At 43.3% G+C, this 144,179-nt stretch overlaps 1 protein-coding gene across 2 annotated transcripts; it reads right to left on the reverse strand.

Moving 5' to 3' along the window:
* Positions 1 to 20,209: 20,209 nt before the first annotated feature.
* On the reverse strand, positions 20,210 to 108,512 carry ZNF462 (zinc finger protein 462). 2 transcript variants are annotated; one of them, XM_041396907.1, is made up of 13 exons: positions 108,335 to 108,512; positions 68,892 to 69,142; positions 62,729 to 68,259; positions 61,689 to 61,853; positions 59,805 to 60,079; positions 56,640 to 56,758; positions 52,295 to 52,486; positions 37,166 to 37,430; positions 34,507 to 34,643; positions 28,820 to 29,043; positions 26,268 to 26,400; positions 21,767 to 21,881; positions 20,210 to 20,861 (listed from the first exon to the last, which is right to left on the reverse strand). In XM_041396907.1, exons 2-13 carry the CDS (start codon positions 69,109 to 69,111, stop codon positions 20,660 to 20,662), a joined length of 7,578 nt encoding a protein of 2,525 aa, XP_041252841.1. In that variant the 5' UTR covers positions 69,112 to 69,142; positions 108,335 to 108,512; the 3' UTR covers positions 20,210 to 20,659. The 2 variants fall into 2 exon arrangements, with proteins under 2 accessions (XP_041252841.1, XP_041252842.1); XM_041396908.1 differs by lacking the exon at positions 108,335 to 108,512 and adding an exon at positions 107,749 to 107,920 and having other exon boundaries at positions 59,805 to 59,908.
* Positions 108,513 to 144,179: the final 35,667 nt, after the last annotated feature.

Below are 144,179 nucleotides of genomic sequence, written 5' to 3' on the forward strand. Positions count from 1 at the left end.
TTTATGCCACCCCAAAGCAGCTCACCAAGGGTTTAGGTACTTAATACCAAGCAGTTGCTCCACACACACACACACACACAAAAGGCTGCCCTAGCAGCACTGACTGAACCTTCAGGAATGTGCTTTGGAGAGGGAGCATCCTGCCAGGAGCCTGCAGTTATCACATGCCAGCGTGTTTTTTAGCAGTACCAGGAGGTCCAATTCTCACCTACACACGCATGCAGGAGGAACCCACGTGTGCCAGCAGAGATGTCCAAGCACAAACACTGGGCTGAGATTCAGCTCCTCATACAGGGTGGGTAAAGAAAGATGCACGCAACCCTTGGGTCTGAAATTCAGGCAAATGGATATGTTTCCTCAGAGTTTTCCTCACCAACGTGATCATTAGAAACCTTCATCTCCCTCCTGAGTTTTTCTCTTGCACTGTAAGTAACTGTCTGCCCCGAATTTAACTCCATCACAATGAACATTTGTCCATTCCTTCAGTCCCAGTCTCAGGGAATAAAGCTCTCCTGACTTCTGCCACTTCCTTCCAGGTTCTGAGGACATTTTCCCTAGGCTATTGGTTTCATCATTGTCCTTAGTTCTGATGCTCTCCTGCCTGCTCAGTTTGAAAATCGAATCCTGGCCAAACATTGCATTCCTCCAGAACAGGCAGCTCTTTCTCTGTAATGTAACCATCGATATCAGCAAACATGAAGGAAAATAAATTATCTAATCCTCAAGGAACAGCTACTCCTGCCCTTCAGAGACACAGTAGAGGAGACATTTGAGTTTTGGAAACCAGGATGACAGTGCAAATCTGTAGACCCCTTTGCAACCTTTAGTTTAACACCACTCATTTTGAAAAGAGTGGGAAGTATTTCTGATTTTAAAAAGAAGGGGGGGGGGGGAAAGCCTAACCTCACCTGTGTCATAATGAGCTAAAACAATCAAGGGAGCTGAAAACTTAATAAACAAAAGGCTTGACTGACAGCATCTTGGGAGTGCCCAGGTTGTGTTCAATCCATCAGACTTTGAGACATGAAGCCAAATTCTCACGTTGCTTACCTACCAGTGCAGGTAAAATCCCTTCTAGTGCCAGAGAAATAACTCTGGAACCACACACAGGCAGTTTCTAGGAGGTGAGCCTGGTGTTTTCTCTCCCATCCAGTTCCAGGGTTATGAAAGCACTGCAGAACTTCCCGTGGGGGGCCTTTGTGTTCTTACCAACCTGTGCAGCAAAAAGTGCTGCAACCAGCAAGTTAACAAGATAGCAAGGTGCTGAGGGTCATGAGGTCTGCATAGAAATTAATTTTGGGAAGGAAGGAAGGAAGTTTTCTTTTTCCATGGAGAAAAAAAAAAAAAATAAAAAAAAAAGGAAGAAATCTAGTTCACAGACACTTCAGGTCGACCTCATTTTTTTCCTAATAGCACACAATTCCAAAAAATCAAAAGCACCTGCAATCATTCAACACCTGTGTGAAATCAGGGCAAATCTTGGGCTTTTCTTATTTTCCAGAGTAATACAATACAGCAAGTTCAGACCAAAAGATCCTTCCCAGCCTGCCTAGTAATCTCCTGAGAGCCATCCCATACATCCTAACACAATGCTGTCAGTTGGATGACGGGATTAAATAACATCCAGGTTAAAGCCAATGCAATCCAGAGAACAATGATTTCAAACCCAGCAGTCCTGGAAGTGGAATGTATGGTGTTCTTCCTTTTTTTTTTTTTTTTTTTTTTTTTTTTTTTTTTTTTTTTTTTTTTTTTTTTTTTCAATGTGGTGTTTTTGTTGTTTTTTTTTTTTTTTTTTTTTTTTTTTTTTTTTTTTTTTTTTTTTTTTTTTGTGCCTACAGGAATATTCTTCCATGCTGAGAAAATGAGAGTGAAACTTTCAAAAGCCACCCTGCCTGGCCACCAACAGGAAGATCTGGGTGGGATGTGACAGCAATGGTGTCAGGAGCCATTTAGGACCATATTTACAGCAGAGATGTATTTTACAAGATTTTAATTAAAGGAAACACATTTTCTTTTCTTTTAATAAGCCTCTCCAACTTCTATTTCTCATCAGGTTATAATGATAGAGGCTTGAGACTGCAGAAACCAAAATACTCAGGCACAAAACCCTGGCTTTGGACTTGGACTTTTCACTCCCTTGTAACTCTGTAACACAGCTTTCATTTTTAGAAGACAGTCGATGATCCTGAAAATTTTGGTGAAATCCCTAAACTCTGGAAATGGTACTGTGTTCTAGTGTAGGGCATCTGCTTCAGGGTCCTGGATCCAGCCAGGATCCAGGGTTTTGTGGCAGGGTTGCACATAGCTTGTCCTGCAGCAAGGATCAATAGCAGTGCAGCAGAGGAGAAGCATTAATAGAGAGGAGAGTGTACAGAAACAACACAGACATTGGCCAGCACAGGTCAGCCAGTGATCTTGGGACAGCAGCAGCAACCTGCAAGGGTTTTATGTGCATGGGTTGGTAGGTGACATAAATAGGGCAGGAGATCTTTCTCCTTTTCAATGCCTTTATTAAAGAGATTCAGCTCAGGTGGGGAGAAATCGACGGGTCGCGCCCACGCCGCCGCTGTCCCCAAGAGTGGCACGGAGGAGGAGGGTGATGCAGCTCTGTCCGCTGGTCTGCAGGCAGAGCTGGGGACTGCGTCCTCACGGGAGATTGGCAGATTCCTGTTTTTCAGTCCAACACTTCGGGTCCCCTCCTTATGGAACATCTCTTGGGGTCAGGGTGTGAAGCAAAAAGGATCCAAGCAGGCACTGGACTTCACGCCCGTCCTTAGACATCACTTAGGGTCCCCTAATTCTGTGTTGGCTCGTTGTTTTTAGGGGTTTTCTAGGAAAACGGGAAAATTTTGGCGCGGTGCATTTCTCATTTGCGTACGTGGTCCCAGGCCACTCCTATTCTCCTGGGCTGCGTGTCCAGGTGTAGCTCCGGGGCAAGCATTGGGAGGACAATGGCTAAATCACCAACCATTAACGGGCAATTAAAGAACTCTTTACAATTAAGCTAATTTAACAGCAACTGGTCCCACCGTTTTTTTTTTCTCTGTAACCTTAAATAAAAATAGGTATATTTTTATTCATAACAGTAGGAAAAGCTGATTTTTGAGGCGTTACACACACACTGAACAGGCAAAGCTGAAGCGCGGCTTAAACAGACAAATCTGGTGAGAAACCCAAATCAGAAATTCCTATGAGCAGTTCCCCTCCACCTCCACAACCCCATTATTACGGCTGTTACTGTAATTATTGTGGTTGTTGTTATTATTTCACCAGTTCTGGTGTTTACAGTTAATCTCCATCTGCCAGGCAGCTGCTACAGAGCAGGGATCCTCTGCGTACACACAACTGCTTTGGTGACCCCAGTAATTACAGAAGCACTCCATGGCTTCTCCCTTCCCTAGACACCCTGGAGATGACATCCCTGAGACAGCAGGAGACGGGTTTGCTCTGTGGCTGTGGATCATCACTAAATTGTTTCCTGAGCTCCTGTCACCACCCTGCAAAGATCGATGTGAGCGGAATGAAAAGCAGAGCTCTCCTCTCAGACCCTTCCACTCCTGCTGCTCACAAAGGAGGATGAGCACACCCCACGTGCTCCCAGCACTTGAGGCAGAGCTCGGGGAGCCTGGCAGGTGAGGAGCAAGGGGCAGGTGGTGGCACACTGAGGCACGGAGGGTGGGGAGGTCACCAGCAAACTGAGCCTGCACTTCTCCAGGCACTTCTGAGAGCCTCGCTCAGGGCCAGCTCTTTGTCAGGAAATACAGGGTTTTTTTGTCCTGAAGGAGGACACCTTGCATTGTCCTGCCTTGTGCTGAATCCTTGGGCCAAGCAGCACTCAACCCCAGGAGGCAGAGCTGGGGCACGGGTCCCCCATCCCTCAGAAATCTCAGCCCTGCCAGGTGAGGCCACTCAGCTGAGCAGCAGCTCCAGTGCTCAGCTTCACTTCTGAAATCATGTATACACTGAGATCCTGGAGGTTCTTTCTTCAGGTATTTTTTGCTCTCCAGGCAGTAGCAGCAATAACTCCCAGAAAAGTTACAAAGAAAAGTGACAAATCCCAAAAGACGGGATTTCAAATAACCTGGTCATCTTACTCTGCACTTCTGAGTACCCAACAGGACAGCAAAGAATGGTGGCCAGAGCCTCTGGTCAGATATTTTGGGGGTTACAAAGGGAGGCAAACCCATCACTCAGGGGAGGGGTGGTGATCTGTGCCAGTGGAAGAGCTGTTGCCTTGGGGGAAACTTCACAAACACTTCAGTCACACGTTCCAGTTCATCAGGAAATTGCTCTTGCAGACACTGCAAGATGCATGTGTGTGCATGTGTCAAGCTAGCAAGATTTCCCTCCTTATTTTTTTTTTTTTTTCCTCCGCAACTGGGTGGGAACAGCTTCATCCAAGCTCTTTATGGACTGTGTGGCAGCTACCCAAAACCAGATCTTCACACACCTCCTAGTTCCATGCTCTGGTGTTCCCATCTTTCCTCGTTCATGGTCTCCACTAAGCCTGGCCTTGCAGGGCCACCACCTTTCCCATTCTTCATGCCCAGGGCATCCCAATAACTTTGTGTTCTGCACCACAACTCTACCAGGCAGCATTTCTCCCGGCAACAGAACCAAAATTCAGTGCCACATCTGCCCCCACAAGGGATCAGCATCTTTGCTGTCACTGCCATAGGATGGGAAATACTCAGGAGGTGACCTTCCATTGTGTTGCATTTTTTTTCATTATGAAAAATATTTATAATAGTACTTAGAGTCTTGTTGTATTTATTAAATCCTTCTGAGGGTAATTTGACAGAGTTAATAATCTTCTTTTTCTGCAGTAGCATGAAGTTGTGGAGGAAACAAGGGTTGACCAGTGTGGGTGAGGAAGGAGAAGCTGACAAAACTTCTGTGGTTTTTTTTTGCAGTCCCCTTGACAGAGAAGAACAAGCCACAGATGTGCAGTAGAGCAAAATAGGTGTTTTTGTAAGAAAGGGAGAATTACAGCTCTGGGCATCATGTGAGACTCAACCTTTTCTAAACTAAGGTCCAGAAAAACCTGTAACAAGACTTTGTGCAACAAGAAAAAATATTGAACCAGTCCAAATCCACTGACAGTTGAAAACTCTTTTTTTTTTTTTTTTGCTGTGATTGTATCTCTGGAAAGGCACAGAGAGGGGAGAATACTCCAGTTTTCAGGCAGCAGCTGGTGGTAGGATAAAACAGGGAAACAACGCAGCTACTGTGGGATGCTTGCAAGTCCAAAGGCATGATCCAGCTATCTGGCACAGGGGAATTTTTCACCAGGAGTGTGCATGCCCTTCTTTAGGATCCACAGTTAGTGAGGCTCCTGGGCTTCAGAAGGTGAGAAACCAAGCCTGGTGAGGTCATGGAAAAACACCAGGGAAAAGCTGCCTGACATGCTCTGCCTTTCCTCAGCCGGTGCTGTTTCTGTAATCCTGACCTCATCCTTTTCTCCGGTGTCCAGCCTGGATCCAGGCACGGTAACTGAAGCTTCCCCATCTCAGCTGCCTGCCTCTTTACCAAGCTCCAGAGGAGCTGTCAGTGAAGGCATTGACTCCCTGACGCTTCTGCTGCCTGGCTGAGATGCCACCAGTCTGTAAAGCCCCCTTCCCTCTGCACCTCTTCTCCACAGGGATGAGATATCTCCACTTTAATCCCTCTTTGGTCACTGTGCCACTGTCTGACAGCCCAGCCTTCAGCCCTGGGCTTAAGAGAAGTTTGGAGAGCATGGATTCACCATTCCATGGTGTCCTCTAGGCTGGCAGGGGTGGGTTTGTGGGACTTGGTGGAAGAGGAATGCTGCAGGTTCCAACCAAAACTAAACACTTCCCTCTCAAATCTTAGGCTCAAAATCAGCTCTTGGAGCTCAAATCAGCTCTTAGCTGCACTTTGTCCCTAAACAAAGGCCATCATCCATGTCGGGGCTTTGAGCAAGTGGCACCTACTGGCTTTGATGTTCCAGGAGATTCCAGCCACAGCAGAGCTCCTGCATGGCAGGTTTTGCATCCATGGAATCAGCACCTCCCAGCAGAAAACCTCAGCCTCGCCTGTGGAAAGTTTCCAGCCATCATTGCTTTGGAAACAGTGCTTAGGGCAAATCACACTGCCACATCAACACTGAATCATACCTCAGATACAGATAGAGGCCTACAGAGTTTCCAGAACAAGCTTCTTCTTCTTTTTTTTTTTTTGTTCTTTTTTTCCCACCCCGAAATAAAAAAAAAAAAAAAAATCCTTTCTCCACTTCCAGTTCTTCCCAGGGCAATGAGCATTGTTAGAAGTGTTTACATTGCTGCTCTCTGCCAAATTAACATTATCACTCTCACCTCCACAGGAGCTTCTAGGTGATGCTAGCTACTCACAGGCAGCAATCTCAGAAGCACTAAAAGCAAACAGGATAGATGGCTACGTTGGACTATCACTCTGCTTCAACAGGCAAGAATCCTAACTAAGCTTTGTGAAAAAGCCAGAATATCAGATGCCTCCAAGCAACTTGCTTTGAACACATATTTTGTTGCTTTCTGCTCTTTCAGGTATCTTTCCACAGCCACTGTTGTACCATAAGGTAGGTAGTGAGAACTAAGAATGATCTAAAATACCAGTCTGCGTTGTGAAACAGGTTCACAGGGAACATTTCACGCCCCCTTTGCCCACCTTGAACCTGCTGTGGAATTCACTTTCCCCACATTCCTGCTCCCCGTAGGAGTAGGACAGCACTGTCACAGCTGACTGAAGCAGGAGTCGTTCTGTGGAGGAGAAAACTGAGGAGGATTCATCCGAACCTTGCCCCCAAGCCTGACCTTTAAGATTGTTTTTCCCTCTCCCAGCTGCGTGTGCCAAGTCTCAATATATCATCATCAGTGGGAAACACGTAACTGCATTGGAGGAGGAAAATAACTGGGAGACATGTGAGTAACTGAGACAATGCAGGACTGCCAGATCTCTGACAGCTGCTGGGGCCTGACATTATGCACATCCAGGTAAATTACCATTTCGATAAGTGTTCTGCTGAGGGCGTGGGGACTAGCACAAACACAGGAGGGATTTTTCATTATTACCACGTTGTGAAGGAAGTATTGAAAGCTCCATTTCGCCCAGTGGCTGTTTTCTGGAAGGGGGAGAAGACTGGTGGTGTCCCTCCCAAACACCCTGAAGTGGGTTAAATGAAGGCATTCCTTCAAAAATGCTAAAATCTACAACTCCTTAGCTGGCCAGAACATATTTTAAATTACCTTTTCCAAACTTTTCCGAAAGCTCTCCTCAACAAAAATAACAGCAGCCTAAACACTGTAAACAAAGTGTCTTTTCCATGCTGAACACCTTAATAAAAACAAAAAGTGAGGAATAAAAGAGACCAAATCAGAAAAGCAGTGGGACGTCAAGGCTGTCTCTGTCTGTGGGACAACTCACACCTGGCTTGGGTGCCTTGTAGCTTTGGCAAAAGCTCTGGCTCAAGCCTTGAGCTTTGTCAGGCAGGCTCCTGGCTGATCTCAGGGTCTCCATCACCCTGTGGGATAAAGCACTTTCCCTGCATTTTTTTTTTTTTTTTTTTTTTTTTTTTTTTGTGCTGAGTGAGTCCCTGCAGCTCCCTGCAGCCTCTGGTGAAATGCACAGCGCTGCCTGAGGCTCTGAGCTTCCCCAGGGTTGTGAAAACCAGCTTCCCAACACCCTGCAGCCTGCCTGGGAAGCTTTGGCCAAGCTTTGTCAGTGAGATAGGATGAAATATACCATCTTGTGGTGGAAATATTAATTAGTTACTGTTTCTGAAGTGGATTAGATGTTATGGTGTCTCTGTCTCTTCTTATCTGCAATATGGGCTTTCTGGCCCTCCTCTCTACCCCAACCCCAATATTTTATATAAACCTGGAGTGCAGAGTCTGTGCTGACACGTTACAGGATGAGCCAAGTGACTATCATTCAAATATTTATTTCATGAGAAGTAAGAACATTTTGCACTTTTCTCCAGAACTCTTTCAAAATCAGCTCATTTCTTCTTGTTGGAAGAGAGCCCATTGTTCATTTGACACTAAAGATAGAGCTTTGCTGTTTTCTTTTAAGTCAGCATTTGGAGGGTGGACAGCAGAGAGGGAGTTAAGCTTTATTATGCTGCCTTGTCAAAAGGATACAACATTATGCAAAAGGAATGAAGTGGGAAAAAAAAAAACCAACAAAAAAACATTCCTTCCTTTTCCACACGCTCTCTCTCACTGGCATACAGTCTTCAAACTATTTCATTCCTCCTTTGCTGTGTCTGGTAGATTGGATTTCAGATGACTGCGTCAATTAAACAGCAAGAGCACCTTGCTGCCTCATGGAGCAGTTTCCTCCTGCCCACAAAATGCCTAAATTAGTGGGGCAGAAGGGTGGTGCTGTTTGTCTGGTTTTAAATCTGCCTTAAATAAGCTTTTGAACAGCTTACTGCCGGAGCCTGCAGCCCGGAATGAACAATATTCCCCCGGAGTGAAGGCAGGCAGAGTGTCACACCCACGGAGGGGCAGGAGGGACACAGAGGCACAAAGAGATGTGCCCGAGGTGACACCGAGTGCAGGGGCAGGGACCAGGGCTCACAGCTTCCCTGGCTTCATCCCGGAGGCTGACAGAGAGGGACTGCCTGATCCACCAAGGGAAAAGAGGACAGATGGCTGTTTTCCTCTGTGGCTTTGCAGGATAAACCAGGAAACGCTGAGTGATGCCCCTCCTGATTTGTTTTCCTAACAACGTGTCCCTGCATCCCAGCTGCTCTCGGGATGCTGTGCAGCGGAGTGTTGGAGCTCAGATCTCATCAGGAGCAGCTGAGGGAGCTGGGAAGGGGCTGAGCCTGGAGAAAAGGAGGCTCAGGGGGGCCCTTGTGGCTCTGCACAGCTCCTGCCAGGAGGGGACAGCCGGGGGGTCGGGCTCTGCTCCCAGGAACAGGGACAGGAGGAGAGGGAACGGCCTCAGGCTGGGCCAGGGCAGGTTTAGTTTGGATATCAGGAAAAATTTCTTCATTGGAAGGGCTATTAAGCATTGGAACAGGCTGTCCAGGGAAGTGATGGAGTCACCATCCTTGGAGGGATTTAAAGGACATGTAGATGTGGCACCTCAGGCCTGGCAGAGCTGGGTTAGTGGTTCGGTTTGATGATATCAAAAGGGGTTTTTTTGGGTTTTTTTTTTTTTTTTCAGCCTAAAAAGATGTGTGACAGCCAATAAAGTGTTTCTCTGTGTGTTTGTCATCCTTGAAAGTGGAATCCCTCACGGCTGGATGCACAGCAAGGTGCAGAGAGAGGGACTCCAGGCAGACTCCCAGTGAAATCCGGAGCCGGGCGTGATTAACTTCCCTGCACCTCTGAGGAAGAGCACCAGGGAATTGCTAACATTGTAAATTGTCTCAAACATGCACTTAGTGAAGCCCTTAAAGAGCAATTACTATATGTTAACTGAACACCCATCAACTGTAAAAACAGCAGTTATGTGCGTTTAATAGGTATATAAAGGAGGAAATCTCACCACCCTGCAATTAGTTCTAAATCACATAAAAAAAGTGTAACTTGTACACTTATTGCTTATTAATACATAAAACATGCACAGCATGTTAAAACATTTAATTAGCACGTACATAGCAGGGTAAAAGTTAAGTACCAAATTATCACTAAAATGTTGCTGAGCTCTTCATTAGCGATGTGAAACCACCCCTCAGCATGCAGGGCTGGTATTGTCCCTGGAATTAGGCGATTTCAGCTACTGAAATCAGTGATTTTAGATCGGGGACAATGATGCCCTGCCCATTTCCCCTCTCACCAGAGCCAGGATATTCCTGAGAGATCCAGAGGGCAGAGGGAAGAGATCCTCCCGAGGCTGTGCTTTAAAATCTGGCCTGAAAATGAGGTGTCAACAGCAATTCAGACTGTGCTGGCCTCCTCCAGGACAGAGAAAAGGGTCCTGCAGGAATGTCCTCATGGTGCAAGAGAAGATCAGCGGTGGATGACATCAGCAGGGGGGTTTGTGGCAGAGGCCAGGGGAGAGGGGAGCCAAAACTGGAGGGCTGGAGACCCCCAGCATCACCAGGAGGGAAGTGAGGGACTGGGTGTTACCCTGGGAGTCTGAAAAAGCAGGAAAAGAAAGGTGAGGGCTGGCAGAGCAGGGGGCAGGGCTGGAGCTTGGACCTGCAGTCAGGATGGATTCTTGCTAGGGATCCCAGAGGGAGGAAAATAATATCTGATGTGGGAACACCACCCAACCACTCAGTCTGTTGACAGAAGGAAACCACAACGCAGAATTACGCTTTGTTTAGTCTAAGTCAGCTGCCAGCCTGCACACACACCACATGAAAGGCAAAACCTGAACGTGCTCCCAGAACATCTTCCTGAAAAAGCCATCTGCTGCTGCCCAAGCTAATGCTACCATCCTCCCCATCACAACCAGCTTTGGAAGAATAAACTCCATTTTCCAAGCCAGATAACATCCTCAGCTCCAAGCCAGCCAAGTGCAGCCCAGAGACTTGTAGGGTTTCTCTGCTTGCACAAGGAGAAGTGCAGGGTGAGGATGGACACCCAAACACCCTGATTCCATGGGGTAGGTCTGCAAGTGGTTGGTAAAACTGGAACTCCATCAGGAGAGGGTCTTCTCCTGGCTCCAGACATGAAGATGGGTGGTTGCTTCTCCCCAAAATGGGTAGAAAAGCCTTTCCTTCCTCAGAAGTGTTTTTTAACTGGCCCCGAGGAGGTGTGGAAATTTGTTCTCCCTCAGAAAAAGGGTATCCTTTCACTAAATTTGCTTAAATTATTTGAGAGTATTTGATTTAATATGGAAATATTTGAGAATATTTTAGTCATGACTCATCTAGATAGTAAATCAATAATATGGTGGCCTGCCAGATTCAAAGATTAAAAAGAAAAAAAAATAAAATTAACATTAAAAAAATAAAAATAGTAATAAGAAAAATGTGTGCCTTTTGTGCAGAAAGGTATAACTTGGAGAAAATATTTAACTAAAATACTTTCCACTTCCGAACATCTTCAGGCTTAGGCCATGGACAAGGACACAAGTCACCAGAATTAATTTCTGGGTTATGATAGAATTCATCAAAACAACATTCCCTCTTCTACCAGTTCCCCATCTGGTAAAAAAGGGATGTTAAACCCCTTTACTGCCCCAAAAGCAAGACACAACTTATTTGTCCTTTATATAGTAGATTTTTTGTGGGAGATTTTGTTTAAGATTTTTTGTGAATGGTGTCTTCTCTCTTCCTACTACAGGAAACACTACAGAAGTATTTGTGTGACATGATTTCTTTATGCTATTGTCATACAAAATAGATTATTGTCTTATTCCATTTTTCTCATTCCACACTCTAATTACTCTCTTTGAAAGAGCATTAGTGGCAGCGGATGAAATACTAACAGACTTCTGCTCAAACTCTGTCTACTGCTGGTGAAAAGAAACATTAGATTTAAAATAACTGAAATACTTCATGAACAACAGAAGCCTCTCTAGCACAACTGATCCTCCATGAAAGAGACCTTGAAATGGTGACAGGAGATATTTATACGTAGTTCTAAGCCCTAGTCTCTTACTGGACTGTAAAGTTTGGGGATTTTGAATGCAAGTTTGTACAGCTCTTCCTGCTTTGAGAGACTCAAAGTTAAATATTATAGGTTTGCTGAGTGTTATTCCTGACATAGTAAAGTCAATCAAGAGGGGACTATCACTACCTTTAAAAGAAAAATATCCCAGCCTGAAACTGGAGACAGCTCGGACTCACCAAAGCTGTGCTAGAAACCTGCTGTGGAAGAGGAAAACAAGATTCCCACTGCTCAGAGTCAGCTGAAGCCAACCTGGAAGACTTGGTGCAGAGCAAAGCAGTCCAGCAATGAAACAGCTGTGCAGACAGGTTGTTCAGGAGCCATCAGTTTGGATTTTGTCATTTTTCTAGACGTGGATCTGAGCCACAAAGTTTTGGTCAGGATTCAGACAGGCTACAGGTGACCTACCATGGGGCTGGGGCAGTGCTCACATCCTGATGTCCCCAAAGTTCTTGCTCAGTTTGGGCCTGAGGGGGTTCAATTCACACCCAGCTCAAGCTCCAAAAACCATTCTCTGCTTTGAGGTTTGTGTGGAAAACCACTGTGTCAGCACAGGCAGGACCTACAGATAACCCCAAAGAGAGAAAGAAACAAGGAAGCAAGTTTATATCATCACTCTCTGCTTTTGTTTTCCCTTTTCCACCATTAACTTTCAGGTTAGACATCTCAAAAAAAAAAAGAGGGGAAAAAAGGAAAAAAAAAAAGAAGTAAAATGTCAAAGTTTGAGATACTTTAGCTTGATAAAAAACACATTTGAGTGCATAAGAACCAGCCATGGGCTGGAGTTCCTTGTATTTGCAGAAAATATGAATGAACACAGAATTTGTAAACTCTCACAAAGCAGAAACTCACCTGAGTGCTGGAGAATGGCTCAGCTGCATTACACCCCTGATATTTCATTTACAGCATTTGCTGGTGCTCATTTCAGGATGGGAGCTGTCTGAAATTTAATCTGGACACCTTAACTGAGAAATCTTGGAAACTTGTCTTGCTGGAGGTTCCAATTTTGCGTGGAAAATGAAGGGATCACCTCTTCCCTGAGCACTTTAACCACCTGTTAGCACAGCACTTTTCCACTGCTGGCTGGTGGAGGTGATCAGGCCTCTACTTGAATTCACAGTGTATAATCACAAAGTTTGCTCTCAAGGATGACACTGAGAGGAAAGTCTACTTTTTTTTTTCCCCCCCCACAGGCAAAAACCAGGTGAATTCTCTCCTTCTAAGGCTCTCCCAGCACGCAGAGTTCCCCCAGGAACAGCCCACTGACTCATCATCCCTTTTGATATAAATTAATGGGAGGTAAAAAAACCCATCTCCTTGTCAGCTTTCCAATTAAATTACACAGAAAGAAATCTAGGTTACAGCAAGAAACCCTGCAGAATGAGGTCCTAATTGCTAAGCATGAACTTTTAAATGGATTAAATAACAACATACATTTAATCTGATGGTAAGAATATAATTATACTCTTGTTTCTGCTGTTCATTGAGTCACTTACATGGGGTATGACATCAACACCTGACCACCTGTCCTTCCTGCTTTTGGTTAACAGCACAGAGGCACAACCAGTTCCTCAAGGAGGGATCAGTCTTATTCAAAGCTGTTGACCCCCAAAAATCTTTTTTTTCTGCCACTGAGCTGAAGAAACAAAAATCCTGTTGGCAGCACCACAACCAACAACCATAAGTTTTGGTTTTATGTCTCCTTAAACAGACCAACTCCTACAGCCACATCCTGGCCAGCCTTTGCCACTTGGCTTCCAGAGCAATGCCATGAGGGAAGGAGGAAGAGGAGCTTAAAGGAGTAGCTGAAGAACAGGGGAAACAAATATAATTTTCTAACCTGTTTTCCCAGAGGGTATTCCTGTAGTATTAGCAAGAAACACTATGCAGGTGCAGCAAAACATCTCAAAGGCCTCCTGCCTTTCTGCAGGCAGCATGTTTTGAGTGCTGGATATTTATTTACCTATGAGAAACCAAACCCTTTCCACTTCTGAATGACTATTTTTACTCAGCTCACGTGGTTCCAACAATCACATGCCTGAAGTCCTGAGGAGTCTAAGCAGAGGAAAATATGGGTTTTTTTCCTGGAGAAAAAACACATCAAAGGCCTAGTGCTTTACAGATCTTGCCTGCTAATTATCTGTTGGATTTTTACAGACAAAAACTACCTGCAATGGTTTAAAATTCCTTTAACTGCAGCATCTTTGCTAGAAGCCTGCAGTGACTTCGATCTAAAGATTCCACAAGGACTTGAAGCAATATTTGGCACAGTAGCTGAATACAGTTTCCTTCAGTTGCAGAGAAAACTTTAAATTTCAGTCCAACATTTTCAGCACGAGCTAAATTAATTTGAGGCATTGCTGGTGAATACCCGCCTCCCTTTAAATGCTGCTGAGAGCACAACAGAACAGCTGCAGGGAGACACATTTCACTTAGATTTGGAAGTCATGCATGTACAGTTGGCTAGACTGAGCTAAGCTCTTCATTAACAGAAGTGCAAACTCCACAGAGAATTCAAGAATCTAGCTGAGGCGTATTTGCTGCTACACCAAATATTCAAAGAAATTGTTTGAGAAGGAAAGCGTGTCTCTTCCCATTCCAGCACCTGACTTCATGATTTCCCTAAGCATCCTAGCTGAAATTAATCAATTGCAATTCTTGACTGATTATTTTATGAAAAATGCATTTTATGAACAAAGTCAGAGTAACACAGCTCACACAACTAACTTTTAGGAAACATTTCTTTTTGGGATATTAAAATAGCAAAAATTTTTAACACCTAACTACTTTACCTCTTAGTTCTAATCAGAAGAACTAAGTGTTCAGTTACATCCAAAATTGAATTACTAGCAAAAGTACTGTAACTTATATTATCAGAACACAAAATGAATGTGAAAGAGGTAGGACTTCTGCTTCCTGGATAAAGCTTTTGTCAGAACGGATTAAGGTGAGACTTTCATTAGGGACAGATTATTCCCTTCCTGCTCACCATGGGGTTTTCTTTTTTCTCCTTCAGGAGTCCAGACGTTGAGCCAGAGAGGGAACACACCTGATCTGATCAATTCCAACATTCTGCTGGAACAGAACAGATCTCAAATGCAGCAAAAGGAAAGTCAGGGGTGCTACCTGAGTTTTAGCTGCACACTCTCTCTGTTGCTAGACAGTACAGTTCATGAGAATTTATTTTATTTTCCTTATTTTTTGAGCCTTTTTTCTAATTTTTTTTTTGTGAGCTGACAGAACTTTGCTCCAGCTGTAAAAAGGGAGAACATCAGCTCAGCCACAAGAGCAAAGCAAACCCCAAAATCTCCCCACACTGGCACCATTTTGGGTGTTTTGCCTGGTTTGCAGCATATTGTGTGAGTGGTGGAGAGAAGGGATTGTAGGACCCACGCTGGAATGAATTAAATCTGAAACAGAGATCCATATCTTCTCCTCTGTAGTGATAATTTTCTACAGGTTAAGGGCTCTTGTGTGCTGTCCCTTGGCAGCAATGCCTATAAACCTAAAGAGAAAAATCTGATAAAATCCACCTTGATTCTGCCAAGAAATATCAGTCTCAGTTACATGTTATGCCACTGAGCATACATTTAGATGCCCCTTTTTTTGCTCCTACCTCTAGATTTGCCTTTTGGTCAGAAATGATGAGACACAAGACAGGCAGAAATGCTGTTCAGAGAAGAGCTGTGAGTCAGTGAGCACACCCTCAAAGCAGCTCACACTTGACCAAAACCATGGGCTTGCAAAAAGAGACAAGCTGGAGAAACCAAGGGCTCAGAGAAGCCAAGGGTTTAGAGAAGTCAAGGGTTTGGAGAACACCAGATAAATAGGAATTGGGAAACAGGCTCAGGAGGGAGATCTGGAGATCAAGAGTTTCAGCCTCTTGCCAAAAGAAGGATTATTGCTGACATTAGACCCGGCCAGTGGTGTTTGTGATCTCTTTGCTTTGGAGCCAGACAGCTGACTGTCATGGAGGAAAAGTCCTGTGTTCTCAGAAAAATGCTGGAGGAAGACTTCAGGGTGAGGAAGAGAGCAGAAACTTGGGCCAGCTTCCAGTGAACTGAACACCAGCAGTTGTGCTGTTTTCTCCTAGCCTGGAGACTGACTTTGGCTGTGTAGGTTCATGTGAAGATAGGAGCCCTAAAATTTCACACCCACTTCCCAAAGAGTGGATTTTCCTCTGGAAACCCCACAGATCCAGATTTGTGATTCTGCCAAGCTTCAGTGCTGTCCCTGAGTCTCAGGACAGCCTCAAAGGCTGAACTCTTCTCCAGGGCGGCTGGATGTTTGGAAGGGAGGGAGATATCAGCCTGATATTCCCATAGCAACAAAACTCCTGCAAAGCCTTTGCTCCGGGGTGGATACAAAGGCAAGAGCTCTGCATGGGCAGCATTCAGCCACTGCACCTCCAGGCTGGAGGAAAATGCCAGCAGTCAAGATAGCAATAATGAGGCAAACATTTACCCAGGCTTCATAAGCAAAGGGAGGACAATGAGCCTGGGAACAGAGTGTGTGCAAAATCCCACTTGTCCCACGGCAGAAATGTCCCCTGGGAAACCCAGGGCTCTCAGCTCAAAGGGACATGCCCATTGAGGCAGAGGGGTAATAATGTGAGTAAAGGATCATTTTTAGTAGCCATTTCCTTTGCTTCTTCCCTCCCTCTCCTGTGATTTCAGCTCAGCACAGGGTCATCAACACAGGTGATCCAGGACATGAAGGAACCTTAGGGACAGACAGGGTGAGACTGTCACTGTAGTGACAGGACAAGGGGGAGAGGGTTAAAATCAAAGAGAATGGGTTTAGAAGAGATTTTAGGAAAACAGTTCTTGGCTGTGAGGGTGGTGAGGCACAGGTTTTCCTGGAGGAGCTGTGGCTGCCCCATCCCTCAAGGCCAGCTTGGACAGGGCTTGGAGCAGCCTGGGATAGTGGAAAGTGTCCCTGCCCATGGCAGGGGTTTGGAACAAGATTATCTTTAGGGTTCATTCCAGCCAAAACCATTCTGCGGTTTTACGATCCAGTCACATCCAACCTGATGCCTAAAGATGGGGATGGCAAATGCTTTGTTTCTAACTCACACAATCCTGGCATTAAGCTGGGTGGGAAAACACAGCTGCAGGAATCTAGAACTCATCCCAAGGTCTTCCACTGTTACACCAGTGGTGTAATTCTTATTAGTGATCTATCACTGAGCAGCCCTTTCCTCTTTCAGTTTAGTGGAAGTGCAGGTAGGCTCTGGGCTAGAACACATAATGTGCAAATTACTTGTAGGTCTTTCTGAATAAATGTTTCCAGAGATCCCTGAACAAAATGTAGTGTCTGACAGCCCAAAATGCATCAATCCTACCCTTTCCATGTAAACACAGGTTAAGGAAATAAGCATCTTAACAGGGAAATATAAGTATTTCCCTGCTTTTTTGACTCCTAGGGAAAAAGGCATGAGCATATAAAGCTATCAGGTGATCAAAAGTTTCATGCTGTTTCACAGCATACACATTCCTTTGAGATCCAACTCCAGAACAACCAAAAAGCTGCTCAAACTGGGGAGAGGATCTGATTAAAGCACAACCAGACAGGAAAAAACCAAAAACCAAACCCAAAACAAACAACAACCTTCTGACCTCTTACCAACGTGAATTTAAAAACCTGTATTTAGCAAAGGAAGATTCTGTGACAACACCGCGAGCATCACTTTTGGAGAATGAGAATGGAGAATGGTTTTTGGAGAATGAGAAAATACACCCAGCTCCAGATTTTTTGGGTGAATATTCAGCTCCAGACAAGAACAGCCTCAACGCTGGATCCAGCAGGTCACCAGAGACTGAGGAATGCAATATTGCAACAGCTCATGACAGGGTTGAGCTGGTAATCCAAACACCAGCCTGTCTCCATCCATTTTGATCTTCCCATACAGCCTGCAGAATTTCCTCATTTCTGTGTTTGGGTTCAGGAGGAGTCAGCAGAGCTTGGCAGCGTGCCCCTGACCTCTAATGGGTGCTGGGCTGGGGCACACTCGAGGCATTTTTGGGGGATGCTGTAGACCCTAGACCTGTGTGAGCTAGGGCACACACTCCCCATAACCTGGAAATCCAAAATTCCCTGTGAAGCACTGGGGAAAATGCTGCAGGAGGGGAAAAAAGAGGACTTTGCTCCCTCCCAGAGCTGCCAAGTGCAGAACCAGTAACTTGTAGGGACCCATCTCCCATCTCCAGAGCAGTGTAAATATAAAAACCACACAAGACGAGCAAACACTCTTAAAAAGTTTTTATTAATTTTCATTGTTTTTTTTTTTTTTAAAAAAAACAAACCCGTCAGTGCAACAGTTCAGTATCCCCTTCCTATCCCCCATCAGTAAGCAGTAATTTTAAAATCAGGAAATACCGAGTGCTGAAGCCAATGGGTTAGCATTTTGCTATTATTTCCTTCTGTCAAACTCTGAAAAAGTCCTCTGTATAAATTAAACAATGAAAAAAATGTTATTTTCAATTCTATGTCATTACAGTCAACAGAATCATAATAATGCACCTAAAATGTGTGTCCACAATATATCAGGTATACATTTTTGGGAAAAGAAAAAAAGGAAAAAAAATATGACATTCTAAGCTTGTTAAAAGGATAATGGTCCCATATTTTTTTTATTACAGGTTAGCAAAACAAAATCCAATGGATTACAATATTTACATGTTATTTGAAAAATTAAGTAGTGATAAAAGCATGTCACAATCATTGTTTCTTTTTTTTTTTTTTTTTTTTTTTTTTTTTTTTTTTTTGGAACACTTAAAAACACCCAATGGTAACCATTACAAACACCCAATCCAGGTATGGAACTGTTTAAATATATTTGAAATGAGGCCAATTAAAAAACAAATACAGACACAAAATGTGTATTTTTACTTGTCCCTCCAATGTGTCTTTTCTATGATGTTCCCTCCCTATTAAAAAAAAAAAAAAAGAAACCAAAACAAACAAACAAACAAACAAAAAAAAAACCAACAGAAAAATAGTCAGAATCCCCCTAACACACAATTGATGAATCCCCAAAAGCAAAACACCATGCTTCTCAAGTAGCACTTATTCCACAAATGCAACATTTTTGCCATCACTTTTAAGTGAAGCTCTCCAGGACACAATTTCCTGGAGAGCTTCCTATTTTCCCCCCTCCCCCTCCCCCTGATCCCCCCCAAAAAACAAAAAAAACAAACGAAGACACATGCATTTCTAAAACTAGGTTTCAGTCAAGTACTTTCTACTTTTTGGAAAGAAACATTTTTTTTTCAGTTTTTTTTTCCTTTTCTCGTTTTTCTCTTTTTTTTCTCTTTTTTTTTTTTTTTTTAAAATCTCTTTTTTGTTCACAATCGGAACATACCATGGGCACCAGATCCTGTATTGGCCGCTCAGGCAAAATCCCCAAATTTGAGTTTAAATAGGCTTTCTACCCAAGGAGTAGTTTCAGGATCAGCCACTTAAGGTATGCAGGTTTCCTATCCATTCTACACTGCTCCCCTCATGCTAAAAAGCTAAGGAGGAGGGGAAAAAAACTCAGTAACTCCATCCACTGAATTGAGTTAAAAGTAGTTCTCCAGGCTCAATGTCGTGTGTAACCAACTCACCTCCGCTTGCAAAAAGATGTGTTAACAGACACCCCTCCCTCCCACCACACCAAAACAAAAAAAAAACCAAAACAGAAATACAAACAAAAAAAAAAAACCAAAAACAAAAAAAAAACCCACCCAAAAACAAAATACGGAATTAAAATTAAAAAAAAAAAAAAAGGGGAAAAAAGAAAAAGGCAGCCAATCTCAACGAAAAGTTACAGTTGTGAGACTGATAGATGTTAATATGACAAGCAACAGAACGGTTATGAGGACCCATGTGTTTGGCCCATGAGCTGCATAGCTGTGCTGTAAGTTTGGTTCTTTAGGTTTTTTGTTTTTTTTTAAAGTTAAAACTTCTTTGTTATCTCCATATGTTTAAAATTAACAAGGACGACGACAACAGCAACAACAAAAAAGGGTTCTATTCACAAGATCTAGTCTCCTTTCCCTGTCCCCCACTCGAAAAGAAATACTCATTTTTACATGAGAAACTTAATTGTGCTGTATTTGTAACACCTCAGGCTGATAGAAAACAAAACGTGTGGCAAACAAAACCGCACAATCAGTCACATGAAATCTACCAAATACTAAAATTATAACTGAATACTAACAAACAGCTTACCTGGAATAAAGGATGACAATTCACAAACAGTTATCTAGGAATTAAAGTATCTCTCTCTTTTTTTTGTTTTTTTTTTTACTAAAATAATTAAAAAAATCACAGTATTTTAAGAAATAAAACCCACACTGGGATTTTAAGCACAATTTGTTTTTTCCTTTCTTTAAAACTTTTTTTTTTTTTCTTCCTCCATTCACCACCTTGCCCAGCAGTCTCTCTACATTTAACCACAACAACAACAGGTAGTACTGACAAATGCAGAGATCTCCCTTGGTTAATTCTGAGGTACTAGGAAACAGGTGACTGTTTTAAGCAAAGCAGTTTCTGTTTTGTTTTTTTTTTTTTTTTTCTTTTTTTTTTCCCCCTGTGTTTTTTTTTTTTTCCTTTTTTTTTTCCTCTTTTTTTTAATTTATTTTTTTTTTCTTTTCTAAAGCAGTTGCTTTCAGTCTGGAAAAGCGTTTTACGTATTAAAACTAGAAAAACGCACACAAACTTGTGCGTCCAAAAGTTGTCCCCCTACCACTTCTTCCACGCTCACGACGCTTCCACTCATAAAACAATCGAAGTCTCCACTGCAAAGCACGATGTGTAATGTAGGAAAAACATGGGGAGTTGCTTCATTAGTCCAAGGATGAGCGTAACTTCCCACCGTCAGATCCAGGAGGAAAACAAAAGATGCAGTGACGTAATGGAGCCACTTATCCCATCACTTAAATAACTTTTAATATACACACACTCACACAGGTACCAGTGCTTTGAAAATAGATCATTCAGTCCTAAAAGCAGCTTTATTTCTTCCTTCTGCCCGCCTCGCCCCGCCCTGCCCCGCTCATCACTGTTCAAGTACTGTCGATCAGAACCACACCAAAATCTTATTCTTATTCGTTTTTGGCCTCCGGGGTGTCTAGGAGAGGTTGGTCAGCAGCCACCATGCTGACAGCTGTTTCCCCACCATGGGAGTAGTCCACCACCATGGTCTCGATGCCTTCCTTCTCTTCCGGCAGCGTGCTGGCCGTGTCCTCCACGTCCTCCTTGGGCTGGCTGTCCTCGCCGCTCCTGTGCTTGCTCTCGTTCAGCGCCCTGCAGGGAACAGGAAGGGCAGAGGCGGTCAGGTACAGCATGTCACATGAGGGACAGCAGCAGATCACCCTCCAAAAAGGCAGCCACGCCACTGGCTCCAAAGGAGAGGCGGAGGAATGAAATTGCTGGTGGGACATTCCAGCCCTGAAATTGAATCTTTAGTTTGTTCGGCGCTGGGACGGATTTGGGATCAGAAGGAGGAACTCAAACTGTGACACTTGAAGCTTATTCCCATCTCTCTCAGGCTCCTTGTAAACAAGACTTAGGAGGCATCAAACAAAGGCACAGGAAATGAGTGCTTTTCCCAAAGAGTCCATAAAATCCAATAAAACTTTTCATAGGTTGCAGCATTTCAAGTACTTATGCTCAGACTTACACTCTGTTAAGTGTAAGAGAAGTTATTGTTTCTCATCCCATTGCAGTTAACCCACAATATTGTATTCAGATGCTTCCCACATGTCAGCAGCCTTGGATGAAATCTACTCTTTGAACAAACCCTGGCTAGAAAAGAGGTCTCTGCTACCAACGAGATCTACATCAAAAGAAGGAAACAGATTGCTCCAGAGATTCCTATCTGTGATGTGTGTGCAAACTGCTGTAGAGAGGAAAAAAATTAAAAAAAAAATCAACAGCACACTTAGGGGAAGTTAATCCTGGTCAAGAGGCATTCACCTAGGGACAATCTTAAGTTTTAGAACCACAGTTAAACCCTACAGTTTACAGCTACCCTGGGCAGCAGAGTCAGAAAGAACGCAGAGACATTCGATAAACCATCCAAAGACAAATTTGGTCTTCACACAACTGTGTTTGCTATTACTGCAGCTTTTTGGGAGGGCAGGGATGGGGTGAGGGGAATATAGAGAGATCTACTGACACCTCTGGCAAGGGAACACAAACCAACTCACATGCCATGCCTCAGCACGTGCCGCTCCCACTCGGAGCCCTCGGTGAAGGATCGGCCACAGAACTCGCACGGAAAGCGTTTCTCTGGAGCACTGCTGTCAGGAAACATCATGGGATCTGGAAAAAAGACAGCACAGCCCATGAGCTCAGAAATGCCAGGGCAAGAAGGGAATTGTCACCACGGTGGTCCTCTCTGCTCCACCTCTCACTCCAGAGAAGCAAAAGGACTTCCTTGTCAAATAAGTGGGAAAATGCAGCTGCTGAAAAGTGACACTGCAAGTGACAAATCCCACCCCAGGTCTTAAAGCATCCCTGCAAAGTAAGGGTAACAAGTTACTAGTCCCTGTTCCTCTATTCCAACAAATGAAGAGACTGTAGAATTTAAATTCTAAACCAAAATGGCAAAACTTAGGAAAGCAAAATCCAAAGTCCCCACTCAAGTCCAACTGTAATTCTGGAACCGGTAGTACAAATTTTAGGAAACACACGGATTGGGTACATTTAACATGTGATTCTTGTAATAGCTCCTGAAGCCACATGGATTAAGTCCTGCATCTTAACAGCATAGGTGTTTCATGCTCATCCTAATCTTCTGTACAAAGTGCTTGGGGCCTCATTTGCAGAAGTGTCAAGCACCTTGTAATATGAGTGAAGTCACAGGCAGCTCAGGGAATGACATCTCAGAAAGCCAAGCTCCTTGTGAACACAGCCTGCTCTGACAAAAGATGAAACATTTTCTCACAAATTAAGAAGATCACCGCACCAGCCATTGAAAATAATTGCACGAACTATCTCACTTTATTCTTCTGCTGGAAATGAGACAGCACCATCTGCTCAGAGCATTAATTCCTTAGCAGGGATTATCTTAAGCAAGAAATCAACGGAATGTCTTTCTGACTCCTCAAGAACCACATAATAAAGGAAAAGAGATTTTGCTTAATTTTGGTTCTGATCTCTGCTCACTTGATTTCTTCACTCTCAGACATACTCTGTTCAGGATCAGTCTGTGAAGTCAAAATTGCTCACACATTCCCTATTACCCACACCTAAGTCCTGCAAATGCATTTCTGAGACACACTTCTCACTAGTTAACCTGTACTTCAGTTTTATATGGAATGGTTCTTGACAAAACTTTTTGGCCTCTTCCCATGAAAGGCAAAAAAATACACTTTGTATTTCTTATTGTTGGGGGTTTATTTATTATGTGGTTAAATATCATAAAGCTGCTGTGTTGGGGAACACCAGAATACAAGCAGCAAATGCCATCAGCTCAGCTTACATCTGGATTTTTAACACCTTAAGCATGGCACAAATGTATAAACACACAGACTAGTCATGACACAGAGATAAATATTTTTGGTGGGTAATAGTTTTGGAGGCAAATGATGCTGATGTTCTGTATACAAGTATAACTATGGATGGGGCTTGGAGCAACCTGGGGTAGTGGAAGGTGACCCTGAGCATGGCAGGGGTGGGACTGGATGCTCTTTAAAGGGCTCTTCCAACCCAAACCAGTCCATAATTTATACCTGCAAATTAGCAAGTGTTACTCTAGTAAATCCACTACCCCTTCAGACAACACTATCTTGTTCATCCTACTGCCCAGTAATTTTTGCCTCTAGGGATGTGAATTTGGGCTGCTTCCTTGGAGGATTATCAGAAGCTGCTCTTCTCTGGGTTCTGCAGAGGAGAAGCAACAGATTGCACACACGCCTGACCTCTCAGTGGTTTTGCCCTGTCACACATACAAACACCCATGGACATTTAATTTTTGCCCGTTGTGGAAAAACACCTCTTGATCTGCTGAGACCAAGACTTAAAGATCAGTAACAGCCTCTTTGAGACCCAGGTCTACCTGGGAACGCTGATCTTGGCATGGTCTGTGCCAAGACACCTCATTTTCCCCCATCCATCTCCTTTTATTCTATATCCTTTACCACCCCTTCCTTTCCCATCCAGAAGTGCAGTTCAGCTCTGCTGCCCAACTCTGCCTGCCCACATGGACAATGGCCTTTGTTTGGTCCAGCAGCCCATGTGAAGAAGCAACAAGTTCTTATTTGCACCTTCAGTACTGCACAGAGCAGCTCAAGCCAAAGTGGTGAATCCAGGGAAGAAATCCTGATTCTCCCAAAGTCACAGACCTCAGACAGATACTTGGAGCACACAGAGGCACTCCCACCAAATCCCACAGCCTGCTAACACCACAAAGGCTAGGATTGCCAGATGCACCCCAGCAGCACCCAGGATTGCCAGTTTCATGTGGTTTGAAAGCTGTGACAGCATTAGCCACTGTGACAGGCTCTGTTTGAAACCACAGGTCTGGCTCTCTGCTATCAGGGCAAACCATTTCTGTGTCAGAAGGACCTTCTGAAAATGCCTAGGGAGATGCCAGCATGCAACTTAGCATCCTTCAGTTCCTGTCTCACTGGGACATTTTTTCAAAAATCTTGCACCTTAAGTGTGATAATTCACACAACTTACCCAGAAAAATGCAATCAATACAACTGGATCTTTTCTAATATCCTTGTTGTAGTAAGTGTTTTCTGCATTTTCTACCTATTTTGCTATAATCTTACAAATGGTTAGGAGATTCAAAAGGACAAAAAAAACCCTGAAAAAAAACAATGGTGAAACATCAGCCCTACAGGCCAGAGAAGAAAGAAATGCTGCAAAGCAAACCTGAAAATACGCCTGATTTTTTCAGGCTGGTCACCCAAACAAGCATGCAGAAATCATTTCAGCCAGTCACAGATTAAAGAAAACAGAGACAGAGGTGAAAAAAAAAAAAGTACAGCATCATCAAAACACTGCCTTGCTTAACTCTGAAACATGAGGACAGCACATCTATTAACCCATGAACATGTAACACTCCAGCATGGAAGGTGATGTTTTTATACTTCCAGGGTGTAACCTAAAGCCAATTTAAACAATGAACTTCACCTTGGGCTGCCCCCCTGCCCGTGGCACATTCACAGGGATTTGTGAGGCTTGGCAGAGAGCACTTTCTTCTCCTTGGTCCGGGCACCAGAGCCTCCAAGGTCACCTCAGCACCTGTGCCTGTGTGTAAAGCTAAGGTAATCCTCACAAGGACAGCTTGACTCCTCACCCCCTGCTAGCTGTGGGTCTACACAGGACATTAATCAGCCTGCTGCATCTGCAGCTGAGGTGAGCTGGTGCTTTAGTCAAATCATGACACAATTTCTGTTCCAGCCACAGAGGAAGCCGAGAGGGTCGGAGCTGTCCCTGAGGAATGCTGAACTCCGAGATGCACACGTGGAACTGACATCCCTCCTCTGATTTTTCTGCTGCTTTACCTCTAAGACCTTGTGCAGGGGATTTTTTGTTAAAACATAAATGGTTTCCTATCCAACTGGCTTGCATTCTCGATTAAGTTAAAAGCCATCACTAACTGCTCCTGAAGCTCTGCTGATAAGCACAAACTGAATTCATGCTGCAGGGAGACAAAAAAATCTAAGATGCTGGGGTCTTGCTGTAAAAAGGCAAGAAGTATGATCTGAACCCACCTAGTTCTGTAAACTACCTGTGAATCTGGGAATTTTTCAATGCCTGAAAACAGAGATATCTTTTTTATTTGTGAAAAGCTCTTCAGTGAGTTTGAAATTTAAAAAATCATGAGGAAAATGTTCACCAAACAAGGTGGTTTACCTTTAGCTGAAGTACATGGAACTTGGCTAAGTGGAGCTGTCAGAATTAAGAATTGGGTGACCTGTCCTTCAAACCACGAGGGGACTAAAGATATTAAAGAGCTGTTGCATTATATGATGCATTGTTGCACCAGAACAAAACACAGTTACACCAGATATTGAAATAACTTTCCTTTCATGGGAGAAGGTTGTTGGAAAGGAAACCCTTCATTTAATTATCAGAGAACTTACTTTTTCTCTGCTGATCTAAATTTAACCAAACCAAAATTATATGGCCTTGCTTTGTTGAAGTCAGTGGGATTATTCTTTGATACAAACCTAGGCACATATTTAAATATAAAATGGTAGACAGGTGAGCATGGATGTACCCTGGCTCTGGAGCTGCCAAGTGCAAACAGGACTGACTGTCTGACAGAGAATGCTGGGCAGAGAGATAAATAACAGCCCATAAAGCAGCCTTCATCCCCGACTTGGGCAATGCCAAGTGAAAGCTGGAAACTGGTTACCAAAACAGAAAATCTGACAGGCCACTAAAATACACTTAGACAGTTTTGCAAGCCCTTATAGATGGTATCTGAACAGGCAGATTAGTCACAGATGCTATCTGTGCCTTCTCATAGTGTGTATCCTCTCTGAACAGACAAAAAACTTGTAAGGAGAATTAGAAACACAAGATTCCCACAGGAGCTGTGTCTTCAGGAAAGCCACATTCTGTTACTATTTCTGCAGTGCTGTACACTCAACAGGTGACCTAGCGTGGTTGGACTGGTGAGGCAGTTTGCAGTACCCAAAAAAATCCAACAAAACCCCCCTCAACACATGAAAGAGCTGCACTGACCTCTCTCTTGAGCCTTGGGGCTTAACTCTTCTTCTTTTTCTTCTTCATCACTGCTAGAGCTCTCTGTTTTCCCTTTCATTTGCTCCAACTGGTCCAAGTTAACCCGTCCAACCAGCTCAAAATTACGACTCACCTTTGAAAGAAACACTTCTGTTAGCACTCAGCACAATCACCAACCAGCCAGGAAAATGGCCACAAATGCAGAACAAAACCAAGTACACCCCAAAGGCTGCTCAGCTCAGAGGTGACATGCAGTCCCCATAATTAAATTAACACTCATTTATTTCCAGGGGCAGTGATTCTTCCATTGCTGTTTATTCTGCATTTCTCATTTCTGTTTTTTTTTTTTTTTTTTTTTAATTAATGAGATTGGGTAAACCCCCTTCATTTCTTCATCCAAGAAACGGAAAACATTGAGTCGTATCCTCATTTTTATGGCATTATTCAACTGCTGTGATCAAACACTGCTACCACACATCCACGCTGAACGGAAACTCTCTGTGACGAGTTCATTCAGCTTTATTCATGAAAGGATGGCTCTTTTTCTCACTAAGCACATGGCTGCTGTGTGGCACATACACTTTCACTCATTAATAACAGATTAATTTTCATTACGCCCGGGCTGCAAAGTGCTTTGCAAACTGATAGCAGCCTATAATGGGAACACTTCACCCAGCAGTCAAATTCAGCTAACCCTGGGGTGAAATGCACCAGCTACTTAGCAGCTCACAGCAGCAGTATGAAAGGAGCAGCTCAGGGCACCGGAGTCAGGAACTGCTCCACATCCAAGAGGAACAGCGGAGCAGCAGCCCAGATTTACAGCGGAGGCGGAGAGCGTGGAGCGTGACCAGGACACCAAGGCTAATACTTGCTGCATGACAAGGGCCCTCTGAGCTCATTGATCACTGCTGGGAAGGGTTTTGGATTCATCTTTCATGCAGAGAGACAGCCCTCCAGCAGCACAGGCGCTGAGCCACGCAGGCAGAGGGGATGGAGACGGAGCAGTGAGCGCGGTACAACGCGTCCTGCGAGAGGCTGAATGAAAAATCAACACCCACTGACTGCTCTTTGCCCCTCTGTGGGAAGGGAAATGTGAATGACCCCGAGGAGGATGTGAAGCAGGCTGCAGGATACATCCAAACAGCAAAGTATCTTGAATATGGAGGTGTGAAGGTTCCTAGTACTGGGTTACAGACAGTTGTGATCAGGTTCTCTAACTTAACACATCACCCACAGAGGTTTAAACAAGCAAGACCACATGCAAGGCACTTGACTCTACTCAGCTCATGTGAAGGAACTCTTTTTAAGGTGCACTATACAACCTGGGTAGTGTCTGAACCCAGAACTTAAGACATAAATTGGAGAGGTACAATTTACCCACCAAAAAAAGGGGAAATGATACCTTTAACTACCAGCACCACCACTGCAGGTCCAGTTCAGAAAGGACAGATAAGTTAAGGGAATGATCATCCCACACTGATGCACTGTGTCAAAAAAACCCCAAGCAATAGTTCCTCCTGGATGCAGCAGGCACCAGGAGATGTGGAACTCCTTCTGTACCATTTGAATGGCAGGAGACTCTCCAGAAGTAATAAACATGGCACAGGAGCCTAGCACGCCAACATAAATTAACAAAGTGTGGTTTTATAAGATGGCCAGGTATTTTTGAGCAGGAAAGCTGTTGTTTTATTTTTTCGTGTTTTTTTTTTTTTTTTTCCTGGGACTTCTGCTGCTAATACCTTCCATACATATTTGGCTTTAAGGAAAAATCATTCAGTCAGTGAAGCTTTTAGTGAGGACCATGGGCAGCTAAGCTCCAAGAGGGGAAGGCATATTAGCTGCCTCCCCTGGAAACCTGCCAAGGAAGCACTCTAGGAAATATTCCAAAACACATCCCAGTTCTAGAACTTGAAACATTTCTCAGCTACAGAAATTCAAAGCTAGCAGTCTGTGGAAAGCCTTTAATGACTTCTCAAAGACTGGACCCAGATATGCTCTCAGGTAATCCACAAAAACTCCAAAGCAGTCTTAACTGAGGGCCTGGTTAGACTTGCTGTTTATCTTTCCCTTGTTAAAGGTAAAAGGGGATGTATAGACCTCTTTGTTATTAAAATATGCCAGGCATGTCATGCTGCTGAAGTTACCAGAGCAATCCTGTGTTTGGAATCTCCTGCCTTTTACAGGGGCTGAATCACACTGCCTTGGTATTGTTCCACCACTCTTTCCCCACCCCCCTTTAGATAAACCCAGCACACACAAGAGCCTTTTCCAGACAATCACACTCTGCATGCAGCAGTTTGCCAATTCTGATCAATCTGAACAGCTTCAGAAACGATTACTTTTCAGTTTCTGAAGAAACTAACAAACAAACAAAAAGATGAATAAAGAGAAAAATGAGAAAGGGAAGCGCAACATGGGATTAGTTTTCAGATTTGGGGAGGGAGAGGAAAAAACAACCCCAGTGTCAAGCTGTCTAGTCAGACATGCAAATTAAACCAATTCAGCATTTGCAAAGACTAGACTGCCAGAAATTAAAGCCATTTGGGTCCTACCTTGTGCTCATCTCGAAGGTGAGCATCCAGCTCCTCTGTGTGTTTGGTCTCATAGTAGCAGAGTTGGCATTTGTAAGGTTTCAGTTCATTGTGCTTCTCTATGTGCTGCTGCAAGCTCTCGTCACTGGAGCAGGTGAAGGTACACTTGTCACAGCGGAAAACGACTCCCTGCAGGTACTTGGACAGCTTGGAACGGCAGACTTCAATGGGAACGACCCTCTCCTCTGTGGGGACAGCACAAAGCGCACTTAACAACACCAGGAAAACAATCCTGCCTGCCAGGGCAGGGTTAATCTCCAAAAGCCACAAACACAGGTGCCCTCTGTGACTGGTGACAAGGGTGAAGAGGATGGGAACAAAGGTTTTGGGCCAAGTGAGACTCCATCTATGAGTCAGAGGAGCAGAGCCTAGGAGCACAAACCCAGCCATAAATCAGCCAAGACCAAAAGTTTGTTTTTGTTCAGTACTTGACAGCAGCCGGGAACTGCTTCTATAAAAGCAATAAACAGGGGAGCTGCAGGGTGTGCTTCCCAAAGCACCACACACTGCTGGCTCTGCACAAACTGGAGCTGGTGTCCTCACCACCACACCCAAACCTGCCCTCCGGGGACTGAGAAGGTGAGCAAGGCAGCACTTCTCCCAGGAAAAAGGCTGTGCAAGTTCAGCCAGCAGCAGAAACCTCCTGACGTGCCCAGGGCTTTCACAAAAGCCCAAACTCCGCACGCATGATGTACTGAAAATGCCCTTGCTGAGTTTTTAAACTCTGCACTCCCTTGAACAAAGCAGTGATGTTTAACAGAGCAGCAATTAATTTCGGTCATTTGACACAGCCAGAATCTGATGTGCCTCAACACTCATCCACTGTGGTTCCCTCCACGCTGTGCACACCAGAGAAACACCAAATCTGACCGTTCAGCTGAGGGTCACCAGCAGATCCTCATTAAGGCTTTTGTTACCCAAACTGGCATTTTGAGCTAGAACACTTGGAAACTTAGCACTGCTCCTCCTTATGCACCGCATACTAAAGGAGGGTTTTCCGATCCTCCTCATCCAGGCTCATCCCCAAGGACAGGAGAGGAAAAAAAAAAGAGGCCTGAATCTCTTATGGGTAGACATGAAGGCTGAAGGAATGTGAGACGTGGCAGTGCACACATGGATCTGAGCCAACAGGCCCTTTCTTCTAGTGAGGAGGGTAAAATTACATCCAAAGACAACTACAGAAACACACACTCCCTTTACAGTAAGATTTTTTTTTTTTCTACAGCTCAACAAAATATTCCATCCTGCCTAGCTTCTCCCTGAGCACAAAACTTATCTATCTCGTAACTTCCTCTTTTTGAAGTTTTCCCCAAGGCTATGCCTTAACCAAAAAAAAAAAAAAAACAAAACCAAACACCCAAAGACTTATGATTCTTTTCTACACCAACAGCAGCTTCTCTAACTATAAAGAAACCAAATAGTGGCCATTCAGGGTGGAAACAGGGGAGGGGAGAATAGGGTTTAAGACACAGCAGAATTCAAAGCTGTGCTGCTGAGATCACTAGAGAAACTTTTTACAAGGTTGTTGCAGCTGCGTGCTTTTGGACTCTCAGAAGTAAATGACACAGCCGGTTTCAGAAGTGAAAAAGCCAAGGGAAGTTTTCAAAACCAGAAATACTAATTAAAATATTTTAACACTCACTTTTCCTCTAACACCTGGCACAGATTAAAAAACATGTTATGGTATAAAACTTTAGATCGACCAGCCTGAAGTAAAGCAGCATTCTCTTACTCAAGTGAACAAAACCTATTACCTCACAACTACACACAGAGTTCCCAAATCAAAGGAAACACAGTAAGAGAAGAGCATAACAGACACAAATATCAACTCTAGACTGAAACATTTCAATTTCAGGAAATGATTTATAATTTTTACAAGATGTCTTAATGTCAGTGAGCTTCCTCAAAGCTATGATTTTGGAACTTGTAGGGCTACCTGGACCTGGAATGTTACATTTCTCAAGGTGATGCTCTCACCTGCAGCTTGCCCCTGCAAAGCCCTGTTTATTTGGTTACTCATTTAGAATGCACTTATCATGCCTGGACAACCAACAAAATTGCAGCAAACCACAAAGCCCCACACAAAAATTGAAGAGGCAGCTTCTTTCCCCTATGAGACTTCTTTAAATTCCATCTGTGTCTAATCAAAGACTACTGCAGACACCTCACAAAAGGCTGTCCCAACTTGTGGAACCATTTTGCAAGAGTGGTAATTAAAAAATTAACAACAAAATAAACACCTAACAAAAGCATCACCTTGGTTTAAGAAATCCAATCCTTCCACTAGGCTGGAATATTCAGGCCAATTGTATCAGGGAATTAGCTGAAAGGACATTAATGACTAACTATTCCCAGTACTGTAACTCAAAGCAGACATACATTTTTTTGGCTCAAGGCACAAGAGAGCTCAGGACTCTATTAGTCCTTAGTTGTAAGGAGAAATCTTTGTTCAGCAACACACCAAAGCATATATAACTCAATTCCATCCCTCAAAGGTAAACAAAAAAAACGAAAAAAAAAAAAAAAAAAAAAAAAAAAAAAAAAAAAAAAAAAAAACAAAAAAAAAAAACAAAACAAAAAACAAAAAAAAACCCCCCAAAAAAACACAACCAACCCAAAACCCAAAAAACCTACTATCTAGACACAGACCAATTGCTTGGTCATCCTGGGTTTTGAAAATAACACACATTTTTGCCTGGAAATCCAAACTACACTCACAGAACAAGTAGTATTTGGATTCCAGTAGTCAAATCTAAAGCAAGCACTGCACAAGGGCTCTGCATGCATCTGTGAAGCTGTATGTACAATGGAAAATGCCAGAAAAAGGCATGTACAAGGAATAAGTGCAAGGAACAAGGATCTGCAGCAAGGAAGCCTTTGGGGAGGAGAGTAAATTTGAAAATTTACCTTAAAGGTTACTATTCAAAACATATGGGTGTTATTCTCTTATACGTAAGAAGAAAATTACCAGGTTCTTTAAAGGAAGGATAAGGAAGAAAAATGCCCAAGGACTTAAAAGTATAGCCAACAGTGAACTTGGTTAAGTTGGATTCAGCCCTGGAAAAACACAAATATACTTCAAAATGCATGAGGGGAATGCTACTGGAAAAGATAATATTGGGAGAAAAGATGGTCAGCCACTGGAATGGGAGTCCCCATCCCCAGAGGTGTCCAAGGAACACCTGGAGGTGGCACTCAGAGCTCTGGGTGGGGGACAAGGTGGGGACTGGCCACAGGTTGGACTCGATGGCCTCAGGCTCTTTTCCAACCCAGCTGATTCCGTGACACACTAATTGCATTGCCCAGCATAAATTAAAGGCTAACATGCTGCTGGATCAGGAATCCCCTGTCTGCTCTTGCCTGTCATAAAGACCAGGAAGAACCAGAGGGCCAAACTTCTCCTCACTGACCTGCAGCAGCCTCTGGCTGTGTCAGCCCCCTGGGACAGGACACCTGCAAGGAGTCTGTGCTCCATCTGCACCCACAGGAGGGAGGGTGAACTGCCCTGGCACTGGTCTGGGGCAGGTGGTACAAGAGAGAGGCTCTTGGAACCTCTCTTTCTTCATGGGAGGCAAATTCCTTGCCTTATATTACTTTTTTTTCCCCACTAGGTATTCAGGCTTCTAGCTGATACTGCTTTCTCCCTGTGGAATTCAGCCTCTGTAGCCACTCATTAGGAGGCAAATATATTCTCCATTTCAAGCACACGCTGTTTCACCAAGGATTAGGGGTGCAGCAACTTGGAAGTAATGTAGGAGTCATACATCTGTAAACATGCCTTTTGCACAAAAGGAACATTAACTATGAATGGATCGAATCCTTCACTCCTGATTTTACATACTGCACCACTCCATCTACCTCAAAACTAATTTTCTTGGGCTGCAGCTCAGGGTTATGCCCTTGCTTTGCCAATGCAATGGCCATAAAACAGGAAGGCTATCTCTGACTACACTGACAATCACTCAGCCTCTTTTTCAGTGCACATTAAATCTTGTCAAAACCATCTGCTTCAGCTGCCACACAATTAAACACAACAGTAGAGGGCTGTTTTTTAGCCGGATATATGCACAAGAAATCACTCTAAGTATGAACCCTGGCTATGTGATGTCAAAGAAAACCCTTTTGTGGCCTCTGAGACTCTTTATCAGCTATAATCCCATTTGCATTAAAACTTCTTTTACTCTGCTTTTCCTCCCCACACCACTTTGGTGTGCAGACCATTATGTCCCTTTGCCATAAGGTTTGTTCCAGCAGCAAAAACTCTTTGAGGTTTGTTTGTGCAAACTGAAGTCCTACAGAAGAAAAGATCCTACAGGTTCACTCACCCAGGAGGCGACAACCTCCTTTCAACTGGTCAGAAACAGCTCTGCACAAGCAGTGGAGCTGCTTGACCTCATGAAGTGCTCTTCCACTTCTGCCACTGGACATTCCCAGCACCAAACCTATGCATGACGGAAAAAACCCTAAACACATCCAGTTCCCTCTGTTTTAAAAGTCTGGCATTGTCTGCTGGAGCCCTGGCATGGCCACAAAATGGAGAAAACCAGGCAAAATCTGACACAGCAACACCTTCAAAGGCAGCAAGCAAAAGCCAAAGCATCGGCCAAAAGCTTGCAACCAAATATGTCAGCTTTGTAATGTGCTTTCTGAATCACTGACAGGTCATTTCCCCAGATGTTCCCTCAGAGCAGCCCTGCTAGCAGAAAGAAATCTGAATTCTGCCAAGCTCACTGAGCTGGTACAAGAAGGACTTCAAGCTACCAGCACTGAGAAGTGGTATACTACATGGAATTGCGACAGCAATTGTCACACCAGAATCTCCTCCAGGAAAAAGATGGCATGCAAAACCTGTGTTTGCTCACCACCAGTACCCCACTGTGAATCTCTGCCCAACCTGCAGGCAGGCAGAGTGCCATCCCAACACATGGGTTTGGATTTCGGCAGCCAACAGACCATCCACAAGCATCAAGTGTGATAGCTGTGGGCAGGAATCCCAGCCCAGAGAGCCCAAACTGCTGTCTCTTCTGAGCTACCAAGCCCACAGTTAATAGAATATAGAAATCCCTACTCCCACTTTTAGCAGGCTTAAAAAAAAATAAATTTAAAAACGGAGAGGTGTAGACAGAAAAGGAGTCTTACAGTGAAGCGAAAAATGACATAATTATTTTTTTCCTAAGAACATGGAGGAGAAAACACTCAAGGCATTTATCAAGGGATATTTTGAGGCCTCTATGGTTAGCTGATAAACCTTTTGGGTGACTTTATGATAGCAAGGCCTTTAAGATTAAAAGGACATGGGCAGGACACAACTCTGGCCTAGATCAAAGTTGCAAATTGGGGCAACTCTTTCTAAACAGGTGTTTGATGGCTTTTCAACTCCCTTGAGGAAAACCTTAAAAAACTATCCCATATCTGCCCCCAAATCAGCAATGGCAAACTTTGAATTTTACAGGAAGTAAGTCAGATGCATCTTACAGAAATGAAGCAAAAAGACAATCAAGGGCTAGTGACTCTTTTGACATATTTGTCCTCACGCAAAGAGAGAGGAAAAATTTAATGAAACCAATCTGAAATACTGAATGAAACCAGACCAGGGCCCTGTCCAGCAACCCCTGACTGGACACAGACACGGACATGGATGTTTTTACCTCTGTGCAGAACTATGTGGTCGATCATGTTGCGTTTGTATTTGGTGTGGTAGAGACAGAGAGGGCAGCGAAGGTCTTTGGGTCCTTCCTCGGGGACTGCCGAATGCCCGGCCTCCACGTGCATAGTAAAAGCAGATCTGTGAGAGAGGAGGGAGACAATGGCAGCAGTCAGGGGGGAGCAGTGAGGTGCCACAGCTCTCTATAAAGGGATGTGTGGTGTAAAAAGGTGCAGATGCCACTCAGCCCTGTCCGCGCGGCCCCGCGGAGGGGCTGCTCACATGAGCGACACATGAGCAGAGGAATCTGCAGGCTCCTGCCCTCAAAGCAACAAACACTTGTTGTGACAAGATATTCCACTGCATCGGCTGCTCCATATAGTCACATTGCTATAGTCAAGATAGCAAAAGAATTCCCATCCTTCATGCTCATTATCTGTCTTCAGGCTGAAACGTTCAGCGCGCTTTCTCCGGCGAAGGTTGAATTTTTTGCGAGTTGAACAAAATCCGCCAACTGTTCTGGACTTGCAGAGGGGAGGACAAACTTATTTCAGGCAGAAAACATCCTTAACTATCTTGGTCTACCCAGCTAAACTGTTCAGATTGTGGGTACCAAAAGGATTTGTGTTCACAGCGAGTTTGGCACTGAGTTGTTTAACTTTCAAAGCATCAGCTGTAATGATCTCAAAACCCAAGACTTAGAATACTGTATTTATTAGTGTGGAAGAATGAATGAATATTTCACAGTACTTCTGAACCAAAAATTTCATGCTGGCATTACGCTGGCTCCATACTTAGAAGTTGCAAGAGATATGCATAACAGAAGAAATTAACTGTACATCCATTTGACCACAAGCCCAACTACTGAAACCAAGAGCTGTCTCTAAACTTGGGGCATTTGGTTTTCCTAAGGCAGTGATAAACCTTTGCAAAAGCTAAGGGGCTTGACACATTGAACTAGAGTAAAAAGTGGCTTTGGACCCAATCCAGCAACCACTGAATTCTGCAGGTATATTTCTATCAACTTTGGTTACTGCTCTCATGCTTTTAAGTTTCTATGGTGTCTTGAAGAGGAGATTGGCATGTTTTGGGTTTTTTTTTTTTGCCTCTTCCTCCCCTTTTTTAAGACAGAATATACACTGCTATGAACATGTTTCAATGCTTCCTGATTTATTTCATAATGTCAAGGTGAAAGAAAATTGAAAGAAAATTGAAAAAAACTTGGAAGACACAGACAGATTGGACCCGTAAATTTCAACCAGTATTTAGAGACAGAGAGCAATCAGCATATTAAACATAAACAGGAAATTTTAACATGGGAAGAGCAAAGATGAAGCAACAAAGGGTAGACCCATGTAACTAGAGGCTGCTTCCATGTGGATTCTCTCAGGTTTGTGCTTAACATTTTCTTCAACAGAACTCCTTCCCTTGATCCAGTCCTACTGTTTACTGTCACTCTTAACAAGTTTATGACCTCAAATGTCAGCTCAGGGTGTTATTCTCAAGGGCCCAGCACATCAGGAGGAAATGATGAACTGCACAGGTGCCTTTTTCTGTTTTCTTACAGAAGAGCAGCTAAAACCACAAAAAAAACCACAAACACATAAGGCGCCGAGCCTTTAAATTTAAATAATTGGATTTTCTGAAAAGTCTCTGTATGTTATCAGATATACTAGAGAATAGCACTTTTCTATAATTTAAGCTAGAAATACTGGGGGGAAAATAAAATTACATGAGGAGGGTTTCTTCAGTAAGGTGAAATAAATTCCCCTGTCACCGCTGGACACTTGATTGTCCCACGTTTCATGCTGGTTGCATGTGGAAATTACATCATTTCTGCAGAGAAAATGTTCACACTTAAGGACAAAGGGATTATAAAGTGATAGTTTTTGATTCTCAGAGAATCTCAGAGAAGTAAGGAGGGGTGCAGCAGAACTGCTGCCTTGGACTTCCAGAGGTCAGACTTTGGCTTGGTTAAGGGACGGGTTGGGAAAGTGCCCTGGGAGGGCTTCCTGGAGGACAAAGGAATCCAGGAACACTGGATGTTCTCCAAGTTCTCCTAAAGGTGCAAGGGCAGATTGACTCCATGTGCCAACAGAGAGATGTGTCTGGAACTCGGGAAAAATGGAGAGTTTATGACTTTTGCAAGAAGGATCGTGCCAAGCGGACAACGGGGGTGTTGTGAACTTGTCAGCCTCAAGTTGCAACAGAGAAGATCTGGATTGGATGTAAGGAAAAATTTCTTCCCAGAAAGGGTTGTCAGGCAGGGGAACAGGCTGCCCAGGGAACTGGCTGAGTCACCACCCCTGGGGGGATTTAGAAGATATGCAGATCTGTCACTCAGATTTAACTGGGCTTGGCAGTGCTGGGTTAATGTTTAACTCCATGATCTTAAGGGTCTTTTCCATCCTCAACAACTCCATGATTCCAAAACCTACTGCAACTGTGCTGCTGTCTGCAGCAGATGGTACTGGCTGTTGCAGGAGAGAAGAAAATGGATTACATGGATGCTGCTGTGATCTGGCATGGCATTTCCTACACTCCTCTCCCTGGTCAGCAGTGGCCATGTTCCTGTTAGCCATCAAAGACCTCAGAAGTCTTTTTAAGCGCTGAAAAAAAAAAACCCTTACGAGTTCAGTTCATCTGTTTAGCACAATACTTACTTAAAGCCTGTGTAAAAGGAACAATCTTTGCACTTGAAGAGCTTCTTTCCTCCGTGCTTGTCGCGGTAGTGGCGCCGGATGCTCTGTATGTAACCCGAGGAGAATTCGCAAAATTCACAGTTAAGGATGGCTTCCGCTTTTTCCACTCCTGCAGCACTCCCAGAAAGTGGGATTGGGCTGATGTTGTTGTTGTTCCTGGCCAAAGCTGCAGACTGGTAGTGGTTCAACTGCTGCTGAACATCAGGAGGCTCCGAGTATGAAGAGTCTGCAGGAAAACAGAGTGGAGTTGTTATTCCAGGTGGATCAACAAATCTAAAAAAGGGTTGATGATGCCTGCTCCAGAACCTACTGCCTTTTGGAAGGGGTTGGTCAAGCTGTTGGTTATGAAACTAATCCTGCTTTCTGAAGGGATTAAGAGGTGCGGCACTTCTTAATCTAATTTAATGTGAATTCTACAATTTATAAGGTGAGAAATATAAATGACGCTTTTTTAGATCTGATTCAGGGAGAAAATGAGTGACACATTTGAATTAGAGTAGTCTAAAAAAGAAGCCTGATTTTAAGACACTTAATTTTTGAAGGTAAAGTCCTTTAATTATACTGCCAAATGTTTTATGTGTTTGGCACATAAATCAGACCAGATCCTCTCAAACATCTTATGCCAGTTCACACAAGGTGAAGATCTGGCACAGGGTACATGTAAATAATCTATCTATATGGAAAAAAAAAAAAAAGAAGAAAAAAAAATGGATACTCTCCCTGCTCATGCTGATGATGTTAGAAATTAAATCATCATTGGAAAAAAAAGATGTTTAATCATAAATTCCAGTAAAGGAAACTTTCAAACTGCTGATTTGCCATACTGAGAAAAGAGATCTCTAAAGACACATCCCTTCTACAAGCCAGCAGAACTCTGCCAGACCATTTTAATGGCATGTGGAGGAGCAGAGTCCAGAGATGTCTCAGTACTGAAACTGAAAGCTGTAATATGTTGGTTGGACACCCCAAAAAAGGAGTGTGGGGGGAGGGAGGGTGGTGTTGAACCTTTCCCAGCACACTGCTTGAATGTGGAGGTTAGGAATTCATCTGCTTTGTTCTACATAACCCACAGCTGCCCATGAATGGCACAAATCAAAGCAGATGAATAAAGCACAGATGAATTTCAGTGCAATTTTCCTGAATAGAAGACAAAAGGCTCTTTTCCTAAGCTTTCTAGAAGGGGGAAGAAAAGCTAGGAGAGGGGGGGAGGTGGGAGGGAAGTCAGGACACAAACTGTACCAGCCACCTCCTGCTTTGATGTGTACTTCATTTTCCAAAGCTGAATTCCCCAAGGCTAGATATATAAGAATTCCCTAACAGACACACATTTGTGGGAACCTAACACCATCCATTCCAACCAATTAGTGTGGGGAAACAAAAGGCAAACAGGCCTATACAACACTGAGTGTGGGGACTTCTCCACCTGTCTTCAAAAGAGCAAAATGCTTGCTTTCTTTTCCCACTGACACAGGCGGGGGTTACACATGGCCAAGAAATGAGTAACAAATAATGACAATAAAAAAACCCAAACCAAAGCCCGAAACAGAACAGACACAGCAGGTAAACGTCTCCAGGCTCCCCTGGTTTCACCACCAGGTGTACACAGCAAAGAGAAAGGCAGAGACATGAAAGATTCTGGTAAAATGAATGAAATTTGGGGTTGTTTTTCTCATCCAAGCCCCATCAGCTGAGTGAGGCTGGGTCACAAGGCAGCATTTATCATCCCTTGCTTCCACCACTTCCACAGCACTTTTGTGCACCAGGAGGGCTCACAGTGAGCTCCACCTGTTTAAATGTCAAGGCTTTCCTTCCCTCGTGTTTGAAGCAGGCTCCCCACATCCTTTACTTTGGCACAGGACAGCCCTGAGGAACTGCAAACCCTCTGCAGAAAAGCCTCTCTTCTCTCAAAGGCAACAACTGTGTGCTCACCCTCCTTTGGAACAGAACCTTCAGGGCTCAGAGGGGATTTGCTGACTCACTTCTCTGGGCTACCAGGTTCAGTGATTCTAAAAGCTCAAAACACAGTTAGACAGATCTCCTGGCAAGGGTAAGGCAGCCGAAAAAGAAAGTTCATAGCATTTGAAACAGGGTTTTTTTGGTTTGTTTGTTTCTCTTTTTTTCTTTTCCCTTTTTTTTTTTTTTTTTTAATGTGTATCAGTCAAATTACTCTTGTATTGAAGTCTACTTTGTGGCTCACTTGTTCCCCTCCCCAGGAAGAAAGGATCAAAAATTTCCACCACATCACCAATGTTCCTGGCCAAAGTCCCAGAGATATCCATGGCTAAGAAAGCTACAGGTCTAAAAACCATTCTTTTCAGGAGAAGGAAGCCCTGCTGTTGTCTGCAAGATCTACTGTACTTCAGATGTTTTTACTCCTCCTATCATCTGGTGTCTATTATTCCAGCTTTCGGACTTTCCATCAGTTATTTACACAGTGGAATCTGGTATGTGAAAACTGCAGAAGCAGATAGTTCCATGTCAATTCCCACACACAAAACCAGAAAAAAAAGCACATCAAGCAGCTTTCCCTGTCGTCCTCAATAGCCAGAAGAAAATTCTACCTCTCACACTCGCAGTTTTTCAGTATATTGCTTCATTACTCTTAAAAAGAGTTATGACATTTAAAGGAATTTTAAAAAGCCACCTGAAGAGTTTTTCCAGAGGGTTGTGCCCTTGAACAATGGCAGCATGCAGGGCCTGTTGTACTCCTTACCTTTTTCCTTGCCAAATTCTTTCATTACACTTGCTGCAGCGCGAGATTTAGCACTTCCTGAAGGAAAACGCTCAGGATTAACACGTGTGCATAGGGCTTCTGCTGGTGTCTGAGAACCAGCCTGCCAGACAGCTCTCCTGGCATGAAGGTGCAGCCCAGCTCGACCAGAAACACCCTGAACAGAGCCCAAAGTTGACTGAAAGCAAGGGAAGTTTTTCCACTGGGTTTCACTGGCCCCACCTTCATCGTGCCCACTCCAAAACCTGACCTGAGCTTGCCTCCAAAGATGCTTTCTGGCACACAGCAAATGAGAAACAGTGGATGGGGGTGAGCTTTTGGGTATTTTTTTTTTAATTTATTTTTTCAAAAGCAGTGTCTTAGAGAAGGGCCAGGGGATGCATATCCACAGTCACAGAGCACTGCTTTAAAAACTGCATTTTTCCTTGCTCTATTCCTGCTGGAAGAGTGGGTTGATGCTCCAGACACTTTCTGGAGGTGCTGCCCCAACAACAGGATGCCAGGCTGGAGGATGAAGGAAGAAAGGAGCAGAGCTTTTCCTCCAGAACTGACCCAAAAACTGAGTCATGGACGTACACAATGCAAGTTCCACCTCTTCTTTTTCCTGCACCCAAGCACAAAGGGCTGGGTGCACTCTGATAAAGTGCTAACAGCCTTGGCCTAGAGCAGGAAGAGGGTTTAGCCATCCATGTCTGAAAAAAGTAAAGAAGGCCCTAAAAGCCTACGAAATCAGAAAGCAGAAAACATTTAAAATATGCAAAAGGAAGATGTAAGAAAATTTGCATTAAATACATGTAAAACACAGCAGCAGCGAATAAAAACGAATGGAAGGGAAATTAAGAAAAATGAAGCACCAGGAAGTACCATTTACATTTTAAGGAAAAAGGCACTTTTTCCCCCCCCCCCACTCAACAGCCTTGAGGCAGCACAAGAAAATAAAGCACATTCATATATGCAATGAAAGGGAAGAAAATGGAACACTTAGCCCTGACTCATTTGAAACAATCAAACAAACAAAAAAAAGCCCACACCCAAAACACTGAGACTCCTTTTTAAAGACCAATTTTATTCAAAACGAATGGAAGGACTTCACTGTGCAACTCCAAAAACAAGATAACAGCATAGGATGATCTGAGATAAAATGAAGGACACCTACAGTCGTGTCAAGAGGCAAAAATTAACAGTGATTGCTGCAGTTAAAAATGGAAAGAACAGCAGCAACGCTGCAAATCTCAATTTTGAGATTTTACATATGGCATCTACCTACAAATTACCTGCACAGGACAAATAACAAGGCCAAAAAATAATGTAACCACTGCCAGAACCTATGGATCTAAAAGACATTATCTTCCCTTAGTACAGAAGAGAGTTTTTATACCCAAAATTCCAGAAGTTGAAAGGAAAGCAGGAGAAATTATTGCCCATGTGGTGATTTATCAACACAGCTGTATCTAAATTACTGCTGCATTCTGGTAAGAGCAGACAAGCAAGTCTCACTGTGTCCCTGCAGGGGCATTTCCAGATAGCTTAGAACACTAAAATCCCTGGTCAGGAATGCTGTCACCCCGAAAACTTCATCCAGAGTACAGTCCCAAAGACTGGGACAAATGAGTCTGCCAACAAATCTGGAAGTTACTGCCTCAGCCAAAAGAGCAAGGCAATACAGTCATGAAAATTCAGCTTGATTCCTTGCATACCCCAGGGTCACACACTGGGGAAAAAAATGTGCAAAGAAAATATACAATGAAAACCCACCACAGAAGGAAAATGAAAACCCAAAGTTTCATTGGATCCTTTGTAGCATACAACATGTTTGAGATACCCAAACTAAAACAAAACTTTGGGATCCTTCCAGGTGAAAAAAATGCAGTTTCAGATCCTGAACTGAAAACATAAATTTACACAAAAATTCAGTGATGTTTCAGCTGTTTCTAGGCATTTTCAGAGGTATCAATGAACACCATATGGAACAGCAAAACACTTCCACAAGACTCCTAAACCCAACAACAAGAGGCCAGAAATTCACCCAGACACGTCTAAGCAAGAGACACTGAGCAACAGCTGAGAAACAAGAGGGAAAAGGACTTATTAGAGGGAGGAAATTAAAGCACTGCTCTATCCTTTTAGGGTGGACAGAACCAGACACATGTAATATAAACACTTTCATGCCTGCACAGTGATGGATAGGGGTGGAGGGAGGAACACTGCTCAGGAAAAGCAGCTGTTGGAGTGCACTGGAAAGTGACGTTATTGGCTTTACAGAATTTTAATAATTTAACAGCTCAAGGACCAGGAGGAGTCACTGGGAGATAAAAGTGAAGACATCATGATCTCCTGGTGAATTCACACAGAAACACAAATCAGTCAAAAGAGACCAATATTTGTAAGAACAGCGAAATTGGGGACAGAGATGTTTGGCTCATGAGATAAGGAAAAAACCCAAAGGGAATGTATAAATAAAAGAAAGTGCTTAGTAACAGTTTGTGAGGGAAAAAAAAGGAAAATAAATATTAATACAGGCCTAGGACATTCTGGATCTGTAAGGAAATGTTCTAGAGAGACTAAGAGGAAAATATTTGGAGTGCTATTTAATTTTATCCAAATTCATTAATAGAAAGAAAATTTCTACGAAAAGCAACAGCAAAAAATCCAAGGATTTCAGAAAAGCAGCAGTCTCCTCTGGATAAAAATTTGTCAAACGAAGTAAAGATGCAATGCTGCACCAGAGAACACCAACAAACAACATAAGGCAAATTGCTATTTTAAGATGCTTAAGACAAGCGTAAGGGTGGAATTTAGGAGATTTAGGAACACAGCCCCTTCCAAAATTCAACGGGGCTCAAAACCACCAGCTGACTGAGTGGCAGGATTGCACAAAGCCATGAATGGCAACAGCTTGAAAAGTGGGAAGGTGGCGAAGCAGGGTGCCATACAAAGATTGTGAAGACTGCACACATTTGTTCACTTTATGCCACACAGCACTGACCTGGAAGGAAGAGTACGTGGGAGGGTGAAATGTTCTGGCAATAAATTAAGCTGAAGGGAGGGGAAGATAGAACAGAATAAGACTCAGAGAGATGCAACTAAACATCCATGAAGAAGCTCAGGGAAGCAGACAGTGCAAGTCTTGCTCACTGCATGTTTAAAAACAGAGTGTGAGCCCAGTCCTCTACCTAAATTCTAATTTCTGCTTAAAAACCTTTATATTGCCAGAATGTTACAAGTGAGAGATAACAGAAACAAGTTTTGTGCTCTCATTTGCACACTCCCAAAGAAAAAAGCAAAGAGTAAACACAAAGTAAAGGAAATAAAGCCCTGGAATAAAATAGCCATTCAAGGAATTTATACATCACTACTACCCCCAAAAAAAACTCCACAAAAAATAACATCAAGCCCAAACTTAAACAATAAAACCAACAACCAAATTTATTTCAGCATTATCTCTAAAGACCACTTCTTGGATCATGACAGACCAGTTTTTGTGAAGAAAGATATTACATGTATTTCTAAGCCTCAGAAGAGAGCAATGAGAAAGGCACATGAACTATGCAATCTTCTTTATTCAGAAGAGGTGAGAGAAGCTATATCCATATTTCTCTGTAACTCTGAATTTCCTCTGAATTTGTGTGCATGCCATAGCTCTGACTGGGACTGAGACAGCAACTGAGGCTATGCAGCTTCTTGTGATAATATCCAAGTAACTTCCAAGGGACACAAATTTCACCTATTAAGAAGAAAATAATAAGTAATTTTTATCATCTGAATCACTTCCACAGAGACACTCTCACCCTGCTGCCTGTACCAGAATTTTGGATTTTCATAGTTGAGATCCAGAGTGCCTACAATAGTCTGTAAAAGATGGTGCATTTGAAAGCAGCAGGAGCTAATTAAGAGCTATGGAGAGATAATATAATTAATGAAATAAGTTATACCACAGTATTTCTGTAAGAAGAAAAAGATCAGTCCAGGAGATCCCCATGCCCCTCTGTTTTAGAGTATTCAACACCACCAGAAATTCCCATTTGCATGAGCTTTCAGGGCAGGCACCACCCTGCTCTGCTGATGCTGGGATTTGGAAGGATCAGTTTAGTGCTCAGGAAATGCTTCTCCATAATTTCCAGTTATCCCTTGTTTTCACCTCTTCTCCCCACAGTATTTCTTTCCTGGCCTCAACTCGATCTAACTTTCCTGTTCTTCAGGTGACTTGGCCACTTACTGGTCACATTTAGGCTGCACAAAACCCTCTCACTGTGAACAGAATTAAATTCCACTGCCTAAATACAGGATTGCACTTAAAACCAGGATTCCTGCTACATGTCAAACACTGGGACCCCATGGTCTTACCTATGTCTATAAAACACATTAAAAAAAAAAAAAGTTTGCCTAGCTATTCCTTATTCTGTTGAACTCAAACTCAAACTTCATAAATGGAACTGCATTTACACAAGGGGGGAATACAAACAGAAATGGAAATAGCTTTAGAAGACACTGATTAAACCAATCTGCTAAAAGGACTTACTGGTAACAGGCTCTTTTTAGAATTTATGAAGTTCTACTTCAACTGATTCTTCACTCAAGACAATAATCTACCAATCAACTTTTTCCTTTTTCATCAGTAGCCATTTGATCCTCATGCTACTGTGTTCCAATATTTCATTCTCATTTTAAGGGCAATTAATCAGATAATTTTCACATTTCCTTCCCTATATGATCCTCTGCATGTTTGTATTCATACAAACACAGGTGTTTATGTCACCTAAATGCTCACTCTCCTCTAAAGCTTGAAATGTAGAGGGGGGAAAAATCAATTTATCAAGCAATACTTATTGGAATTCTGCTTTAAAACTGGCCCTAAAATTACAGTGGCAGTATGTGGGTACCAAGGATTCATTCTAACCACAGAGCTCAGGAACCCGAACTTGTGTAATTTTTTCTGGAGACCTCCAGCACCCATCTTGACATTATTTTTATTGCCAACAGAAAGTCCTCATCTCTATCACCAGCTCTGAGCTCAGAACACTCCGGGCAGTGTTTTCAAGCACTTGTAGTAACAATGTTCCTTAAAGAAGAAATAAAACCAGCTACTTAAATGTCAAACCTTGGGCTGTCCACTATGACGATAACACACATCCATTTCAACAGAGGTAAAATGAGCAAAGAAGTTTTACCTCTCTGCCAAGCACCAAATCCCTCCAGCATGTTTTAAATCAATGGGATCAACTTGGAATCTCAGGTGACAGGGAGAATATGAGTGAGGCTGACAGAGAAGGCTGTGATATGTGGGTATGATGCTGTGCAGAAATGCCTCCTTGGTCAAGTCACACCCTGTACCCCTTTCGTGCCAACAGCATCCTTTTCTCTCTGTGTCGAGTGATCACAAATTCCCCAAACACACAAGGCATCAGCATCTACCACTCTGTCCTTTATCCTGAACATGAAAACCACAGCCAAAAGAAAGCAGAAATCTCAGGAAAAAAAACCCCAAAAAACAAAACAAAAAAAAACAAAAAAAAAAAAAAAAACCAAAAAAACCAAAAAAAAAACCAAAAAAAAAAACCAAAACCAAAACAAACCCAACTCACAACAGGAGTCAGGATATGCTTCTTTCTTTCACTATGGGTGCTATCAGGTAACTTCTTTCTGCATCAGATGTTTCTTCCTTCATTAATTTCTTGACCTGCCCAAACATTTTGTCTTCTCCCAGGCCTAGGCAAGACTTCCGGGGCCACAGCAATCCCACCAGAGCAGGGTGGCCAACTCCACACAAGGCTGACACCAACCTTCTCCAGCTGCATGAACTCCAGTCTGTGTCCTGCTCAATCTCAGCTCTGCCTTTGCCCATTCAGCTCAAGCACAAAAAACAGCACCAGGAAAAAAAAAACAAAAAACAACAAACCAAAAAAACCAAAAAACAAAAACCAAAAAACAAAAAATCACAATGAGCAGCGAGCTGACACTCCCCTCAGCACAGCCAATGACATCTCCCTCTGTTCCACCAGCCACAAAACAGTTCTCAACATGCTGCAGGAAAAGGCCAGAAGCCAAATAACTATAGCCCAGTGGAAGAGAGCTTCAGAGAACAAGGTCATCCCCCCAGCGCCTCAGGACCTTGGAACAGTGAGGAGTTTGTTCAGTAAAAGTGGAGGTGAACAAGCCCTGTGCTTGTTCCACCAGCCCCTGCCAATCTGATGGAGGAGAAAAGTCCTATCTGATCCAGCATCTGATATTTAGCTTAACACTGACCACAAGGAGCAAGACACACCAACAATTACCACAGAGTTTTGAAAGTTTTAAAAGAGGCAGCGTGGCCACTGTGGGAAGAGGAGAAAGCAAAGTCTGAGGGGAAAGCAGGAACTTGGTTGCTCTAGGTTAGAGAAAGAACACAGCTGGGGAAAATTAAAAAAAAAGCAGCCTGCAGGTAACACAGGTTAATCTGATACTTGTGAGCATGAGGCATCACTCCTGTGGGGCACAAAGGCAGGGAAACAAGCAGAACAAGCAGACAGCTCTTTGCAGCCCAACTGTAACTACAAAAGCAAAACCATCTTCTATTCTGCAGTATGCAGATCACCATCTTGCATCCTTAACACGGGTGCAATCCTTCCAACCCACCTGGCAATTAAAGCAATTAGCTGTTGAAGCTCTGCCTGAATTTGCCCTGTAGTCACTACTGGCTCTCTGCCCTTCCAGCCAAACTGCAGAGAAACTTCAAAAGAGTCTTTGTCCAAGCCCTCCTCCCAAAAAAAAAAAAGAAAACCAAACCCAGGACTAAACACATTCTGCTCTAATACCAAGTTTTCTGGCTGTGAGGACTGACCATTGTGATTTTCCCCAGGCAGCAGAAGCCATAAAACACAAAGACACACAAGCAACAATAACAGAGAAACAGCACCAAAGGGGAAGGGACCATCTCAGGAACGTTCTGCCCTGACTACAAGGTTAGAAAAATATCCCTTATCAAGAGTTAACAGTGCACAGGAATAAAAATAAGCAAATCAGCCACAATCCATGATATGGATTTAAAAGAGTCAACAACACTGAAAAAAACTGGAGAACCCAAAAATCAGGGTAGTATGTCCGGCCACATGGAAAGCTTGCATCTCCTCTGAAAAGTGGAAGGCAGAATCATGACTCACTGGCACCAGATTTGTGGATTTTCCTGAAATGGTGCCTTGCTGCCCATAGTTCTCCCCTCATTCTGGTATTACTTGAAATTGCTTCAGCAAAACCTGCCAAAGGCCCTCTGCACCCTTCAGGAGATCATCTGTGAGGCAGCACAGAAGAAGACATACAGTCTGATTATGCACTGTCTGCTTTGAAAAAGTGCACAGAAATGGGAAGGGATTTACAGTTCTGGAACAACAGTCCAAGAAACAAGACTTAGTCAAGCAGTTTTGTGCCCAGCCTAGCTCTGGCAAAGCAAGCAGATGTATTTATATTTCAGTCTCTAGATGAGGCAAAGTTATTTTCCACTGGCAAAGGCTAAAGTTCAGGAAAAAAAAGCCTGGAACAGGGCACTGGATGTTTCACTTAGCAGTTTTCAATGCATTTGCTGTTGCAATTAATTAAATTTAATTAAGATGTTGACATACCATGTACTGGGAGACTCAAGAAATCTTCTAGTTCTGACCTTACTTACACGTGTTTTGTGATGTGTGCTGGTATTAATGACAAATCCTGTTTGGTTTGCACAGCAGTGAAAAGCATAATTATTGAGCTTCAAGGGTACACAAATAGTGTGCTGCTTTCTATAGATCAAGAACTGGTGGCCAGTAAAAAGAAATGGTCTTACAACCACAGCAGCATGACTGAGGAGACATTAGAAACCACATCCAGGTTTGTTTAGCCTGGCACTTCGCTGCTTCATTTTGACAATTCAATATTCTTAAACACTAACATCTTAAAAAGCTGTAATTTTGAATTACTGCACGCAGTCATGACACAAGGAAATTTACGAGGCTCCAAATCTGCCAGTCATTATGAATAAAGAGCAGTGCTTTGCTCCACAACATGGCTAGGCCAAAGGGGTTATTTAAAAAAATAAAGGGCTACTCCAAAAATCAGTAACAGGAGCCAGGGCAACTTAGGACAGGTATTTCACATGCTCTCAGGAAGCCTTTGCTGTGTTTGAAGGCACAACATGAAACTGCTCACCACTCAGTTAAGTCACTCTGCTTTACAGACTCTGTGGCAAGGGGTTGAGCTCTTGTGCCTCCCTGCAGTTTGGAGGAGAGCAGATCACCAGCCCCTGACCACAAAAACACATTTACAGCACCACTCACACAGGCAGTGTCTGTGGCCACGTGCTTTGCCCCCAGCTCCTGCTGCTGCATCGTGTTTTCTCATGCTCGAGCCACACAATTTTTGCACGTCTGCTCTGTGTCTTTGCAGCTCTTATGGAAAGAGATGGGAGCATTCCAATGTGGTGCCTTGGAAATGCAGATTTTTTTTTTGATTTTTTTTTTTTTTGTTTCCATTGCCTTGGCCTCAACAGGAGCAGAGCTGGGAACACTTACCTGTGACACACACAGCCCTACAGGATGACACCACCATCAGAAAAAAAACCCCAAAAACCCCATTGTGGCCAGGGTTTAACAGAAATACAAGCTCTTATTCTCACTAAGGCTGAAAGAACATGGAAGCAGATTTTGTGAGGAGATCCATCCAGTCCCCAGTTTGTAGCATTTCCATTTACAATTAACTTTTGCTGCTCATGATCTCAGAACTCTTAAGGAACATTTTAGTGTAAAATGAAAATAAGTAAATTCAAACAAACAAGCCAAACACTCATGCAAATATATAGCAAACCCCCACCATTTCCTTCTAGTAAGACAAAAAACACCTGTGAACTATCAGGAGAACATTTTATCATTATCACAATGGCAACCTCATTGTGTCAACAAGAGCTGGACACTACAAACTATTCAATGCCCCTATACTATGAAAACCAGAAAAATAGTGCTCATGACCAGTATTTTCTAGGGTTTTTTTTTATGACTGTTTTAAGAAGAACACCCACAAACGAAAACATCATCACTTCACACCCCCCAAAAAAACCCCACAGAGTGCTTTACTTCTGGTTAGAAGAGGAGACAGTGAAAACAGGTTCTTTATCTATTAAAATATTGCCCAGAAGGCAAAGAGGGGTAGGATAAAAAAGGCAGGATCTTTGAATGATGCATCTGTAAAAAAACCTTCTATGCTGACTCATCAGGAGTGACACCATCACCTTCTTACACCACTGCCCTGAGAGAAGAACACACGCTCTGGATGATTGTTATTAATTAGAATAAAGAGGTCGTTATGCTTTCTAATGACAGCTGTCACCAGAATTACAGTTGGCAAGGATGGGTCTACCCAAAACGTTCAGCACCTACTCCACTTTAGCTCCAATTCCTAAAGGAAAAAAAGCCTACCAGGCACCCCAAAACACCTCTGGGATGTGCAGCTGAGTACTTCAGATTAGGCCTGCTGCTGCCAACACAGAAGTGAAGGAGATGAGCCATAGAAATCTGAATGCATTCACCTCTTTCAATGCATGGATGGATCCAAAAGAACAAAAGGAACGTTCTAAGAAAGGCCCATCAGGGAACAATTTTTGCAGGGAAAAGAAGCATCACGGAAGTTCCACTGGGCTGCTGCTGCAGAGCAGCTCTGTTCATGCACTTTGCTCTTACAGTTCAGTACCCTTCTCCCTCTTCCACATTTTTACAGAGCTCAACAGCCGACAAGATGAGTCCTGCCAGCTCCCCAAATCTCCCAAAACCACGCTGCCGTACTTCCTACTCCAACCACAGCATTAATTCACAGGCAGGAACAGCTCCTTTCTGCAACCACTTCAATTACACAAGCCTGCTGCACACCCATCAGCCCACAAAACAAGCTCCCTAACAATGGGACGCAGCCTTTTGTCTGCCTTTCACCCCAGCCCAGGTTCAGTGCTGCCTCCCTGGTGAATTAGCTTTGATCACGGTTCACACTGCAGGTCATTCACACACACCAGCAGACAAAATCCAGCTACTCCACACCACGTCAACCCTTCCTAATACTCCAGCTGGATGTAACAGTGCCTGCATTTCCTATTATTGGGACCAGTTATTTCATCTGGTCTTGCACACCGCCTGTGTGCCCGGGCCACGGAGGCAATGATTTATTGCCTTCTAAAAACCAAAAAAACTTGCGATGCCATAAGAGCAGCCACCATTAACCTGATCTGCAGCCAACTGTATAATGTGAAAAAAACTACTTAAAGCAGGTTATTCCTTCCCCAAGCAATGCTGAAAATGCTAACACTATTATTGTAACACCTGTACTTGTCTGATGAGCTCCCCAGTGGGTGGCTTCTATTATTGTCAAAGTGACTTAACCATTAACCCCATTTAAAGATGATCTAGCTAATTGGGACAAATTTGGCCTTGGTCTCAGGTTGTAATACAGGTTTAGGTAAGAAAGTCAGCCCAATGAAATGCTGTTGTTAACAGAGTCATCGTTTTAACTATTTCTAGGAAGAGTTCTTAAAGGCTGCAAAATTATCCTCTACAGGATACAGCAGGTATCCTGAATTTTAACTCCCCTAATCAAGAGTTTGAGCTCCTGGGCTAAGCAACATTTAAAAAAAAGTAACTGAGCCATCCTTCCCAAAACTGAGTAGTGTCCACACACCATTAACAGAAGACTGCTAACACACAGGAAATGATAGGACAGCCACTGAAAATTATTCTCCACTTCTTAAGTCAGTAGTGGAACATTTTATTTTAAAAGCAGAAAAAAAAAAAAAAAAGCAGTAGAACACATCTCAAGATGTACTCAGCTTGCTGGATTAGCTTAAGCCAGCATTAGCAAAAAAACTCAGTAGTTGCACTGTTCCAGACAACCCAGTGACAAATAGGTTGTCTGGGAGCAGCTGGTCAAAATCTCTTGTTAAGATTCTGATTCTGACCCAAAAAGTGACTTGCTAAGTCACAAAAATATTTTGCTTTTTCTTTTTTTATTCAATAAGGTGTTTTTATGCTGATGATTTACTTCTTTCAAGTCATTTCAGCCATTTTCTGAACTTTTTTTTCACTCTTTTAATTTCACTTTTGGTTTTTTTAGGTTATTTTTTTGTCTGATGAGAAAGAAAGGAAAATAGGAGACGCAAAAATGCTACAAAACGATTGCAGATAATATCTACCTCCCATTCTTAGTTCACTGGTATCACAAGCAAAACAGCAAAGAACAAAATTCCTGCTGTTTAGCAGCTAGAAACACTCAACCTCTGGGGAAAAAAAAAAAAAAGAATTTTCCTTTTCTTCTAACACACCCTCCATACATTCCAGTTCTTTGAACATCTGCAAATATTCTCCTTCCATGTCAATGAAATTCATCCAGGAATTAAGGTCGGGGTTTCTTTTTTCCAAAGAAGAGCTCTTAACTGGTAGGAAGTGACACCAAAAGATGCCTCATAAGCTACTACTTAAAAAGCCTTAAAGCTTGCTGTGATACCCCACACCACCTCTTCCATTTTCTCTGTTTAAACAGTGTCCCTCCCTCTGCTGCTTTCCAAACATCTTCTACACACCCCTCCAGCACCAGGGGATTAAAAGCTTTCAAAAGAAGCACTGAAAAAAAGGAAACAGTGCTCAAGTTCTCCTTCCTGCAGCTGAATATCTGAAGATACTTTTGGTGTACAACAGACAACAACAGCAATTACTCCTCCTACTATTACTGGTTCACATTTTAAGCTTAATCACGTGGTTTCATCAGAGTGCTCTACTCATGAGATTAGATATTAGGAAAAAACTGTTCCCTGTGAGCATGGTGAGGCCCTGGCAGAGGTTTCCCAGAGCAGCTGTGGCTGCCCCTGGATCCCTGGAAGAGTCCAAGGTGAGGTTGGATGGAGCAACTGGGATAGTGGAAGGTGTCCCTGCCCATGGCAGGGGAGTGAAAGGAGATGATCATCAAGGTGCCCCTTCCAACCCAAACCTATGAATTCTATGATTCTATGAATATAAAAGAAAATCAGGAGCATGGATGGAATTTGAAGACCCCTTTCCCACTGGCTACAAATGGAAATTATGAGTCTGAAATATTTTCTACAAGGTAAATCTCTGCTAGCAAAGTCAGCAGTGACATGTTCCAAAGTCAGCTGGTGCAGTGAGGGAACAAATAATTGTAGTATGAACTGGTGAGGGCTTAAAGCAGATCACTTCCTACAACACCAACGTTTAACTCTTGGGTTTTGATGCAACTTCTGGTTTCCTCTTAATGACCATACGAAGATGCTTTTGGTGCAAAGCTGCCTGCTGCAATTTGGTTGGCAATAAAAATATTAAGCGGCACCTTAGACAATTAAATTCTTGCTCTGAGGCACCTCTTACCATTAGAGTCCTCCACTTCTTCAGCAGGAGTGTGGTTCTTGGAGGTGTGGTGGGCGTGTGAGGCTGCAAGGTTGACAATGCGGGGTCTTGGTAGTGTCAGTGCTTTCCCATGCACTTTCAAGGAGTGCTCTTTCAGCTGGCTGATTGTCATGGTGGAAAATGAGCAGGAGGAACATTTGTAGGCATGTTCACCTGGGTGAGCGAAATACAGGCAAGTCATCAGCTCACAAAAGAAACAAAATGGGGCCCTCACACTTCTCTTACTGAACTTGGCAGTAAAATTCCCATGGACTCTTCAGCGAAAAGACTGATCCCAAAGGAAACAAGCTATGCATGCCTCCCTGTTGGAGCAGCCTGGAGTCTGTGGGTGTAGACACCTGCTTTGGACCAAAGTATCACTTTCTGGCAACTGCAGATCCTTGCACAGCGGCTGATGTCAAGAAAAACAGAGACCAGACTTTCAGCATGCCTGTGTTGCATGGTATGGGAAGAAAACAGACTCTGGGATGAAAATGGAGCAACTTAACCACGGCACTTCCAAATTTGTTTGGGAGCACAGCAACCAGAGATGGTGAAGCTTGTTTCTGCATGCAGCACATCCAGCGCCATTATTAATGAAGCAAGAAGGACACTACAAAACTCTAACAAAGGGCCCTCCGCAAACAAAAAAGAAAAAAAAGAAAAAAAAAAAACCTAAAAATAAAAAGTGTGTGGTATAATTACATTTGTGAAAGGTTACAGATTTCCTTATGAAAAACCTGCCATTAGGCAGCATCAGTCTTCAAAGAAGTGGCAACAAAGTCAAGGCTGGTGAACATGGCAATGCCAAGTGCAAAAGGGTGTATCTACCAGGCTGTGTGGAAGTGTGTTATGAGAAACCACTAAAAGAAGTGAAAGAACAGAAGTAATGCACAGTAGTGGATTTAATTTTGAATACATTCCAAGCCATAGAGACAGCAAACAAGGGGAAACAAATCCTGATACAAGATTTGTTTTGCACAGAGGCATGGAGGCAATTGGAACACAAAGTGAAACTGTCCCAACACAAACAACGTGAGTCTATATACAGGTGCCAAGTTATTGTTTTGGCAGTGCCACTTCCATGTACAAGAGTAACACTGGCCACATATGAGTTGTACATAAAGTGCCAAAACTAATACAGGAGCAAATTTTCATGAACAGCAACAGAAGAAGAACGAGAGTTTTGGTAATGGATGAAGCAGAAAATGTTTTCCACCTCTTGACAAATCCAGCAAAGAAGGCTCTCAAGCAGCACCGTTTCCCACACCAGAAATAAGTGAACCAAAAGAGAATATAAAAACACACGTGTTTGCAGCCATTCAGAGTAAGCACACCTGAAATGATTAGCAACCATCCTCCACAAAACTCCCACCACTGTCTTCCAGAAAAACCATGCTAATCATCAGGACAAAACCAAACTCTTAGAACGCCCTTTTTTGGTGCATCTGAAAAAGAACAGATCACTCGGAGAGTCTGAAGTAGTGAAACAAAAAACTGCCCTGTGTGTTTTTTCAAATGACATTCCTCACCTGTGCGTTGTACAAGTTACACATTTCCTTTTTACAAACAGAAATACAACATTTCTTGAGTGGCACGCACCATGAGTTGCTCAGTGGAACACAATAATTTAAGGACAAAAGGTATTCCAAGGTTACAAGACACCAGTGGGATACAGATATAGACCTTCATGGCTTTGTCAGTGTAAGAGATTCCTGGATGACAACGTGCACCAACCATTAACTTAAAAGCACCACAAGACATTAAAGCAAATAAAGGATGATTACACACCAAGCAGCCTAGACACACTAATAAATATGCCCACTATTCATCTCCAAAGGATGTCAAAAACATGAAAGGATGTGCCTGATTGCAGAGGAAAAGCTGTTTTGGCTTTTCCTCTGCAATCAGGCACAGTTTGACCCAACACAAGTCTTCTGCATATTTTTTGACTGCTAGTTTTGTGTCTCACCAAGTGATCATATTAATACATTACAAATAAATAAATGCAAGCATTTATGTAGTGGGTCTCAACACCTGATATGTACTCAAAGCACTGTGTTCCAGAATACACAAAAACTGAACAGGACCAATGCCCTTATGTTACAATCACCCATTTCTGCTTTTCCAGAGTAATTGCTGATTAAGAAATTGGTAACAAGGATTCCTCAAAAACACAAGCAAAACAGAAAAAAATTAAAAAAAATTAAAGGACAGGTGAAAAAGTTCAGATTAAAACAACAGAGAGCCCGTTTAGAGTAACTGTAAACTGTTCTGCTCCATGCCAGAGGAGATGGCACACACTGGATGAAAAACAAATGCCAGAAACACTGGTACCAGCTGTCACACAAGAAAGGATTTTGTAGTTCACTGAGTTTTGATCCATACCCAGAAAATGAGACAGAGAGGCAGACTGAGTAAAATACTTCAGGATTCAGGATTTTATGGACTTTTAAAGATATCCAGGAGTTCAGAAAAATTCAGGAGGATTGAAGTTTTAAATTCTGAATAAATGGATAATGAGACAATTGACAATTGAAAAAAAAAAAAAAAGGAAACATAAGAGAGGTTCAGAGAACCACCATGCCATTAAAAAACTGGGGAGTCTGAGGAAGTCAGACGTGTTTGTTCAGTAATACATATTTCTGAATGACTGACTCAAAACACACCAAAGCAAAGTTCTGAGTGAAAAACATACAGGCAACTTTTCGGTGACATGACCATCCATTTGGTGGAAATGGGACTGAGGCAGAAACATCTATAAGCCTTTGGAAACCCTATTACCCAAGTCACTGTGCAAGCGCTATCTAGGCAACCATGAAATTGTGTTCTTGTAGAATGCAAAACATGGCCCTTCAAGGGGTGTCTGTCCACTAAACAAAGCTCAGAAGCATGAATTCCTAATAAATAAATCAACGAATTACATGAAGAGAAGTGTGAAGTAAATATTAGTTGCATGGTAACTTTGGGTCTAAAAATCTGGCAGGTTCAAGCAAGGAGCCCAGCTGTGTAATAGCATAAAGAAAACATTACTTAATGGCTGGTGAAAATAAAGAACCATGGCTCCTCCATACAGGATGTGGGATTCTGTGAACTGGAACTGGTGCAGTTGGATTTCCCAGAAGGGACAGAATGCCATGGTCCTCCCATAGAAAAGGAAGGTGGCAAAAGTTGAGCTAATCTATTTTATCCATCCAAGTACAGAAACTGGCACAAGCTCTGTGAAATCAAAAAAAAAATACAGGAAACAAAGTACACAAGACCATCAATCCCTCCTATATTTCTGTAGATGAAAAATGCCTTTGGATCAATGGCAACAATATATTGTTTTTGTATCAGCAGACAATTACAAATCTCTTATGCCTGTTCTCCCCATTTTTTCACCTTCCACCCCAGTGTATATGACTTTGAGTAAGCAAATAAAAAAAAGGAACATACTTGTGGGTCCTTTTTATCAGAAACTCCTGTTCAAGGAGTTTCAACTCACAACTTTTAAACAGCTGGGCTAGTTTTCAGGTTTACAGACTGGTCACTATCCTATAATTTGCACCAGAGTGCACGTTTGGATTGCAAACCAAAAGATAACCTTTTTATGCAGGATGTGTGACGGTGCCAAGAGTCTATGGCCAAGGAATAAAGATGAGGAAATCCTCATCTTTTTAATAATCACAGGTGCAACAATTTCAGGTGACCTACTCTGTGTGACACATCACCTTCCCAGTTCCTGTTCCTCAGAAGCATGTCTTGCTTGCTTGCTGGTATGGATTCCATACTGAAATACAGGGATTTGCAAGACAAATTTCCACGTCTGGTAACACGAATTTTGACATTCTCAGTCAGTTGCACACACACCTGACTCCCAGTGTTTGCAGGGTTTGATTTTAACAGGAAAGCCAGCATAAGACTCTACCAAAAACCAAGGTGCTGTTCACAGTCTTTTTCCCAGAAAGAAAAATTTCACCTAAAGCACAAACATACATGCAAAGAGCAGAGCAATGCTCACTGCCATTTTCGTTATGGCATCTGTGGTACAAGCGATGAAATCCACTTGGAGAAAAGCAGAAGTAAGGAAAAAATATCATGCATGTGAGAGAAAAGAGAAGAAAAAAGTACTGAAGTAGCCATCAGTTTAAATCCTTGCCCTTCCCATTACCCAGGCTCCCACTCAGCCCCACAGATTCCATCGGCTGCCCAGCCGCAAACGTGGCCTTTGGGAAAACCTTACCCAGTTCTGGTGACAAAACACGTGGCTCAACCCAGCATCTGCCATCAGCCACAAGAACACACCGGGCCATTTCAGCTGCAAGACTGAGAGGGAAGAACTTACCAGCGTGAGCCTTGAGGATATGGGTTTTCAGGCGGCTGTTGTAGGAGGACTTGAAGGGGCAGAGCTTGCAGCGGAATGGCTTGTGGTGTCCGTGGTGGGTCTGCATGTGGCGGTCCAGGCTTGAGGAGAGACAGAAAAGGGAGACAGAAAAGGGTCAGTTGTTTCAGCTGTGCCTTCAGAGGCAAAGCAAAGCACTTTACAGCAACAGCAGAGCAAGTAAGGGTCCTTTCTCACACTCCTCTCTGCAACAAATTCAACAGGTCTGCCTGCATGAATCTAGGAGCAGAGCTGACACCAATTCTGTATATACAGAGAGCAAGCCACCTAAATAAACTTATAGGGCAAGATTAGTATAAATTAAGTTCTGCATGATCCAGACTGAGAGGACCAGCTGAAGAAACATGAAACAGGCAAGAAATTATTTTCTTATTAAGTTATCGTTACACAATTTTTCTCCTGACTCGAACATTTTTATGAAAATATAAATGTCCCCTCTTGTCCTGGTGATCAAGAGTAAAAAAAAAAAAAAAATTTGTTGACCAGCTTTACTGAGGAAGCCTTCTTTTGGTTACAGCAGCAAAAGCAGATTAGAGATCCTGCTCTGGGGAGGGTGCCAGCAGGCTACAGTTGATGAGTTCCAGGATTAAAAGGCAGCAGAGTTTCAGAAGCAGCAGTGCAGGAGATTCTACATGAAGCTCAGCAGGAGAAGAAGGGGTGGCAAAGACCAGCCTCTACTTTCTTCAGGGAAAATGGAAGTACCAACAGCCTGAATACTGTGAAGTGATCAAAAACTGCTCTCGACACAATTTGTCCTAACAGCTCAGTCAAGTTTGGAGGAGAAAAAAGGACGTTTCCCACATTTTCTAACAGAAGATCAAATTCATTCTAACTGAGTGAATCCTGCAGAGCTCTGCAGTTCCTGTGCTGTGGCTGACAGACATGAATTCGCTGTCTCTGGGTGGCAGGCAGGTAGTCTGAGCCCAAGCTGTAAATATTTCCAGCACAGCTTCTACCTTGGACACATTTATGCTTTGTGATCTGGTCTTAGCTGGAGTCATCCCATGCAGTGATGGAACAACAACGGGGCAGAGACACTGCAGAAGCTGCAATTTGCCAAAACTTCCCTCCACCCCCACCTCAGTTCTAGATGTATTTCAGGCGTAGTTCTTTTTATTTGTCCTAAATTGTCCTGCTCTTTTACAGAGCATCAACATGTAGCTCAAATAGCAGTTGTTCCAGCCTTGTCACACTACACAAGATCTCACGTGATCTTCAGTCCCACACTGAAAAGAGCCTCAGCCAGAAAATCCCTGTTTACGAGAGCTAACACTGAAGCCTGTGTATTCAAACATCTGATAACAGCAAAAAAGCAGAAAATGAACTTGTATCTCATCTCAGGGTCACTTCATATAAATCCAACTTAGCAGAAATCCAGGATGGAGTTTGGGACAAGACAAAACGCACAGCTTTTCTAGAGAAATGGGGGAAAACATCTCCTAAATGAGTAAGGCTTTGAAGACTCACAGTGAATACTTCATAGAACAAAACTTGTTTTAAATAGCCTCCAGGGAATGAGATTACTTAACAATTAAAGCAGACTGCCAAAGAGGTATGTAATACATATTAAGCTATTATAAATATATACACCTTAAGGTATTCAACATGGCAGTAATTAAAACTGTGTTCACAACCACATAGTTTGCCAGCTGCACTCTTCCAAAAAGAGGTTTTAAAGTTTTGGTCAGATTTGGGAGAATAGTGGGCTGTTTAAACATTTGGCTTGGTTTCCCTCACCGACTTAATCTCCCAGGGGAATAATTGCATCAGAAACAAAAATAAAAGAAGCAAACAACTTCAACAACAGAGACCACACCTATTATCAAGTTAGGTGGTGAGCTCTTCCCTGCCATCCACCACTTTTTGATGCAACCATCCTACAACTTCTGGGACACAACTTACCCTCAGCAGGAAACAGAGTGACTAGGCACCAAATTCAACAAAAGTCTGACTGTTGAAGCAAGTTTACCAGGTGAACAGCAAGCCCTGCAGGGGCTCCTCTCACTTTCCAGCCTTGCCAAAACAGGGTGGAATACACCCAGCAGCGCATCCTTCCCCCAAATCCCTCTCCTACCCTGGGCTGCTCAATCCTGTGTACCTTTCCAGCCGTGGCATGAATTTGCAATTGCTGTGACACCAGCAGAAATTTTGCTTTTTAACACAAGGAACTGAAAAATGTCTTCTCTTCCACCTGCATTTGATTGCAAAACAATGACATCATCACCAGATTTAAGAGTGCTGCATCAAATGAGCACCTGGATCTGTCTCCTGTTGTTAAAACAATGAACAAGCAGCTCTCTCCTCAGAAATTAAGAGGAAACACAAACATGTGAATCAGGTCCAGGCTGCCATTGGAAAATGTATCACAAATCCTATTTTTTGGGGGGACATATATATTTTTACTATTAAAATAATTTTTAAAACAAACAAACTTAAAGCTAAGTCAAATGTCAGGGAAACAAATGATAGGAAATGTGACTATTAATGATTATCATATATCAGACAAGGAAAGCAGGATGAGGGAGTCATTCAGCACACTGTTATGAATTTGAAATATTTGATTGAAACTGCATGCCATAATTAAGAAAAAAAAGTCTGATTTAAGGCAAATTTATGGCGCTGTTTAAACATTAGAAATGGAAACTGAACCCACAAAAAACCGTAGTAAGTACAAATAAAGCAGTTATATGCAACAAAAGTTTCTTAAATGTGGAAGACTGACTTTTCTTGGCTTGTTAATTCTCATGCATTTGACATAGGTGGGCATAAGTGGTGGGCTGCACCATTTGCATTCTGAAATAATCTTCATTCTTTGGCTTGCATGCTTCTCCCCGACATGCAAAAAGAGGGCTAACACAAATTCAAGAACACAAGGAGGTGCAATCTTTTACAAACAGCCAATCATAACGGCCAAAGGCTTTGCAGAGTGGAAAATATGTAAACACCACATGTTGAGAAAAGTGTGGCTCAGCACCAAGTCAGGCGAGCTCTTCTTCAGTGTCAGCCCACAAACCAGCACCGCTAGCTGGCGATTCTTTAGGAAACCCAAAAAAAAAGGGAAAAAAATTAAAAAAAAAATTTAAAAAAAAAAAAAAAGCCACGACTTACTTGTGCCTGAAAGCAGAGACAAAGGAGCAATACTGGCAGCTGTACTTGTCCTCCCGGGCAAACATGGCCAGAGCCAAATGACTCCTCTCGTGGGATCGCAGACCCTGCATAGACATCAAAACCCGGTCACACTGGCTGCAGAGGTAGCCCCCAGGCCTGGCTTCATCTTCCAGGGATGCTCCATATTCAGCTTCTGTAAATTCCACAATGCCAGGGTCTTTGGCTCCCTCAAAACCCTCCATCAAAGTTGTGTTTGAAGGATCTTCAGCTTCCTGCTAAAAAAGACATATCCCCCCAAAGCCATCAATTCTCTCTCCCTTCTGCCCCTCAGTCTTTCCCCTGTGTTCACCAGAATGTCCAGGCTTCCCACTGCATTATTTCTCTAAACATGTCCCTACACAAGCTCCACATCAATGGCTTTCTGAAAAAAAAATGACCTATTCTTGGGAGAGAAAAACATAATTACATCTACTATATTCAGGCATATGTAAAAAAAAAAAACAAAAAACCAAAAAACAAAAAACAAAAAACTCAATCCTTGAGCAAGTTTGTGTCAGATCGTGCAAAAAGCCAAGAAACCCATCTTTCCAAGACATGGTCTTGGTGTGAATCTTCTAAACTTGATCAGATAATAATTAGTAAGTTCCAGAGAAGTTAATTTTAGTTTATTTTGCTTTAGCTACCCTGCAGACTAGTACAGCTGTCTACTCTTCAGTAGACTTTGTCCATCAGCATCAAAGTTTTCTCACGAAACAAGCTGGTAGACTAAGACCCAGAACCCTCTAAAAATATAGAGCAAACAGAAAAAGTCCTTTTTCTAACTCTCTTTCATAACCTTCCTTTCCCATTTCTAACCAGAGCATGCATTTGTGCAGCTACTTAAATAACCTGCAAGAGGCATTTCCAGCACATTCTTTAGGCTGTGCCTTTCAGCTTTTGTTCCCTGATGCAAGATTTTATTTACTCAAAAGAAAGCACTGACCCTACACAAGCATCACTTGAGAAGTGAGGAGGAGAGGGAAAGGACTCTTAGGAGAGAAGCATCTGAATCTGTCACGAGATGAGAAGGTAAGGAAAGGTCAGTGGCAGGGCCATGAAAGCTCTCTTAGGTGGGGAGAGTTAGGCTGTGAAGGACAGGGTTTCATCACAAAAAGCAAATTATGTTACCAAAATAGGCCTGTCATTCATGCAGCAGGAGCCTCTGACAAGAGCTAGCTCCCACAGCCTTGCTTCACTTTCACTTCCCCTGCCAATAAATACCCTGGAAACCAGATTTTGGAACACCGCTTGTCCTTGGAGATGTCATAGGAGGCACCCCTTTCCACAGGGAGGAAAGGAACAACACATTTGCACCTAATCACCTGGAGGGGATCACTGGCTCAGCTGGCCACTGAATGCTTTGTTTGGAGCCAGCTTGCAAACTCCATGTGGAAAGGTGCACCACAAGCAGCTTCACACATTTGTTTGTGCACATTTCCTTTTCCTAAAATAAAAATCATACACATACAGAAAAAAAAGGAAACAAACAACTCTTTTTGAGCTTAAGTAGAAATGTAGCCCATAGAGTAGCTGAGAGAAAGTTTCCAGCTCATAAACCGTCTTATGGTCATCAACAACACCAACTCCTTTGTGGCTGAGAAGAAATGAGAATTAAAGAGTCTTCGTGCCCCTGGATCGAGAGTGAGAAAAAGTTAAAACATCTCGAAATGAACCAAATGCACTTCAGAAACTTAGTGTTAGATTAAAACACCACGCTGAACCGGAATGCCCAGTTCAAAACCCATTCAGCTTCACAAGAGCCCTCGACAGGTTATCAGCGAGGCCTTTATTTTAAACAATGCAAGTAGTTTCAGTCACTTTCAGTCACCTTTAAGGAATTCTTACCTTCACAGTGGCCGACACAGAAGAGACATTCCCGTACTGGACATGCTTGCGGAGGTGATTACAGATGGCTCGAAGTGTTGGATGGACTTCCACGCAAAATTTGCACTTGTAGCCAACCACCTTCCTCTCCTTGAGTTTTGAGACATCTTCCAAGTGTCCAAAGGCCTGTTTGAGCACACAAGCATAAACCACTGAAGCAGGATTTGTCACCTCCTTTTTAGGAGCACAGACCAGACTTTAGACCTGATGCTATACTTGGATGTCCAGTCTTGCAGAACTGCAAGCTCAATTTCTGCTGAGATTGTTAATTCCTACAAAGTAAGTGGACAAGACATCTGTGCAGAAGAAACATTCAGTTTATGGCTAACAGTGGTCCTCTAGAAGACCATTCTGGTTTGGCCTGAAGCTGTGCCTCCTCCTCCTCCAGGACCCCAGAACTTCCCCAACTTCTGTGCAAAGCTTTTCCTGCGCAAGTGCATTTTTCAAACTGAAGCAAAAGGAAGCGGGTAAGCTGGCAAGAAATGGAGAAACAATTTGGTCCTCTCCTTGTGAGGCACCTGCCCAAAGCTCCTGCCACCAGAGAGATCTGTGTCATGCTAATCCTGAGTGCTCAATGAGAGAAAGGACTGAGAGAGAGAAGGTTGAGAAGAAAACTGATGTGTTATTCAGAGGGACATGGAAGAAGGGGATGGGACATTTTGTAGAGAATCTGTGACAAAGTACATGGCAGCCTTGCCACAAAAGAACAAGCGACTGTCAGACACAGATGGCCCCCCAGAAGCGTGGGAGGGAGGAAAGAAGATAAAGAAAATACTGAAGGAAGTGGTAGGAAGGAACAAGGTTTCCTACAGAACCTAAGGGAGGATGGATGAGGAAATTAAAGCAGGATGTGTAATTGACTTATGGAGCTCACTGGCACTCTGAGTCATTCATTAGCCTGTGGTCACTTGGCTGTCAAAGAGAACATGCAAGTGGGCATTGGTGGGCTCCCTGGTGGGGAGCAGGGGGCAGAGAAAGAGACCAGACACACAAATCCTTACCCTCTCTTGTTTGAAATCTGCAAAAGCACCATCTGCATATTTCTGCTTGCTCAAAAGCTGCTTCCTCCTCTCCTGACGTTTGGCACGCTTCTGGAATTCCTCATTGTGACCATTCAAGTGTGCAGTCAGCTCTGCCGTGCTATGCAATTTTGTATCACAGTGCTTGCACTGGTAGACAGGGCTCTGAGAGCGGGTGCCACTTCCAAGTATGGAAAAGTCCCTCTTCAAATCCTTGCTGTGGTGGTCAGTGTAATGCATGCACAGCAGCTCTGCCGTGCTGAAGGACAGCTTGAAACATTTAATGCACCTGAAGGGAAGCCACTCGATTTCCTGAGCCTCAGCCTCCACCTCAGGCTTTTCAAAGTCGTTCCTCTCCTCGGCTGGAGCTGGTTTCTCGTGCTCGTCAGCGTACACGGCAGTGAAGTATCCCCCCAGCTTGCTGGCGTGCTGCTTCTTAGGGAAAACACCAGGGTGGCGCTTCATGTAGTGGGACACGATGCCCTTCTTGCTGAAGGACTGGAAGGAGCAGAGCGAGCACTTCTTCTTCTCCACAGCCCTCCTCAGCTCCTCGCTGAGCTGAGGAGTGTCATCCTTGGGAGGCGATGGAATGATCACTTTATTGGGTTTGTCGCTTACTGTCCTGGAGGCTGCCAGGCAGTGAGTGTAGTAAGCATCAATGTCATGTCTTTTCTGGTAGTGTGCCGCGAGCCCTTTGCGGATGGGGTTGGTGTAGGAGCACAGAGCACACTTGAAGAGGTTGTTCTTGCCCTCTGGCTGCGCCCGGACGTTGTTGTGTTTGATGCGGTAGTGTCTTGCTATCCCCTTCCTGGTGGAGCAGAAATATTTACAGAGCTGACACCGGAAAACTGTGTGAGACACTAAGTGAGAACTAGAGAAATGAGGCGCCGGCATGGACACCTCTCCAACATCCTCAGCAGCAATTTCTGGGGAGGCCTTGATTTCAGTCACCATGTCTGGCTCCACTGAGGCAGACACCTTGGGTGGTGACTGGGCAAAAACATCAAACTCGGGTTGATTGTGGTACTTCTCATAGTGGATTTTCAGCTTCTCAAGGGTTCCATGGGTGTAGGGGCAGAGCTTGCAGCGGTAAGCACCATAGCCTTGCTTGAAAATCCTGCTTGTCTCTTCCACGTCGTTCTGAGCTATGTCAGTCGACTGCTCCACGTCATGCACAAAGTCTTCAGCAGTGACTTTCACCGATGGGTGCCGCTTCTGGTAGTGTGTGAGGACGCCATGAATGCGTGTGTTAATGTAGGGGCAGTGTCTGCACTTGTACACAGCCCCTGGGTTAATGTCTATATCCTGAGCAAAGTCTGCTGCCTTCACTTTCATGCCAGGATGCTTTTTGCCATAATGTGTCAGGAGGCCATGCAGGTTGTTGTACTCAGATTGGCACACTGTACACTGGTATGGAGTGGAGGAGATGGCAGGATTTGCAGAAGCCAGCTGCACAGTTTTTTCATGGGAAAGGCTGGGATCCTCTGCACACTCTGCATCCTGATCCATCTGTGGTGTTGCTATCTGGTCTTCAGATTCCATCCTGACCCCACCTTCGTCAGGCTGTGGCATGGTTTTTTCAACAGTATCTTTCTCCTTAATGATATCTAACAACACAGATTCATCCCCATTCATGGCCCAAGGGTGAAATGCTTGGTAGTGATTGGTAATATCCCAAATAGAAGATGCTTCAAAAATGCAGTCCCTGCATTTATACGTCTTCATCTCTGTTGGCATCACTAGGGCAGGAGGGGAAGGATCGGGACCTGCCCAGAGCTTGGTTGCCATGTAGGTATAATCAACATAATGCTCGGGATGCCTCCTTTGGTAATGCACAAGCAAGCCGCTCGGCTCTGTGTGTGAATAAATGCACCATTCACAGTGGTAACCAGCTTCTATCAAGCCATCCAGAAAAGCCCACCTCAGTATGGATGTCACCGTGGCCTTCAGAGTTGGGTGGTCTTTCTTAATATGCTTCCTCAATGCATAGAAGTAAGGGGAGGTGTAGCTGCACTGCCTGCACTTGAGGGCTCTCAGCTTGGACTTGTCCCGCTCGCTGCCGGAGGCGTGGGCGGGCAGGCTGCCGGCCGATTTCTTCTGGCCGCGGTCACAAAGGCTCCTGATGGTGGCCGTGTGCTGCCTGATCACATCCGCGTTGGCTTTGAAGTCGCGGTGCTTCTTCTGGTAGTGGATGAGCACGCCCTTGACAGTCCGGTTCCCGTAATCACAGTGCTGGCAGAAGAACATCTCGTTCTCCGGAGGGCTCATGGAGCTCTCGGTCCCGCCGCGGCCCAGCTGCTGCATGGACACCGGTGGCCTCTGGATGCCGGGAGGCAGCTCCCCTGCCCTCATCATGGCTGCGGTCGGCGGGGCCTGCCTGATGTACTTGGCCGTGACCTTGATCTCCGGGTGCCTCTTTTGGTAGTGGACAAGCACCCCCACGACGGAGCGGTTGCTGTAGGAACAGTGTTTGCAGTAGTAGAGCTCAGTAGAGAGGTCTGGGGGTGGCGGCGGGGGTGCTGGAGGCTGAGAAGCTAAGTTGGAGAGTTTCGGGGAGATGGGAGCCCCCAGCTCAAACGACATTTGGGCGAGGGCAGAGCCCCTGTCAACAGAGACTACACGCATGGTCTTCTGGATTCTGAAATATGAGGCCTTTTCTTCGGGGTGCTTTTTCTGGTAGTGCACCAAAACTGAATGCATGTTAGGGCTTGCAAATGAACACACGTCACAGTCATATACAACCACAGTGTTGACTGAAGGTTCCTTCTGATTTTCACATTCAGGACTGAAACTCTTGGTGGCACTTTTGTTAAATCCAGCTGGCACACCAGTCCCACGAGCCACGGGGGTGGAGGTTGCCATAGTTTTTGGAGCAGAATTCAAGATCTCTCTGAGTGTCTGAGACTCTGTGTTCAGCCCTTCTTGCTGCTCAACAACATAGCTTGAAAATATCATTGCATTGTTAATTTTCACTGTGGGATGCATTCTTTGGTAATGTGGCATCAGGCTTCTAACATTTGGGCTTGTGTAAGAGCAGAAGCGGCAGCGGTAGATCAGATCAGAATGATCAAAGTTCAGTACATTCATAGCTTCAGGATGATGCTCCCCATAATGCTGCTGCAGGTCCTCAAAATTTGTGTAGTCAATGTAGCACTCGAGGCACCTGTACACTGCACTGTGATCATTGGGATCCAGGATGTACCTAAAGCTGAATTTGATGTAGGGATGCATTCGCTGGTAGTGGGTGCTAACACTCCTGGCAGATTTGTTGCTGAAATCACAGTGTTTACAATAGTAAAGCCTGCCAGAGTCACTGAACTCCGAATTCTCGTTGTTCTGGTCGGTACCGTACATGTTGGACTGACTGCCCAGAACAGAGGCATTAGGGCTCTGATGGTCCTTCATGCTGACAGCAGAGTAGTAGTCCTCCTCATCCTCAGACAAAGTGAGCTCAATCTCCGCCCCATTGGTGGAATTGTAGTCGTGCTGCATGCTCCTGAAGCTCGCCTCCTTCTGGGAATCATTAGCCTCTCTACCCCACATTTGCTGGGGTGCATAAGAACTGGAAACCTCTATCATTGGCTCTGTTTGCTCTTCCTCTCTGTCTAACTCCACCTCTATCTCCACCTCATTGTCCTCCTCCTCTTCCTCGTCATCCTCTACATTAATCACAGCATCCTCCTGCTGCTTGTTTTGGCTGATCTTGCTCTGCAGGTTGCTTGCTATTTCGTCAATTCTAGTTCTCTTTTTCACGGGAGAGAGATCTAAAGGGAAGTCATTTGAGACCTTCCTAGGGGCTTTTGCAACAAAGTTATTTTTAGACGAGAGCCCAAGGATGGAGGTCTGGCTCTTCTTCACCGTGCTGGCAGAGGGGTGAGCATCTGCCTCGCTCTCCTGCGGTGCGTTTGATGGCGGCCCATCGTATTTTGGCAAGTTGTCGCAGAAGGAATGCTTGTGCTGCTGATGAACTCTGAGGCCTTTCAAAGTGGTGGTGGAATAGTTGCACAATGTGCACTTGTATGGATGCTGTGAATGGGGCTGGGGGGATTGTTGCTGCTGCTGCTGCTGCTGCGGTTGCGGCTGCGGCGGCTGCGGCTGCACAGGTTCCATCATCCCAGCTGACTTCCTGCCGTTGATATTCCCACTCTCGTAGGACACCGCGCTGTCGTTCAGGGACGAGGCAATGCTCTCGGCCTGGGAGTTCATGGTATCCCAGTCGGATGTTGTTCCTGTGTGGCACTGCTTGTGGGCACCGAGCTTCAGAGAGCTCTTGCAGGTGAAGGGGCACTCGTCACACTTGTACACGGCCGTCTTCCCAGACAGGTGGATGTTCTCAATGTGACGGGAAATACTTCGGCGGTGCATCGTCAGGAAAGGGCAGAAAGGACACTGGAACCTGTTCATGTATCTCCTGAAGGGAATTCCCTTTGTTTCCAATAGTTTGTTGCCATCAGATCCCATCAGCTGCTCTGCAGACATTCCTGAGGTCTGGTGATCCATGGAGTTTAAGCCATTCTCGCTGTCCATTTCATTTAGCTCTTCATCTGAGCTGGAGTCATTTAGCATACTGCTTGTTTCCAGGTCAGCAGAAGAATTCGTCATATCAGCAATTCCATAGCGGGATCTGTCAGACAAATTAACTATGCCCGAGTTGTGAGGTGACTTAGGCTTCATTTGAGGGTAAGACACAGAAGAAAACTTTGAAGATGTAGAAGAGTTGGGCCTGATAAGTGAATTGCCCATAGATCCCCTGAAGTTTGAGACATTAGCACTCGACATCTCACGTCCTGTTGTGTTCATGGACATGTAATTCGAGTTTGGAGAGGCACTCTGGGCACTCTTACTCTGCACCTCAGGTGCGCTGGTTCCATCCTGCTGCTGCCTCAGGCTCGACAGGATTTTCACCATGCTGCGGTGCTTCTTCATCATGTGGTCACACCAGCGCTCCCTCCGAGGTGTCTGGTAGCTGCACCACTCACAGCAAAAGTTGCCCCTAGACTTGGTCAGGGGCTTGACCATCGACTCCAAAATGCTCCGCTCCACCACCTCTGCCGGCAGCTCCTTGCAGGGTTCCTGCACTGGCACAGAAGCAGACGTTGATTCAGACACAGCAGCAGCAGCAGCAGCAGCAGCAGCAGCAGCAGCAGGAGCTGAACTCTCTTTCAGGTTGTTTTTGTGATACATTTTCTGGTGCTTAATAATCCTCGCACGCCTGGGTGACTTGTAGGTGCAGAACTGGCAACTGAAAACTTTACCAAACCCTTCATGCATCATGATGTTGTAATTTAGGGAACTAGAAGCTGGTGGCCCCACTGAGCTCCCCCCAGCCTGTGCTCCATGAACCTTCCGTGTGTGCTCTATGAGGAGGTTTTTGGAACGGAAGTAACGCACACAGAACTTGCACTGGAAAAACTTGCTGGTTGGTTTAGGGTTTGGAGCCATATGCTGGCCATAGAAAGTCTGGCTCTGGCTATAGTAACTTCCAGTCCCCATCTGACTTGTTGCATTTTGCCCTAAAATGAGAATTAAGGTGTATATGTAAATTTGTAAATAAAAAAAAAAAGGCTTTTCCTTCACCCACCCTGTATGCTTAAGAATGTAACCACACCCTGAACTGACAATAACCATTAGAGGATTCCCTCACTTACTTATGGTAATATCTACAGACCTGGCAATGGTCAGAAAAGTGACCATTATGGATAATTTCTACATACAAATGACTGTGGTGTACAGTTTTGGGTGGATAGTTTCCAAAATTACCTTGGGGGGAAAAATAAACTAGTTTCAGTTTGAAAACTAACAAAAGTTGTAATTTTGAGGTGGTTCATCATAGTGAAGAACAACCATGAAAAGCTGAAAATGAAAAATCTGTATGAATAACCCAATGAAAAGAAGCTGGGAAATAAAACCATCCTCCATGCTTGTATTTGCAGGAAGAAAATAAAAACAAACCAAAAACAAGCACCATGGTCAGAGCCAGTATGGCTGATGCTAGATATCTGCTTTGCTGACACAGCCACAAAGATAATGCAGATTTTTAAACCATAATCAAGGCAGAAACTAAAACACACTCAAATAAGACATGTAAAATAGGGGGTAAGCTGAGATCTTAAGAGCTGAGATCAATCTTGGAGTTGAGATTTACCTGCTATGTCATCTGCAATTGCGAATTCATCCTTTACAGAAGAAAATTCAACCTCGGTCTGGTTGCTGGCGTTGATGGAACCAGACCTTGGCTGGGTAGGACTCTCCTCAGAGACATCAGTTGGCTGCAGGAAAGCAGTGTGAACATCCTGAATGTGAGCTTTCAGGTCTTCGTAGGATGGAGCTCGAAAATCGCAGCCATCACACTGCAGGACCTCCATGGTTCAGGGTGATCTTTTACATTAGAAAAATCTGCAAGAAAAACAGGAGAAGGAGAGAAGAAGAACGACATGAGTTTACAGCAGCGCTTTTGGAACAAATCCTGGAAACACCAAGGTAACACCAAGCTTTTGATGACTCAGTCATTTGCAGAGATTCCACAAACACAGCGGCCTGGAACTCAACCTTTCCTTACCCTATTAAGAAGAGTCTACTCCGATCCACAAGAAGTCCTATCTAGGTAGCCCACAAGCTGCTGACTCAACTCTGTGAACACTCAACTCTCTGACAACTGACTACTGATCCAGTGGACTTTGTCCTCTTGGCTTTTCCCTTACCTCGGGCTGTTTTTCAGAATTTGGTCTTGTTCAAAGACCGAAGCCCATGTGCAGAGAAATGGCACATTACTCCCAGTCATACAGTGGAATTCACAATCAGAAGACAGCAGCTTCTGCCTTCAGGAGACACACTCCAATCTTCCTGGAAGCTGCCAATTCCTGACTCATTCAATGCCATGTATCAAAAGCTTTCACAGGGAGGAATCTGTCTTTCTTCACAACATACTGTCTGTCCTGATATTGAAAACCTAGACCTAACAGCAAGGTCAGATACACTTACACAAACCCAAGGCAGAATACTTTGCTCTGCCCTTCCACCAAGCTTTTAAGGGCACCTCCAGTCTTTGTTAAAATGTTTACAGTTTCATTTCAGCCTATTCTAGGGACGAGACCTTCGTGCCTTGGCAGTCTGGGGGATGGAGACAGCTGAAGGAAGAAAAGGACAACAACGGGAATAACCATATTGAAAAAGTACAACGGAAGCATGAGTTACAAAGACTCAAGAGCCATTATGACTTCCTTGATTTATCCAAAAGCCCTGCACACCTTCAGGTACAAAGCAACATAAGACACAGCGAAAGAACAGAGGTTCAGTGGTGACAATTAATCGTGCGACAGAGGGTTGCACTGCCATGAAGGACAGGAGACACAAAGCACAAGCCAAACAAAAGACTTAGACCTTCCTACCCTGTGCCGTGCTTAGGCACAAGAACTACCTTCCTAAGCTAATACAGCAATTGCCTCTTTAAGATTCCATCTGCTGGAAAAGGATGACAAACGGAACGTTTCAGAGGTCCAAGACACAATGGCAGCCCACAGCAATTTAAATCCCATGTGTCTGTTGTATGTGGAGTATGAAGGAAGCAACCTACAAAGTGAGGAGAAAGCTCCAAAACATTAAGGCACAGAAACAAGAGAGGGTACTGCACCAGGATTTTAGATGAAAGAACGCTTCTTCTGATAGCCTGCTAAAATAAACTTCTAGCTAGTCAAATTCCGGAGCACAGAGGCTCTCCTCATATTTACCTACATTACTTTGCAGGCTGCACCGTGTCCTTTCTCTCCCCCCACTCCCTCTCACCACCAATAAAGAAAATGAACGCTGCACCAGCTTCTTTTCAGCTAACAAAGTTACAATAATCGAGATACTCAAGCTTTTATGTGCAAGCACCAGACCAAATTGTGTGGAAGAGGTTGCTATCTGCTCTGGATCAAATTACAGCAGTGAGTGAAGCCCCACCCCACGTCTCCTTTAGCACAGTCCATTAGACCTGAAAACAAATTTTTCCATGGAGCAGACGACTCCTGCATTTAGAGCACTTCACAGAAAAGCAGATCATCCAGTTTTCACTACCCATCCCCCAAGCTTAGTCCTTTCATCTCAGCCAAACAAGCCACAGCTCTACTGAATGTGTTTATCACACTTTCAAGAGATATGAGCCCCTGCGTCACTGAAGCTTTAAGACTCACTAAGCTGCCCTAGTCCTCTGAGCTTTGGGAGCAGCCATTTTAGCTCAGACAACTCCTGCACTCAGAGCCTCAGAGCTTCTTGCCTGTGCACAACATGGCCTCACTTATCTCAGCTTCAGCTCAAGCACACCAGCCTTTTTTTCTTTTTTTTTCTCCCCCCCTCCCTTTTTTTTTAACTCCTCCTCCTTAGGTGATGCTTTAAAAATCACCATCCCCCAGAGCCACATCTCCCTTTCTCCAGCGTGGCTTGCCCTCCAAATCGTGTCTCTGCTCTGCTCCCCCTGCGTCCTCCTCAAAGCTGCACCTTTCTCTCCTTCAGCAGAAGGCTTGGGCTTCCCCACACCATCTCCTCAGGGTTGGGTTCCCCTGCCCCATGGATGACAAAATGTGGCTGCTCGCTCCACAAAACGCTGCGTTCACAGCGTCAAGACACTGGTCCAAGCTGTCCTACAGGCAGAGGCGACACGCAGCTGAGCCTCGCAGGAGCAGGAGGAGGAGGAGGAGGAGGAGGAGGAGGAGGCGCGGGGGAGTGAGGGGGGACAGCAGGCGGGAAGGCTTCAGCCGGGCCTGTCCCTGGGGAGCTCTCCTGCTTGGCGCAGAAGACACACCACCCCACTGCCCTGCCAGATTCCAAAGTCTAATGACCTTTGTTAATCACCACCCAGCCTGTCTGCATCAGCAAACCCTGCCAGCAGACACACCCTTCACACAAAGGCTGTAGCTATGCCTTTTAAGAGAGGTTCTCTGAAAGCTCCATTGTGTGGAAGAGATGAAAAACAACGCGGGCACACAAAAATCTCACTCTTCCTCCCCTCAGGCCTCCCCCTCCTCAGCCCCCCAAAAACTTCAGACCCTTTAGAAACATCACCGCAAAACGCTCCAAGCTCTGTCTGTTTTGGAAAACTTCAGGCCAGCTTGCGAAATAGAAAACCAGAAGGGAGACCAGTGCTGAGGATATGAAAAGAAAGGACAAATCCTGGCAGCTCCAAGAGGTGAAAACCACCACCATCTTCACTCATCTCCAGCACGCACTGCTGCTTGGAGAATGCATCCTCACGGATGCTGGTTGCTCTCTACACAAGGTTAAACCAACCTCTGTCTTGAGAGATACCATTAATAGCTGCTGATTGCAAAACTGATGGAGACTCTCTAATGGGTTCCAGCTCAAATCTCAACAGGGTCTGCATCACAAAGGCAAAACCAAGCCCAAGAAGAGGTTATTCTTACTGCTTCCCGTGAGGAACAAACATCAGGTACAAATGAGTGCACTTCAGTGTGATGTTTTCACCACCCATCACCTGCTGAGAGAGCAGGATCCTTTCCTTAAGGGATTCTGTTCCCCATTTCCATGCTCTTCTTTAAAATCCTGCCATTGCATAAATGCTAAAAACACACACTGCCAGTTTCAGCTCATATATCAAAAGAAACTGTAACACAATGTGCATCTTCCTTCTTTTATGTCCACATGGGACATGACCAGGACTCACGTGGTGAAAAGAGCAAAGAGCATTTTCAAGAGCAGATGTCAACACTGTCAGGACACATCCCTAAGCCATGGGACAAAGCAAGGTTCACACATCTCCATCATGGTCAGCTAAGCTACCTCATTCCATAACCCTTCACGTTTTCAGTAAAAAAATTTAGAGGGGAATGGAGGTGGAGTGAGACAGGAGTTACCAAATCTAGTAACTCAGCAGCAGAAGTGTGGGAAGAAAAACCCAAAGCAACCAAACAAAACCACCATTAAATGAATCCATAAATCCCCGAAGCTCTTGAACATATTCACAAGCAATCTCTTGAGACCACATTGTGTATAAATAATATGTGACTTCTAAAATACCCTTACTAATGCAATGCTAACCTCACAAAACATTATTAAAATGCCATTGTCTGGCTAATTTGCATTTACAACGTCTTCTTAAATATGGAGGTATTCTGATTTTTCTTATGAGCAAAAAGCTTTCAAAACACTGGGCAACAAAGATTCTCAAAACCACTGTTTTAAAGACACAATGTAGTCTCAAATCATCTACAGCATCCTTCTCTACACTCATAAACGCCTGAGAACATCTGAGACACAGTTGCATTAGATTTTGAGGTTTTTAAAAATCCAAAACAAAAGATAATTGTGCTTGTTGAACAACAGTAATTACAGAATTTGGCAGCAGCCAAAGTAGTACAAATCATTATGTTTAAGTTTGGTTTTAAAGCTTCAAAATACAAAATTAATTGTGAAGCCCAAGGCACTGACCTCAAAATTGAGCTTCTGTGGTTTGACTACCCATCCGTTATATTTCGAGATGGAGTCAGCAGAGCTTCTACAAGTTACGGATATGCACACGCACAACCACAACTAAAAAGGTCAGTCAGACCACACAACACCCCACGAGCTTCCAGCTCAGCATTACTAACACTGCACGTGAAACAAAGGCGTCTCCAGCCCTTCCTCTGGTCAGATGATCAGAGCCCTCTTCATCCCTACCAGCTGCAGGTTGCACTCATTTTACTCAGCAAAAAGGTGGAGCTGAAGAGAAAATTTCTTCCCCCAAGCATGGAGCGGGGAAGTGGTTGAGTCACCCTCCCTGGAGGTGTTTAAAAGATGTGTGGATGTGTACCTTGGGGGCACGGGTTTAGTGGGTGAACATGAGCAATGTTAGACTCCATGGTCTTCAAAGTTTTTCCAGTCTTCCCCACACTTCCAGAAATTAACTGCCAAACACCACGGAAATGAAATTTGCCGGCATGTAATTACAGATAAGACAAGTTTTCAAAATTCCCATGTGTAACACCTCAGGCATTTTTCCCTGCTGGAGAAGCCTGGGTTTTAAACCAGTGCCTACAGCTGTGCTGAGGACCTTCCAGCCCTGCTGCCTGGGCTCCTGGCCAGGTTCACCCCATGTTCAGGAGCTGCAGCTCTCATCTTTGGATTTGGGGTTTTGGGCTCTTTTTTTCCCCTGATTTTTTCTTCTTAAACACTTTTAATATAATGTAAGATCACCACAGCGAAAATGAGGACTAAACAAAGAAAATTGTAGCAGTAATGCAAAAACTGATACATTCTGAGAAACTGGAAACCTGAAGGCTATTCCAACTGGGGGAAGACAGCCTCTCCTTTCATTTATGAAAGGAAACCCCATAATTAATTAAGAATTCAGAGAATAAATTCAACTATCAACTACAGTCAGGTAGACCTACTCAACTCATGGATCTTCTTCAATGACTAAATTCCAGTCAAGCTATTGGAATTCTTGGTCCTCTGAGGACTGTCTTTGGAATTACTTCTCTGACCTGGTAACAACATAAACTAAACTGAAATACCATTTCTTTTTTCACTATTTTTTTTTCTTTTTATTCAATACAACTGGGTTTTGATAAAACTCCATGGGTTGGGGTATACTCTATATAATATACATACTTTGGGGTTCATATTTTCTTGTGAAGGAATTAATGATAAAACTGTATCATTGGTTACAGCTTTAATTATCAATATCTCCATACATCCAGTTTTGGGTTGTTTGTTCCATTCTGAAACTCAACAGTTAAGGACATAAGAGATATGTTAGCTGATGCCTTTGATTCTGTTCTTGCAGTAAATATTTCCCTTGACTTACATGGAAATGTATATCAAAATGCAAGGTATTTTCAGGAAGTACTTTACTATTGAAGATTCAGTACAAATCAATAATAAAAGCAATCTAAACTGAGAAGACACAAACTCATTTTCTTCCCAAAATGTCCTTATCCAGCTACCTGGAAGACTGTTTGAACCTGAAGTGAGTTTCAGATCTGATTTCACAAAAGGAGGTTTTCTATACGTGCTTTGTACATTATCTTCCAAACTTTTCAGAAATTTCCCTGTCTTGGAAAACAAGATGGCTAACTCCCATACAGTAGATATTTATTTATGTTTCTGAATACAGACACCAATACCACACTAAATCTATCACAGCTTGCAAAATCTTTTACAATAAAAAAAAAATATAAACCACATTGTTCTTAAAGCTCATGGAAGAGATGATACTCACTGCTGCCAGAAGCACGGTTGGGTTTTTTTTTTTTGTTTTTCTTTTGAGTTCAAGAAAACAAGGATTCACAGAACCTCACACATAAATGAGATTAAATAGGTCCAAATGATGAATACACTGGTATCAACTCAACTTATTCCCCACTACTATGACTTCTCAAAAATGGGGGTGGAAAAAAGGCAAAACAAAGAAACAAAAAATCCAAAAACCCAGAAAAACATGGTTATTGAATATTAATACCTACTGTAAGACCACAGCAGAATAAAGGCACACCATGGATTTTTTCGAAATGTGAAAGGAGAGCCACAGATTGTGGCATCTATCTGTCTGCTTCTGATAGGGCTTTACTGATTCAAGCTACCTAAGTGTTGATGACTGCTTCTTTTCTCACAAATAATGTTCCTTCTCTTTCTTTCTGTCCTGGGGTCCACATATATACCTGTTCTGTTAAAAAAAATACATTAAGAGGCCATCCGAATGCCTGAAGGATACTTTCAAACTTCAAACTTTTGAAATAAAAGCAGATTGCAAACAAAAATCCACAATCTTATTAAATTACAAACTTAGACTGTCATACAAATTACAGTCCTGGCCTTTTTTGTCCCTCTTTCCTTTGGGTTAGCTGTGAGGCAGTACATGATACAGAGCACAGGCAACAGAGTCTGAGGATAAAGAACTTCCCTGATGAGAAAGGCTCTCAAACATTAAATGCTCTTGCTCCAAGCAAGGCTAGGATGGGTTCTTCTGATCTTCTGAATTACTTTCATGGCAAGTTATTAATCCCTACAGAATTCAGAAAGACACTAAATATATATATGGGAATCTGAACAACTGAATGGTCAGAGTAGGACTTTCTCCCTTATCAAGCATGATACTTAATTTACTGAACAAAACTAGTTTAAGAGGGAGGTGAGACAGGATGGGGCAAAAATTCAGAACAGAAATGTGGTTTTGCCACTTGGTTCCAGTGCTGGCGGGACATGAGCCAAGTCACTCACCTCCCCAGCAGAACCCAGCCCCTCAGTGCTCTTCTCCACAGACACAAGGGGCAAGTGGGCTGGCCCAGGCGAGGAAAACAGACACCAGAGCCAAGCAGCTTGGCTTTTGTACCCTGCTCATTAGTGCTCCCCATATGGCACAATGGAACTGAATGCACTGGGGTCTGGGGTTTCTAATTTCCAGCCAAGAGTGTATTGTTAATTACCTCGAGTAATGCTGTTGCTGTGAGTTGGGAGAGAGGTGCAAGCCCCGGTGTGTGCTGAGCTGAGAGGGAGAGGAAGATGTCAGTAGGTGGTGCTGAAGAACACGGCAGCACCGTGCCCGGGCACTCCAGAAACAACCTAATTCCTTCTCATGCATTGCAAATACCTTCCAGGAGCTTTCACACAAAGGATGCATTACCAGCCTCACCCTGGAAGGAGCAGGGGAGGAGCAGGCTCCTCAGCCTGGCACAACCCCAGCAAAGACCTCGTCCTTGCCAAGAAAAGTCGGAGCTTTTTAAAAGGGGGTCCTGCCAGTGGCAAATTAGATATGACAAACCCCACCACATACCCCTCTGGACCGTGGAGTGAAAGAACAGTCACAAAGTCTGAAGAGAGAAGAGATTATCTCCTGATAGCCATCTGCCCTTAAAACACCCTCCAGTGCCTTCAGAAGTAATCTTGCCATCCACCCTGAACTCCATGCTCCATTCCATGGTCACTGGCAGTGCTGGGGCTGGTGAGCTGCGAGCTTTAAAGAGGACCAAATCTCAGTTTGCGAGAAGCACGGTATTTTTACAGAGGCTAAATACAGCTTTATAAACTGGTGAGAGAGCTAAACCATGGGAACACAGAAACTGCTGGATTATTTTAGGGGCCACAGAATTTTAATCTTGAGAGATCTGAGATTAGACCAGCCAACACAGCTGGTTTAAAACACATGCAGGCACTCCGAGTGTAGTCACAGAGGTGAAAACCAAGTCACTAGCACTCAGAAACCACAAATGCAAAGGGCAAAACTCTGCTTTGGGCCTCCTACTGAAAAAAATGTGATGCCAGCTAAAGCCAGAATATCACTAGTGTGAAATATGTATGTGAAAAGTTGCTTTTCTGGACTCATTTTACTCCTTTAAGTGCAGAAACTGAACTGGATGTAGCCGTGGTGACAAAGATTGAACTTGGCTGGTGAGAGGAGTAATCTTCCAGCCAGAGATCACTTCCCTAATTTGGCACTCTGTTACCCTGTTTGGTCACTCAGGACTCACTAAGAGAAGTTCACAGGGCAGCTGGGAACCAAAGGAACATTGCCTGGATCAGATCCAAGTGAGCCATAGCCCTATGCCTGTCTGTCACACCCCTAAGAGCTCAGCTTCCTAAGGACCCTGGGGAGTCAGAAGCCTTCTCCCAGTCCATCCACAGATGTTACATGCTCCAGTGGTACTTTAAAAGTGCGAGAGAGCACGTGGAGAGAATGGAAAAGAACATTCAGAGGGATGGTTTTAACCCCATAAAACCAGAATTCATGTTCTGTACCAGCCAGCAAGGCTGAGTGCAACAGCACACCACCTCATGCAAACCCAAACCCACCTCATGCCTGACTCCAATTATAAAGCAAGATCCACTGCTGAAATCCTGCTGGAGGCCAAGAAAATGCTGATTAACGAAGTCTAAAGATTGTTCAGGTCTCCCAGCCTACCCCTCAGAAGCACATGTTTGTTTGAGGAGCTCCACTGACACCCTGGCTGTTTTAACACTGCCTTTGTCTCCAGCTATCCCTCCCCTTCCCCCAGGCTTTCTGCTATATTTGACATTTGCAGGGCAGCAAGCAGAAGCTTCTCTGTCCGCCAGTTCATTTCCTCAGGTAATACAAATCCATCACTGACCCATTTATAATACCAGACAGAATACACAGTTTTATTTGCCCACTGACTCACACGCAGCATGGCAGCCAGCATCTCTGCCCCAGGTAAAAGAACATACACTTTTCCAGCACTCGACAGATCTCAGACCAGTGATTACCATTAGGCTGACACCTTTCTCCCCTGACAACCCCTCACAAGAGTTCTTTTCCACCTGGGCAAGTGAAGGTCCTCTGTCTGTTTTTGTGGTGGTGGCAGCAGGATGCTGGTCCTGCCAGCTGAGAAGGGATGCTGCAGAAAAGGAAGAACAAGTTGCTGCTAACACATTGCCCAAAATACTTCATCCCAAACAACTTCAGATACTAGATAATCCTTTGGATTGCATGCTGAGGTGCACTATGAGTGCAATATCCTGGATCCAAATGAGTACCTTGCTCCTTTTTCTCCCCATTTTCACTCACTTACTCCTTCCAGGAATCAAATTTTTTGCAGCTGGTGTAATAATACAAAGCTCAAGTCTTAAAATAGCACTCTGGCTCATAATAATAATCATTATTGTGATACATAGATGGCAGACAGGCTCTAGAAGAAACCAAGTGGAACATCTACAGTGCACTTCAGGACTGGAGGAAAGGGAATTCCGGGTGATCCTACAATTATGGATCACAACATTTGTGAATCGACCAGGGTTAATGAAAGTTCTCCAGCTAGAAAGTGGTTTAATCAAAGAGGAATTAGAAACTATTACATTAGAACAAGGAAAAAGCTGTTAGTCCCTGTCTGTAAAAAAATATACTTCATTATGCAGGTAATAATTAAGAACAATCTCCCACACAAAAAGAAAAAAAAAAACCCAAAACCACAACCAACCTCTTGTTAACCTTATTGCATGTCTTTCCAGTAATAAATATCTTGTGCCCCTGACTACTATGAATGCATTCAAATTAAAGAGAAGTCTAGTATTATAGCTCAGTTGTCTCAAAAATGGTAAGAAATTGAAGTTCCTAACGGAGTTCTTCTGTCCTAGTTTAATTCTTTTTGCTTTAAATAAGCTGTTTGAGGGTCAGCCACTGACATCCAATTTCTTTTTCTTCCTCCTAAGAAATACTCAACCAGGAAATAGATCATAAAGAATAAAAATAAAAATAAAAATAAAAATAAAAATAAAAATAAAAATAAAAAAACCAACCCTGATTTTCTTTGTAATAAGGGCTTAGATTATAAGCAACTGCATCCTTCAAAAGCTACAATCCTTGCAAATATGTGGACATTACAGAACATTTTTTTCTCTTTTCCAAGTCCATTACACAACACTTTTTTTTTTTTCAGCTGTTGCAAATGCCCCACATTTAATGATTTCAAACTCAGCAATCTTGGAGCATTTAAGTTTATCTAGGAAGGTAACAAAATCTAATTCTAGAACAAAATAATCAGTCTCCATTGTCACAAGACGACTCTCATTTCTGAAGAACCATTCTCACGTGGCCCTAAAGATACAGGATGACACCCGATAAAAGAAAAAGTGAAGCAAAAACTTCACTCCAGAATATGTAAACAATTGCCAAACTACATATGTAACCCCCTGAGTCTCTTGTTGCAAGGTAAGTTCCCTTCAAGACTAAGTTGTCAAGATAAAAAGTATCTCTTGAGGTTAAAACAAAACCCCAACTGAGTAACCTGGAATCTGCACCCAGATACTTTATTTTTGTAACAGAGAAGAGGAGACTGGAAGAGATTTTCAGTTTTCCTGGCCTAAAAGAGGAGAATTATTGGGAAAATTAAAGGTGGAAGGGCTTTTAAAAAAGCACTTACATGTGTCCCTAGTAAAAATTTGAACCGTCTCCAATTAGGGAGAAAACAAAATGCACTTAAAACCCCACCAAGGTTCTTAGACAAATTCAATAAAAGGCAGCCCAGTGGCAACTGAGGCTTTGTCAGGATTTTGGTCTTGTGCATAATAAGAAGCAATAAAGACAAGCCTCAGGAGAACCATTAAATAAATGGCCAATAAATGGTCTTCTAATAAGACCTGGCCTCAGAAAACCCTTATTTTGTTGCATTATTGAAAATTGGTCAGAGACAGTGGCTCTTCAGGACAGATATTCTGCTTTTGGCTACGTGCTCTGGGACCCAAAAAGGCTGTTTGGAGCTGCAGTGCCTCTGTCTAAATAACTCCATGGCTAGGCAAACCTTGACATTTACTCTGCATGCAAAAGTGGATAGGAGTGGGTAAGATATTTTTAAGCTAAGATGGAAAAAAAAAAGTTTCAAAATATGCAAAAGAAACCCAGAAGATTGAAGCCCCAGGGTGGTTTAAAATCAATCTATAAAACAATCAGAACCTGATGAGCTACAAACAGAATTATGGAATTTAGCTTGCCTTTTAATCTGGGAAATTCTGAAAGCAAAGGAAGGGTTTTCTGGCTCTCAGCAATTTCAACACAGTGAATTCACCTATGATAATGACAAAGGCACATGTGCTGCATTCCACAGCTCCAGAGCACATGGGTACATAATTCCTATTATCTTTACTGATTATTGTAGAACCATTAAAAAAAAAAAAAAAAAGAAGCAAGTTTGACTTAAAGAGATGGCACTTAAAACCTCCCCAACTTGCTGCTTTTCCAAGATGTACATCTAAGTACTTTCAGTAGATCAAGTGTCATTGAATCCTCCAGCTCAAGCAAATTTTAAAATAAAGCAGGATTAAGTTCAAAGCAGAACCACATAAAGAATTCTAGTTTGCCTCTACTAAAGGAATAAAGATGGAAACAGGCAAGCAAGGAAAGAAACCAAACAAGCAAAGAAAACCAGAAAGCAAAACCTGAAGAGCAAAGACCTATATTAGACTCAAGTGTTTAAAAAAAAAAAAAAAAAAAAAAAAAAAAAAAAAAAAAAAAAAGATTTATGATGGTTGAAAGGGACAGGGTGCATCTTTTCATTTACAAATGGAGAGGAGACAAGGACAGTCACATATATAAACAACATATTCTCCTTGCATCAAGAGTCAGCTACGTGAACAGCTCCTCAGACACAGCATTCAGCGACACCACTTGCCAGTCAGGTGGATCTCCTCTCTGTTCCTTTCATCCCAAAAGAGGCATACATGACACCAGAATTCATACAATGAGTGTTCTGAGACATTTGATTTGTTTTTAGCCAACATCCTTGAACGGTGTGGAAGAAAAAAAAGAGAACATAATGTGATTTGCAGTCCACTCTAGACTTTTTTCCCTTTTAAAAGTCATTTGAATAAGAGGCATTTGCGCTTTTTTTTTTTTTTAATTCATTTCTAGCAACAAGCATTCATTCAGGCGTGGGTTCTTGTTTTCAGGAATGCACGCAGAGTCAAAGTTCCACATTAATTTATGACCTCATTGACAAAGTGTCTATGGGAGAAGTGTACAAGTGTACAATCAGTTCTGCGCAAATTTCATTTTCCCTTCTGCTGTTTATGGAACACTGGAGCATGACAAAAGACAGGATCATACGTTTCAGGTTTCCATTCATTTATCACAGACAAGTCATTAAGGTCAGCAGAAGTGACTTGCTCTCAGAGACTGCAAAGACTGAAGTATCTCCCTGGTTTTCAAACAGCTGCACATTCAAAATGAAATCTGAAGGCTCACCATTTCAAGTTGCAGGTAAGAAACAAAAAGGCAGACATCTGTAAGTATTTCAGGCAACATTATACTGACAGTCTATTCCAACCAATCACAACCTATTTATTTGACTCACTAAGTTCAGGCCACCCTTGATGGTGGGCTCTGTCTGTGTGGAAAGCAAGCTGAGTGAAGTCTGCACCACAAAAAAAGCCTTCCTCCTTTACCTGGTAGTGCAGAACCACAAAGAAGTGGAGCAGCCTGGCTCCAGGTCACACAGCTGGTTTGTGGCACAGACAGCAGCACAGCGTGGCTTTCCAGACTCCAGCCCTTCCCTGTGATGCCACGCTACCTTCCTGTGTCACTGTCCCTGGAATCCCAGTGCTAACTTTCCACAAGAAATTAAAAAGCTCTCCAGCACGGCAGAAGTGGTAATTCCAGAAGGAATTCCACAAGGACACAACCGATGCTCTTTATTTGTCTTTGTATTTATTTTCTAGCTGGAGTTGCCATTTCCACCTTTCTGCATAGAATCCAGGCCTTTTGCTGAAGAATTTAGGTCAACTCAGCAAAATGTCTGCAGAGCTGCAGAGAAGAATACCAGTGGAGATGGAGTTTGGGGCTGGTGAGCAAGGTCTAACCCTCACACTACTTGGCATTGCAGTGGAGGATGCACATGGTAAAAGACCCTGGTTTTTTAGGGAAGCTTTTTATGAGGGTGAGGAAGAATATTTGTTTTGCAGGGCTGGCAGCTAGAAAAACTGAAATTCTTGGATGATCTGAGAGGCTTTTCTCTTAATAGGACTTTGCCCAAACTGCTGAGTCTTTCTTCCCAAACTCTTCTAAATAACCAGAAACATAATAATAATTCTGTTCTGTCAAATAATCTGGACAAAACCCCATCAATACTCACTCCCAGTCACCAAAGAGAGTCTCCTTTTTGGAACCTTCATAAAGATACCTGCAAGAGGAGCTCTCTGGGTCTTCCTTAGTGTCTTTTTTTAAAGCAGGAGATATTCAAGACCGTAGAAGAGGAAGTTTGATTTAATCAGACCTCTCTTTCACACATGCTAGCTGGAGCCACAAAGCATGTGCACACTTCCACTCCACCCTGGCTGACAAAATTTATGACAGCAGCAAACCAAGCAATTAGTGTTCACATGCTGACAGTTGCACCTATCCTTCATTGTTTGTATATCACCACAAGCAAGATGAAGGTATTTTATAGATTTTTTTAAAAAAATGCTTAGATTTCATGAGAATCACGTCCTACAAAACCTTTAGGCTACACATCACCTTCAGCCTATGTTCAACCAGTATGTGAAGCTAATATGGTTTTTCTGAAAATAAGGTTTTTCAATAAAATAAGTGTTCCCTACTGAGAGTCTGGATGTCTGAGAAAACACATCTTTCCAAAAGGCTCTGTGCTCAGAGCCATGCACAGCCTACCAAGGACTCCTGATCCCATTTCATGTGAACCCAAACTCTGCAAAAGGAGCTTACAGACACAGAGCAGCCTCTGTAGTAATCCAAGATACTGCTGGCATTCCTGCTGGAAGGAAGCACACTGAGCATGCTTCATCCTATGTCTGCAGAGCAGAACCAGCCTGAGCTCTGCTGAAAGCCAAGTGTGTCATGGGCAGCTGGGACTGCTACTTTGCCTGGACAGAGATGAGGAAAAACACCTCTCCTTTGGGTGTTTTGGGTTTTTTTTGTTTTTTTTTTTTTTTTTCCCCTGCCTGTAGCTGTCAACTGAGATATACTAACATTCTTGGTGCAGTTGGAAGACACCTGGCTGAAAACTCACTTTGCATTTACTGTGAGGTGCATCGGGGCACACTGTGCAGTCAAAAGCAGGGGCTCCAATCTTCCAGCACACCTCAGACAGGTAAGGCTGTGCACAGCTGCCTCCTGCACGCAGTTTCTGTCAGGGTCACCTGAGAGGAGAACAATCCCAGCTGCTCCACACCCAGACCCTGGAGGAATCCTGGATTCCCACCCTGGCCAGGCCAGCTCAAAATCAGGAGTTGGTGTGAGATCAGATCAGCACTCTGAAGCAGGCAAAAAAGGGTTAAATCTTTCGCCTTCTTCATCCCTCTCCACATTCATAATTAATGAAGAATTGTATCTTCCTAGGTTCCTAGACTTGTTTGTCTGAGTAGAGTCATCTTTTCTTTCAAAAGAGCATTCCTTCTAACATAACTTCCCTCACTTTCCAAGCCGTATTCCTGGCACTAAGCCATACCTTTTGCTTTTCTGCCATAAATTTTTCTTCCTGGTCTATCCACTGTTTGCCTTTTCATCCTCCAGGTCTTCTAGAAAGATGATCTGATCATCTGCTTATTTCTGCAGTCCAGCATATAAACACGTGAGCAACCCAGCTCTGAAGCCAAAATAGCTGGTCCTTCCTTTCTTCTGAAGATGTTTGCCATCCCGATCACTCAGCATTCAGTACGACAAAAAAGCCACCTCTTTTCTCTCTTAAGAAAGGAGAACATTCTCAAGAAAGACTGCTCAGCTCAGACCCCCTTACTCAGCAGGGCAGAGAAAATGTGGGAGAGAGAAGGGAGAGCCGGGAAGGACGTACAGCAAACATCACCGGGAATGACTGGCACTTGTCTGTCCCTCAACCTTCTGCTGCTGAGGGGCCTCCTGTGCACACCAGAAACTGGCATCCAAGGCTACAGAAGCCTTGTATTTCTTCCTCTTTCTTTTTGAGGAACAAGGCTCCCTTTTTTGTTCTCATTGTCTGCTGCTCTGGGCTCTGTAACTGATACAAGCGTGGCCAGCCAAGGTCCTGCGTATGTGTGTGCGTGTGTGTTTGCTATGTCTGGATCCTCAGGAAGGCAGCCTGGTATTTTATTTTTAAACTTTGGCTCCTGTTGCACAGCCCCACATATAATGGCTCCCCTCCTGAAGGTTGGATAGTCTTCTGCTATCAGTTTTCAAAGAAAAACAAAGCCACCCAAGCCAATGCCACCAAGAGAACAGGAGCAAAGTTCTCGCTGTAAGGTTTTCACTCTCAAAAAAATAAAACCCAAAAAAAACCAGGAGATCACAAAAAATATTAAGCCATCAGTGTCATCCCAGCCTCATGCTGCTGTATTGCTGCAAGCTGTAAAATATTGTGCAAGTCCCAGCAACTGCTGTGGTTTTAAGAGACTTCTCTAGGTTTTTATTTCTAGAAATTTGCTGGAGCTCTGCCAGTTTTCCCCAGCTGAGGACCAGACCTTTGTGTGGATCAGTGCTCACTACAGCCTTTTATTATGGAGTGGAGGGTTGAAACAGGAGAGAGTTTCTCCTCACCTGAAAGCAGAACATGCAATGGATCTCCCAGCTCTCAGAAGGTGGAGGAGGCAGAACCCAGACACGCTAATCAGGCACTGGTTCTGGCTATTGTTCACCCTTCCTGGAGAGCCTGCCCTTCAGATGTGTTTTGCAAAGCTGACAAAATAACTGATCTCATGTACCTCTAAGCCCCCTGCACTACAGGATCATTTCAGCAGTGAAGATTCACTGTCAGAAAAGAAAAATAAAATTGTATCCTTTTCAGCTGAGCACACGGAGCCTGTATCTGTAGGCTTGATTACTAGAAGAAAGGAAATGTTCAAGATGAAGACAAAAGGACTTGCACCCATGCCTGGGAGAAAAGATTTGACACAGAACATGGGAGAGAAATGGAGAAAAAGTGGTTTGTCAAGAGGAAGCAATCTTTTTATATCTTATTTTATCTTATCTTTGCTTGCATTTCATGATAGGACATCACTAATCCTAACACTAATAAGGGTGTTATTTACAGGTTAAAATAGTCATTCATTCCAAAAAACAAGGGGAACAGCTTCAACACCTTTCTCCTTCTTCATTCCTGATCTACTTTCTTCTCCCACTGGCTCCTTCAGTCAGACTGCTGCAATACAGAGTTCTGACTCCTGAAAGAACCCTTCCAAAACTGAAACTATAAATTAAAAACTGAAAGCAACCTGTCAATTAGGGAATCAAAATTCTCCTTTGTCCTGCTGTAGTAACTGGTTTAGAACGAAAGAAAAAAATAAAAGCATTTACAGTGAGGCCTCTACTGCTGACCTTCAAAACCAAGCTAATGAACTATTTTTCCCCTGAAACTGACTTGTTTTTGCATCAGTTATCAAAAAAGAGGGTCTAATGATAGTGATTACTGTTAAAGTCTTTTATAAGCACAGAAGACAAAATGACATAATCTCTAGGTTTCCTAGATTTATCACCCTTGACAGAACAAAGCCTAGGATTCTGAGAGAAGACTAACAAAAAAAATGAAACCAAATTACTACTGAAATTGCTGAGACCCACAAATCTACTGAAAAGCATTTACAATAATAATTCTACTGCTAATAATAATTTCAGATGGCTTGGTTGGGCTATCTATAGTAGAATGTTAGGTTACCCTAGGAAACTGACATGTTGACAAATTATGATTGGATTTTTGTGCAACAACCTCCTCTCTGGTAACTACAGGACAAAAGCCTCATTCCCATCTGTAAAACCAGGACTAAAGTTCGGAGTGACTGAAGTGCTGCTAAATTCCAGAGGAAACCAGAGATCTTCCTTCTGGGGGATTTATTTATCCTTTAGAAATTGCTATGTGACAATCTACAGTAGCTCTGTCAGGACTTAAAAAAAAAAAAAAAAAAATTCTATTTCCTCTTTTTTCCTCTGCAGTAGAGACAACAGAAAAATGCATCAGACTGTGAAGAGGAAAGAAACTTCCATCAATCTTCTGCACAGATTCCACTTGGAGAACAAAATGCATATCACTTGTCCATAGTTTTAAGCCTAAAATGGAGATATGGAGGAATGCCCAGTACAGACAATCAGGACTTAACTGATAACTACAAAACCACAGTCAGCCTTATCGTTTCACCTAATTTGGTTTATTTGCTTCCTGTTCCTTTGCCAGGTGTGGAGGAATCTTCTTGCACATTCTGGGAGAACACAACCACCTCCCTGGACTCCCTGCAGCTCCACGTGGCAGGATTCTCTTCAAATGGGCTTTAATCCCTAAACTGAGATAGCAGCACTGGGAGTCCTCCTGCTGAAGGTTCAGCTTCTACAGCTGCACAGTTTGTCCACAACCAGCTCAATCAAACTTGTCTTCTCCAGCATCTCAGGAGAAACTACACCTGACCCCTTACAACTTTTGACAGTCCACCAGAAATTCCAATAGCTCTTGATTTTTTTCCCCTGCAATTCAATTAGAAATTAGGAATTGTTTACGTAATGAGCATCTTTCTAGTCTTAGCTTCCAGCCACTGCATCTTTTTACAGCTTCATAGAGACTCCAGATTCCTGTAGTACTGTACACAGACAGGTAAATTGGCTGCTTTTAGTCCTCCAAATATCACTCCTGAAAACCTCTGAAAGGGAGGAATGAACTACCTGAGAGCTCTCATGGTGAAGCACAATTTCTCAGGCTTCAAACCTTTACCATCACAAACTACCACAGCTAGTTCACTTAGCTATTCAATCATTTTAAATATTTACTACTAAATATCCATCTACTATCTACCTTGCAGGATCCCTTTTTCTTTCTATTTATTTGTTTTTTAATTTAAAAGGAAGACAGGAGTCTTCCTTTAAGTCCACACAGGCTGCAAAGCCAACACAGTTCTTGAGTAAGTCACAGACCATTTTTTGTTTCACACTTTCTGTCTTTTACAAACAGAATTACAAGCTTTTAGGTATGACACAGTAAAAAATATAAATTACTGGCATAGAAAACAGACAGAAAAAAGGAAAAGTCTCTTTAAATCCTGTCAGATACCCTTCTTGTCTGACCTGTGGGATGCTTTTGTTTTGAATGGAATGGCTCCAAAATACAAAGGAAAACCCTTGCTTATCTCTTTGGGATCAGGGCTCTCAAAGGCACAACACTGGTGTTATTTGTTTGATACATCAAAGCAAGGTCATTACTTTCTTCAATCTTGGAAAGATCCAGAAGTCTTCTGATAAACTGGAAAAGCCAATGGCCAAGGAGATCTATGACTCTCCTGCACTTTCTGCATTCGTCCCTTTCTCCTAGAGCTGCAAAACTCAGGTGCCTCCATCAGGATGATCCCTGAGGCACTGATCCATTCTCAATCCCATTTACTTAGTGGAGGGGAAAACCACCAAAAACCAACCAAAACCAAGCTACAAAATATATCAGATGTAGATCTAAAGATGGTACAAACACAATGTACCATCAATGTTTTGATCATTTGTCTCCTTCAGCTCAGCTCCACTGAGAACATTCCATGGCAGCCCAAAAGTCTCTTGTAGTCTTTTAAGTGTAATTGATAAATTCCAAAGTTCAAGTTTTGTCCACAGGAGCTGGAGACAAGACTTTGCTTGACATAACAGATGCCTGAGAACCCAAGCACACTGCTGTCTTTCAAAGTTTCATGCAAGCCAATCCTCCATGCTGCCCATGCTTCCTCTTTGATTTAGGCCAAAATATAGTTTTTTGGGGTTTTTTTCAAAAAAATTATGAGCTTTGTGACTGGCACAGTACTCTGAATTTTCAGAAAGCAGAGATTGGTCCAGCTGTCTTATATCTCTAGGAGTCATATTACTGAGAAAATAATAAAAATATCCCACAAAAGCTTCAAAGGATACTTCTCTCAAGATCTCCCAACCTAGCCAAGATCCTCTGCTGTCCCTCCTGTTTCCTGAAGAGGTGAGTACGCAGAAGATTGTAAGAAATCATTTTGCAGCCTTCACCGATACACAGTTGACCTTTTAATCTCTGCTTAGTGCCAGGCTGATACTGTTCTTTCACTTTTAGAACCAAAACTTTCAAAACTTTATCACTTGAGAGAACACTCTTTTTTTTTTTTTTGAGAGAGAGAGAGAGATTTGTGTGCAACCAAGAGATTTTCTTCTCCTTGTCCTCACACTCAGGCATGGATTGAAAGCTCACTAAACTCCTTCCACCAGACATTTTTGGAATATAAACATTTTTGATCACTCTGTCCAAATAACACTGACTTAGTTTAGGCACAGTCTGCAACCATGGTTGAATAAAGGAGCAACACTAGTGGTATTATTTCCTGTCCCCAATATTATTCCCCTTAGGTCAAAGAAGCTGGAAACACATGCTGGTGGTTTTTGGGTCAAATCCAGCATGGCACATCCTCTGGGATGGCTTTTTAGCCTCTGCTGAGAAATAACAGAGGGAACAGTGAGGTGGACTGAGAACTGGTGGAGGGCAGGTCTCAGAGGATGCAACCAGTGGCACAGAGTCCTCTCATTAGTGGTGTCCTCCAGGTTTGGTACTGGATCCAGGATTGTTTAATGGCTTGGGACAGAGTGTCCCCAAAACTGGGAGTGGCTGATGCCCCCAAGTGCTGTGCTGCCCTTCTCAAGGGTATGGGTACAGCAGAGCCTTTTGAAATGTAAAAATGCAGAGTCCTGCACCTGGGCAGGAATAACCCCAAGCACCAACACAGGCCAGCGTGATCTGCTGGCAAACAGCTCTGCAGAGAAGGACCTGGAGGTCCTGGGGGACAAAGAGCTGTCCTGGGGACAAGGAGGCCAAGGGGATCCTGGAGTGCACCGGGAAGGGCATTGCCAGCAGGCCAGGGAGGGATCCTGCCCCTCTGCCCAGCCCTGGAGGCACCTCTGGAGTGCCCTGTCCAGCTCTGGGCTCCTCAGGGCAGGAGGGACACCGAGCTCCTGGAGCACAGCCAGCAAAGGCTGTGGGGTGGGGAAGAGCCTGGAGCATCTTCCTCACCAGGAAAGGCTGGGGCAGCTGGGGCTGTCTCTTGGAAAGAAACAACAGGAGGCTGGACCAAATGTCCTCCAATGGTCACTCCCCAAGCCGACCCTTGCTGTGATTCTGTGAATTTTCACAATTGCTTTTGGACACTGAACACGCCAGTCATGGCAGCCCAGCCACCACACATCTGAAACTTTCAACAGAGGCTTCCAAACAGGAGAGTCTGATGGCTTTCTGATGTGCTTTTTTTTTTAAAGTGGGCTTCTAAAGCAGCAGCTTTGTTCCCAGTGCATGCTGATGATGGACTGTCAGCATCCTGTGGAATTAATTTACGTCTCTTTTGGATTGACAGAGTCGTCCAGGCTGTACGTGGGAAAACAAAGGGGAGAAGGGATCTCATGGCCGACCAAGACTGGTTCTGTTATCACAGACACAAATCTAATCTCCATTAACTTAAAGAAAAATAGCGTGTTTGCTAAAAAAAATACAGCTGTTGATCCCTGAGCCAAGGAATGCTCGATTTTAAGGAAAACTGGTTCCATATGAAAGCCTTCTGATCATGGTGCACCTATAACTGCTAGCATTTTCTAGTCCCAGTGACCATGCAAAGAGATTATATACAGAGATCTAACCAGCCAGGTTACTGATATAAATTCTACACCCCACCCTCCAAAGGATTCATTCCTCAGCTGAAATACCCCTTGAGGCTGGAAGTCATATATTATAGCTCTGAAATGTGAAGTAACCCAGTTCTACCCAGCTTATCAAAAATCCCTGTCCTGCTCTCTCCCTTCTCACATTTCCTTGGCTTCATTATACTTTTAAAAGGGGAGATTGCTACTAAAACCCCAGTTGGGTTAATTTGACAGCTGAAGCATGAAAAACCACAAGAATCTCCCAAGCAGAAAGTTCTGACTGTCCCAGTAATTTGATCAGTCCAGCCCTTCCTATGCAAAATCCCACCAGGAACACAACTGTGAGGTATCCCAGAACACACAGACTATTCAGAGGACACAGGAAAAAAGAAAAGAAAAAAAGAAGAAAAGTATAGAAGAAGTCTCAAGCAGGAGGTCAGAGTTCACTGGACTTAAAGACCCACTGACCTTCCTTCAGGATAGGCTTGGTCCCACATTCCAGGCCTGGAACATTTCACCAGTTTCCTAATTACAGATCAGATTTTCTAGGCAGGCTACGGAAGCGAAAGTGCTCCTTCAACACCAGTAGTCCACTGCCACATTTTCCTATTACGAGCTTGTCAGCCTGCCAATGCAGAGAACTTCTAGAACTCCTCCTTGCTCTCTTCCCACAGAACACAAAGCAGCATATTCCTTCAGAAGCCCTATTCAAACTCCCTTTCTTCTCTATGAGCCTGCATCTTTGAGACAATGGATAAGAGGAGGCGGACCACTTCCGCCATTCATTTGCCCAGCCTGCTGAAACGTCAGATCTGTCTGATCTTGCAGCAGAAGCATTATCCTTTGTTCTGATCAGGTTGCACAAATAGCTGTGCTTGTGTGCTTGGTGCTTGTGTCAGTCGCAGAGATTTTTCTTTTTTTTTTTTTCTTTTCTTTTTCCTCTCTCTCTTTTTTTTTTTTTTTCATGAAAAAAATGATTTACGGCTCACACAACACACCGTGTCCTGCTAAGAATGTTGCAGTTTTGTTTTCCACCAGGCAGCTCTCCTACAAAAAGCTCAGTTCATCACAAAGTGCTAAGAAAGAAGGGGAAACTGCACAATGCTGTTGCTGCATGTATCCCACACAAATGTGCCAAAATATTCCCAGCTTCACACAAAGGAGCACAGAGTCACCAGAAGCACCTGAACAGGCTTGAAGGAGCTAGAGAGGCACAAGATTATTGTGACTCCCAAGACTTCCCACCACTTCTCTGAAGGTTGGGCACTCCTCGTGCTCATCAGCAGCAGCTGCCTTTGCGTGTCCTGACAGCTTACTGCTTGCCACACAGACAAACTGGGCTGGCCCCAGCCACCCCCACCTCTGTGGTGACATACCTCTGCCCAGAATTCACACCTGGACTGCTTGCAAGCCATCTGCAACCCAAGAGACAAAGGCTGGCCACTGCCAGGTCCTGTGAACACACAGTGTGGTGCTGTCTGCTGAGCAGTTCAGTTTCCCACACTGCCAGAAGAAAAATGAATCGCCAGCTTCTACTGATAGAGTCCTGAGCTCTCAAGAGGTTACAAAATGTGGCTTTAATTTTCCCTTCCCCTTGTTCTACCATAATGCACACTTGCTTATGAAAACAGTTGTTATCATACATCCTTCCTCTTCCTAGGGCAGAAAACCAAATCAACCAGAAAACACAGCCGGTCAAGTTCTTCAGAACTTCAGCACATCTGAAAGCCTCATTCAGGTTGGAGGTTGAACTTGACCCACTGCCTCCAAATTTCTTATATTTTTGCCTGAGTGTAAGTATGTACATAAATATGCTGTCTCTGTTATCAGGTAAAAGCTCAAATACCAATTTCTGGCTTCTAGCCAGCATTTAAAAAGCAAAAAAAAAAAAAAAAAAAAAAAAATTGCTAATCCATGGTTGCAATGGAAAAAACACCTACCACAGGGAAAAAATCCTCCTGCCTTTAGCCAAATCTAATCTAATCTTTTCTCACAGCTGTAATATCACTCTGAATGCTTCACTACCTAACTTTAGCTTCACATACGGAGCACGGGGAATTACTGATACAAACCTTTTGTACAAGGCCAGCCTGAAAAAAACCCAACATGGGTGGCTGTGTTTAACATCCCTGAGTTTGCCATCAGAATCAGCACAGTTCCATGAAGATATTGCCATTTTTAGTAACTACGATACCTTCCAAAACGCAACAGCATTGTATGATTTCTGATCCATAGAGGCTCTGATGTTCCATCTATTATCCCAGTCTTGCTTTAGCACATATTTTATATTAGAATGCGTTCCAGGAGGCATATGGCAGTAGAACTAGGTCAACCATTAACCAAATAACAGGAAGCTGCTCTGCAGAGCACACCCTTCAAAGCTCGCTTAATGAGCTGGCTCTTCAGAGTGTGTCCTTCAGTAAGGTTGAAACTAACTGTTCCACAGGATTTTCCTTAAAGACACAAGGTCGTCCAAGGAAGGTGATTTATGGACATGACAGACACTGAAGAGCCATTCCAGACTGTAAAAGCATCTGGGTCAGTTGTTGAGATGAAGAACAAACCACAGTCACGTGTGAGACATTGAATACCAGGAACCTGCTCCAAGAATTTCCTCATCTTAAGATGTGAGCAGAGCCCATTCCACGATGAATCTGCTGCCACAACTTCACAGGAAAAGAGCAGAGCCTTTGTAGAGTTTGTAGGGAAGGATACCATCCCTAGATAAAGATTTAGCATCTCTCTGTCTGGATGAGTCAACTCCATGCTTTTGCAACATTTGGGGAAAAAAAAAAAGCACTGATATTAAGACTTGCAAATCAGTATCTGCCTAAATTCTTCATGTCTTCTACTTTCTCATTGATCTCATTGAGATACATGGATTTAACATCATCTGCCAAATCCAGGAGATGAAAAAGCCCATCATCATTGCTGGTCTCTCCATTTGTTCCACCTCAATCTCACCAATTCCTTCCACTAAACATTCCACACTTCACAACAACCACAGATGCCCAAGCTTTAAAGAGAAGTTTTTAGGACTGAGAAGCATCAAGCACCACAGAACAAAATCCATGAGTAACATGGAAGTTAGAAAAAGTTCTGATTCATATTATACTGTCAACAAAGCAGTAGAGATGGCCTGATCAAGTTGTTTTTAAACAAATAAAAGGCAAACACTTGCCAGCACTCTAATTGAAAGGAAGTTTGCCACTGATATCCATCACATAACTGTTGCAATAACATGATAACTCAACAGTCATGTACCACAAAGCAGTGTAAACTATTCAAATTCAAAAAAAGTCACCATCCAACTATGTGACTACAGCCACATCTTCACACTAGGTGTATACAGATACTAATAGTAATTTTCTGATACTCTCATAAAAAGTGGATATTCATCTCTTATCTCTTTATCATAATCTTTCCTCTGGACAGCATCCCTACAAAACAAAACATTCAGAGGTCCTGAAGTCATTATTTACCCAAACAAAAGTAGCAAAAAAAAAAAAAAAAAAACAACAAAAAAAACAAACCTCTCTACACCACTGCTAAGGGCAGCCTTGCATTTCTCCATGATTTCTAATAGGAATGACTACTACAGGCAGTCCATCTTGAGATATATATACACATATAGATAGATAGATAGATAGATATAGATTTATAGATATATAGATATAAAGAGTTTCCCCAGTAATTCACATCTATCCCTCTGACAAAAACAAAAGGCAAAAAGCCCTTGTCTAAGAGACATTCTTCTACTAGAGCCTCCACAACTGAGAACTTCTCTGCAACCAAAATGTTTGTGAGGTGGGAACTCAGGTCCATCTTTCCGGAGGTGGATCCTGCTGGTTCACCAGATAATAATTCCAGTTCCTAATTACAGGCACAGGAAATGATAAGGCATCCATGATGACTGAGAAAACAGTCAGTGTGTGTGATCATATGTCCCTGCAGATTGCTTTGTATCTTAAGCGACAGCTCCTTGCTGAAACAGGCTAACTCAGTGGAAGACTGCCAAGCATGCTGTGGTGAGATTATCATCTTAGTAGTTATTTATAATAAACTATCTTCAGCAAGTAGCACCTTTTTCAGTAGGAAAAAAGTCAAGGACAATGCATTTTCTTTGCAGTGCAGAGATGGTCTGTGAGAAAATGTGCAGGCAATATCTGGTGGCATTGTTCATTTGTGTACGAAGAAGCACTTCTGATGAACATTCCTCCAGCATGTTCTGAAAACTGTTCCAACACCACCAGGAAAAGCTCAAAATTACCAGCCACTACAAAGTACAACCTGCAGTGGAAATTACATGGGTAGACAGAACAGAGTTCCCACACTTTATTTTTTAAAAAATCTTTTGATTTGCCTGCATCCTTAACACTTTTGATGATGAAACAGGCACACCACGGCATATCTATGTAACCAAGAAGGAGTTCTGCCCTGAGAGATGATGTTCAAGTCTCATATAACTCCTCAGTGCCATTTATTTTCAAGTGCCCTACGCCAGAGTCCCACAGCTCCAACCAAAAAATCTGAACGGGGCCAGTGGAGCACTTTTAAGGATGGAGTTACTGCAGAACAGAACAAACAGTCCTCACACACAAGCCATGTTTTATAAGCATCCCCTCCTCCCATCACCAAATTGCAACTGGGAAAACATACCTGTGGGCTGACTACTCCCACTCCAGTTCTGAGGAACACATGAAGAAAGTCATGCTTTTGCAGGGCTGCCACAGAACGGCATCCAAGACAAGGATTCATTCAAGGGGATCTGTAGTATATTATCTGAAGATCCTGCTGAACAGGCAGTGGAAACCATGAGAGCCCTGATTATGAAGTTCAGCTCTGCTGTGCCCATCAAGGAGCAAGCTTTGGTATCCGAGACTTTCCCAGGCTGCAGCTACAGGAAGATATCTCCAAATGTTACGGGTGGATAAAAAACCCTAAACCAGTTGGCCAAGTGTGTGATTGAGCTGACAGAACTGTACCACCAGATTTTAAAGTCCACTGGATGCTCAGAAAACTTATTTAGAACTCTTTCTTCTGCAGATTTAGATACTAAGACTAGTAACAATATTTGGATCTTAAAAAAAAAAAAAAAAAAATTGAGAATAAAAAAAAAAAAAAAAAAATTGAGAATAAAAAAAAAAAAAAAAAAATTGAGAATAAAAAAAAAAAAAAAAAAATTGAGAATAAAAAAAAAAAAAAAAAAACAAAAAAACACAACACCAAAAAAACCCAAAAAATAAAAACCAAACCAGAAGAGTGTCACATATTAGGCAAATAGGGCATTCTAAAAGTGCATTTCTGGTAAAAAGAAAGCAGGAAGAGTTACAGTAGCTTTCCCCAGTTTCTTAGTAATTACAGAGTTTCAAGGTCTACACAGTATCACAGCATTTCATGCCTTCTGCGTTGCCCAGCTGCAGTTCAATGTTCTCAAATGGTTACAGCTTTTGAACAAACTGTGTCTGCACTAAAGCCAACAGCATCTACAAGGGAGCTTCATCTGAAGCTCAGGAATTGCACATGACTGAACTCTTCTCTTTCTCCAGATCTGCTCAGCCCTTCAGCCTCCCCCCAGCCCCTCTTATAATCCATCAGAGGTGCTTTTGGAGTGCGCTTCACTGCTATTTGTTTTGTATGTTTTTTTAAAAAAAGAAGAACACACACACACAAAACAAAACAAAAAAATCAACAAAACAAAACAAAAACAAGGAAAAAAACCCACAGGTTCAGGAAGAGAGGAAGAAATGAAACCCTATTGGGCTGAAGTTTCCAGATGACAAAACAGAAGGTAATTGTTTAATACAAAGTATGAAAGCAGCACAAAAGGACAAGATGCAGAGGGGAGGGGAAGAAAAACAAAAAAAAAAAATCTATCTGGGCTTCCTGCACTGGCATGAAATGGCTGCTTTCCTTCTTACTGCCAGCTCCCATGCTTCATGTTGACATTACACATCCTGTGCTGTAGATCCACCCCCATGCTGATGCTTGCCCAACAGAATTATCTCCTGCGTCACAGCAGTGGTAGCAGAACTGCTGGCTCTGCAGATCCCAGAGCACCATTTCAACGCTTAATACACGCAGCAACTGGACACACTACCAGATATTCTGGGTTGGTTTATGGCACTCTCAGAGCTGCACTGCTTTGCCTAACCTTCTGTTAACCAGATGGCCTCTTCTCTCCCCTTGGGATCAAACCATGAAGTTTTATTTTATTAATCTCTACCAAAAGGCAGGGACGGTCTGGAGCCCTCATATCTGGTTTATCTCCAGCAGGGTTGCTAAAATGAAAATGACCTAAAAATAACTGGAAATGCTGCTTCACACCAACAGAGAACAAGCTCTTTTGGAGTAAATATTTAAATGATCTGCCAGATGAACCACCACAGCAGCATGAGCCACATGGATAGGAACTTGTATTGTGTACACACACACAGGTACACACTTCTGCCACTGTAAAAGGACCTAGAGGTTGCATTTTTCCTGATCCAAAACACTTGTCTTCAACAAACCATTACCATGTTTGTATCTATTCAAGCCAATCCCTTAATTAAGAGGAAAAAAATGAGGGGGAAAATGCCTTCCAAAACCACCACAGTTGGTGATGAGGCTCCAGAACACGTGAACATCATCCACAGACAACACAGCAACAGGAATGTTCTCACTAGAACATCTGCAAAGTCACATGAAACAGTACTTCAGGGACATGCCAGCACTAATTGAAGTCAAAGTTGAGTATTTATAACATACATGCTCCTGCTGTCAAAATACAAAGAGTGAGAATGAAAGAAGGAGCACACGAACGAAAGTGAAAGAATTATCTAATGCATATGCTTCCGCTGAATCTTGTAAATCTGCTACAGCCATGCCCTCACATGCAACCACAAATGAGCATCTCATGTATGTAGGTGGAAGCTGTTGAAAGTTAAGGGCATCCTCAATTCAAGATGTAATTTTCAAAACGCCTCCCTGAAAAGCTCCACGAGAATTACTCCATGCAGCTAAGGATCTGATCTTCAAATGTTTACTCACACAAGGAGCTGCAGTGAAAATTCAGAAAATCAGGGCACAGCGACTGTTCACATGAATGAGCTCTTAGAGCATAAGGGCTTTAGATCCCCACCATCTATTATCTACCAAAGGCACTACGGTAACTATGAAAATGCAGCAGTGGTGAGGTCTGACCTATTAAAAAGCCTTTGTTAACATTCCTAACAGTGGCAGTGAGCAGTTACAAAATAAATAAATAAAGTGCACATGCCTGCACACTGAACAAAATCTCAGGAATGTAAGAGGAATCCTGTAAAAGTTGCAGTTTTGCTGTCTTCCAAAGGAAATAGGAAGCAAATCCATGTAAAACCTAACTATAATAAATCATTAAAATCTGATCTTCGTGGCTGCCACCACAGTGCAGTGCTTCAAAAGCACAACTGGGTTCACTGCTCAGATTGCTGCACACATGCATTTGTCTGATGGATCTTTTCAACCCAAAACTCCAAACCGCTGCAGGCTGGGGTGTCAAACACACTCAAAGAGGATGGCACTGCTACTGTCCAACTTCCTACATGTGACTAACTTCTGATGTGGAAGGAGATCACAAACCGCCTTCTTCACATCACCTGGGCAGCTAAAATGTTCTTGTGGTCATCCATTACTAAAAGTCTTACTGAGACATGAATAACCCTCCAATCTGTATGTCAACAGATCAGCAGGTATTGCCTTCAGCTCATAAGCAGACTGCTTAATTCACCTGTAAAGAGGATTAGATGTCTTCAGCACATCAAGGAAAAAAGCATGAGAACAGGCGGTGTGACATTTCAGCTCCATCTATCTTTAAAATTTCCCCAAAGAGTGGGATTTTTTTTTTTTAATGTCCCATTTAAGTTACTAACTCATCATCATATGACTGGCCTCCACTGCCATGACATACAAAACTTCAGTATATGGTGACAGGCCCCCTAGAAAGTCATTCCACAACCTGAAACATCATCTACCCTTCAAACACACTAAAAATAGATTCCTCACTCCCTTGAGGTCTCAGCAGCCCATCTGATATTACAGTACAGTATTAACAAACCTATGTAGACATGAATTCTTAAAATAAATATCTTCAGAGATAAGACCAGAATACCAGCAAGCAAACTATATTCCTGTACACCAACTGGTAAACCTGTGGAAGCACTGAAGAACCATGGAGGGCAACAACCATTCCATCTTCATTTTGCAGGAGCACAGCTCCTGCAACCTTTGGTCAACCTGCCTGACATCTTGCCAATCAACTTCTGACTGAAGGACATTTTCTAACTACACGACAGCCTCAGCAGGTTTTTTTGGGGTCTTTTTTGTGTGGTTCCTTGGGAGAACAACAAACTGAAAATCTTTGTCTGCTCCCCTGCCCCTTGGTGGAAGGAGAGCAGAACACTGGTGGAGGGCGTGGAACGGAAAGTTCATTGTAGTTTTTTATCACCTCTGCAATCTGACAATTTTAAAATAATTCAAGTTTACTCATTTATTCATGCAAAGACCCAAACACACTGACTCACTCTCTCAGCAGCCCCAGTGAGTAATACAGTGATGCCCTTGGAGCCAGAGATTTCAGGTCTCACACATGCACGGCTGCTCCGGCAGGAGAAACCCGCGCGCTCTTGAGCAACAACAGCTCCTTCCCAACCCACCAGCATGGAAACCAGGAGCCACTAAAGGGTTAAACACACCCATCCTGCATGGCAGAACATGGCCTTGGGTCACATTTACCTACAGAAGGGCTGCTGGAGTGCTCCTCTGCCCGGTGCTGTTGCACACTGGGCTGTTTCACACCATATGCCTGATCACAGACAAGAGAACTTGGCCTCTGCATGACCTGACACAGCTGAAAGCTGATATGCTTTCCCCCCACTGCCCGCCCCCAGCAAAGATAAAAGGTCATTTAGACCAAAAGGAACCTGTCCACACTGACTTCGAGTTACATTAATTCAACTTTTGGGATGCACGCTCCTGGCCAGGAAGCCAAACCCTTTCTCGCAGGGCTGCAAGCCACAGCCATACGACAGGGCAGGAACAATTCAGCAGTCAAGGAGCTAATTAACAGGCTGAGAGCTGTCTGGCTGCTCTCGATTTTCCATCAGCCATTTCCTACATTTTTTACACTTGTCAAGCTATTCAGCTGAGCATGATAGAAGCAAGGCTTCAGAGGTCCCACATCCTGCAGCCCGAGCCACCCAGCTGCAGACAAAAGGCAGGGGAGAAATCTGAATGCAAAATCAGAGCTTCCAATCAAATACAGAGAGAAATAATTCCAAATTTGTTCACACTGACATTTTATTTATTTATTTGTCTTCACAGTGCCACTTGTCTCACAACACAGAAGGAAACAAGAAGATGACTCCGCTGGCCACTGCCTTCCAAACTTTGCTGCATCACCAACTAAGTAGGTACTGTGTATAAATAAATATATTTATCCATACTCACCACAAGCAACAACACACTCGAGAAGACAGGCTCAGTCAGAATGACAGCAGTGACACCAAAACAAGGTGGCAGGTAACCACATCTCATCTCTCAACTGCTCGCCAAGAGAAGAGCAGCTCTGCTCCAGTCTCACACACCAGAACCACTCACAAAATGAGGCTTTTCTTTCCTTGTCTTGGTTTGTTTTAACGCACACAGCAGCAGAATCCAGCACCAGGGTCGTAATTTCCATGTTAAATCCTAATTATGCCTATTTTACTGGGTAGAGGGAAAGATGGTTCAACACATAAAAATTAAAAAAATTTTTAAAAAGCAAGATTTCAAGGGCTGGACAGCAATTCTTGGGTCTCCTTTCTTTTTGGTGAGAGAGACCCAAAAACCCTTAACAAAGAGCGACAAGCCCACAAATCTAGCCAAATCTGACTAGGATTGAAGAATCCAAGACTGAGTTAAAATAAATAAATATCAATGGGCCTCTTAAGTTCTCTTCAGCAGCAGTTTGCTCAACTAGAGATGAATACTCACTGCATTGCCCTCAAGACCAGCACTCCTCAAGCTATTCCAAGTTTAGCCCAGACTGCAATTCTCACTTTGTTTAATAAATAATGAAAATTTAAAATTTAAATAGGAAAAAAAGAGGAAATTACAAATAAGTTGTTAAACAATCACCAGTGACATAAACCACCTTCACCAATCCCCCTAAATTTCTGACTCAGGATCTATTTCAGCTGTCCATTTAATAGCAACAAGAGAGAGGCAGAAATGAAAAAAACAAAAACAAAACCAAAAACAAATCCAATAAAACAAAAAACAAACAAACAAACAAACAAAACGCCAAAACCAAAATAAAAACTAACCGAACAAAAAAACCCCCAAACTAAAAAATCTCCAACCATTTTCTGCATCATCAGCCAGCTGAATTCTGACTTTCGGACCACAGCAAGGCCTTTATTAATAATCCTCTCCCAGCTACACACTCAATCAAGTTCTCCAGCAACTCAGTCATTAGAAGATAAATGAACCACCCCCAGCATCACCATCACGTTGGACCAAAATCTTCCAGCACAAGTAGTCTCTCCCTTAGCTTTGGTGTTCACTTGACAAGTAGGGGGAGAAAATTTTAAGAAATTTATGAGAAAAAAATAAGAGAAATTTAAGAAAGTTTTGTGTGCTGGAGCACAGGTTCCAAGTGTTACATTCCCCCCACTCTGCTCTTTTCTTTGGAGAGGTCTGGGGACAGTGTGTGGGAGGAATGTGCTTGCCTGGCCCCTGTGATAAGTGGCCATTGTGTTTTGAAGCATTTGCATGACAAAAGTCCAGCCCAGGATGACCCATCTTCTTCCCAAAAGGAATATCCTGTGATGCCTTCTTTCCACAGCCACTGATACCATCCCAAGCCACTGTTTGAACCTAAGAGCTGCAGGCGGAAGGGAAGGGTTTGCTCATCCCAGCAATGCAAAAGAAGCCCCCATTGTCCTGCAGGCCACGGAAACACTGACCACATGTGCATCAGAAGATTCCATTTTTAGCATCTTTCAAAACAAAGTCTTCTCTTTCACATTATCACGAGCACACTGAATCCTCAGTCTTCCTATATCATTCTCTGCAATGTCTGCTTTGTTTTGTCTTGAAAAATCGTCCTCCTGCCTCTCTACCCCATGCCATTGCTGTATTAGCAGCAAGTTTTCCACTGCACATAATTATGGCATGCCTTAGTCTACTTTTTTTCTGTTTTCTGAGCAGCTCTGCCTATTTTCTACTTGTGCTGATGCTACCATTTACTTTTCCTGACGCTCCAATCCTTGTATCCTTTGAAGGCCTGACTTCCTCCACACCATGAGAGCAGCTGGGGTTCTCAGGCCCCCTTCCAGACCTTTTTAATAGCAACTGTAATGCCACTCTGATGAACATCCCACTTCCTAATCTTCAGGTCAGCACAAAGCCTGCATCTGTAACAAGTGCTACAAATACAACATCCAGGTCTGCTGAGCACCCATTATCTAAATGACTTCAAGTTATTAATTGCATATTCCTGGAACTGGAAGGAGAAGGAAAAACACTGTCACATAATGCAAGCACTTAGCTTCTTCACACATAATCCTAATTAGAAGGTCTTATTTTCCACCAGGAAGTAACAAGTGACACACGTCAAGAACTGAATTCTTAATTTAACTGGTTCAAAACTAATAGAAGTAACCCAGAGAATCAAGTGCTTTCCCAGAATTATTTGTCCTCAACACACACTGGCCTTGCAATGATTGCTACTCTAATAAGCTCTAAATAAGTCCTTCCTAATCACTCATGACATTGATGCTGTGCCTACAGCTCTTTATGCTGACACTATTAAACAAGTATTCTTTAAGAGACTGTGTTTGACTCCACTCAAGAACAACTCCTGAACATCCTGAGGTCTCCTATTTCCATCTTCTTTCAATTACCAGCTAAACTCAACTTAATTAATTGCTTCTCCTGATGGATCTTAACATCTTCTACCTAAGAAGCTGCTTTTAGCCCAAGCCAAAACCCCACTGTATTCCCCCTAGACAGCAGCTGTGGAGGTCCATAATTGTAATTATGGACCACAAAACCAGCCAAAAACAATGAGACTTTTGATCAAGGTAAAACAAAATGTATAGCACCCCTGCTAGGTCTGGGAGTTATCTTCTGATAACAAGTGTATCTCAGAAATTACTACAAAGCAGTCAAAACCAATGATGAGGGAAAGCTCTTTCCCAAACACTGCTTACAGTTCCTCCAAGTAGTGATTAACCCAGGATATTTTGACTTACTGCAGTAACATATGTTGCCTCAAGCTGACCAAAGCAACTGCACCAAGACCTTCAACTCCCAGAGAGGTGAAAAGAGCCCAGAGGAAAAAAAAAATTACATTGTATTTAAGACTGTGTTCAGCTGTAGGACACCACACACAATGGCTCTCCTTTCCTTATCTCAAACTCTCTCCTCTTCCTCAAATTCCTTCAGAGATGTATTTGTGCTGCAACCTCGGGCACAGCTTAATAAAGCTCAAGAGATGAGGGGCAGACTTTTTAGATCTTTGGTATTGTTTTTAACATTTTTAACGTTGAAAGAACAAAACAGAACAGAACCCAAAAACAAGAGAACTCACATGACTTTCTATTTACCTATGTGTTGAACTTCCCAAACACAAGCTGAAAGCAGAAGAATACTTCCAAAACTATGGATGCAAATAAAGACCACTTCTATTAAACCTGGTCCCCTAAGTTTGAAAACTTCTACCAAAGACCATATTTTTTTTTTTTTTTTTGCTACAACCAACAAGACAATTATCATAAGTCGATCTATCTCCCTTCCTCCCCCTTTTTCTTCTTTCAGCACTGGCATACAAACCATGCTATTTTAACTTCTTTCCTGTTCTCCCAGTTCTTCTGGAACATTTTATTTTCAACAGTCAACTCATTTGGAGAAGTGCCATGCTGAAGTTCAACCGTGTACAATGTTAACTGTGTCTCTGCCAGCAGCTGAGGACTTGCATCACACCACCTTCTCCAGCACCTCTTGATTAAACAATTTGAGTTCCTCTCTCTGAGAAGTTAGCAGATGTTTAAGCAACCTTCACTCTCATCATTCTCGTTTTATTTTTTCCACCCCCCCCCCAAAAAAAATTCTTCTCACTCTCTGAAGAGTAAGATGGAATTTCTCATTCTCTCCTCAATTAACGCTCAGCAGATCTCCTGCTCACCTCCTGTGGGCCCAGAGATTTCTTGATTGTTTAGCACCCTAGAGTGAAGCAACTATTGCAAAAGCAAGCAGGCACTTGGACTGATGAAGTTCAACATCTCTGCTGAAGCCAGCAATTAGAAGTTCATACTTGAACACATCAAGTATGCAAGTTAAGCAAACCATACAGTTCTGGCACTGGTAGCAGATCACATTCATCCAGAACAAGTTCGTAAAATACATAACCTTCTACTTCAAGGTATAAAAATATCTGCTAAGAGTCAAAATAAGAGAAATACATGATGCTAAAGGAGCATTTCCATTATTTTTCTTCTATGATAGACTGGAAGTGTAGCAAAATATAAGGAAACAAAATACACAAAACAACACAAGACATCTTGGCCTTTGTAGACCTTTCCTGATCTGTGGAAAACAGGACCTCATTCCTCCATCAGCAGCTTCTTCCAATTCCTATTTCACTGGGGACTTTTGCATTTGTCCCTAGGTTTGCCTGGTGAAAGCTTCAACACGGGACAATATTAGTTAATGAGTAATACACAGCTATTCACCAGTTTCACACTTTCAAGTCCTTTTTATGGAGTTTCTTACTTCAAAGCAGTGTTGTTCTGCCCGTTTAAGGAAATTATCCACAACACCACACAGAGAAAGTGTTGCAGTAAACTGAGGTAGTCTCAATTTATATTGTAACTCCACACATGTTGTTTGGAATAACGGGAAAACCCAATAGGAAATGCTAATTCACACTGGGTTTCTGGGAGTTCCAGATTTCAAGAGAGATCTTTTGAGCTCTTCTGAAGTAATCTTCCTCAAACTGTAAGTTGTACTATTATAAGACTTAAGTTCTTCCCATTTCCTTTTTAAGGCTAAAATTAAACTTGCCCATTCCTTGGGGCCCAGAGGAACATCTGCCAGATGTCCAGGCATCTATGTTGAACAATACTCATCTACTTGTCAACTCTCTTTTTAATCATCCTTTTATCGGTCTTCATAAAAGTCAATTCCTCTTTTAAGTCAAAGTGCACAATGCTAACGAATTTTGTTATAAAGGTCACTGGATTGGAATGATCGTATTTTTTTTCCATTTCCACTTGCAGTTGCCTTGCTTTCCCTTTCCAGCACCCCATTATGTACTTATATTCTTCACACTCCAAGCATACACATTATTGTATTTTTAGTTTTCTTCTTGCAATAAAATAGTATTTTTAATTATGGAAGGAAATTTAGACATGACATCTTAAATTTCTCAAAAACATAACCTGGTGTGACGCTAGTGAAAATGTAAAATGAAATCAAATAATTCTTTAAATATGTTTAAAGCAGTGGTTTATAGGCTATGTCTAGTAGGTGTGAGAAAAGTGATTAAGAAAAGCATATTTAAATACTGGAAAATAAGCTACCAATGCTTACTCTTTCTATTAGATTGGACCAGTAAAAGATTCTGCGTGCCCCAAACCAAAAGCAATTGAAAGCCATTGTCTGAATGAAGAAATTTATGCCTGATTAGGAGAAACAGTCATGTCACCACCATGGCATGAATTAAGATCATCTTTCTGGAGCTCCTTTAAAAACCAATGGGTTTTAGGGTTTTTGTTTGTTTGTTTTTTTTTTGTTTTTTTTGGGTTTTTTTTTTTGGTTTTTTGGTTTTTGTTTTTGTTTTTGTTTTTGTTTTTTTTTTTTTTTGGTTTTTTGGTTTTTTTTTAATACAAGTTCTTCAGCTAGAATTTTAACAGCAAGGCGAACTTCAGTTTGTCTGGGCAGAACCACAGCAAGAACCACCATCAACAAGAACATAATTCTCTGAAGAGGTTTCAGTCTCACAGTGAGGAAACCCAGAAAAAAAAAAAAACAAAAACAAAAACAAAAACAAAAACCAAAAAACCAAACAAAGAACCCCATTAAAACTACTGCAATGTGGTTTGGTTTTCCAGGGCATTAAGAAGCCCTCCCAAAAAGATCCTGATCTTAAATCTCAGAGCTGTTCTTGGACTGCACATGCCACGTTCAAGGGCACCCTGTAGTGCCAGCACTGGGCTGACCTCCCCAGAAGGAAGAGGAGATTCACAGCTCTGAACCACAAGCACTCTGCATACAGTCCATATAGGGGATGGATATTTGGGATCTGACCCAAATAAGCAAAGGTCAGTGGGCAATTTTTCAATTTTTCTTCAGCGGCCGACAGACCTGTGCAGAGGTCTGAAAAATCCATCACCTCAAGGGGGGGAAACAAAAACCAAAACACCACAACAACAGCAAAAACAAACAAACAAACAAACAAAACTCCAAAACCAAAAGCAGTTAGCCTCTCTTTTTGTCAAAATATAGGACTAAACATACCTGAAATGGTATGTTCCTTGGCCTTCTTCTGAAAGATGGAGACAACCAGAGAATCTCAATAATTTGGGTGACACATCAGCAACCAGAACTGAAGAAATGCACAGTTGATAAAGCAATAATATCCTTCCGAGGTATATTAGATTACACATTAAAACATTTCTTCCACAGCAAAAACAAAACACGGGCATTGATTTTTAACCTCTAAGATGGATCTCAAGTTCATCACCCGTCACTGCAATCCTCAAATCTTTCTGGTTTTTTTCACATCTGGGAGGGTGTTCTGATTCAGATTCACTGGTCCCCCATCCTGCCTCTTAACATCTTCCCTTATTTGTTCTTAAACGCCTCAGAATAATCAATGTATGGACATCACTGACACCCTTCCATGGAGCTGTGCCTCCAAGCTCAGCAGCACCGCACCCCAGTATCCCCCTGATGCATTCCAGGATGTATTTTGAACTTTTTGAGGAACTGCATCTACTGTGCAGCCGATGTGCAGATTTCAGTGGGTGGGAAATGACCCGAGGCCTGCTTTGGGTCTACTCAAAATCACTTCAGATTAAAAGGTGGGTTAAAAACAAAGCACACGAATTCCTGCTCAACTGCTATCTCGCTTTAAAGATCTCAGGTTTCCATAATGACATTAAAATCACAGTAAGAATGTTGCCGTAGGTTTTCAGGAAAAAACAGTATTTTATGACACCAAAAAAGACAGCTGTGAAAACTGTTTTGCTTTTTCCAGGAGAAATTATGTATGTTATGATGCTCTGAGGAACCTACTAAAAGCTTGCCAGTATCATTTTAATGCAACCTAGTGAGTGGGGAGAAATATTCCATCTTAATTTAAAACACATCCAAAAGAAGGAATGCTCTTGAAAATGAGATGTTAAAAATCCCAAAAATTAGGCATCATCACCTAGGAAAAAAGGAGACATTTCATGATACCCTCTGGAAGAACCTGAGCAGCCTCAAGCTGCACGCACTTACCTCCAAATGCTTTCAGAAATCTAAAAATATATGCTTATATACACTATTTACTTGGCCAACTGATCAACCTCCACAATCCTGTGGTCTTTAACCAAAGAAAAATATCTAGAAAGGTGACCTCTGCATGAAAGCATCAGAGAAAAAAAGCCTGAGGATGTGTTTCTCTGTGTGAAGGAGAATCTGAGCAATTTCCTCCAATCCTCATTTCCTGATAACATGAAGACAGCGAGAAGACCCATCACAATGTTGTGCATTGAAAAATCTGAAGGGGAAAAGACCTTAGGGGGAAAAAATCATGATTAAGCCAGCTCCTGCTCCAGCAAAGCCTCAAAACATGGAGAGACATCCACAATGTTAGGAGCACTTCCCATCTCAGCTTTGTCTACTCTCTCTCTCCTCCATTTTCTGGTGGAGCTAGAGAACATGACATGGCTTACCTGACTCAGATCACAGCTCTCTGCCAAACTAGTCACTTCCTCTTAGACATGCAAGCAGCTTCATGAGACAAACAGACCCCCACAGACGCACACACAAAAGCAGGAGCGGAAAGCACTCAAAACTTGGAGGTCTCTCCCCTTCCAAACACCAGAGAAACAAATGAAACTTTTTGCCTTTTTCTCCCCCAAAAAAAGAGGGAGGTGAAGGGAAGGGGGGGAGGAATCCTATCAGATCACAACTACATGAAGCTCCAGGAGGATCTCTGTGTGAGGAGAAGAGAAACCACAATGCTGAGGGGAGCCGGGGGGCACGGGGGGGGAAGGAGAAGGTTACTCCAGAAGACATAAAGAGCCTGTGGACTCTGTGTGTGTGCATGTGAGCGAGAGCGAGGAGAAGCTTTGTGTTGTGGAGCCTGGACTGGAACCAAAGCAGACAGCTTGCAAATGGAGGACAGGGAGATAAAGAAAGGGAAAGAGGGGGAGAGATAGGGAGAAACCTGCTCCGGGTGGGTTGAGAAAGGGGCAGGGGAGAAGGCGCCTTCTCCCTTGCCTGGTTTAAAGGTAGGGACATCGGGGAACTGAGCAAGTAGAAGTGGGCTCCTTCCCCTTCCTTTCTTCCCTTCTCGCTCTCCTTTCTCTCAGAGGAGAGCACAAGCGTGTGTAATGGCTCCTGCTCTCCAGCTGAACGCTGTCCTCCTCCAAGCCACCTCCTGTGGGCACCACCAGCCCCCCCCAGCCCCGACGCCGCCGGGGACCCCCGCATCCCAACTCCAGGAGAGCCGCGGTGGGGGCACCACGGCCGGGGTGTGAGGGACCAGCCTCTCCAGCGGCGAGGAGGGCAGCGAGAGGGGACGAGGAGAAAGAGGAGGAGGGCGAGAGTGGTTGGGAGAAAGGAAGAAAGAAAGCAAGAAGGAGAGAAAGAAAGAAAGAAAGAGAGAGAGAAAAAAAGAAAGAAAGAAATTAAGGAAGGAAGGAAGGAAGGAAGGAAGGAAGGAAGGAAGGAAGAAAGGAAGGAAGGAAAGAAGGAAGGAAGGAAGGAAGAAAGAGGTCACCCGATTGCCTGGGTCGTGCCAGCACGGAGCTTTTCTCTCCTCCGTGTGTCTCCCGTCTCTGATCCAAGTCCACACGCACAGCACCATCCAGACCTCGCACACACACACACACATAGCCTCTCAGGCACCCCCCACCCCGAAAGCTCGGCTGGTATCTCACTTATCTCCCCATATTTCCCCCCACCTCCCCCCCCCACCCCGTAATGCAACAACAAAAAATTAATTAACCGCCTTCCTCCTCCTCCCACCACCACCACCACCACCACCAGCACCTCCTCCTCTTCTCCTCCTCCATGCAAGAGACTTCTCTCTCAAACAAAACACCCCGCTCTCGCTCTCCTCTCTTCTCTCTCTCTCTTTTTTTTTTTTTTCTTCCTTTCTTTCTTCCTCCTTCCTCCGTTGACCGAATGAATGGATTTCAGAGGAAGGTGGTGGAAAGAAAGACAGACATAAAAGACCAAACAAACGCGCACAGACACACACACAACAGAGACACACACACACACACACACACACACACACACAAAAACGAGAGATGATCTCTCCAATGCCAAACCAGAGATGGGTTTTAATTGCAAGAACTTACAGGAGCGTCCCGGCACTGCTGCTCTTGCTGCTGCCTCCTCTCCTCTCCTCTTCCTCTCTGCCTAGCTCTTCTTGTTATTGTTGTGGAAGTTGTTTTGTGAGTCTCATGTGCTCCTTGCCAGGTCTCAGCAATGGAGGATCGCCATCTTTCCCTGCTTTTCCCCCCCTCTCTCTCTCTCCCTCTCCCTCTCTCTCTCTCTCTCCTTCACTGGTTTGCTGCAGCTGCAGATGACCTGAGATATCCGTCTCTCTCTCTCTCTCTCTCTCACCCTCTGTGTCTCTCTCTGAATAATGAGCAACCAGAGGGAGAGAGAGAAAGAAGACAATCTCCTCTCCTACCACACAAAACGCAAGAGCACCAGGGGGTGCAAGAATCCTTTCTAACAACAACAACAACGTGTAGGGGAAGAGGAGGAAAAAGAGAAAGAAAAGAGAAGAAAAGAGAGGAGGAAAAGGCAAGAAGAAAGAGGAGGGAGGTGGAAGAGGAGGGGGGGAAGCAAGCAAGCGAGAGAGATCCAGCAGGCAGACAGATGGAGGAGAAGATGGTAGTGATAGAGGAGGAGGTGTTGAAGATGAAGGAGATTAAGAGGAGGAAGGTGGTAACAAAAAGTTAAGGTTTGGGACACTGAATCACTCACAGGCCAGGGAGGAGGAGAAGAAGGGGGAAAGATCTGAAGATCTTCCCCTTCCAAGCTGTTGCCTTCACAAAGCTTCCTGTGCAGGAGCGCTCAGCAGCTCCTGCGATGCTGGGGGAGCCGCTGGGATGGAGCGCTCTGCTGGGTCATAGCTCTCTTCCAGCCATGACAAAAACCGGTTTCTGCATGCAGATCTGCCCCCGAGGTGATCCCTCAGACACATCCATCTAGAGGCTAATCTTCCCTGAGCAGGGTAAAGAACATAAATGGAGCTGGAGGTTGCAAAGTATAAAACCAGATCTACCACGTGGTTGGTTTTTAATCCCCCTTCCAGCTCGCATTTGATGTGGAGAAAGGACACTCAAATTGTCCATTTCTGGCACGTATTTTGAAGTCTACTCCTGGAAATAAAGACAGTCATCTCCAGGTTTTTTATTTCTCACAAGCGTTTGGGAGAAAAGAGAGCTTGCATTGCTATCACCAAAATCACTTCTACATTGGTGAAACTTTTTTTTTTTTTGGCCGCAAAATAAAATAAATAATTCCACTTAAAACAACTTTTATGCCTCCCAACACCTAGTTGTCTGCCCCTTTGTGACTGATTATTTAAAACCGTGGAAACTAACGATCAAGGCTCACAAAGAAAGGTATCTGGGTGATGAAGGCAAGCAGACAAAGACAAAGCGGCTGTAGCCTGCATTTTTATTTAGTCTCGTTTCTATTAAGCATTGTCCTGAGCTACTTCTTTTTGCTCGACACCCCCACCTCAGCGCAACCCCCCCCCCTCCTCCTCCCCTCCAGTCTTTCCACAGCACCAGGTCAGATTCTTTCTGGGGTTATGTCTAGCGAGGAAAGGGGGATGGGGGTGGAGGGGCGGGAGGAATTAGGGTTTACGTGCAGACTCAGTAAATCAATACGCGGGAGTGAGGCAAAATCAATTTGAGCACAAGGGCATGACTGGTATTGGAACATCACTGGGGTTTCTCCAGCTCTCCAGCTCTGCAGTTTTGCATGGCTGGAAGAGAGACTAGAACCACGGAGCTCCAGTTCGGGTGGAGGGGGAGATCCTCCCCTGCTCCGAGGAAGTTTACACATGAGAGGGGAACCTGAGGTGATCTCCTGGAAATTTTTTGAGTTCAGGTTTTACTGACTCTGGGAGAAGTCAGTGGTGTTAGAACTTCATTGTCTGTCTCAGCTCAGCTGAAGACCAAACGCAGGAATACTAACCATATCAATAAAATAAAATAATAAAAATCGGTCGCCCAGGTAGTGGTCAGATATTAAACCCATGCATCCTCCGATCTTCCCATCCGCAAGAATGCTGTGAGTACAAAGCACACATGCAGGATCTCTCCCATTAAATCTTCTTTTTCTTTGAGCCGTGCAAGTTAATGACTAAACAGGAGAAAGATCTCCCTCCTTCTCCTCCTCCTCTCCCCTCTTTCCGCTCCCCCTCCCTCCACCCCAAACAAGTGCTGTGAGGAATGGGAGGAAGGATAATATCTGGGCAGAAGGAGCACTGTTGGATTTAGAGAATCCTTCTCAAGGAAAAGGGGAAAAAACACCAAAACTGAGGATTCCTACTAAGACTCCTGGTTTCATGCAGACAAACGGAGCGGACACCTCCTAAGAAGCTGATAAAAGAACATTAAGGAAAAGGGAGGGACTGTCTTTACGGCTGCCAGAATGTGCATGTGTTCTGCCTGCAATTTTCTATAAATCATCCCCAATCGCAGGAACAGAGCGCCTGGGCTTTGCAATCTTTGACGTACCATCAACGCCGAGACAGATAATTCACCTCTTTGTCTTTCAGCATTTTAAATTTAAGAACCAAGCAAACAAACAAACAAAAACAAAAGGGGGAAGGAAAAAAAAAAGCCCCACCAAACCTAAAATAATAAAAAATAAATTAAAAGAGAGCGAGAAAGAAAGAGCAACCCACAAAACACGTTGCTTCTGACCAGAAAGAAAGAAACTGGATCTTCATGGAGATAGTCTGGAAGTGTTTTCCCGCCCTATCCCCCCGGTCCTTGCCGGTGGGGGGGAGGGGGGAGTCCATCCCTTGCCGGTGCTGGAGGAGCCCCCCGAGCCCCGGGGGGATGGCGGGGGGCTCCGGCGGCAGGAGCTGGGGGCGGCCGGAGGAACCGCGGCTCCGTGGGGCAGCTCTGGGGGCCACGGGGCGGGGGCTTCTCCCCAAGGCTCCGGTGGTCCATAACTTCCTCCCCGCAGCCCTGCTGCCATCCCCAGGGCGCTCCGAGCGCCGCCGGGGACAGCCCGCAGCGAGGTGGACACGCCGGGCTCTGGAGAAGGGAACACCAGGAGAAAGAGGATGGGGGAGCCTCCCCGGAGACCCCCCGAGATCTCGGACCGCTGGTTTGGCTCAGGAAAGAGCATTTGTGGCTACCGAGAGGAGGGGGGCGAGCCCGGGGGGTGCAGGACCATCCGCGGCTCCTGGGAATGCGGGGGGACACTCCTGGCTCGCCCCGGTGCCGTGCCCGGCAATGAAGAGGTTAATCTTGCTGGCAGCCCCCTGGTCTTAATTAGCCCGGCGGGTTAAGTGTCCCATTAAGGGCGATGAAGATAGTTTGCTCTTCTCTGGGTGCTGGCGTTTGGGACGTCGGGCAGTGGCCGGGATGGCCCGGGATTCCTCCGGGATGGAGCCCACGGCATCCCCGCTCCCCACCCGCGGTTGGGAAGGTGGAGGGGAATTTCGGCTTCTTTCTGCCTTCCCAACAAAGGTGGTGTCCCACCGCCGTGTTGGTTTGAAGCCACAGTAGAAAGGATGATCTCGGTTCGAAATAAAAGAAATGAAGCCTTTGCTCATTTGTCTGGTCCATGTTCCACCATGGAGCCAGGGGAACGAAAAGCCAGGGGTGAGGGGGAAAAAAAACACAAAAATCCCCAAATCAACCAGACAACCGTTGGTTTTTCAACAAAGAACCAAACACAAACATCTTTCCAGCCTCTAGGATTGACTGCATCTTTCCTCACCCAGGTAATCTGACCAGCCTGAGCTCGATCCCAAGCATTTCGTCCCTAAATCTGGGGCTGGCTGTTGTGCAATGAGTCAGGTCATTTGCATGGCCATAGCTGTGTCCTGTTCCTGCAGCCCGTGAAGGCAGCACAGTGAGCCGCAGGGCAGCAAGACCACAGGCAGAGGGGAGAGAAGACAGATGTGGAAAGACCAAGATGATTCTATTCTGAATTTCCTTTCCTCCTAGCCCAAAGCTATATCTCCATGGGGTCTAATTTGCTTCTCAGGATGGCAAACTGGTAAATTTAGCATGGACAGTGAACACAGCCTTAGTGAGCAGGAGACATCAGGAAAGCAAGTTGGAAAATAAGACACTGAAAGCACAGTCTTTGCACCTAGTCAGCAGTGAAGCAATGTCCACTCACAGACCTGGAAGAGGCTTCTCTTTTTTCCTTTCCAGATTTCTTCTTCCTTTTCCTACAATAAGTTTGTGTGAACTTGTATTTATTCTCCTCTTCTTCACAGATGTTTTATCCTACCAGAGCTAGGCTTCAGAATCCTTATGCAAGAGGTAAGTATTGTATCAGTCTGTCTGTAGAATGTTATGTTCTCCAGCTCTTGAGAGAATTTAACTTTCCTGTCTAAAAAAGATTAGTAATGTGCTGATCTGACTTTTACCCTGGTAACTCTCATATTTTTTTAACCTCTAAGACTTTCCTTATTGGGAGATGACTTTGAGGAGAAGCTAGTTGTCTGGAAGTGCTGAAGTCTTGCTCTGATCTATGAAAGACAAGGGACATCATCTGATCAAGAAAATTTTCTTTAAGCAAGTACTCTTGTAGATGGCAGTGTATTCAAAAAGGTTTACGTGTAAATAGTGCAAATCTAGGCTCTTAAGGACTCTTCAGTAAATTTTCCTATTAAAACATAAAACTTTTAACTAAATTTGAAATGCTTTTCTTTTAACCTGGCAGAGCTCAGACTGGGATCTCCAAGAGCGAGCTCTTCACGGTGAGATCACTTTGTCTGCAAGCACACCCTAGAATGTAGTACACATGTTGAAAACCCATAGAAAGATGTGTTTTTATGTTGCTGAGAATGCTTAAGAGAAGTGCACTGGTGAGGACCATGCTGGGTATTGGAAGTCACTTCCTTCTCTGATAGATGCATAAGTGGCAATTATTAGAAATAGAGGTTTTGCTCCCTTAGGGGAGCTGAATCTTTAGCAGTCGAAATGCTAGAGTAAACTCACTGCTGGGTTTTTATAGCTGCCCCCAGTGTTCCTCAGAAACTCTTCACTAGGACCAGGGCTCAAGAAATCACTTTGCAAAGAGAACCAGTCCTTCTCCAAAACCTTTCAGTTGAGGTGTGAGACAGGAATAATGGATGTGTGGCGTTGGCAGTCTGTGGTAGACCGCAAGGTGGGTTTGGTGGGTGCCACAGGTCACATTTCCCCAGCCTCAGAACATGTCTGAAAGTGCAGGCAGCAGAAAAAACTTGCATTTAGAGACCAGTGAAACTTGCAGCTGAGTTAATGAAAAATAATTCCTCCAGTGTTAAAATTAACTGGGTTGGAACCAAACTAAACACATCCGTTAGTCACTAAAACATGAACCACAAATGGCCCTAGATCTTCATTAAGTAATTTGTCGGCATGCATCCACTCTTCAATGATAAGTTTGGTTTAATAAAATAATAGAATGCAGTCTAGTCAAAAGGATGTTTTATCCACCACTAGAATACAAGCAACAAACTTGCAAAAAAATCTGCAATTACCATAACAAGGATTTCTAAGCAACTAAAGGCACGTCCTGACTTCACTTACTGCTGAAAAGTGTAGACCATGAAGCTTAGTCAAATTCACTTCTTTTCACTTTTGGAATCTTTAGAAGCAAAATATTCTTTGCTGTAGGTGCAAATTAAGTTTTATGAAATTCAGTCCTTCAAAAGACACAGCTGGATTTCATTTACCTTCAGCATGGCTTTAGATGGAGTCAATGAGATTGAAACTGCAGTCATTTTACATCATCTGACCTTTGGACGATGACAACAGTTTGCTGGTTGGGATATGGTATCCCAATATTACATTATGCTCACTGCTAAGAGGACTTCAGGAGAGAAACATTTTGATTTTGTCTTCAGAGGAGAGAGGTACTGAGTGATTTGTGAAATGATTTTGAATTTATGGGTTAGATACAAATAGTTTCTGGCTATATTTACTGGTCATTTTTCAGAGTGTGCCCCCCTCCTCGTGTATTTTACTATATGTATGCAGTTCAATACAAATCTATTTTTGCCTGTATACACTTGAGAAAAGCATTTCCGTTTTTTTTTTTTTTCCCCAAGACCTAAATACAACCCTTGAATCTCTTGATATGTCTCTCTAACACCTCAGTATTTTTGAAACTTAAGCTCTCAAATACTAGCCAATAATTTTTATTCTGTGTGTCCTAACCAACCTGTATAATATACAGCCTCCAAAAGGCCTGAGCTCCCCTTCCTAGCCGGTTTTCCTGATACCTAATTTTTCTAGACACACCATAAAATTGATCAAGGCCACCTCTGGCTTTGTAGGGAAGTACCTGCTACCACAGAATAATCTGTCTGGTATATGCAGTTTGATGACATTTTTATTGATACATTACAAAGTTAGCCCAAGTTTCTTCTTTTGAAGCAACTCCAGCAGGTATTTTCGTTGCCTGTGGAAGGATTTCAGGCGTAGTTGATTTCCCATCTTGCATGCCTTTGAAGATATAAAAAGGAAACAATGTATTTTATCTTCTACTTTTTGAAATGCTTCGGTTTATAGTTTATTTCCTAATGAAGTTGTTTCTTCGTCAGCTTTTCTGAAGTCCCAGTGGTGCCCGTGGGTCAATTCCAGTTCATTTTCCCTGGGAGCAGAGGGATGCACACTGCAGAAAGTGGAACATTGCTGAAGTGCCTGCCAAAGCTCTATTCTTCCAATAATGTCGTTTGTTTTGGGCACACCTTTCCTCTCTCTGAGCTTGTCACTGCCGCTGCTGCTCTGGGGAGGTTTTGACAAAATCCCTCTGAAGATTTTGCTCAGGATTTTGAATCTATGGCCAGCACAAAATCAAGGTCTTCCTCATCCTTTTGCTGGCTCTGTTAAAACATAGAATTTTCTCTAATCCCATGTATTTATGGCACTTTTAATTTTTTTTCCCCTATTCCACATCTCCAAATGATCAGCCAAATCCTCAGCTGATGCAATTTGGCTGGCTTCATTGACTCCAATGGATAAACTGCTAATTTAAACCTTCTGCTTGGCTCATTCTTGCATCTAATTGGGTTAATAATCTTTACCAATTTCTTTCAGTAATTTAGAGATTTCTCTTTTTTCTTGTAGGTGTTATGTATTGAAATTATGTGTTTCTTTCCATTGGTGTTTTATCTATGATACAGTGATAGCTCATAAAGCCTTAGTCTGTTTTAAGAATTACATTTCTTTTCTGCTCCCCTTTCTGATCCCTCCAGAATTATTGTCTCCTAATGCCCACCCTGACCTCCTTTATTTTAAGCCACACTTTTGCTGAGTTTCTCTCTGCATTAATTTAATTTAATATGCTGTATTTCAAAGGAGCCCTTCTTCTGCAACCTCTCACCTATACTCATATTGTGACAATTATGTAGAAGGCATTTTTTCCAGTTTTTATCTTCACAGATGTTGTGTTCTCTAGAATAATTGGAGATGCACCATTTGTGATGTGAGTTCATATTTCCAGTGATTACACTGCACACTGATCTAGTCAGGGATAGCCAATCTTGTTGTCATGAAATGTGACCTCATATTTAAGGAGACTGGTGCTACATAACATATTAAAAACAAAAACAAAAACAAAAACAAACAAAAAACCAAAACAACAACAAAAACCCCAACAAACTAAAAAAACCCCGAAATTTCAAATATCTTTCATAACTTACAGACATCCTTACCTGTCTTGTGGCTGCACATAGTAATGGGTTTTTTTACACTAACATATGGAAACAGCTGAGTACATTTTGCTTCCTTTTTTCCAGCACAAAAAATATCAGGATTTTCCAGCTCTTTTATGGAAACCCAGGATTTGAGGTGACTGGGTGGATCCCAATAATAGGGAGAAGGTAGGACAAAAGAAAGATGCAGAAAAGAACACAAAAGAAAGTCCATAAATAGTACCAGCACACTTAGAAAAAAAATCCTCACCTATAATTGCAAAAATATTTCAGAGTCCCATTCTGTCTTCAGAAAGGTAACAATTATTTATACATATCAGTCTCTATGTAAATGCCACCTGTCCAATCAATATATTAATATTTGAATTAATTTCAAAAGAAGATGGCAGAAAAAAAAAAAAGCCATCATTTCCTCAGTAATGAACTAATTTATCTGAAAATCTGACAACTGCAAGTGGGTGGTACTCCTTTCGGTGTAGTCTTTCAAAAGATATAGCTGCAATCAAGCTGGTACTTATTATTCTAATAGTAAAACATGCCGAGCATCAAAACTTGACATGGAATGTAATGAGAAGTGATATAATTGAGCAGAGATTTAGCAGATATGTTAGTTATGTTGTTGTGAGAGTGGTTTCTGCTCTGGGTCTTGAAAAGTTTATACAAGGGAAGGGAAGGGAAGGGAAGGGAAGGGAAGGGAAGGGAAGGGAAGGGAAGGGAAGGGAAGGGAAGGGAAGGGAAGGGAAGGGAAGGGAAGGGAAGGGAAGGGAAGGGAAGGGAAGGGAAGGGAAGGGAAGGGAAGGGAAGGGAAGGGAGAGTCAAAAAAGGGAAAAGAAAAAGAAAGTTTCAAATTTGATTTGATTGCAGTAGTACCCAGAGAAGGGGATTCAGGAGAAGGCTGAGATGTGGCTGGAATCACTTGTTGATGCTTAGTGATGGTATCTGGGACAGATTGAAAGGGACGTAGTGGGTATTAGGAAATGCACAAAGTTTTTCAAAGCAAAGGCAAAGTTTTTCAGAACAGCCACAAAGAAATTATGTGGCTTCATGGAAAGCACTAAGGTGTCATGTTTTGGATGGAAAAGGTGAGGGCAATATCAAGTTTGCAGCTCTTCAGAAGGAAATCTAGGTGAATTACATATGCAGGGGATATAGTCAGGTACATTCTGCAGCCCCTTGGCTCCAGTTCAGTTGAGTGTGCACTGAAAATTGCTCCCTGTCTCTAGACTGGATTATCATACTTGTTGCTGCTTGCCTGTCCTGTTCTCAGTGTTTTTGGTTTTTTTTGCTGCAGGTGCTGTTGCCTGTGGAAGCTTCTCCCTGGTGCTCGGTTGTTCTCCAAGGTCCAAGTGTGCATGTTGTATAACATGTTTCTAGTCATTGTGACCGCAAATTAAATTCTGATAAATGTGCCTCAAACACAGCTGATGACGGTACTTCTGAGTCTGCAGAGAGCCTGGAGCAATAGCTCCAAGAGGTTTGGACCTTCTCATTCATCTCAGTATGTTCTTAAATTGTCATTCTTCACATTCTTCTAACTTAAACGTCAGCTTTAGAGCTGGGCTCACATATCTAACTGTTTCCCTTTTGATCATTTCATAGAAGCCCTCTGAAGCTTTTATTCCCTAATTTCAAAGTGTTTCTTGTGCCTTCCAGGTGAGAAAGTCCAGAGCTACAGTGATGTCTGTTTCCCCTCTTGACAACTTTCAAGCTGCAAATGGGAATTCCCAGTGCGAGAGCCCATGGTGTACTAGAAAAATCATAGGGACTCCAACAAATTAATTGGTTTGCCTACCTACTTAATTGTCCCTGGGATTAATGCACTGAGTGATTAATTGCCTTCATAGCCAGTTACTCACGGGTTTCAATGTCTTTGGTGTAAAATCAAGCTGCCATGTAATTTCACAGCAACAAGAACCCTTTGGCTTACCAGCTCAGGTGTGGTTTGCTGGTAAGGAGCTCAAAATGTCTATCCACTCTTGATCTTGCCCTCCTGGGGTTGGAGGGCTGGTGTTAACCAGTTTTCTTCCATCAAACCCTTCCTGATTGTGCTGATCAAATGTCAATTCAAACATCCATCCTCTTCTACTGCTAAGTCGTGAAGTTAAACAATTGCTCTTTGTCATTTGGGATGGAAGGACAGCAGAGGAGGTGTGAATCACAGGAGGTGGACACTTGGCATTCCCAGGCAGTGTGCAGCTCCTGTCTCCGTGTTCAGCACCAGAAGGAGCCGAGGTTCCCAGCTGATCTCTTCATCTGCCAGGAGCTGTTTTTCCTTGGTCTTCCCCAGCAAGCAGGGCTGAAAGCCATCCTCAGACTAAGCTCTGAGATAAGCCACAGTTTTTAGCCTGATGGGTAAGCCCAGCCAGCTTTGTGCTTTCCCTGTCTCCTAAGGATTTCTTTGCCTTGCCAAGGTGTCATCTGCATCAGGAAATGGACCAGCCAAACTCTTGCAGTATCATTATTTCAGTATAACCAGTCCATTTCCAGTGCAGACAAGCCCTTAAGACTAATCTTCTTGCCTGACACACAACCCCAGTTGCAGAAGCCTTGGAACATGTTTTGGAGTCCCATTTCACTCCTGGATTATGAAGCCTGCCAAACCTTTTCATTTTGTTTGAGGCTTCCTGCCATTTCAGCGTTGGAACCTGTCTGATTCCAGATCTTTTGCCCACCAGCCAAGGAGTTTCAGCCAAGCCACATACATCCTGCCACCGGGATGCTCCTGCTGTGCCAAGCTCAAAATCCTCCTCAGTTCTTCTGTCCATGGATATCCAACCTTGTTTAAACATTAACAAATTGAGGAGTGGACACTTTGAGGCCAGAATGAGGGTTTGGAGGTCTATTAATTTTCCTCATTGTTAATTTTCACAAATGGATGCAGAGCCATCTGCTCCTAGAGAGTTCTGTGATCTAAGGGCACCAGTACTCACCACTGTCTGTAATGTTGCCTTGTAAAATCAAGAAATTCCATTATTCCTATTCAATCTCTTTCATAGTTTAACCATCTAACACTGATTTCTTCATCAGCTTGCCTCTGTGGAAAAAGCAGGCAAATAAAACACTTTTCTTCTGCAGTCCTTATTTCATGGTTTTCTACATTCCATTATTCTTGCTTTAAGTTATTTTACATAATATTAAATTATGGGGAAAAAACCCCAAGACACCTAAGAGATTTGCAGTGATGCAGGTAGATGTAACTTATGAAGACACTTAAGTGTAAGCACACATCACAGGGTGAATAAGGTTTTTTTGCACTTTGTAGTTTTCAGTTTTAATAAGTCTCACACACTATTCCTAATTTTTTTTTTTTTAATTAGATTCCAAGCCAGACCAGCAAGGGCAGGTTTATATGCACTTTTTAGCATTGTGGGAATGCACTATAAAAAAAGATTGCAGCAGACAAAAAAGTTTCACCGTATAGCAGTAACTCTTCTCACTGTGTAAAATTCAACAGTACAAAAGAATCCCACTGCTTGAATGCTCTCAGGTAGGAAGTGCAGTAACTCCTGCTCATCCCTTTACTGGGGAAAAAAAAAAAATAAATCAGTCACCACATCCAGATCACACTCCTGACTGTTTTCCTCGCAATTTCGACCTCACTTCTGCCAAGTTTTGTCAGGGCCTTCTGCTTACCTAAAATCCTCTAAAATCTAAAATGTCTCCAGTACCTGTCAGCCAGGTCTGTCCTCTCTCATTTGTCCCATCCCTCGGGGACCACACTGAGGAGCAGCATTGTCGTGTCCTTCCCAAGGATCTGCTCTATAGCAGGGCTGGCTGTCCCCAGGGCCCCAGAGTGTCGCCACATTTCTCTTCACAGAGAAAAGCAAAGCACAACTTCCCAAGAAATTTCTAAAATTCATATTCTCTAAACCCCAAAAAAAAAAAAAAGAAAAAAAACAAAACAAAACAAAACAAAACAAAACAAAAAACAAAAAACCAAAAAAAAAACCATACCAAAAAAAAACCAAAAACACAACCCCCCCAAACAATTCTTATCTCATTTACTACACCTATATTTATTCACAAATAAAAACACATTATAAAAAATTATTTGCTTAAAAAATTTAATAATTAAATTCTAATATAAATATTTTAATTCACTAACCAATTAAATCCATATATATATACATAAAGACTGTCAACTGACAGTCACAAAATACTGTACAATAAAGTGCAATTAAATACTTAAAAATTCAATTTAAATATCATATAAAATAATATAATATAATATAATATAATATAATATAATATAATATAATAATTAACCTTCTAATAAAATCAAATCCTCCTCATTATTCCTCTCCTTCATCAAAAACAAAAATATCTACAATACCAGAGGTACTCATTTATCTCTACTGGAATGTCTCCCTACATCCAGACACACCTTTCACTCTGCTCCACCAGCCCTTCTCAGCCCATTTCTCTCCACTGGGCACTTGAGGTTGGAGTCAGGGCTGGGAAGGGCCTTGGAGACCAAAGATGCGACCTGGGACAAAGTGTTGGAACCAAATGCTGTAGAGATGAGGAAATGTGTGTTTAGAGGGCCATCTAAATTTTCCTGTCTCAAAAAAAAAAAAAAGTTGTTTGTGAAAGGTAAAAAAAAAGTGCTTGGATTTTGAAATGTGAATGCTGTTGGTCATGTTCTTTGGTTTATTAAGAAATGCTCTTGCAAGTGAGGACAAAAATCAAATTAATCCCACTCCCTGCCACTAGTGACTCTTTTCCCTGAGGTATTGGGAGATAAATAATTTCCTATTCTCTCCTTTTCTCTGGAACAGAAGAGAACAAGATGCAGTAGCTTTCAATTGATCTTCCTGAGAAGCATGGGTGCATTTGGTCACCTCAGCCATGCAATGGAACACAATTACACCTATTCTAAAGTCTTAAAAAACACACCACAAAAGGCCACCAATTAACCCAGGCACTTCTTATTTCAGTTTTCTTTTCATTAATCTGTGTGTTATTTTTATTGGCTCAAGTAAAGTTGTCTAAAAAACCAAACTTTTAAACTCAAGAGAGGTTGAATATTTTGAATTTTCTTTTTCTATTCAGAAGAGGAGGCAAAAAAAACCCCTCATGACTGTTTCACTGTATTTTAATTTAATGACTAATTTTCTGATTAAAAAGACATAACAGTAGCATTTCAGTAAAACTGTATCACTCCAGTTGTAAAGTTATAACTTTCTGTATAAGTTTCTGTATAACTATACAGAGAAAATTGGTATCTCAAAAGTAATTTTAATAATTATTTTGTGCTTTTATGCCTTTGCCTTGCAGTAAGCGCTAAACAAATTCCAATTGAGCCAATTTTTAAAATCATTAATTGGCAATATTAAATGGTATCCCAATAGCTTATTGATAGCTGGAGAACTTTTAAAAAATAGTCTTCTATAAGAGAGGCTTGAATGAAAGGGTAGCTGTACTGAAATATATCAATATTTTATAATTTTTTTTGTGAATACAGTGGAAGTAATTTGAAGAGTTTTAAAACAGGAATTTAGTATTTTCACAACACTTTTATTTCCACACTTTAGAAGTTATTGACATCCTAGATTAAACAGATCCATTCTGTAGTGTAGGAATTTGGGAAAATTATAACCACAGTCATTGAGATTTGCAGAAAAATTTAAGTGGAAGTTGTAATCCATTCATCTCGACAAATTTTGTAGAATTTACATTTGCATTCCAGTCATATAAATTTGCATTCTGGTCCTATAAACAATATTCAACACAAAAGGGAAGCAAGCATCTTTAAAAATATTGGGTAGGAATGGCAGCCACTAAACACTAATACAGAACTAAAGTTTTTCGGGCAAGTGTTATCCAAACAGCACCAAATATATTACCAGAGCATTCAAAATGTTGACAAGAGTGGAGCAGCAGGGTGAACAAACCAAAGTTTTAAAGACCACGGTAGATCTGTAATAAAGGTGGAGCAACACAAAGCCTTTCAATGCCAGCGTTGTCTGGAGAAAATTTGCAGTTTACAGGGGAAAAAAGTGCCCATGCTCAGTTTAAGGCACAGGTGGGGTTTGGCTAAGTGAAGAAGGAAAGGAATAACCACGAATTGTTCTAACTCTGGCATCCACAAGCACCTCCTGTGGCAAAGAGGGGCACAAACCACATTCTGGTGGGTGCAGCTGCACTGATTTCTGCACAAACGCCTCACACCCAGCTCCTGTCCTTCAGCAGCTGGTGGGGCTGGGCACAGGAGGCCTGCTGGGAATGGAATTGCCAAATATAGGAAACAATTTGTGGGAAAATGAGTGCCAGTCGGGTTCGATCAGTCGGGAAGCCGCGTTTCCCAAATGGCCAAGTGTCCTGAGCTGCAGCCCCGTCCTGTTTCCACTCAGGTTTTTTTTCAGCCCTGTCACTTTCTCACCCCTCTTTCGCTGCGGAGGTGGAGCTGGTGTAACAGCAGAAAATATTGCTTGAGGAGGACATTTCTGCCTCACTGCGTGTGTATTCCTCGTTGCTGAAGGCAAAGTGAGGTATTCCTTGAAGATCAAAGGATTTCCTGTAGTGTGATCGGTATCTAAAAAAGACCTCATATGCATGATGAGCTTGCACCTTTCTGATTCATTCCTGCACTGCTGGGGAGCTGCACTGCTCTCTACCATATAAACAGTGTGTGCCACCACTCATTAACGTGTTCCACTCTAATTAATGCAAGCCTCCCCACCAACCACAACAGGGCTTGACTCAAGCCTTGAGGGCATCTCATCTTCCTTGCTCTGGATGGTGCTTCTCTCTGGGTGTAGTCCCACCATCCTCATCCTCACCAGCAGCCTCTGCCACCTGTTCCTCAGCTCAGGCACTGGCTTTTTTTTCTCTCTGCAAGCACAGGAGCAGACTGGAGAAGGAGGAGCACCTGTGCATCCTTGGTTTTCAGTGTGGCCTTAACTTTACAGGCGGGGGAAGGATGCTTGCTCTTCCTCCAAAATCCTGCTTCTGGTCTCACCTACCAAGGCCATGCTGTAGCACAAAAAGCAGCCTGTTGCACTCATTTGCTAGGCTTTTTTTCTTCCCCCCCCCCCCCCCCCCATCTTCAGATGGTCCTTTTCAAAAGATTAGCCCCTTCCTGCCACACTTCTAAACAAACAGAGGAAAAAACAAAGTGTTTCCATCTAGGTATACTTGCACTTTGCTCTTTTATGGAAGAATCAGTCAGTCCTTCAGCTCAGAGAGGATTTTAAGGAGGGGAACAATATCCCATGGGGCCCTCAGTCAGTTTTTCTTTGTTTTCCAAGGTAACAAGTGCCCCTCATGGCTGCAGAGCACAGTGGATCCCCACCCTGCACACTTGCTGAACTGAGTGGAGCATCTTGTCAGGGCTTGGGGCCACGCTAAGAAATGGCCTTATACAGAAAACTGCAAAACGCACTGCTGCTTAAAAAGGAAACTGGGCTCCTTTGAAATTGCCCTGGCTCATGCAAACACACAAGCCTGTGTGTGTGTGAAGGCTGCATGTGTGGGAGCACAGAGAACGGTGTGAGCAGGGTACCTGTGAGCCCAAACCACCTGTTGGAAAAGGGCAAGAGAGCCACAGGAGCACCACAGACCTCAGCTGGCTTGCTCAGCCCCACTGGAGATGCTCAGAGACCCAGGTGATGCCCATAATGCCAACCCCAAGCAGAAAAGGACAGAAAGCTTCTTCAGCCAGTCAAAGGGAGTTGATTTTGGCTGAGCTACTGTAGAACATTTGATAAAGTCAAAGTTTTGGCAAGCTTCAGGCTCCTCAATCCAAGCTCAATACAGCGAGGATTATTCTACAGAAATGAAGGGATTGCCTGTTCTATTTTGGCCAAATAGTTTGCAGGGTTGAGTATTAGTAGCACGGTGAGTGTCATCCCCATGGTGTTAGCTCCCTCAGGTTCCTCTGTGTTTGGAGCTTCCAGGCAGCAGCCTGGTGGATTTTGCTCCTCTTGTTTAGGTGTGTGCTCCATTTCATTCCCAATTAAACCCGTTTTGGAGGAGGGTTTGTGGAGGTGGTGGCATCCATACCTAGCCAGAGCTGAAAATTTGAGCTGAGGTAAAAATGGAAGCCTTGACAAGGTGCTGCTCTCTGACACCACTTCCAAAATTTTCAGTTTCAGAGCTCTGTTCTGGGGTGCAGCACATCAGGTGTTTTTTGATGCAGTTACTGGCCCTGTGAGCCAGCTGCTGTTCAAAGTGTGAGATTGGATTAGAAGCCCCTTCTGGACATGCATGACAATAAGCACAGGGGCAATTACACAACCAAATTGTCACAGCATGCAATAATACATTCAGTTTGCAGAGGCTTATCTTATTTTATTTTTTTTCATAATGTGGAGGGGTATACCAGGAAAAGCTCTCTCTGTGGCTGTTCTGACCTTGTACTCCTTCCTCAAGCACCTGCTGTTGGTCATTGTCAGAGATGGGATCAATCTGACCTAACATGACAAACTTTGCATACCTCAGGTAATTGCATGTTTTCTTTTTTCTTCTGCTCGACAATGCTGGTGAATAGTTGAGTAGGATGGAGCCTTGATTTTTCCTGATGCTGTTAAATAAATAATATTAGTGAAGAAGAAGGGAATGGATTAAATTCAAGAGTCTTGACACTACAACATCTCTACAGAATCACTTTCTGCATTAGGAACACAACAGACATGCAAAAAAAAATTATGTATATGTAAAGGTAAGCCAGAGTAGGCCTCAATTTTCCACAGAAGTTGCACAGGCTTTCTGATACCTTGCTTTTTATTTAATCAGGAGTGCTTATTTTATTTTATTTTATTTTATTTTATTTTATTTTATTTTATTTTATTATTTTAATTTTAGCAGTCAGCTAACAAGCCTTTCAGAGGAGGAATCTGATGGACACACAAACCCACCTGAGCTGGTTGTGGGCACACTGGCAGTGCTGTGGGGAGCACAACTCTCCATTTTTGTCCCCAAAGTCCTTGACCAGGAGGTAACAGTGTGGTGACAGTGGTTTCAGTGGAGCTGGGTTGACTTTTCCCTGCAGGATTCCAGGTGTGTGCAGGCACTCATGCCAGAAATACAAAATAATTTGTAATTCCAGAAAATTCCATGAGGTGAAAGCTGTATTTGCATGTCTTCCCTATACATTAGGTGTGGAACTCTGGATGTAAAGGACTGAAGGCTTAACTGCTTTGCTTTCACACAAAAGTCATGCAATGGACATTTTTTAGGTCCTCCTTCAGTTTTTGATGAATTTGTAGTGTCAGATATTAACTACTGGACTGCCATTTTCATTTGTGACTTTTTTATTAAAAAATGGAAATTCTACACGATTAAATTGTTTGCATGATGTGACCATTGAAGTCTAAACTTGTCAATCTTTGTTTGCTATATTACAAATTTTCTCTATTTTTCATTAAAAGTTGCATTTTTCCCAAAGAAAAGTGGAATATATTGTGTGTGATTGGGTTTTTTGCCATTAGTTAAAATAAAAAATATATTAATAGTTATACTATAGACACATTTAAGACTTGAAATGTAAATCTTCAGGAAAAAAAAGAAAAAGAAAAAAGAGGTTTCATCTTTTCATTCATGAATACCAGAGAGCTAAAAAAAACTATCCACATGCTTTATTTAATCTCATATTACCCAATTTGACAGTGGGGCATGAAAATGTGAAGCATATACTTTGCATGTCTTGTGTTAACAGAGGCATCTCATGTATCATGAAGAAGTTCTGCATGTCTTTAAAGGAACAAATCCTGTGGAGAGGTAGCTGGGTGAAAGGTGTAGTAGAAAAACAAAACAAACAAACAAAAAAATGAAGTGCCAAGGCTGTAAGTGGAGAAATGCTTGGATGGAGTGGTAAAAGTGTATGAGAACAGGAGCCTGAACCAGAGAAAAAGGATTTAAAGCTCCCTTATGCCCTCAAGATAACTCTCTTAATGAAGAAAAAGTCCTCCATGAGTGGCAGAAATAATGAATTTTGGTTTTCAGCATCTCTTTCTTATGTGCTTTTTCCCATCTCTAATAAAGGATGAGGTTATTAGCCACTCTCAGGGAAAGAAAAAGGAAACATCATACGCTCAATTATACGAGTGGTTTCTCACTGGGGAAAAAAAAAGGGCTGAAGCTGCTGCCCAAGGAGAGCAGAGCCAAAGCTGAGAGCACCCAGGAACCAAATGAAACATTCCAGGTAAAATTCTGCCCTGCTGGTGTGGGTGGCAGAGCTTTCCTTGGCTTCACAGTGCTGGGCTTTCACCCTCTGTTTTTAATTGTCTGCTCAAGGTAAACAGGTCTTTTTCTCCTGTGTTGGGATGAGATATGAAATTTTTACTAACCCTTTGGTTCTCCATTAGCCAAGTTTTCCTGGCTTGCTGGGGATGATAAAATAAAGCTAAATTTAAAAAGTGCCCCAGCTCTGAGGCTAGGTGAGGACACCAGCTGTATCTGAGGGTGAAATATCAGAAGACTGCAGTGCTGGAGGAGAGGCTTAGCACATCGACTTTTCTGTTAAAAAAAATGAAAAAAAGAAAAAAAAATAGTACTTCTGATGATGCAGTGATAAAGCTAACATGGTTATGAAGGCAAGTGACTGCAGACTTTCCAAGCTTAAGGATTAAGGTTTTAGGTTAAGCAGTCCTTCTGGACAGAAAGGGGGAAGGATTAAAAATCAGAAGGAAGATCAGCTGTCTCTGTTCATAATATGGGCGATAGGTAAATTGGAAAAAGCAACGTTGAAATATTTTGCCTTTGGAACTTGAGGGTGAAATGGACATGCAAGGCCACACCCCAAAGGGTGGGTTCCTCACAGGTTAAATTCCAGTTATGTGATAAGGAGTTTTCACATGACATGGGGCTAATCTGTTCACAGCAGTGATGCAGATGATCCCATGGCCTGTTTGTTTTCTCTTTTGTTTTCTTTTTTTTTTTTTCCTTCCCTTTGGGATAGTAACTAGCATAAGCCACAGATATGAATCTGCAAAACAAAAATAAAATATCTCCTTCTGCTTGTCAATCAGTCAGGCGTGTTCAGAATTCCTCTCTGAGCTTCCAGCAAGGAAGGAATGTTCCTTCAGAAGAGAAAGTGGAGGAAATCTGCCTGATTATTTATGCCACCACATTTTTCAATGGTCAGAAGAGGACAAGTCAGGAATCTCTGTGGTGTGGGTGATTAACCATTCTTCTTTGTTCTGCTACACACACAAAGACAGCACCCACCTGTTTTCTCTTAAACTTGGTTTGCAGAAACTTGAAATTTTTACAGAAACTGATTGTGTTTCCTTCTTAGAACTTTAAAAGCACCTGAGGTATGTTTATGTTTCACATGCCTCCTCTGTACAGAAGGTGTTACAGAACGGGTTAGGGGGAAGCTGGGGGGTGTGGGACATCTTTCCTATCATCTCAAATATTTGCAGGGCTAGAAAAATCGATGTCATTTGCACAGTGTTATAGAGAAAAAAAAAAAAAGAGCAAAAACCTAAAACCAGGACCATTTAAATTTCTGTTACAAGACACAGTGAGCAGACTATGACTTTTGGGAAAAAAAACAGAATGCCACAAAAGGCTGAGTTGTAATCAGCTCAGCAGAGGTCATAGCAGGTTGATCCAACAGCCATCCTCACTGAGGTCCCAGTTCCACACAGCATTTAAATGCATGCTTAATTTTAATCACAGACATAAGTCCTGCATGACCTTAATGTTAAGCACGTGCTCGAGTGAATGGCTGAAGTGCAGGTGGAGACGTGGTTTGATGAGAGCTGGGAGCAAGGAGAAGAAAGAGCCCCTTGCTGTAGGTTCTCATTTGTGGGACTCGGGCAGGATCAAAGGCTGCAGTGTCAGTTCTGAAGCAGGAAATGTCCTCACAACGCTGTGAAGCAGGCAACAGGGGTAAGCAATTTGTAAGGAAGGTGTGGTGGCAGCTGGAAAATGTGGCCCACAGGTCAGCTGTGCAGCCTCCTTCTCTCTGGGCTGTATCCCTGAGGCCCTTGTGTTCCACAAGGACTTTAGGAAATTATTATGGTCAATGTCTGATGACTTCAGTGGGAGAAATTCAACTCATACTCTGCTTATTTTGCATAATATAAGCCTACACACACTGTTTGTTGATACAAGGTTGAATTTTACCCTCTGGTCCCTTTGCTGTCGTTCTTTTGATTTTAAGGATGTTGTTCCACTGTTGCAAATTCTTCTAATTCATGATAAATGGAGGAGAGAATTTTTCTTTTAAGAACATCAGACCAATACCCAGTGGTTAGGTTCCTCAGTCATATTCACTTGTCATTAGTACTAAACTATCAAAAGTGTCTTGATATTTATGCCTGGATTTTGCAGCTCTGCTGCTTCAAGAAAAACATTGCAATGGTCACTGCCCCTTATTTACTTCTGGAGTTCTGTCAAATAAACTGAACTCAGAGGAGGAAGCATCTTAGATGGGATCTTAGCATCAACATTGAACTCACTGAGCCAAATTCTTTTATACTTGTTCATTGCCTTGTCAGGAACACTCTGGCAGATGCACTGATTTAAATGGGCCAACAAATGTATAAAACAGCCCAAGAAATCACTGTATGAGAACAACCATAATAAAAAATGTGGATTCCCCTAGTGCAGTGCCCAGACTGGCAAATTTGGCCTCTCTGGACTCCTGGATGACTCTCCTGGGCAAACAACTCAGCTCCTCCAGCAATACCTGGGGTGAAGAAAGACTCTCTGTGCCTTTTTTGTAAAAGCCAACACGGTAAGGGCTATGGTGAGCCCCATAAAACAAATATTTTAGCTTGAGGATGAAGGAGGATCAGCATGGTTCACAGTTCACCGCTGTTTTGCTGTGATTCTGGCCAATGTGGCTGGCAGCACAGGGACTTCTTTATCAGTCCTGCTGCTTGGCCTCAGACAGAAAGTGTGTTCATGACTTGAGCAGATGTTTCTGCTTTTAGGAATCAGCCGTTTCCTCTTTTCCAGAAGCACATGCCAGCACAGTCAATATCTGGAAACCTGCTGCTTCACAGTAGGTCCAGAGTCTAAACTGGTACTTTACTAGAAAATGGTAATAAAGCAGTTTGAATTGCTTTTCATCCTTCATGCTCTTAATGGCTTTCAGGTTCATATGAGACCAATCAATTAATCCTGGTTCAGACCTGGAGGAATGGGATGTTTCCTACACTCTGAACAGGAAAGAAACCCATAACAGAGATTACCAATCCACTTATTAAGACTTATGTTAGCAGTGTAGTCTAACAGAGCCTCCAGCTGGGGTTGGGACTACAGATTTGCAATCTTGTAAATGCCTAATGTTCACTAGTCATATGCTAATTAATTGCTAAATCACAAAAGGCAAATCATAATTATTGTTTCAGGTTAGCAATTCTCCCTGACCTGATTGCATGCTTGCTGTTTGGAAGAATTAATGAATGAGGCTCATTTAGGAACACTCACCTGTATAACCCACAGTTTTGGCTGTGTTAGTTTCTGTTTTCAGGTGATGAAAAACTCTTTTTGATCTGTATTTAGATCTGAACTGCTCTTGGATGGATTCTGCTACACTTTATCATTCTGTAAGGTCAATCAAGTAGCAAGAGCTCACAGAGTGGAAGTGATAATTGCTCTGGTCTTGCAAACATTTTCAGTGGACTGAATGTGTCACACTGTGGCCAACCAAACTTGCCTAGATTTGTGCAGTCTGGGGTACCTGAAGTTTCCCATTTCAGGACTTCTTTCTGGAGGCAACTGGGCCACTTGTATATCAAGCCCAAGGTTTTCTAGGTTCTCTCCTCATTTGCCCCATGCAGTGCCAGCACTTGGTAAAAATATTCCTGCTGAAGTTGTTGGTGAGCTGTGGCACAGAAATTGCTAAGTGCCCTTCCAAAAATCCAATTAAGATGAGAAGCAAAACTCCTGTTGATCTCAAGCACATAGAGTCAAACTTTTATTTACAAAAAAAGAAAAATAATGTTAATGGCATATTTGAAAACTGATCAAAGAAGGCTTCTCCCCTTCTTTTGTCACGTGGTCCTGTGCACCCAAAACTCCCAGAGAGGGGAGTCAAGGGGTTATCAGGAAGCTTTCTGTCTGACAGTCAGGCATATTCACATGTGAGAGCTGGCTGACGTGGCTGAAGTCATGAGGATGCAGAGGATAGTGCCTTGGCTCTGAAAGCTCTTACTCAGCTTGCTATCTAAAACTGTCCCAAGCCATCAAGCCTAATGTGTTTAGATCCCTTCCAATCGTTATCTGTTAGTTGTGTGGTGAGAAGGTTGACTTGGCAGCTCTGAAATGATAGTCTAGAAATTGGAGTAATTTTCTTGCTGGGATAAGGTAGTTCTGGCAGTCCTGAGAGCAACTGTGCAGGAGGGATGAGGCTGCTGCATAAATCCCTAGTCTGAAGTTATCTCACCAACAACCAGATGCTGATCTGCCCACTGTTACCAGTCAAGGTCATACTGAAAGATTTTGATGGTTGCCCTGGTAGCCAAAATCCCAGGGCTGCTGCTCCCTGCTGCCCTTTGTTATCCAGTTCAAACTGGGGCTGCAGGGGAGCAGCCCTGGGCAAGGGCAGCTGCACAGGTTCCTGGTGGAAAGAAAAGCAAGAGGAAAAGAGGGCTGTGGCTCCAGGGCAGTACATGAGTCAGGAGGGTTGAGAGAATTTTCTAGCAAGAAAGAAGCTGCTGCAGATGGAGAGGCATTCCCTCCACCCTGCTGTAACCCTAGCCAGCTGGCCAAGCAGCACAGCAGACACTCAGTGGCACTGGCCCCAGCCCAAGTCCATATGCCAGGCTCCCGGCACACCTGTTGAGTAGATTCCTTTCTCCCACCTTTCAGCTAATGTTTCAGAGGTGGCTGGTGAGATCAGCCTTGGCCTGGGACAGACCTGCAGTCCTCACTCCTCACACCTCAGAGAACAAGAGGGTGCTGGGGCATCCCAGCCAGGCAGAGAGCGCTGTAAACCTAAAATAAACAGGGTGATCCACCTGCCTGGTGTGAAAGGAAGACTTCAGAGACACTAGAGTTGCCTTGGGTTAGGGCAGCACTGACGAAACGAGATGAGAAGATACCCAGCACGCTGGAATGCAAGCACTTAACACATTCTGCCTTCTATCTTTGGTGCTCCACACATCCATGCATCCATCCACACATCCATCCATCCATACATACATACATTCATAATCCAGCATCCATCCATCCATCCATCCATCCATCCATCATACATCCATCCAACCATGCATCATCCATCACTCCGCCCAACCATTAATCACAGACCCTTCCATCCATCATCCATGCATCCATACACTGATCTCTCCATTCATCCAACATCCATCCATCCATCCATCCATCATACATCCATCATCCGTATATCTCTCTCTCCATCCATCCATACATACGTTCATCAACCATCTCTTCATGCATCATCCATCCATAATTCAAACATCCATCCATCCACCCAGTATCCATCCATCCATCCATCCAGGTATCAATCCATCATCCATCCTTCCATCCATCCATCCTCCTCTCTATTCATCCACCATCCATCCACCCCTCCATCCATCATCCATCTCCTATCCATCATCCATCTCCTATCCATCATCCATCTCCTATCCATCATCCATCTCCTATCCATCATCCATCTCCTATCCATCATCCATCTCCTATCCATCATCCATCTCCTATCCATCATCCATCTCCTATCCATCATCCATCTCCTATCCATCATCCATCTCCTATCCATCATCCATCTCCTATCCATCATCCATCTCCTATCCATCATCCATCTCCTATCCATCATCCATCTCCTATCCATCATCCATCTCCTATCCATCATCCATCTCCTATCCATCATCCATCTCCTATCCATCATCCATCTCCTATCCATCATCCATCTCCTATCCATCATCCATCTCCTATCCATCATCCATCTCCTATCCATCATCCATCTCCTATCCATCATCCATCTCCTATCCATCATCCATCTCCTATCCATCATCCATCTCCTATCCATCATCCATCTCCTATCCATCATCCATCTCCTATCCATCATCCATCTCCTATCCATCATCCATCTATCCATCCATCCATCCCCCCACCCACCCAAACATGCATCCATACACACATCCAACCATTCATCCATCCATGAATCAATCCATCATCCATCCATCCATCCATCCATCCATCCATCCATCCCTCCATCCAACAACGTATGCATCAATCTATCATCCATCCATGGTCCATCCATCCATCCATCCATCCAGGTATCAATCCATCATCCATCCATGCATCCATCCATCCAACAATCTATCCATCATCCATCTGCCCATTCAACCATCTATCAATCTATCTATCTATTCATCCACCATTTATCCATTCATCATACATCGATGCATCCATCCACCAAACATCCACCCATCCATCCATCATCCATCCATCCATCCATCCATCATCCGTCCGTCATCCATACATCCATCATGGATCCTTCATCAATCCATACATATCTCCATCCATCATCCATCCATTTCTCCAGACATGTATTCATCCGTCCATCCATCCATAATCCATCCACCATCCATCCAAAAACCATCCATCCATCTACATCCAGCCATCCATCCATCTGTCCATCATCCACCTCCCCGTCCATCCATCCATCCATCCATCATCCATTTCTCCAGCCATCTCTGCATAAATCCATACATCCATCCATCAGTCTATCCATCACACATCCATCATCCATCCATCCAGATATAAATCCACCATCCATCCATGCGTCCGTCCATCCATCCATCCATCCATCCATTCATCCATCCATCCATCCATCCATCCATCCATCCATCATCCATTTCTCCAGCCATCTCTGCATAAATCCATACATCCATCCATCAGTCTATCCAATACACATCCATCATCCATCCATCCATTCAGGTATAAATCCATCATCCATCCATGCATCCATCCATCAATCCATTCATCAATCCATCCATCTCTCCATCCATACATCCATCACACATCCATCCATTCATCTGCCATCCATCAGTCTATCCAATACACATCCATCATCCATCCATCCATTCAGGTATAAATCCATCATCCATCCATGCATCCATCCATCAATCCATCATGCATCATCCATCCATACATCCATCCATCCTACATAATCCATCCATCCATCCATCAATGCATGCATCCATCCATTCATACATGCGTCCATGAACCATCTGTCCTTCATCCACCTCCCCATCCTTCATCCATCATCCATCCATGCGTCCTTCCATCCATCCACCCGTCCGTCCATCTCTTCTTCCATCCATCCATCAAACATCCATCCATTCATCTACCATCCATCCATCCATCCATCCATCCATCCATGCGTCCTTCCATCCATCCACCCATCCATCACTCACTCATCCATCCATCCATCTACCATCCATCCATCCATCCATCCATGCGTCCATCCATCCATCCATCCATCCATCCATATTCCATCCCTCCATCCATCCAGGTATAAATCCACCATCCATCCATGCGTCCATCCATCAATCCATCACGCATCATCCATGCATCCATCCATCCATTCATCCATCATTCCATCCATGATCCATTCAGCATATATCTGCCCACCTATGCAATCATCCATCCATTAATCCATGCATCCATCCATCCATCCTACATCATCCATCCATCCTACAAAATCCATCCATCCATCCATCCATCCATCCATCCATCATCCATCCATTATCCATCCATCTATCCATCTCTCCATCCATCCATCCATGCATCAATCTTTCATCCATTCATCATCCGTCCATCCAGCCATCCGTCTATCATCCATCATCCATCCATCCATCCATCCATCATCCATCCACCTTCTATGCATCCATCCATGCATCATCCATGCAACCATCCTTCATCAATCCATCCATCCATCCACTTACGCATCCATTATCCATCCTTCCATCCATCATCCGTCCATCATCCATCCATCCAGGTATAAATCCATCATCCATCCACGCGTCCATCCATCAATCCATCATGCATCATCCATCCATCCATCCATCCATCATCCATCCATCCATCATGCATCCATCCTATATCTCCATCCATCATCCCCCTATCATCCATCCATCCATTCATCCATCCACCCATCCATCCATCCATCCATTTCTCCATACATCCATCATCCGTCCATCATCCATCCATCCATCATCCATCCATTTCTCCATCCATCTCTCCAAAATCCATTCATCCATTTATCCATCATTCCCTCTATGATCCATTCAGCATATATCTGTCCACCCATGCAATCATCCATCCATTAATCCATCCATCCATCCCTCCAGCCATCCATCATCCATCTCCCCAGCCATCATCCATCCATCATCCATCTATCTGTCTCTCAATTCATCCACCATCCATCTACCATCCATCATCCATCCATCTTCTATGCATCCATCCATGCATCATCCATGGAACCAGCCATCATCAATCCATCTACCCATCCCCTTACGCGTCCATCATCCATCCTCCCATCCATCATCCGTCCATCTTCTAAGCATCCATCCATGCATCATCCATGCAACCATCCATCATCAATCCATCTACCCATCCACTTACGCGTCCATCATCCATCCTTCCATCCATCATCCGTCCATCATCCATCCAGCCATCATGCATCCATCCATATCTCCATCCATCGTCCCTCTATCATACATCCATCCATCATCCATCAATCTGTCTCCCTATTCATCCACCATTTATCCATCCATCCATCATCTATCCATGGATCCATCCACCAACCATGCATAAATCCATCCATCATCCATCCATTCTTCCATCCATCCATCCATCCATCCATCCATCCATCCATCCATTCATCATCCATTTCTCCATCCATCTCTCCAAAATCCATTCATCCATCATTCCCTCTATGATCCAGTCAGCATATATCCGTCCACCCATGCAATCATCCATCCATCCATCCATCCATCCATCCATCCATCCATCCATTCGTACATGTGTCCATGAACCATCTTTCCTGCATCCACCTCCCCATCCTTCATCCATTCTTCCATCCATCCATCCATCCATCCATCCATCCATCCATCCATCCATCCATCCATCCATCCATCCATCCATCCTTCGATCCATTTTCCATCCTTCCATTGTCCATCCATCCTTCAATCTATCATCCATGCATCCTCTATCCATTTGTCTCCCCATTCATCCATAATCCATCTCTCCATTGATCATCGATCCACCATCTATCCATCCATCCATCCATGCATTCATCCATCATCCATCCAGCCATCAATGCGTCCATGCGTCCATCCATCCACCCATCACACATCATCCATCAATCCATCTGTCTATCTTTCCATCCATCCAGCCATCCATCCATCTCTCCATCCATCTCTCCATCCATCCATCATCCATCCATCCATCAATCCATTAATCCATCCATCCATCATCCATCCATCCATCAATCCATTAATCCATCCATCCATCCATTCATCCATCCATCCATCCATCCATTATTCATCCATGCGTCCATCCATTCACCCATCATGCATCATCCATCAATCCATCTGTCCATCCATCCATGCATCCCTCCATTCATCCATCCATCCATCATGTATCATCCATCCATCCATCCATCCATCCTACATCATCCATCCATTAATCCAGAACTCCATCCGTCCATCACCCATCCATTCTTCTACCATCCATCCATCCATCCATCCATCCATCCATCCATCCATCCATCCATCCTTCAATCTATTTTCCATTCTTCCATTGTCCATCCATCCTTCAATCTATCCATCCATGCATCCTCTATCCATTTGTCTCCCCATTCATCCATAATCCATCTCTCCATCTATCATCGATCCACCATCCATCCATCCATCCATGCATTCATCCATCATCCATCCAGCCATCAATGCGTCCATGCGTCCATCCATCCACCCATCACACATCATCCATCAATCCATCTGTCTATCTTTCCATCCATCCAGCCATCCATCCATCTCTCCATCCATCTCTCCATCCATCCATCATCCATCCATCCATCAATCCATTAATCCATCCATCCATCATCCATCCATCCATCCATCCATCCATCCATCCATCCATCCATCCATCCATCCATCCATCCATCCATCCATCCATCCATCCATCCATCCATCTCTCCATCCATCTCTCCATCCATCCATCATCCATCCATCCATCCATCCATCCATCCATCCATCCATCCATCATCCATCCATCCATCAATCCATTAATCCATCCATCCATCCATTCATCCATCCATCCATCCATCCATTATTCATCCATGCGTCCATCCATTCACCCATCATGCATCATCCATCAATCCATCTGTCCATCCATCCATGCATCCCTTCCTTCATCCATCCATCCATCATGTATCATCCATCCATCCATCCATCCATCCATCCATCCATCCTACATCATCCATCCATTAATCCAGCCATCCATCCGTCCATCACCCATCCATTCTTCTACCATCCATCCATCCATCCATCCATCCATCCATCCATCCATCCCTAATCCTTCCATCCATTATCCATCCACTCTCCATCCATCCATTGTCCATCCATCCACCCATCCATCATCCATCTGTCCATCCATCCATCCATCCATCCATCACGCATCCATCATCATCCATCCATCACCCATCCATCCATCCAAGCATTACACATCCATCCATCCATCCATCCATCCATCCCTCCCTCCATCCATCCATCCATCCATCTCTCCACCCATCTCTCCATCCATCTCTCCTTCCATCCATCATCCATCCATCCATCCATCCATCCATCCATCCATCCATCCATCATCCATCCATCCATCCATCATCCATCCATCCATCCATCATCCATCCATCCATCCATCATCCATCCATCCATCCATCATCCATCCATCCATCTCCATCCATCCATCCATCCATCCATCCATCCATCCATCCATCATCCATCCATCCATCCATCATCCATCCATCCATCCATTCATCCATCCATTCATCCATGCATCCATCAATCAATTACTCATCCATGCATCCATCCATTCACCCATCATGCCTCATCTATCAATCCATCTGTCCATCCATCCATCCATCCATCCATTCATCCATGCATCCATCAATAAATTACTCATCCATGCGTCCATCCATTCCCCCATCATGCCTCATCTATCCATCCATCTGTCCATCCATCCATCCATCCGTCCATCATCCATCTATCCCTCCATCCATCCATCTCTCCTTCTGTCATTCTTCCATCCATCCATTGTACATTCATCCATCATCCATCCATCCATGTAACTATCCATCCATTGTCCATCATCCATCCATCCTCCTTCCATCCATCCATCCATGCATCCCCCCATCCATCCATCCATCCATCCATCCATCCATCCATCCATCCATCATCCTTGCATGCATCCATCCTGCTTCCATCCATGCATCCATCCATCTATCCATCCATCCATCCATCATTGATCATCCATCCACTCATCCATCCATCCCTCCGTCCATCCATCCATCCATCCATCCATCCAATCCATCCATGAATCATCCATTTGTCATCCATCCATGCATCCTTTTGTCCATCCATCCATCTCTCCATGCATCATCCATGCATCCATCCATCATCCATCAATCTATCCATCCATGCATCCATCATCCATCCATCCATCTGTCGATCTGTTCATCCATCCCTCCATCCATCCATTCATCCATCCATCCATCCATCCATCCATCCATCCATCCATCCATCCATCCATCCATCCATCGATGGGTTTTCACTGTCAGCTCTCTTCCAGAGCTGTATGTCCTCCTGCTCTCTGTGTCCTGCCTGAGGTTGGCATGAGCCCCATGGCTTGGCTGGGAGTATCTGGCAGGGGTCCTGCTCTTCCCTCCAGGAGGATCAGCAGGGGCACTGTACTTTCTGCTCTTCTCAGGGGCTGCCATGAACTTTTAGATTTGCATCCCCGGAGATGTGAGGATGTGGAAGTGGAGGATTAGGGGCAAGGCCTCCCTTTGAAAGCGCAGCTTGCCTGCCCTCCCTGCTGCTCCTCCCTTTATCTTTGACTCCCTTGAAGTTAGGGTCTGGGAATAGGGGTTGGGTTAAGCTTGTGATGAATTTCTTGATAAAGGAGGGACAAGAAGCTTCAGGGAGAATAGGAAAAACAGCAGATGTTTGAAAGAACAACATGGGCTACGCTGCCTTTTAGGCAAGGTGTGACATCTCTGCAGACATGTCTTGTCACATGATACAAGATTAAGATTAAGAAAATTTTATGCTACTCTTCCTCTTGTTCTTTTAGCTTGTCTTTCATGTTTAGAAACAAATATGAATGATATGTGCCTTAGTTTTTCATCAGGAGTTTCCAGGTTTTCTCTAGTCAGTTTTAGTCCAATGTAGATGATTAAATTGTCTTCTCAAATAATCTCTGAATAACCTGTCCACTGCTGGAAAATCCACAGGGTAGTTTTATTGGAAAGTGCTCACAGCAGCTAACATTTGTATGTGAACTTCTGGTTGAGAATCTGGTCTTTTGAAAAACCTCAAGGAAAAGCGTGGACAGGGAGGACTCCACATACAAAGGTTGGTTTATCCCACCCCAAATTGCAGATAAAACTGTTCCAAGTGCTGTTCCTGCAGCCAAAGTTGGAGTTGTTTTCTACAAACCTAGAGATAAAGCCACAATTCTTGCAATATGAGAAAACTCACACATAGTGATGGGTGAGGCTCAAGAGCTGCTTCATTTCAGGCATCCCCATCTGACAACACACCAGGAGCAGAGAGTTTTGGAGGTTCAATCTCTCCTCAAGAAACTTTAGAGTAGTTAAGAAACAGCCTTAAACTTCTCTCCTGATTGTGATCCAGCCGAGTCCTTGGTCCTAAGCCAAGTTAACAGGGGTGGAATTGGCTCTAAAGCATTTGGGTTGAATGTTGTTTTATTGCATCAGGACCCTTTATCTCCTTGTGGTTGTTTAGAGGAGTGGCTGTTCTTTCAAGCAGAGAACACACTGTCTGTGTAGGCTTGGCTTGGTGGAGCACAGGTCTCACCCTTTTCGTTAGCAAAGTCATGTGTGAGATGTTTACTCTCAGCAGAGCTCAAGGGCAGCACTAATTTATTTTTGTAGCAGTCCTGTTTGGACAGAGAAGTTGGTGACAGCCATAATTTATTCATGGTGCTTTACAGCTCTGCATAGCATGTCACACAGGCCAGCAGCAACTGGAAGTAGTTATTTTCTTAGGAAAGTGCAGAGACCAAAACTGATAGCACACAGCCACATGCAGGAATCTGCTTATGCTTAAAGGAAGATAATGCACATCAGCAAGAGGGAGCTGCAGATGGAAGAGACTTCTTGTTTTCCTTGTGGCGTGTCCTCTCTCTCAGCTCTCCTCACGTGGGCGTGTGCTCAGCTTCATGAGACAATGTTTACAGCAGAAATTATTTTCATCCATCCGTGTTGGTGTTCACAGCTAATGCACTCACAGAGAACTGCATTTAAGTTGCATTTAAGTCTCCACAACTCCTAGGAAAAGACGTGGAGATATAATCACGTCTGCTCCTTGGGCACCAGAGCTTCATGTCACATCTACTCTCATTGGGTTCAAATTTGGCTATGCTGAGCACATGCCACCATCATTGTCATTGCCATGGCAACCTGTGGCAGCATCAGACTATCCCAGCCATGTGGCAGGAGGTCAGGCTGAAAGCAAACCTGGGCTGGGAGGAACGCGGCACTCTCATCCTGGCTGGAATTAACCAACAAAACAGCCACCAGCAAAGTAAATTTGCTTTTGTACAGATATTCCCTTCCTCAAGCTTGCCTGAATGGAAAAGCTGCTCCCCAGGGATTTGTCTGCTGCTTTGGTCTGGCCAGGGCTTTAGGCTGCCCATTCTCCTACCTACGGCTGGAGTGCTGATTCCCACAGGGTATTTTTGGGAGGGATCTTCCACTAAATTGAAAAGAAAAAAAAAAAGGAAATCTTTAGGAACCAGGCACCCAGCTTCATGTAATTTGTGAGAGTTATCCTCTCTGTTCTGGTGATGGAATGCCATAAATTGTGTACTTTATTTTTTTATAAAAATTTGCCTGTTCTTCTATTCAAAGAGAGGGGGAGGAAACAAAGCTTTAATATTGAGGGGACTTATGGATAATTTGAGACCATGTTAACTTTTAAGAACATTTGGATTAAACAAAGGTTAAACAGGAGCATAAGAAATTCAAAATTAGGATTGTTGTTCTTGCTCATGCAGTCTTGAAGTCCCTAAATGTTCTTCGTCTGACTTCAAAGTGTTTTATCAAGACCTCCAACAACAACAACGTCCTGATTCTTCCCCATTAGAGACAAGAAAAGCAACAAGATTATTACCATTTGTTACATCCAAATAATTTCTCAGATCGTGCAAGCCAGGGGTTTATTATGCCACAATCTGCAACAAGTTTTAGAAAAATTACCTAGCAACATTTTCTTACTAGCTTCACCATGAAAGTCCAAAAGTATGATTTAATGATTTAATGTTTTGTCATCATAAATATGGGGAGAATCACTTTCAAAGACAATGCTGGGTCAGTTTCTATTTCAAGAATTGAAGCAGAAGTTAATTAATTAGCATATTTCAAATATTTGTAGTATAGGTTACACTAAAATTAACCAGAGAGAGCAAAATCAGCAATGACATAAATGAGGAGTTAAGATGGCAAACACATGTTTGGAGTCTTTAAAATCTTGTCATTTATTGGGCAGCCCTTCACTTCTGCTACCATGTCCCACTGAACTGAGAATGAATGGAAAATTATGGAAGAGACAGTAATTACTGTGGCCATATCCACTCTCTATGAATTTTTTAAAAAGCCAAGCAGAAAACCACAAAGATGCCCAACAGTCACTGAGAAAAACACCAAACATGATTTGATTTGCAAACCACAGATACCAAAAAAATGAGTTCCCTTTGATTCTTTCTGCATTTGTAATTGGAAAGAAAAAAAATAATAAGAAACTGCTGCAGAAGATCTTTCTGATGTACGTGTCTCCAAAAGCCATACTTACTCTTTATCAGCCTGCATTTTTTGTAAAATAGAATTAGTGTTCAGCTTTAGATAAAATTTCATTAACACCAAGGCAGGAGGAAAGTATGTTTATTTACTCATTAGTGCAGTCTGTCGTCAAAATTTTAATATTGTTGTGTTCTCTAAAATCCCAGTAGCCTAAATATGTAAGATAATGAGTAGATATAGATTAACAGAATAATTTGGGTTGGAAGGCAGCTCTGGAGGCCATCTGATGGTTCAACATCTTACTCAGTTAGGTCAGTTTGCTCCAAGTCTTGACAAGCTGAATTTTAAAACCAAGAGGAAAGGTCCTGTGAGAACACAAGGTCTCCATTCCAGGGTTTAACTACCCACCCGTGGGTTTTTCTTTTCCTACATGGGTAGGCAAAACTCAGCCTGCTGCATTGCCTTTCAGGTGTTGCTGTGCAGCTCTAAGAGGAGTCTGGCTCCATCCTCCCTCTGCTTGCTGGAGGGCTGAAATCTGCAATTTCAGATGGGAGATTGCAGATTGCAGATTTCTTTAGTCAGACCTCTCACACCAAGACTCAAGAAAAAGGTAAAACTGAGCCACAGGAGGGTTCTGGCAGAAAAAAAAAATTATGCAAGAGACTACTCAGCACTGTTTGCATGTGAGGAGATCCCAGAATCACCAGCTGGAACTGGCCTCTGAGGAGGAACTGCAGCTGTGAGCACAGAAATGTTCTGCAGGGATGGACAGACAATAAATAGGGCAGAGGGGAAATGAGGAGCTGGGGAGTGGAGCTGTGACCCCATAACTCATAGAGGAGGGTCCAGGTGATCATGCAAGTCATTTGAGTTTTCCTCCTGGAATGCTGAATTGAGCTGCCAGGGTTATAAATTCCGTATTCCAGGAAAAGGTAGATGGGTCCTGCATACACGCAAATGTCAGATGACCCTCCCCTCCTGTTTTTATGACAAAGGTATTACTCAAAATGTTTATTGGCATTATTAATATGTCAAATAATATTAATGGCATTACTAATATGTCTTGGCCTAAGTGTGATTGAAAAACTCTGAGCAACTCTGATCTCAGAGCACTTGTAAGCAAGTCTAGAAGCCTCCTATTGGAATTGGCTGTCTACAGTAAAGAGTCTTGTAATAAACTGCCAGTGCTACTGGAATTAATAAATTCCTCTGCTGGGTGGTTGGTTTTTTTCTTTTAGTTTTGTTTTGTTTTGGTTTGGTTTGTTTTTTTTTTTTTTTTTTTTTTTTTTTTTTTTTTTTTTTTTTTTTTAATGTTTTTAAGATATTTAGGGATTTTTTTATTCTCTCACCTAAGGAAGAGTCGAAGAGAATTTTTGTCCTGTATCCACAATCAGACCCATCAGTTAAACCTATGTGGGAGGTGGAGGGCAGTGCCTTGAACTGAGAGCAGGAGGGGACAGCCTGTGTCAGACCTTGGGTCCTGCTTGCTGCATCCTGCTCCCAAATCAGAGACCTCTGTTTGAACGTTGCAGTCTCTCCCTGCGTGCAAATTTGGTTTCTTTGGAGCAGAGTCCAAATAGTCCAGTAGCTCAAATATATGCATCTAAATAACAAAATCCTGTTAGCTGAAGGGCAGCCAGTAGGTGATGAGATGTTCTGTTTCCTCTGGATATGTTTGCACTTATTTTTTGCAGCATCAAATGCTAATAGAAGTGCTGAGCCTAAGTTCTAATAATCTCTTGCAGGGGTTGTTTTAGTTATTATATTTATAATCTTCATGGAATTAAGAAAAAAAAAATAAAAACAGACTTTGCTCTCCTGCCTTCCTTCATCCCCATCCAAAAACATTTTTCCTTTTAGCTCAACTTTTTCTGCAGAACCCATTTGCAATTTATATTTACCTCAGCGTTTTGGAGGAGTTTTTAGAGAATATTTGCTGGAGTGGAGACATTATTTCTCTGTGCATTGAGCTTGCTTCTGCCCTCTACAAAGAAAAGAAGCTTCCAAATATACTGAAAGTAGATTATTTCCTGTTTGGTCCTGTTTCTAAACACTGCAAGTGCAAGAAAACCAATCTGCTGGTAGAGCCAGGGCCAGAGTCTACTGAGGTAAGAGACTTCAGAATGAGTGAATAACTTTTTAAATGGATGGAGGAACAAACTGTGTAAGGCACTGCATGAGTCTCAGTTCACTATGATGATGCTAATCAGCTAACGATACAGAGAGAGTATTTATCTGATCAGATGCAGGTGAGTTTATTTCATTGTTAAAGATAAAGTTCACTTTCTGGTCCTTGAAGACACTGACTAATGAAACCCAGTTGCAGTTCCCAGGGCTGGACACTTCGTTAAGCTGCTTGCTTAGGACTTAGATATAATTGGTGGAGTTTTTCTGTCATAAAATTACAGTGGCCTAAGTCACACCATTCTCCTTTGGCCCTCCTTGCTTGGCAGAACGCTCCATAAAAATGGGAATTTGACCCAGGCAGCTCAGAGCCCCGGGGAAATGCTGCCCATGCCGACTTCCCAGGGTGGGGCATTGTTCAGAACCGGAGATAAATGCAGGCAGAGAGGAACAGCTCCTTTCTGGGAGCTCTGTGCCACCCTTCCAGCACTTTATCTCCTGGAAGAAAAACAGCTTCAGACCAAATCAAACACCGCTCTTTCTGCCTGGTCGCCTCACCCTTATTGTTCCTTTCTGGCCTGAGGCATCCACTAAGGAGCTCAGGATGTTCCTTTCTCCACAAAAGCCCTGCTCTGAATCCTGCAGCAGCTTCTCTGCAGCCCAGCCCAGTTTCCTTCTAGCTGGGCTGATCCTGCAAGTAAACAAAAGCCACCTGCCAAGTAAGCACATCCTGCTCAGGGGTCCTCCTCATCCTGGAGCTTTGTCTCCTGAATCTCATCCCTTGCGCTTCTTTAGATGCCTGCATTGATACCTGGCTCCTTTTGTTCTGGCTCCAGGAAAATTCCACAGCCTGGAGCCTGCCCCTCAGCACGGGCTTGCGGCCTCATCCTTCCAGTCGAATTACCGATGCTTCCACACTAATGGAAGACGTTTAAGTTAATGATCTCCTATTGTTAACCATGCGTCACCCCCCCTGTGCAATCTCAGTTTAAAACTGTGGTAAAAACACGGCCGAGAGGGGTGAGTGCCTGCTTTCAGGGCTGCGCTTCCAGTCTGTCAAAGAAAGTCCTGCATTTTCTAGCAGAATTAATAAAAACCTCAAGCCATTTCCAGATATGCAACTATGCCGGTAGACTCTGGTTTACATTTGACTTCAGAGGTTTTCTGATTTGACTAAAGGTCACACAATTAAGTT

This window comes from Onychostruthus taczanowskii, unplaced genomic scaffold (genome assembly GCF_017590055.1).
Source record: "Onychostruthus taczanowskii isolate IOZ18803 unplaced genomic scaffold, ASM1759005v1 scaffold132, whole genome shotgun sequence".
NCBI lineage: Eukaryota > Metazoa > Chordata > Aves > Passeriformes > Passeridae > Onychostruthus > Onychostruthus taczanowskii.

Bases quoted from the DNA above. Each gene is read 5' to 3' on its own strand.
- ZNF462 (XM_041396907.1), bottom strand. From the start codon at position 69,111: ATGGAGGTCCTGCAGTGTGATGGCTGCGATTTTCGAGCTCCATCCTAC. The intron at 52,487-56,639 runs GTAAGTTCTTCC...TCGCTCACCCAG, and splicing joins TATCCTCAAGGCTCACGCTG to GTGAACATGCCTACAAATGT. The intron at 26,401-28,819 runs GTAGGACCCAAA...TTTCTTTCAAAG, and splicing joins ACCTTCGAGATGAGCACAAG to GTGAGTCGTAATTTTGAGCT.